This window comes from Prionailurus bengalensis, chromosome E2 (assembly GCF_016509475.1).
Source record: "Prionailurus bengalensis isolate Pbe53 chromosome E2, Fcat_Pben_1.1_paternal_pri, whole genome shotgun sequence".
NCBI classification, from domain to species: Eukaryota; Metazoa; Chordata; class Mammalia; order Carnivora; family Felidae; genus Prionailurus; species Prionailurus bengalensis.
In genome coordinates this window covers 12,326,688-12,470,866 of record NC_057352.1, presented here as the reverse complement: position 1 = coordinate 12,470,866, position 144,179 = coordinate 12,326,688, and the positions used below count along the sequence as shown (strand labels likewise).

Sequence of the window (144,179 nt, the reverse complement as noted above, 5' to 3'; positions counted from 1 at the left end):
AGGCCAGCATTACCCTGATACCAAAACCAGATAAAGACACTACAAAAAAAAAAAAAAAACCCTACAAGCCAATATCTCTGATGAACATAGATGCAAAAATCCTCAACAAAATATTAGCAAACTGAATCAAACAGCAGATTTTAAAAAATCATTCACCCCAATCAAGTGGGATTTACTCCTGAGATAAGAGGGTGGTTCAATATTCACAAATCAATCAATGTGATACAGCTCATCAACACAGGAAAGATAAAAACTATATGATCATTTCAATAGATGCAGAAAAAGCACTTACCAAGGTACAACATCCATTTAGGATAAAAGCCCTCAACAAAGTTGGTTTGGGGGAACATACCTCAACATAATAAAGGCCATATATGAAAAACCCACAGCTAAGATCATACTCAATGGTTAAAAAGTGAGAGCTTTCTCCCTAAGGTTAGGAACAAGACAAGGATGTTTACTGTCACTACTTTTATTCAACATAGTACCATAAGCCTTAGCCACAGCAATCAGACAAGAAAAAGAAATGACAAGCATCCAGATCAGCAAAGAAGTAAAACTTTCACTATTTGCAGATTACATGATATCATATATAGAAAACCCTAAAGACTCCACCAAAAAACTACTAGAACTGATAAATGAATTCAGGAAGGTCACAGGATCCAAAATCAATATACATAATTCTGTTGCTTTTCTATATGCTAACAATGAAGTGGCAGAAAGATAAATTAAGAAACCAATCCCATTTATAATTGCAAAAAAAATTCCTAGGAATAAACTTAACCAAGAAAGTGAAAGAAGCCCTGTACTCTGAAAACTATGAAACATTCGTTAAGTAAATTGAAGATGACGCAAACAAATGAAACATATTCCATGCTCATGCACTGGGAGAACAAATATTGTTAAAATGTCCATAATACCCAAATACTCTACACATTTAAGGCAATCCCTATAAAAACCAATAGCATTTTTCACAGAACTAGAACAAATAATCCTAAAATTTGTATGGAGTCACAAAAGACCCAAAATACCAACGCAATATTGAAAAATAACAAAACTGGAGATGTCATAATCCCAGATTTCAAGATATACTACAAAGCTATAGTAATAAAAGCAGTGTAATATTAACACAAAAATAAACACATAGATTAATGGAACAAAATAGAGAGGCCATAAATAAACCCACAGTTGGCCAACAGGCACATGAAAAGATGCTCAACATCACTTACCATCAGGGAAATACAAATGAAAACTAAAGTGAGATATCATCTCACACCTGTCAGAATGGCCAAAATAAAAAACACAAGAAACAAAAAATGTTGGCAAGAATGTGGAGAAAAAGGAACATTTGTGCACTGTTGTGGGAATGTAAACTCATGCAGCTACTGTGGAAAACAGCATGGAGGTTCCTCAAGAAATTAAAAATATATGGGCGCCTGGGTGACTCAGTTGGTTAAGCATCCGACTTCGGCTCAGATCATGTTCTCCCAGTTCGTGAGTTGGAGCCCCATGTCAGGCCCTGTGCTGACAGCTCAGAGCCTGGAGCCTGCTTCGGATTTTGTGTCTCCCTCTCTCCTTACCCTTTCCCTGCTCGTGCTCTGTCTCTGTGTCAAAAACAAACATTAAAAAAAAGAAATTAAAAATGGAATTACCATTTGATCCAGTCATTCCACCATGGGTTATTTATCCAAAGAATACAAAAACACTAAGTGAAAACAAAACAAAACAAAACAAAACAAAACAAAACAAAACAAAACATATGCACCCCTACGTTTACTGCAGCACTATTTACCATAGCCAAGTCATGGAGGGAGCCCAAGTGTCCATCGATAGATGAACGACTAGAGAAGATGTGGTAAATACATACACAATGGAATATCATTCATCTGTAAAAAAAAAAAAATGAAGTCTTGCCACTTGTGACAATATGGATGGATCTAGAAAGTATGATGCCATGTGAAATAAGTCATTCAGAGAAAAATACCATGTGATTTCACCAGTATGTGGAATTTAAGAAACAAAACAAAGAAAAAAAAAAGACAAATGAAAAAACAGACTCTTAGCTATAGAAAACAAACTTCTGGTCACCAGAGGGAAGGTAGATGGGGGGATGGATGAATTGGTGAAGGGGGTCAAGGGCACACTTATCGTGATGAGCACTGAATAATGTATAGAATTGTTGAGTCACTGTACTGTGCACCTGACACTAATATAACACTGTATGTTAATTGTGCTGGAATTAAAGCAATAAAATAGATATTAAAAAAATATACGCTTTCGGGGCAAAAAGCAAAGACCGTAGCTTCAGCAGTGAACAAAGTCTCTGTGTTCATAGAGCTTATATCTTACTGCACAACATGTGTATCTAATCATATTTTCTAGATTTATAACCATTTATAAGTTAGTTAACCACTATTATGAACTCTCGACCTCCAAAATAATTTCAGAATTTTATTTTCTATAATGTTTTTCACTATTATTCCAAAGTTTCTAAATTTATACTGATATCTAAATGTTTGAGGTCGTTTTCTTTTTTTTTTTTTTTTTTCAATGAACTTTTCAATTCAGTGCTACATGACTTGGCAGGAAATGTTTAGAGAACTTCACCTCCCTCCCTGTAATAGTCATTAAAAGTTTCTTCTGTTGGTGTGGCAGGTGCCTGGTAAACAGCCTCTATGTAATTCTGCCTACCAGAGCGTTTGAGAATCAGAGCCAGACTGCACATCGGAACTTCGGGGCTCTGCTCAAAATGTTTAGTAAAATGTTTACAGATAGATTACCAGGGGATATTTTCATACAGAGTTTAAATCCTTTTTCTGTCTTGAGTATCATATTGGAAAGATGCCAATGTCCAAGGGACTGTGAGGCGCTGGGATAGTTGGAATAACTTGCAAGTTTGGGAGAGGATACCTTATCACCCACTCCTGAAAGGCAGTGTTTAAGCAGAGAGTGGCCCTTTGGCTCCTTTGAGATGGTTTCTCCATGAAAATGAAGGGGGAAAGAAAACAGAAGTGATAACATACATTATTTTACAACCAAATAGTAATTCAGAGCTCCATAAATTCCGGGGGGGGTGGGCGGGGAGTGAAAAAGCTCATCTTTCACAACACAGATAGAGCCTGGGAGAATGAAAAGAACAGGGCACAACACAAACTCTGAAAGCCACCCTTTGAAAGGGGCTTATATTGTGCCTGGAACTCTCTGAAGATAGCATATGGATGACTCTTCACTTTCCTTAGGTCTCTGCTCAAATGTCAATGGAAAATTGGTTGTTTTACATTGGGTGGCCTTCTTTGCTGCTCACTGTAAAAATAAGAAATCCTCCCCACGCCTGACCGACTGCTGGCAGTCTCCATCCCATAATGAAATGTAAACATTAATAAAATTCTGCCAATAATAATTACAGCAGCTGACATCTATGGAACACTTACGCATATCACGGCAGTAATTTAAGTGCTTTATATTTAATATCTTGTTTGATTTTCACAGCAATAAGACGGAGATAAGGACAATAGTTATCCTCATTGTACAGATAAGAAAATTAAGGCACAGAGAGAGAGAGTTCAGGAACTTTTTCCTGATAAGCCAGTAGCAACAGAAAAGCCAGGATTTTTGCCCAGAGCCTTAACTTCCAAGATAGTATCTCCCAACCCTGGCAGCGTGCTAAAATTTCAGGGACGCTCAAAACTTGCCTCAAGTTCTTCTAAAACTAAATTAGAATCTGAAATACATATATTCATTATATTTATATGTTATATTTACATATAATTATAAATATTTTTTATATGCACATAAACAAAAAAAATTACATAAGCCTCTTCTAAAACTAAATCAGAATCTGTCAAGACATCCGTAATTTGGGGAGGGACCCTAGGTGATTTTAGGAGTCAGTCAGGGCAGAGAACCACTGCACTAGGTGAGAACCCAGGTGATTGGTGACCTGAGTCCTTTCTGGTACCCCTATGCTAACCTGCCTCACTAGGAGTAAAGGAATCGCACATGGGTTCCCAGCATGCCAGGCAGGGAGCTGAGTCTGTCATCCAGGCTTCCAAGCCTCCAGATTGTCAGCTTCTTGTGTCTCTCCATTATAAGATACTAGCAGAGGTGTCTCTAAGAAGAAAGGGTAGCTTCATGATTTGTAAGTGCTCTTGGGGGCAAATACTCAGAGTAGAAAGGCTGACTTTATTTTAGACCTACCAGATCATCTTTTTTTTTTTTTTCTATTCACTCTTTAAAAAGTTTATTTATCTATTTCGAGGGGTGGGGGAAAGGGGTAGAGAGAGGGAGAGACAGATCCCAAGGATCTGTGCTGTCAGTACAGAGCATGATGTGGGGCTCCAACTCATGAATCGTGAGATCATGATCTGAGCTTAAGCCAAGAGTCCAACGCTTAACCAGCTGAGCCACTCACATGCTCCCCCAGATCAGCTTTTTTTTTTTTTAAATGCAGGCAATTCTTATTACCCTCCACCCCAAGGGGCTTTCTGAATTTGAAAGATAAAGAAATCATGTTAACTAGATATTTAAAAAGTAGTCTTCAGACACGATATTTGTGTTTGTTCAAAGTTAAAAATTCATAAAAGGAATTCTTGTTTAGAATGGAGAAAGGAGGCCAGCAGGCGGAGCTCTCATGGCCTGTCACTCCCCATCAATTGCAGACCCAATGGGAAGAGACACACTGTGCAGGTGGACTCTACTTCACTATCCCAGCAGGAGGCTTCCCTCCCTTCCCCTGCCCCCACTCTGCAACAGCCCAGCCAATGAGAGACTGCCACAACTCAACCAATGAAAAGCCACTGTGCTTTAAACTCCCAGTTTACTCCAAGGGACATTCTGTTTCTCACCGTCTTCCCAATTTCCCCCCTTTCCTCCATTAATAGACTGTTCCTCTCCTTTGTTCTGGAGACATGTCTATGGTTTTGCTGCAGCTTGCTTGTCCTGAATTGGAATTCTCTGCTATTCCCAAATAAACCCAATTTTGCTCATAAAATAACTGGCAGTTGTATTTTTAAGGTTAACAAAAGGTAACACTGAAGTTTCACGTGACAAGTGAAGGGAATGAGAGAGAAGGGAATACCTTAAAATATCTATAGGTGCCCCATATATTCCTTCCAACATTTTCTTGCTTTTGTCATGCTTTTATATTACACTAAAATGTCTGTTACAAGGATTTCATTTTGGGCTCACACAGCATGTATACATAGTCCCTTTTAACCCACACAACAACCTCATGAAGTGTGTGATAACATTGCCCGTATTTTACATCTTTGAACCTGAGGCCCGGAGAGATTAAGTAACCTGCCCAAGGTTATAAGTGTTAGCACTCAGTTTCAAAACTAGCAAGTCTGGATCCAGAGTCTGAGCCTTAACGTCTCAGAATATTTACCCCTGATCAATTAACTTGGCTTCTTATTGTTAGTGTTCGGTCTAAGATGGAAACGTGGTTATGTTCTTGCATGACATACCTCTGTGGCTTCTCTGTGTCTTTAGGATAAACACACAATTCACAGAAATTTTCCAGGTCAGAACCGTTCCCCTCCCTCTCTAAACCTTCTCTCCACTCTAAATGTCCAGCCTGAGTGTGTCCCTTGCTTTCCCACAAAGGCCTCGAGGTCTTTGCTTGTGCTGTTGTTTTTATTTTATCATGCCTTCCTTCCCTGCTCAACTGGCATTTAGACTTTATTCTCAGTTTAAATATCCTCTGCTTCAAGATGCTTCCTACTCAGATTTGGCCTCATTCTCATTAGCTTCCAAGCCTACTTTACATCCTTTTTTAAAGTTTATTTATTTATTTATTTTGAGAGACTGAGCGTGAGTGCAAGCAGGGGAATGGTAGAGAGAGAGAGGGAGAGAGAGAATCCCAAGTAATGCCAATCCATGCTGACAGTGTGGAGCCCGAAGTGGAGCTCAAATCTACAAACTGTGAGATCATGACCTGAGCCAAAATCAAGAATCAGACACTCAACCAAGTGAGCTACGCAGGTGCCCCTACAACCTAATGAAAGCAGAGGGTAGTGGCCAAGAGAACATGGAATGGAACCTGGCCACTGAGGTTTATCCCTGGCTGTGTGACGCTTAGCACGAGTCATTGTTCAAGTAACCTCTCCATGCCTCTGTTCCCTCATCTGTAAAATAAGACCAGGTTCATATAGAAATACACAAATTAATACATGCAAAGTAGTCAAGGCTCTTCCTGTTAATATGTGATCAATAGATGCTAGTAATTATCATCATTATCATTAAAGACACCATGTGACATATACAGGAGCCACACATTAGTGCTAGTTTATTTCTCTAATTTTTGTTATCATTTATTTATTGTTGAGAGACAGAGCACGAGCAGGGGAGGGGCAGAGAGAGAGGCAGACACAGAATCCGAAGCAGGCTTCAGCCTCTGAGCTGTCAGCACAGAGCCCAATGTGGGGCTTGAACCCACGAACTGGGAGATCAAGACATGAGCCAAAGTTGGACACTCAACTGACTGAGCCACCCAGGCACCCCAGTGCTAGTTTATTTCTAAAGAAATGTGTCTATAGATCAGTGGAACAGAATAAAGAACCCAGAAATGGACCCAAAAATGTATGGCCAACTAATCTTCAACAAAGCAGGAAAGAGTATCCAAAGGAAAAAAGACAGTCTCTTCAGCAAATGGTGCTGGGAAAACTGGACAGTGACACGCAAAAAATGAAACTGGACCACTTTCTTATACCATACACAAAAATAAATTCAAGATGAATGAAAGACCGAATGTGAGACAGGAAACCATCAAAATCCTACAGGAGGAAACAGGCAGCAACTTCTTTGATCTCAGCCACAGCAACTTCTTACTAGACATGTTTCTGGAGGCAAGGGAAATAAAAGCAAAAATGAACTAGGGACATTGTCAAGATAGAAAAGCTTCTGCACAGCAAAGGAAAAAATCAATATTGCAAATTACATTTCAGATAAAGGATTAGTATCCAAAATCTATAAAGAATTTATCAAACTCAACACCCATAAAACAAATAATCCAGTGGAGAAATGGGCAGAAGACATGAATACTTTTCCAAGAAAGACGTCCAGATGGCCAACTGACACATGAAAAGATGCTCAACATCACTAATCATCAGAGAAATACAAATCAAAACCACATTGAGGTATACCTCACACCTGTCAAATGGCTAAAACTAACAACTCAGGAAACAACAGATGTTGGTGAGGATGTGGAGAAAGAGGAACCCTTTTGCACTGTTGGTGGGAATGCAAACTGGTGCGGCCACTCTGGAAAACAGCATGGAGGGTCCTCAAAAAATTAAAATTAGAACTACCCTACAGCCCAGCAATTGTGCTACTAGGTATTTATCCAAAGGATGCAAAAATGCTGATTCAAAAGGGTATATGCTCCCCCATGTTTATAGTAGTGCTATCAACAATAGCCAAATTATGGAATGAGCCCAAATGTCCATTGACTGATGAATGGATAAAGAACACACACACACACACACACACACACACACACACACACACACAATGGAATACTACTCAGTGGTCAAAAAGGATGAAATTTTGCCATTTACAATAATATGGATGGAACTAGAGCATATTATGCTAAGCTAAAGAAGTCAGCCAGAGAAAGACAAATATATGACTTCACTCTAATGTGGAACTTAAGAAACACAACAGATGAACATAGGGGAAGGGAAGGAAAAATAAGATAAAATCAGAAATGGAGACAAAGCATAAGAGACTCTTAAACACAGAGAACAAACTGGGGGTTGCTGGAAGGGAGGTGAGTCGGGGGGAATGAGCTAAATGGGGGATAGGCATTAGGAGGGCACTTGTTGGGAAGAGCACTGTTATATATAAGTGATGAATCACTAAATTCTACTCCTGAAAACAATTTTACACTATATGTTAAGTAGTTAGAGTTTAAATAAAAAATTGAGAAAGATATTGTAAGATAAAAAATGTCAGTATTTGAAAGATCTGCAAAACTCAGCGATTTAATATTCTCTAAATGAGCAATGCATAATGTCACGAAACCATGAATGGATAAAAGACTCAAAGTACAAGACAGACTAAAGGATTCTTAATGTAATGGAATACAAAAGGTACCTGATATGGTTTCAGACTCTACACTGCAATAGCCTTTAAAAAACTATCACTTGTTGAACTTTGGTGCAGTATCAAAGAAGAATATTATCTGTAATCTATTAAGGTAATTCTTTTCCAACTATAACTGTGGGAGGTTGGATTTTCTTCATTACTTTAACCAAAACAATATTATCACAACAGATAGAACACAGAAGATACAAAAATCCACCTGTTTTTCTTAAAGTGAGAAATTAAAGAGATCTGCAAAAATGTAAAATATTGCCACCTTTCTTCTTAAATCTGTTTATGGAAATACAGTTTCCTCATAAATGCTATTACTTATAGTCTCATGTTATAGGTTTGTTTTTAAAGTAAATTAAAAGCTTAAGCATTAATTCCTAAACAGCAAATACACATTTCATAAGGTCACCCTAAAGTAATTTGTATTGTTGACCTTAAAAACAAGAGTTATTTTACTAGGAAAAAGGGGTGTATTATTGAGACATGGAAGCTATATCAAAACTATAGGTAAGTCCAACAAACAAAGGAGAGGCACATTATTTTATGGAGAAGGAGGGAATTGGGAGTGGTTGCTTTGAATAAAGTCCATTTGAGAAAAACAACAGTCCAGAGTGATGAGGTTTCTCATTGGGTATGGTGCTGGAGCAGTGGATTTCTTGTAGGAGATGCATGGTACCTCTTTTCCTGTTGGGGCCTGTAAGTGAGTCTTTCCTGTTCTTCTGTAGGGGTCTGCAATTGGCAGTTCTTCCTGTGATTGACCTCAAATGGTAGGGGGTGAGAGCTCCCTTTTCTGGTCTCCCCACTCCATATTTTAACATATTTTTTGAAGGTTTATTTATTTTTGAGAGAGAGAGAGTGAGAGAGAGAGACATACAGAACACAAGCATGGGAAGGGCAGAGAGAGAGGGAGACACAATCTGAAACAGGCTCCAGGCTCTGAGCTGTCAGCACAGAGCCTGAAGTGGGGCTGGAACCCACCAACCTGAGATCATGACCTGAGCGGAGGTCAGACGCTTAACCAACTGAGCCCCCCAGGCGCCCCATCTCCCCACTCCATTTAAGTGAGGTTTCTCTTTATTAATTTTCATAGTACAAAGAAAGCTTAGAAAGCTTAGCCTGGAACTTAAAAACTAAGGCTTAATTATTAATATTGCTTACGACCAAGGACACATCCCACAAATTCTCCGATTTACGTAAATATCTTTGTAGAAGAAGAATGCCAAGTCCTACTTACATAGGGCCCTGCTGCCAGGAGCCAAGGGGTCACTGCCTCCACTTCCACACCGTCCTGGGGAAGTCAAGAGTGCGGAAGGAAAGGAGGCTGTGAAATATCACCATTGCCAGAGCAAGCCACACCAAGCAATCCAACACTTAATTGGGAAGGCACTATCATCTACTCATTTTACAGATGAGCAAACAAGGCACAGACTAAGGAACTCTTCCCAATGTTGTCCTGCCAGGAAGCGGCTGGTAGTTGGGCGAGAGGGAGGAGAGACTCGAGCCGCACCCGCCCCAGGGAGGCAAGAACCTCCCCAAACGGGAGAAGACTCGGCCTAAGGGAACTACAGCTGCCCTCCCCATACCTCAAATATCCATTCTCTCCCCCTTCATACAGACTACTGAGTTGTTGCTGCCTCAAGAGCAGGTGGGAAAAGTTCTAAGGGTTGCGGGATGCTTAACTGACAACCAGTGGGAGGGGAAAGATGGCCATAACCTCCCACACCTGGGCCGGAAGTGCCAGCCACCACCGGCCGCTGTAGAGCAACACTTCCCAGAATGCCCCAGCACCTGCTTCGTGGGAACGGAAGTGTCTGAGACTACACGGAGTTCCGGACTACACTTCCCAGAATGCCCGAGAGGATAGCATCTACTGCTCCGACCCTGGGGGCAGAAGTGCCTCCTTCCCGCTGTTCGGAGCTCCTGAACTCTTGCTTTCCAGAGTGTCAGAATAGAGCAGAGGCCACGGGTCACGCCTCCCAGGGGCTGGTGTGCTAGGGGCCCCTGGGAGCGTCTGGTCTCTGCTTCCTGCAATGCCCTAGGACAACATTAACTACAGTCCCGACACTCTGTCAGAGATGTGGACTACCACACTGAGTACTTTTCCATAGACACATCTTTCTGGAGCCGAAATGTCTCAAAAAAGCACAGATCTCTGGTGGACTGAGCGCCACTGACACGCTTGCCTGGCGTAGAAGTTTCTTCAGCTACATGGATCTTCTACACTACCGTTCTACGCTCCTGGACGCGCAGTTGTGCTTCTGGCCTGGTGGCCCTTTGGTGTTTTGAATACAAGTATCCCTTGCTTTACCCCACTTTGCTTTTGTAAAAGACTTAGATTTGTACCTGACTTTGCTACCCAGAAGAAATCCAAAAAGCATTTTCACTGTTACGAAAAAAGCCATTACCACACTAAATGTAAGTCCTTCATAAAAACGAAGTAATCCCAATGTTCAGAAAGTGGGGGATACTCTAAAACGCCGTACTTTCAGACAGTGGAAACCTGTAATGAGGCTCAGTGTGGATGAATTCTGTGCCTCTGGTCAAGCCTAGCCTTCCCTTTTCTTTTTCTCACTTTTTAAAAATTATACATGTAACCATACTAGTTTGGCAGTGGTCAAGAAAATATCTTGTGAAGGAGAGAAAAGTGAAGCTTGAAATACAGAAAGAAAATACAAACCATCCTAAAGTGGAAGCCATGTGTAGAAGATTTTGAAGGAGGATTGGCATAAGCTGCACCGGACACCAGATTTAAGGAACACTATCTCAGTCTTACCTGGACTGAATTTCCTTTGTTCCATGTACACCTGGATGCATCTGGAACTCAAACAGTGTTAGCTGGCTTAAGTTGTTTCCAGGGCACCAAGAAATGACAAAAGCACAAACGTTAATCAGGTCATAATGCGGATGCGGCAAAAACTTCTCAAATTTCCTTGGTTTTAATTGCTCACGCTAAAGAATTGTGGTCTCTTTAGATAAGTGAAAGCTACACTGTCAGGGAGTTGGAGAGAGCATTGCAGCATTAAAGGGAGTAAACCCTGTATAAAATCTTGAAAATGTTTCTTCTTTGAGTTCATCGTTAGGTATCACATCACCTACTTCTAACTTGCTCTTAATAAATACGAAAAAAATCAACCACATGCCTCATTATTCCACAAACCAGTTGAAATCAGAGCAGCCATGATTTATTTTGTGAGACATGGACTCAAGTCCAGAAAAAGTTTAGAACCACCACCACCAAGAGAAAATACACACACACATAAAACCCAGAAAGTGCGTATTGTCTGCTTTTCTCTTGCACAAGAATGAAATAGTCTTCTATTATGAAATTTTTAAAAAGCACACACTGAGAAGAAACAATTAAATGTCCAGAAACTCATCTTCCATCTTCAACAATTATCGACATGTTGCCCCACTTGTTTCATCTCACTTTATTTTCTTTCCTTTTTATTACTGAACTAAATTAAATACAAGTCCATCTTGTCAAAATATTTTCATATATTTCTCGAACACACGCGAGCCCTTACTTATATAACCATAATGCACTGAACAAAATTAACAACACTTCCTTAATATTAATTTACTCTATCCTTATTTGAAGTTCCCAATTCTCTCTCGAGTCCCTCACGCTTGGTTTCCTTGAATCAATATCGAAACCTGTCCATTCATTGCATGATCATTGCATGAGTCTTTGAGTCTGTTGTAATCTAGAACTGACTTCTGTCACTCCTTTTTGCCATCCTCTTGGCCTGCTAAAAAAGCTATATCATATACTGGATTTCTCATATACTGAATTTTCTCATATACTGGATTTGTCAGACAGCTCCCTGACAAATCTGTCCTTTAATTTTTCCCTTAGTTGTTGTCTTATGTAGAGGCCTCCAAAGCGATGCACATTGAGAGTCAGAGTGAAAGGGAAGTAGGCCTTCAGCCCAGCTCTAAGTCATTTCTATCTCCAGGAGTGTTTTAAGCTGATCCTGGATCACTGATGGCCTCACAGCTAACTAGCAGAAGGAAATAAAATTTTCGGTGGAAGAAAGACATTACCATCCTTGGCCACAAATTATTACCACATTTAAACCTACAACATAAATAATGGGCAAAGTGAACTTTAAGGCAAAAACGCTATCCTGGAATTGCTAATGGATTAATCATAATGATAAAGAGATTAAATCTTCCAAGAACATAACACAAATGTGTCTTTGTATGCTTGTAATAAATATCCTCAAATATATATATTTTTAAATTGGCAGAACTATAAGGATAAATATTCTCCAATTACCAAATAGAATAAACACATGCAGTAAAACAGTGAAAACAGTGTATGGAAAATTTGGCACCATCAGGACATTTGATGTAATAGATTTTTTTTTTTTTTTGTAGAATACACATCTATTTGGGTATATATAAAATGTTAATACAATTTGACCATATGCTGGGCCATAGAGCAACAGCAGCAAATTTCAAAACACTAATAATATAAGTATATTCTCTGACCAAAATTCAATAAAGGTAGAAATCAGTAATGAAATCCTTCCTAGATAATTATAGTTGGTCTGAAAATTAAGAAAATCAATCCTGACCATGGATTCATGATCCATGAGAGTTCAGTGGATGGGCTAGGCAGAATCTGGAATATATTTTAAACGGAGTGGTAATAAAAATAACACACATATATATTTATGGAATGCAACCAAAGCCATATTTTAAGGGAAATGTAAATAAATATGTATACTGGAAAGGAATAAATGCTGAAAACCAGTTAGAGACATATCCATCTTAAGAAATTTAAACAGGATAGCAATGGACTTCCAGTTCTGAACAACATGGACTAAGCACATTTTACCCTATTCCTCCTGCTATTTACAAGTGAAACCCACCCCCACACACACACAACAACAACAACAACAACAACATAGGGAAACTAAACAAATTCTGAAAAGTGAAAAGAAGATGGCAGATAAACTAAGATGTCAGAACTTGAGGCATAATCGGAAGGTGAGTTCCCTGGTGTGTGTGTGTGTGTGTGTGTGTGTGTGTGCGTGTGGTGTGTGCCTTGCAGGACAGAGCCCTTTTAACTAAATCCATTCTTCTTCAGTAATACCACACAAAAATAATTCCTCTCCCTCCTCACTCAGCCTGGCTGTCCTGGAAGCTGTGGGTAGAGCCTTGTTGTTCATTCATGCCCCACACTAATGGGGGGCTACCTCCTCCTCCCTACCATGAGCTTTAGGGACTGTGAGATGGAGCCCTCTTGACCATTCCTGCCCCTTGCATTGAGTGAATGTCAGCAAAGAGGCAGCACCCACTCCATCCCAACTACAGAGTGAGAGACAGATTTCAGAGAGGAGGAGGTTGAACAAAGGAACTCAACATAGCTCAGCAAAAATGAATAAACAAATAAAGCAAATATGGCAAGATCTTTATTGTTGAATCTGATGGGAACAGGGGAAGGCATTTTACTACTCTTTGGGGGTATTTGAAAATTTTACGGCAAACACTCAAAAGTGATCATAGTCCAACCAATTCAGATTCTGCTATTTTTGTGAAATAAAGCTGCCATCTTAACCTCTCTGAGTCTGGTTTTTAATTTCTGCAATCAGGGTGTGTCCACTTCATCAGACTAGGAACACTACTTTTAGGAGAAATAATGGAAATCCCAAATTACCTGGAACTTAGGTAACATATTCTATTTTTTGAAGAAAAGCAGGATAATAACAAGGCATAGTTGAGGAAGAAGGAAAAACACATGTCATTACTGTTGACTGCTTTACCAGGATTAGTTAGGTGGGGATTACAGAGCCCCAGGATGAAAACATTTAACCAGCTGTGACTATTGGGTCTCTCTCCCCTGCATGATTTCTTCACACATCATGTTGTTTCCACTTTCTCAATTTCCTAAATGCAATGACATCATCTAGGTTCTAAATAACTTGAACAGAAAGTACAGAATTGCTTCCTTGGGGATATATGAAGGAAAATTCTTATTATCAAGGAGTGGGGTCTTCCCCTGTTTTCATTTTCTAGAATTCTACTATTGTTCTGGTAGTTCATTGGCCTGAAAAGAAAAGCTTTAAGTTAGTTGGCATCTTACATCTTAGCTTTCCAAAGTCTCTCCCCACTGAAAATCTTTGTTTTGCCCACTTTTTCTGGAAACACAACTACACATTTAAGTCAGATTGTCCAGCTTGGGGAAGCTCGAGTTATTGAGCTATTAACTTCCTAGAAATGTGAGTCTCAGAGACAAGAGTGTAAACTGTACTTTATGTACTATTATGTGTAGCTACTTAATTTTTTTTAAGCCAGGTGTGACAGAAAGTGGCCGTCTGCTCCCCAAACTTACTTCTTCCTTTGGGACTAGACCACATCTCCCAGGTTCCCTTACAGTTAGATGTGGCCATGTGACTGGGTTCAGGCTAGAGGAATATGAAGGGAAGCCTTGGGCAGTATTTGCAAGCCTGGCCCAGGGAAACCCTAATGCTTGACCTTACTTGCTCTTTCCTTGTTTACCAACAGAATGAAAAGGGCACGGAGGAAGCTGGAGCCATAAGGATGACAGAGCCTGGGTCTCTGACTCATCATAGGGAAGCTGCCCATTAACCAAGTCCTCCCACTGGACAATGAGCCAGAAATAAAATCCTATTGTGTTAAGCCCCTGAGATATGAAGGTTGATTTACAGCAGTTGCCCTATCCCTAGTAATACAGGCAGGCAAAAAAGGAGGTAGCTTTTGTTTGTTTTTTAAATTTGTTTTTATTTTTGGAAGATGTCCAGAGGAAGGAACAGGTTAGATCATGAGTGTGGTACAGGCCATGCTAAGAAAGCTAGGACTTTCAGTGATTCTTGAGTTTTTTGGTGTGTGTGTCGGGGGCGGGGGGATCAGAGATCCCTATTTAGCAGCTGAATAAAGTTATAGACCCTCTTTCTCCTCAAGTACACATACTCAGACAATTTTACAGATAATTTTGGAAGATTCTCTGGCTCTGTGATGCACATACATGGAAACTTGGATGATCCATGGGATCCAAGTTTCTTTGGATGATGAAAAAACATTTTTTCTTTTGCATTTATTTATTTTTGATAGACAGAGAGACACAGAGCACAAGTGAGGAGGGGCAGAGAGAGAAGGAGACACAGAATCCAAAGCAGGCTCCAGGCTCCCAGCCGTCAGCACAGAGCCCGACAGGGGTCCGAACCCACAAACCGCGAGATTATGACCTGAGCCGAAGTCAGTTGCCCAACCGACCGAGCCACCCAGGCACCACACTTTTTTTTTAATGCATATAATTGACAAATTAGTTTCAGGGGTACAACATGATTATTCAATATTTATATATATTGCAAAATGATCATCATAGTAACTCTAGTTATCATCTGTTCATTTTAGTTATTGTATTTTGTGGTTCTATAGGAATCCAAAATCTCTGGTGAAACCTTCCATCTTTTCATCTGTTTTCTTGAATATTTTAATCAATATTATTTAAACTTTTTAAAAGTGAGATCATGACCTGAGCTGCAATCAAGGGTCGGGTGCTTAACAACTGAGCCACCCAGGATCCCCTAATCAATATTATTTTTAAATCTGTCAGATAACTCTGGTATCACCCAAATTCTGTTTCATTCATCTGGTCCTGATTCCTAGCAAACATGGTAATTTTTTGAATGTCAGATATTTTGTGTGAAAAATTATGAAATTTCTGAATGATTTTATCATGTTCCATAAAGGAATAATTTTCTGGGGGCAGACTGGTAAAGCAGATCACCTTTATTTGGTGGCAAATGGATATCCATTGTTCATAAGGATGTGGAGAATGTGGATGCTCTTATGCACTTTTTAGAAGAAAGGTGTTCAGGAAACATCAAATTTAAAACAAATATCTTTGGACCCAAGAATCTTTAAAAATTTTCTTCTACAAAAATGGAAAGAAAATCATTAATAACGTCTCAGTAACTCACCCCTCCTCCCTGGAAATATCTTAAGAATGTTGACATCAATCAGACCACCATGTAAACATACTAATAGGATTTACTAGCATGAAGATGAAATCAAGAAATTCTAGTTTGAAAGTAAGCTTTTAGCTGGGTATACCTGGCTTATCCAAGTTGTCTGTGGCAAATAAACTCGAAATTTATGTATATATGGAATATGGTTTGCTGGAGAAATAAAGTCAGTATCCATCCATCTCTTTATCCTTACGTGAAAGAATAGTCAAATATAAAATCTAAAAGTTCCCAAACCAAACGGCTTCCTCTCAGCTGACATGCATCACATACATTGTAGATGTTGATCAATTACTATGAAGCCAAAAACTACCTAGTGCATAATTACAAAGCTGTGTTTCATCATTTCAGGCCTCTCAAAAAAGGAATGCTACATCTGGGCCTGATTTGGACAAATACTGACACGCTTTTTTAGTGATCATCCAAAATGCATTCCAGTGCAAGAAATGGGACTTGAGAGGAAGGTGTGTTTTTGATAGTTTTGAGGGCCCCGTAAAGGAAAGCTACATCTGGGTGTGATTTTTGCTTATATGCTTTGAATCATTAATAAGATCTGTTTTGTAAGAACAATTCATGTGAGTTTGATGGAAATTATTTTGTTATCTCAGGAGTTAACAGGAGAATTGAAAGAATACAAATTTTGTGGTTCTCAATTTTCCATTGACTTTTTGGGAGTGAAAAAACTTCATCAGTAGGAAATAAATAAAAATCGATACATAAGCATAGAACACTATGTAGTCAATAGAAGGATGTAGTAGATTAATTTGTTGATAGGGTAAATGTCTTTAACATATTGATAAGTTTTTTAAAAGTTAGAAGATAGTATGCATGATATAATTGTGGTTTTGAAAAGTATTATACAGTGGTATTTGTCTTTGCAACACGAGGCATAGCAAACCAAAGTATTCACAATAGGTATTGGAGTGGTGAATTGGTGAGTTTGAGTTTTCAAATATTTTCACTTACACATTGGGTTTTTCTATACACTTTTATTTGTAATGTTCAGGCATTTGTTTCAAGGCAATTCATTGAGATGTAATTTACATATGATACATATGATGTTTACTCTTGTTAGTGTACAGTTCTCTGAATTTTGACTAACATATACATGACAAAAATCAAGATATGGAATGCTTCCATCAGTCCAAAAAGTTCCCTCATACTCTTTGTGATAATCCCTTTCTCTATATCCAGATAAGCAATGATCTGTTACTAGTCCCTGCTATTTTGACTTTTCCAGAATGTGGTATAAATGGAATCACACAGTATTCAATCGCTTGAGTCTGGCTTCTTTCCCTTAACATAATGCACTTGAGATTCACTCGTGTTGTTCTATCAATACTCTGTTTAATTGCCAAGTAGCATTGCATTGTGTGGATATGACTGTTTGCTTTTCCACTCTTCAGTTAAAGAATATATGGGTTGTTTTGAGCTTTTGCAGTTATAATACTGTTGCTATAAACTTTTGCACATTTGCTTGAACATGTTTTCATGGGATTGCTATATTGTATGCAATGTGTATGTTCTCCATAAGAAACTGCCCTCCATATTTCAAAGTGGCTGTAGTATATTTCTACAGCAATGTCTGAGAGATGTATCCTTGCTCTGTATCCTTTTCTGCACTTGATATTGTCCCGTTTTCTCATTTGGGTCATTCTAATAGGTGTGTAGTTCTATCTCATTGTGTGGTTTTTTAAAAAGTAGTTTCCATGCCCAACATGGGGTTTAAACTCACAAGCCTGAGATCAAGAGTCATATGCTCCACCAATGGAGCCAGCCACGTGGCCCTCATTGTGGAATTTAACTTATGGAATTTCCCTAATGGCTAATGATGTTGATCATGTGTTTATTTGAAATCCATACATATTATTTGGTGAAGTGCCTGTTCAAAACTTTTGAGTATTTTTTAATGAGTTGTTTGTTTTCCTAGTATTGAGTTTTGACTGTTCTTTATATATTCTGAATACAAGTCCTTTTTTTAAAGCTTATTTTAATTTAAAGAGACAGAGAGAGAGAGAGAGAGAGAGGGCGAGCAAGCAGGAGAGTGGCAGACAGAGAGGGAGACAGAATCCCAAACAGGTTCTGCACTGTCAGCACAAAGCCTGACATAGGACTTGAACTCACAAACCACGAGATCATGACCTGAGCTGAAATCAAGAGTTGGACGCTTAACTAACTGAGCCACGCAGGTGCCCCTGAATACAAGTCCATGTTAACATGTTTTGAAAATAATTTTCCCAGTGTGTAGATTCTCTATTTTCATAACAATGTCTTTTGAAAAGCAGAGGTTTTAAATTTTGATCAAGTGCAGCTTACCAAATTTCTTATATGGATCATATTAATAACTCCTTGCTAACTTAAAGTGATAAAGAAAACTGTCCCACATTTTCTTCTAGGTCTTTTATTGTTTAGGATTTACATGTAGGCCTAAGACTCATTTTGAGTTAATATTTGATATCATGTGATGTATAGGTTAAGATTAATTCTTTTGAACATGGATGCTTAATTATTCCTGCATACTTTGTTGAAAAATGATTTCTCCCATTGAATTGCTTTCGCATCTTTGCCAAAAATCGATTGAACACATATATGTGGATCTATTTCTGGATTCTATTATGTTTTACTGTTTTATGTGTCTATTCCTTCACCAATACCACGTTGTATTGATTATAGTAACTTTATAGTAAGTCTTGAGATCAGATAGTGTGAGTCTTCCAATATCGTTTTATTTTTTTAGTTTTCAGGCCATTCTTATTTACTTCTTGCAGATTTTAAAAATAGCTTGTCAATTTCTGCAAAAACTTCTGGGATATTGAGTGAAACTGTGTTGCATTATAGATCAGTTTAGGACAAATGGCTTAACAGTTCCATGAGTAGGTCGTATCTATTTGTTTGAGTGGTCTTTTAAATCTTTCATCAATATTTTGTAATATGCAGCATACAGATCACACACACTCATGCCCCCAGTCTCTCCCTGTTACCGTACATTATATACTCGGTGCTATTGTAAATTGTACTGCTTTTTTCTTTCTTAATTTCAATTTCCAATAGTTTGGAACAAGTATAGTAAAACTTTGGACTGTGAGTAAATTGTTCTGCAAGTTTTCCACAAGACGAGTAAACATTTCTAATAAATTTTAACTTGATAAACAAGTGATGTCTTACGAGTTGTATATGATGCCTGTTGTCACATGATCACAACTGAGCCAATGGTTCCTCTCTCTCTCCTGCTGTAGGATTGTGGGTGATCATCTCCCATGCTCGGTCTCAGGCTGTAGTATTTGGCAGAAATCAGTGATTTTTCAGAATGTTGGAAGGTGCCCACAACTGGCACTAGTGTACTTTTTGTTACTTCAAAGCACCTATGGACAGTCCTTGGCTTTTCCATACAAGGGTAAGCTTAGGAATGCTTTGCTTCATTCTGGGTCAGGCTGCCTGCAGATATAGACCCTTTCCTCTGCTGCTTTCTTGCCAGTTACATTAAATACAGTATATGACAAGAGTTTATTAATACTGTACAGTAGTCAGCATCTGTGTGAGCATATACAATGGCTCCCATGCAGAAGAAGATTCCATTGAGCCAATAGATAGCAGTGATTCCATTAGTGATAGTGAAAGTTGTCCTACACAATAACCCTCCTCTCTCTTGTCTCCCTCACAATAGCCGCGAAGGTTTTCAAAGGTAAGTGTAAGCTAATTTATTTTTCTTTATATTTTGTATTTTCTTTATTATTTTGTATTATATTACAGTATTGTAATCATTTTTATATGAATATTTTTGGGTTGTGGAACAAATCATCTGAGTTTCCATTATTTCTTATGGGGAAATTTGCTTTGATATGCACGCACTTTCGACTACAAGCATGCTTCCAGAATGGATTGTGCTCCCAAAGGTTTCACTGTATAGTGATTTTTTTTTTGTATAGTCTTGTTTCCTGTGGCTTTGCTATATTCATTAGTTCTACTTGCTCTTTTGCTGATTCCTTGAGATTTTCTGCATAATCTTGTCTTCTGCAATTAGAGTTTTATTTATTCCTTTCCTGTCTTTTTTTTTCTTTTTTTCTCACCTTAGTGCACTGGCTACTTACCTCCCATATAATGTTGACATGGGGTGGGGAGAGAAGTCCTTGCCTTGTTTCCAAACTTTTAGGTGAAAGCATCCAATCTTTTTTCCCTGCCCCCACCCTTCTAACAGTTTGTATCTTATTTATTTTTTGTCTTAACTGGAATTAAAATACAACTTTAAAAGAGCATTCAATCTATCACCACTAAAAAGACGTTATCGATATTTTTGCCTATGTCTTATATCAGCTTGAGGTAGTTTCCCTTTAATTCCTAGATTTTGGGTATTTTTTTTTAAGTCATGAATTGATGTTCAATTTTATAAAGTTCTTCTGCATTTAACTGAATTAGACAGCTTGACTTTTGTATATTGAAACAATCTACATTTTCAGGGACGCCGGGGTGACTCAGCCGGTTAAGCATCTGACTTCAGCCCAGGTAATGATCTCACGGTTTGTGGGTTTGAGCCCCATGTCAGGCTCTATGCTGACAACTCAGAGCCTGGATTCTGCTTCAGAGTCTGTGTCTTCTTCTCTATCTGCCCCTCTCCCGCTCATGCTCTGTCTCTCAAAAATAAATAAACGCTAAATTTATATTTTAAAAATCTACATTTTAAGTCTGTACCACTTTATGATTTATTATCCTTTTTAGAAGTTGCTGAATATGATATTTTGTTGGGGATTTTCAAGTGTATGTTCATGAAGGATATTAGTCAGTTTTCTGTTCTTAAAATGTCACTATTGGATTTTGTTATCAGGAATTTGTTATCAGGATTAGTGACTTCATAAAATGACTTAGAAAGGTTCCATGTCTATTTTTTTTGTGTGTGTGTGTGTGAAGATTTTGGTTAGAATTAGAATCATTTTTTTTCCTGAGATATTTAGCTAGAATTTGCCAGTAAAGCCATTTGCACCTGAGTTTACTTTGCTAGAAGGTTTTTTCTATAAATTTACCTTGTTTAGGAGATATGACTATCCAGGCTGTCAATTCTTGTATGCTTTGGTAATTTGTGTCTTTCAAGGAATTTGTACACTTTGTTAAAATTGTCAGTTGTATAGACATAAAGGTGTTTGTAATGTTCTCATGAAGTTGTTCCCAATATTTACAGGGACCTCAACATTTGCAAGCCATGCAGTGGGTTGACAATCTGGAACTGCTGCTCCTTGTGGTTCACAACAGGTATCACTTGCTTGATACAATTTAATTCCATTTGGATTAGAGAACATCTTTTGCATGATTTTACTTCTTTTAAATTTGGTATGGTTTGCTTTATGGCCCAGAATATGATTTGTCTTGGTGAATATTCTAAATGCACTCGAAAGTAATGTTTATTCAACCACTGAGATGTTCTCTAAGTGGCAAATAAACCGAGTTGGGTGGTAGTGTTGTTCAAGTCTTCTATATCCTTACTGATTTTCTGTCATCTTGCTTTGTCAATTACTAAGAGAAATATACTGAGTTCTCCAAAGATACTTATGGTATCCTAACAGTTTTTGCTTCATGAATTTTGAAGCTCTGTTGTTAGGTGCATACACATTTAGAATTGTATGTTACCTGATGTTCCTTTGGTAATACTGCTTATATGAATTTTTTAATATGAATATAGGTAGTCCAACTTTCTTTTGATTAGTTTTTTTTCCTTAGTCTTTTAGCCTACTTATCTCTTTATACTTAAAAAGGGTTTCTTTTTTTTTTTTTAATTTTTTTTTCAACATTTATTTATTTTTGGGACAGAGAGAGACAGAGCATGAACGGGGGAGGGGCAGAGAGAGAGGGAGACACAGAATCGGAAGCAGGCTCCAGGCTCTGAGCCATCAGCCCAGAGCCTGACGCGGGGCTCGAACTCACGGGCCGCGAGATCGTGACCTGGCTGAAGTCGGACGCCTAACCGACTGCGCCACCCAGGCGCCCCAAAAAGGGTTTCTTTAGAAGACATACAGTATATAGTTGGGTTTTACTTTTTTTATCCAATCTGACGATCTTTAAGTGGTGTGTTTAGAACATTTAATGTAATTAGAGATATCACTGGATTTGAAGTTATTATCATGCTAATATTTACTATTTCCACCATGTGCTCTATTTGTTCAGTTTTCCTGTCTGCTTTTGGATTATTTCTTATAATTCCATTTTGTCTCTACTACTGGCTTATTAGTTATATATCACTTCAATTAAAAAAAATTTTTTATGTTTATTCATTTTTGAAAGACAGAGAGAAACAGAGCACAAGCAGGGGTGGAACAGAGAGAGAAGGGGACACAGAATCTAAAGCAGGCTCCAGGCTCTGAGCTGTCAGCACAGAACCTGACGCGGGCCTTGAACTCATGAACCGTGAGATCATGACCCGAGTTGAAGTCAGATACCCAATGACTGAGCCACCCAGGCACCCCTAAATTTTTTTTAAACGGTTGTTTTGGGGCTTATAATATACACCTATAATTTTTCACAGCGTATCTTATAATATTTTTATGCCAATCCATGTAGTGTAGAACAGCATACTTCCAATTTCTTTTTGCCCTGTTTTAAGGTATTGTTATATTTTACTTTTTACATGTGCTATAAACTCACAAAACCTTGCTCACTTTTTGCTTTGGTGAATATTTTTGAGTTATTAAAAATAAGAAAAATTATATTTCTTTCTCTTTCTTTCTCATTCTCTCTTTTAATCCAAATTTATCTCTGGTATAATATTCTCTCTGCCTGTAGAAATTCCTTTAATATTTCTTGTAGTGCAGATCTACTTGTGGTGAATTGTTAGCTTTTATTCATCTGAAAAATCTTCATTTTGCATACTTTTTAAAAAGACTTTTTTTTCATTGGGCTTGGAATTTTTGATTAACAGGATTTTGTTTCAGGATTTTAAAGATATCACTCCACTGACTTCTGGCTTGAATGATGAGAAGTCTTTTTCTCATCTCTGTTCCTTGTATGTAATGTGTCCTTTTTCTCTGTCCACCGTCAATATTTCCTCTGCCTTGTTCATTTTCAGCTGTTTGGCAAGAATAGGTCTCATTTTTTTGTTTGTTTGTTTTTAAATCCTGCTTGAGCACTCTGAGGTTCTTGGATCTAGAATTGGTCTTCTACTATTTATGGAAAATTCTCAGCCATTATCTCTGCAAATATTTCTCTTCTCATTCTTGCTTTCTTCTCTTCCTAGATTTCCAATTATACATATATTAGACCATAAGAAGTTTCCCCGCAGTTCTTTGATGCTCTGTGTCCTTTACTCTGTTTTAGTTTGAATGATTTCAATTGACCTATATTCAAGTTCTCTGACACTTTCCTCAGTTTTGTTGAGCCTACTCATGAGTCCTTCAAAAGCATCCTTTATGATAAAATTTTTGTCTAGCACTTCCTATTTCACTCTTTATTAATTTCCACTCAAGTTCCCCCATCTGTTCGTGTATATTGTCTGCCCTTTTCACAAAAGCACTCAACACATCGCTCAGTTATGTAACACTTTCTGATATTCCAAAATATGGGCATCTCACTGTGTGGTTTTATTAATTGGTCTGCTGCTACTTGGCAGAGAGGGTTGTTTGTTCTTGTAATCATGTAATTTTTTGACTGAATGCCAAATAACGTGTGTCAAGTGGTAGAAATTGAAGTAAATGTTATTTTTGTCTGGAACTGGGCACAGCTATTCTGCTAAAGTGTTAGGGTGAACCAATCTGGCCAGGAGTTAAGGTGGAATTAGATTCTGTTGTTGAAATAGTTATCTTTAGTATACCACTTCAAATTTTTCTAATATTACTGGCGCTTCGGGTAGGGGCTGGAGTGTTGGAGGGTTTTTCTCAATGTTCCTTCTTCACCCTCAGCTTTTGGCCATCTCTGTATACCTGTGCCACAGCATTCTCGGTCCATATTTTTGCTGTTTTTCCAATGTAGCCTGCTACCGCTTGCCTCTAGGAACAAGCTAGCTTATTTATGGGAAACAAGGATATTCTTTATTGTCTTGGTTTAGCCTCAGTCTTGAGGGGGGGTTGGAGAGGACAGAGATCTTATGTATTTGGGGGAACTAGGACTACATAACACTACAAATGAGACATAAGCTCTCTTCCCTCACCTGTGAGCAAAAAAAAAAAAAAAAAAAAAAAAAAAGCAGGTGATACTGCCATCTTGTGAGCAATCTAAAGACAAGAGTTCACATAAAAGGACAGAGGTGAGAGAGTTAAACAAAAGCAATACAAAGCCCAGACCCACATCTTACCCTGCCTGCATCTTTTCATTTATATGAGCTGAGAAATATTTTTGGTCTAAGCAACTCTAAGTTACATTTCTTGTTACTTACAGCTAAAAGCTTCCTAAATGGTAAAACCACCATGAGCTTTCGTGATTTTCCCTTGGAAGTGATGACAGTAAAGAAATGCATTAGAAGCCCCAATGTCTGACACTGTGCAACTTGACTTAGCACCTTGAAAGCCAGGGTAAGGGAGTGCTCTGGTCGCCCCATTCATCCAACGGGAGAAATCTGAGAAAAATTATGATGCACCAGTTTATAATACTAGTGAATTGTACTAGAGCATTCTAGGCTGCATGGCCTTTGAGACCTAAAGAAATTTCACAGTAAGAAAAAGTTGCTGACACCTAATTTATTTGTATCCTTAGAAACCTAGAGAATTTTGAAAATTAACCTCACAGATTTTATTCTTTAGTTTTGGCCATAATGCCATCTAGTGAAATAAAGCGATCACATTATGGATTCTTAAATATAAAGGATGATAACTCAGTAATTACTTTGGTAAAATTGGTAAATGTTAATTGAAAAAAAAATTTAAATGAAGTACCAAAAAAAAAAAAAAAAAGACTACGCCAAAATTTTGCTGGTCAGAGAAAACTGTTGTATATATGATGGTGAGTAATCTTTCACACATTATCTATGAAACATGTATTTGAACATATATGTATGCAGACTTAAATTAACTGGATATTTTGAAGGTACAATCCACATTTTCACCGACACAATATGTATAATTCTTTCCTATCATTATAGATTGATTCCTTACTTTCTATAATTCCATTTTTATAGGAACTTGGGAGAAATTTATCTATTTATTTCTGGTTTAAAAAATTACCCTCATTGTACAAATCCCTTTATATTAAGATGGCCTTATCACAAATTATTATTCTAAGTTTCCAGGTGGAAATCAGTCAGACCAGTGTCATATGTAAGAGATGAATCACTGGGTTGTACTCCTGAAGCCAAGACTACACTGTATGTTAACTAAGATGAATTTAAATTAAAAAAAAAAAAAGTTTCCAATAAAAATTTTGACTAAAAACAAAAATCAAATCAAAAGAACTTTGACAGAAACGTGAAGACTAAAAAAGCAAAGTATTGTAATTTTGACATTTATTAAGAAAGTACTTTTCATTAGCAACCATTTCTGACACTTTGCAAATATTACAGGAAAACTCTGCCTTAACACACAGGGCAGGAGTAAAAAGTCAATTATGTAAAATGCAGTGCAACCAGAAACATTATTTATCAATTTGTACTGTCATTTAAAGTGCACATATGTGTACACACACACACACACACACACAGCGCTAAACTTAAACTGATGGAATACTGTATAGAAAGAGACCAAATGATAAGAATTTAGCTCATCCCTGTTTAAGACAAGACAAAGGATGGGAACCAATCCCAACAGGGTTACAACCCAATTCGTGTAATTTCAGATGACAATATTGCTTGATATTCTACATTTCAAATATTTTCCCACTTGAAGTGCTTATGTTAAGGTTACTTGCAGGATTCCTCCTCCAAATACATTTTTAAATGATCTTTTTGGGGTAAATAAGCTTAATAAAATTTTCAAACATGACACTTTTATACATTTTTAGTCATTTAGTAAAAAGTACTGAGCACCTCCACTGAGTTATGCAATGTCATGGTTTTAAAAACTCAGTAAATAAGTGAAGCCCCTTTTCTCATTAAGCTTACATTAAACATAGATTTAGGCACGCTCTTCACTGTACTTTTGTTACTCTGGTCTTTTATAAGCCCTAGTACAAGTCACGTGCAATGAATCTTAAAATTGTGAGAAAACCCCTTACGGAGACTCTCTTGTTAGATGTCTCCATAGTGTGGTCTCCTGACTATTGTGAATGTTGAGGCTGGGCAGAAACATTTTCATGAAAGAAATTTTGTCTACTATAAGAACTCTAGGGAGTGGAAAATTTCAGTTCCCATTTGAGGACTTCAAAACAAATATAATGGTTTTATAGATCTTCATTTCTGTATGGATTCTCTGATGAAGGATAATCCTTACCATACTCTTCGCTTTTATAGAATTTGTCACCACTATGGACTCTCTGATGAATAAGTAGACCTGAGCTCCAACGGAAACCCTTACCACACGCATCACATTTGTATGGTTTCTCTCCTGTGTGGACTCTCTGATGAGCCTGAAGGTTTGATCTCTGACTGAAGCCCTTTCCACACACCTCACATTTGTATGGTTTTTCCCCAGTGTGGACTCTGTGATGAGCTTGAAGACTTGAAAACCCACTGAAACCTTTACCACACTGTTCACATTTATAGGGCCTCCCTTCTGTGTGGACCCTCTGATGCGCTTGAAGACGTGAACTCTCACTGAAGCCCTTTGTGCATACCTCACATTTGTATGGTTTCCCTCCTGTGTGGACCCTCCGATGTGCTTCAAGACGTGAACTCTGACTAAAACCCTTCCCACACATCTCACATTTATATGGTTTCACTCTAGTGTGGACTCTTTGATGACCTTGAAGATATGCTCTCTGACTGAAGCCCTTCCCACATACCTCACATATATATGGTCTCTCTCCAGTGTGGACACTCTGATGGCTTTGAAGATAAGATCTCTGACTGAAGCTCTTACCACACTCATCACATTGGTATGGCTTCTCTCCTGTGTGGACTCTCTGGTGGGCCAGGAGGGTTGAGGCCTTACTGAAGCCCTTACCACATTCTCCACATTTATAGGGTTTCTCTCCTGTATGAACCCTCTGATGAATTTGAAGATTAAAGCTCCAACTGAATCCCTTCCCACACTCCTCACATTTGAATGGTTTTTCTCCAGTGTGAACTCTCTGGTGGCCTTGAAGGTGTGAACTCCGACTGAAGCCCTTCCCACACTCCTCGCACTTGTATGGTTTTTCTCCAGTGTGAACTCTCTGGTGGCCTTGAAGGTATGAATTGCGACTAAAGCCCTTCCCACACTCTTCACATTTGTATGGTTTTTCTCCAGTGTGGACTCTCTGATGGGCTTGAAGGTATGAACTCCGACTGAATCCTTTATCACACTCCTCACATTTATAAGGTTTCTCTCCTGTGTGGACTCTCTGGTGAACATTAAGAACTGATCTATGACTGAAGCCTTTACCGCATGCATTGCATTTGTACGGTTTCTCTCCAGTGTGGACTCTCTGATGATCTTTCAGTTTTGAACTCCAACTGAAGCCATTCCCACAGTCCTTGTAAGCTTTCTCTCCGATGTGAATTTTCTGATGACCTTGAAGATATGAATTTTGGCTGAAGCTGTTACCACATGCATAATGTTTATATGGTTGTTCCCTAGTATGGACTATCTGAAGGTCCTGCAAATGTGAGTCCAGACTGAAGTTATTACCACATTCCTCAGAACTATAAGGAATCTCTTCCATGTGAACTCTATGCTGAATGTTAAGATTTGAGCCACAAAGAAAACCCTTCTCATATTCTACATCTGTGTAGAGTTTCTCTCCAGTGTGGATTTTCTGGTAGACTTGGAGACAAGAACTCTGATTAAAGACATCCCCATTCTCCTCATATTCATGGGGTTTCTCCTTAGTATGGATCCTAAAAATACTATTAAGGTCTAAGCTATGATCGAAGGCTTTCTCATAAATATTGCATCTATAGGACGTCTGTCCCGTGTGAATAAGTCCACAAGTGTTGAGAGAGGAGAGCTGACTGAAGTTCTCACCATATCCACATTTATATGGCTTCTCTTCTGTATGTACTCTCTGATGGGATTGCAGAGGTGAACTCTCAAAGACACAATCATCTCTTCTATGAACACTTTGATGAAGATGAAGAACTGAACTATAACTACAGCCCTTTCCACATGGACTATAGGTATGGGTTTTCCCTTCTAAGTGTAACTGCTGATAAACTTCAGAGTTGGAGTCGTCACTGAAGGCTTTTCTGTACTCATTACAGGAGTAGGGCTTTTGCCCCATTTTGATTAAGTCTTGATTAAGCAGCGAAACCTTCATGAGGTTTTCTCCACAGTCATGGCAGCTGTAAATTTTTTCTGATCTGTGTACTCCCAGGTTATCATTGTGTGGCGTGATCCAACTGGTGCTGTCACACTTACAGAAATTATTTTTCATCAAAATTTGCTGACACCTACACTGATAATTATGTGACTCTGTCAGATACATTTTCCTCCAAGAATGCTGGGCTCTCCAAGATGGAAATTCTTGACTTTTTATGCAATTGGAAACATCCTCTATATGAGTCAATATATAGTTCTCATCTTCGGGAACATGAACTGGCACTCCTGCCCAAACCTGGCAGGGGAAATCACCTGGGTTTTGCAACTGAGAAACATTCCTTTGAAAATTTTTCATGGCATCTTGACACCTGGTTAACCCGCCTGTACTTTGTTGCCAGGTCTTCCGGGAAGAAGGCTCTTTGGGGGAAATGTAGCCTAATCCCACTGCTTGACTACTCTCCATATTATGTTGACTCTTGGCTCCTATAATGATAAAGAGAATTTATTTATTTATTTATTATTTTTTTTTCAACGTTTATTTATTTTTGGGACAGAGAGAGACAGAGCATGAACAGGGGAGGGGTAGAGAGAGAGGGAGACACAGAATCGGAAACAGGCTCCAGGCTCTGAGCCATCAGCCCAGAGCCCGACGCGGGGCTCGAACTCACGGACCGCGAGATCGTGACCTGGCTGAAGTCGGATGCTTAACCGACTGCGCCACCCAGGCGCCCCCGATAAAGAGAATTTAGATATGTGCAGAAGTGGAAGTTTTTATTCAGAGACTTTAAGATTTTGCACTTAGATCACGACATGAAATTACAAGAAAATTCATGTTACTATGTCTAAGAATACTTAGGAAATGGCTCTGGTTCTTCTTCAGTTGTATCAGGAATATAAGTAAGGTCCACATAATTCAAGCTACCTGTATGCCTCAAAATCAGGGCTTTGCAACGCAACCTGGAAATATCAAACATGGTGGCCCTGTTCAAAAGGTCTAGTAAAACCATATACATATTATTTATGGGTTTATCATGGATTGCCTGGAGATCCCAAGAAGGGGGAATTCTCAAATTGGGAAGAATGGAGATTCAAGTGGACAAAAAACTTTTTTTCTCTCTGGCATGTGGGTATGGCAATGTTTTCATCTGTATGTGTGTTAGGAGACAGTGTTAAATACCGTGCAAAGGTAAACACGGACGTTTATGCATGAGGCATCATAGGGCCCCTATAAACTCTTTATCTTCATGCGAATAATAAATTCTTCTAAGTCACTGTAAGCCATATCACTTTCACCTCTTTTCAAAAGATATTTCACAATTAGCAAGGGCCATCGTATAGGTCAGAATGTGAAACACTGTGACAGAATTCAACTCCAAAGACATCAGGGGAAAAAAGGAGGCTGAGGGAGGTGAGCACAGCCAAGTTCCCTGGCACCTGGAGGTGTACTTTGAGGCAAATCACCAAAAACCAAAAGCTCAATGAACACTGACTTTGGCTTGTGTCCTTTTAGTGGAAAAATAATGTTCAGAAAATCTGAAGCACCAGAAGAGTTGAAGACAGGCACATTTGGGTAGAAGTGGTTTGTCACTTAGTTATTAACACTCAGCTTCCTAGCAGACAGCGGATCCTCAAATCCAAGAGTACCTCCCTACCGACACTGGATTCAGCAGGGCTGACATCATAACATGTACCTTCCTAACACCCGGCAGCACATTAATTCTCTATAGCATCCAGAAAAGAAAGCAGTAAAACAGAACTAAGAGGGCATGAAGATATGTTGTTTTTCATGGGAAGGTGGTGGTGGCGATTTTGCCACAAGGCCGAAAAGCTGCATGAGAGGCAGGGCTACACTCAGGGTAGCACCTGCTGATGAGAAAAGCAAAGGTCGCAGGAATCTCTTCTGGATTGAGTCTTTTTAACTTTTAAACTAATCTCAAAACAGTGTATTTCTTCTTGTATAAAATCTTACCAGTAAACCCATACTATCTCCAACTTTATTTTTTTTTAGTTTTGCCTTTTATTTTTTTTCCAATTAAAATTTTTATTTTACTGAAAATGTTTTATTAAGGTTAATTCTCTTCCATAAATATTTTTTTTTTAATTTAAATTCAAATTAGTTAACATAGCGTGTAGTCTTGGCTTTAGGAGCAGAACCCAGTGATTCATCTCTTACGTATGACAACCTAGGGCTCATCCCGAAAAGTGCCCTGCTTAAGGCCCATCACCCATTTAACTCAGCCCCCCACCCACTTTGTCTACTATCCCCAACTTTAAAAAAAAAAAGAAGAGAAGAGAAAAGAAAAGAAAAGATAAGAAAAGAAAAGAAAAAAGAAAAGAGAAAAGAAAAGAAAAGAAAAGAAAAAAGAAAAGAAAAGAAAGGAAAATGCCACACTGATGACTAGGGTGGCACTAGGCTGTGGGACACTGCAGTAACTTCAGGGTAACACTTTATGGCACATCCATACATAACGCCTCTCAATACTTCAAAAAAAGCCAAACACTTAGTGATGTCTCTGGCTTCTCAAAAGCAAAGTTTCCAGTTATTACACTAATATTTTATCACTTAAACATGAAATGCAGGGACATACCACAGGAGGCAGACAAAGTTAATAGCTTATATGTGAGAAGTTTGGTGTCCAGCTGGAGTTCATCATAATCCTCTAGTTTTGCTTGGTATCATCAAAAACACTCAGTATGCATCCATAAAGATACAGTTTAAATACTTTATATCTTTTGGGACTGACGTGGTGGCTTGAGGACATGAAAAGAGGCTTGCTGATCAAAACCCAGTTTTTTACAAAGCAGCTTTTTCAACAGAAATTTGTACATAGTTTTTGATATGACTGTCTCAAATATTTAAGAGATTAAAGTTTCGTCTTGACCAGTGGCTTCACAATGTGAAAGTGTTACAGGAAGGGGAAAAAGGTCATTTTACTTAGTTTCAGGCTCTATGGAAAAGATCACACATTTAATGACATTAACTTTAATTTCCTTTAGCCAGTGGTGTGTACCAAAACACCTTGTCGTTTCCTTTCCCTCTCTCAACATTTAGGTTCTCTCTTAGTATCAATGGCAGGGTGCTGATAAGAAATTGTGTTAAATCAAATTCATAAACGAACTGAATAAATGAATTTGATGGAGAAAATATGCACTGCAAAAAAACACTAAAAGGTATTGTTAAGGTGCACCTGGGTGGCTCAGTAGGCTGAGCATCTGACTCTTGATTTTGGCTCAGGTTATGATCCCAGTCAGGCTATGGTCCCAGGATTGTGGGATCGATCCCTGCATCAGGCTCTGTGCTGTGGAGCCTGCTTAAGATTCTCTCTCTCCCTCCACCCCTCCCAAGCTCGCTCTCTCTCTCACTGTCTCTCTCAAAAAAAAATCTTATTTGAAGAAAGCTGAGAATTTATTTCATCTTCTTAGTAGTCCTTTAGCTTTAGAGGTTGAGAAAGTCAATCATTCCAACACCCTCTATGAACCAATTCAATAACAAAAATTTTATATGTGTTGTAAATACCAAATAATCCCTTTAAACGGTTAGCTATAATGAATTAAGAAAAAAAAAATCTCAGTTTAGATTTTCTTTTTCTCTTCTCCTTTAATATAAATTAGTCAAGAATATCAACTCAGGCAATCCAGGCTGAGATGAGCCTGCATTCTTACTGAGCTTTTTAAATAGTAAGAGAAACCAAGGCATTTTGCAGGCAGTAGAGGATAAAGTAACAATAATGTTTGGATTACAAATATTTACAAAGCTGGCTACTCTCCTAACCACATCTGAGACTTAGCTCTATCAGAGTATATTTAACCTTTGAGGATTTCTTGTCTGTCTCCACTGCTTTACCCCATGATTAAATGAGTTCTTTCTTTTTGGAGGGTTCTTAATTATCATTTCTTCAACAGATATAGGCTTATTCAGATCGTCTGTTTCTTCTTGCGTAAGTTTTGGCAAATCACGTCTTTCAAAGAATTGGCCCATTTCATTGAGGCTATCATATTTGCATAGAGTTTGTCCACAGTATTCCTTTATTATTCTTTTAATGCCCACAGGACCTGGGTGATGTCCCCTCCTTCATGTCTGATAATAGTAATTTGTATCCTCTCTCTTTTTTTCTTGGTTTGCCTGGCTAGAAGCTTACTGGTTTTAATGATTTTTCCAAGAGCCAGTCTTTGTTTTCATTTTTTTCTCCATTGGCTTCCTGTTTTCTACTTGATTTCTGCTCTAATTCTTATTATTTCCTCTCTTCTGCTTCCTTTGGATTTAATTTGCTCTCCTTTCTCTAGTTTACTACAGTAGGACCTTAGACAATTGATTTTAGAGCTTCTCTTCCAACATATGCCTTCAGGGCTTTAAGTTTCCCTCCTAGTACTGCTGCCACCGCGTCCTACAAATTTTTATGAGCTGTGTTTTCATTTTCATTTAGTTCAAAATATTTTTAAATTTCTCTTGAGATTCTACTTTGACCCACGTAGTATTTACAAGTGTGCTGTTGAGTCTCTATGCATTTCGGGATTTTCCAGTTACTTAGTTTATTGATTTCTAGTATAACTCAATTGTGATCTGAGAGCACAATTGTATGATTTCTATTTTTTTTTTAATGTGTTAAGATGTGTCTTATGGCCCAGAACGTGGTCTATCTTGGTGGATGTCCCACATGAGCTTGAGAAGAATTCTCTCTCTAGTCATCCATGTGAAAAATGGCTCCAGCACCCAACTTGCCACAAAGCTATAATTTTAGAATCGCAGTTTTAATTCAGTCCAAGGGGAAACATATAATGTATGAAAACAAGAACAGGTTATGTAGAGTGGGAGCAGAGGGGGTGAGATGCAGGAAACAAAGACTCCCCTTTATATTAGAGCATAAAATTGGCCAGCCTATCACAGTGTGAGATCTGATATCAGAACCACTATTAATGATCAAAAGTTACTAAGCATATGTGTAACTTAAAACACGGATTTGTCTTATTTTATTCGCAACGTGCCACTTTACCCACATTTTCTTTATGTCTGAAGTTAGTTAAGGCAAATGTGGTAAGTTTTCTATTAAAAAGTAAGTTGTGGCGAGGAATTGTAATTCTGGATAAACATGTCTGGCACACGTAAGACATCACCAAATATTTATGAAAGGTTGTGTTAAAACTTTAGGTGTAGTTAAGGTTAAGTTGACATATAAAGTTAAGTCACAATTGCAGCAATTATTAACACAGTGACGTTTGATATCCCAATTAAGCCATAGCAGAATTAAAATTATCAAAGGAAACAGAGAACAGCTGTCTGAGACCCACGGATAGGCATGGGAAGTTTCTCTGTTCAGTGCCAGATAAATATATAACATATGCAATAAATTTACATAATAAAATATATAAAAAATAAAATGGAATATGATTCAGCCATAAAGAAGAAAAGCATCTTGCCATTTGTGACAACATGGATGGACCTTGAGCCATTATGCTGGGTGAAGTATGTCAGACAGAGAAAGACAAACACCATAGGATCTCTCTTATATGAAGAATTTTAAAAACAACAAAACACTAAGCTTGCAGATATAGAGAAGAGATGGTGGTTTTGAGAGGGCAGGGATAGGGGTGGGAGAAATAGGTGAACTGATGGTTTTGCGGGCTTAAGTTTAAACAAATTGAATAAGAATTTTAAGGGGCGTCTGGATGGCTCAGTTGGTTAAGCATCCAACTTCGGCTCAGGTTATGATCTCACGGTTCATGGGTTCGAGCCCTGTGTGGGCTGTGTCTGTGCTGACAGCTCAGAGCCTGGAGCCTGCTTCAGATTCTGTGTGTGTCTCTCTCTCTCACACAAAAACAAATATTCATTTAAAAAATTTAAAAAAAAAAAAGAATTTTAAGATAACTGGGGCACCTGGGTGGCTCAGCTGGTTAAGCGGCCAACTCTTGAGCTGGCTAAGGCCACGATCTCACAGTTTGTGGGATGGAGCCCCGTGTCCACGCCATCAGTGTGGAGCCTGCTTCGGATTCCCTCTCTCCTCTCCCCTGCTGACACACCCTCTCTCTCTCTCAAAATAAATAATACAGTTTAAAAAAAAAAAAAAAGAATTTTAAGAAAACTGTAGCTAGGTCAAGAGACTGTTCAGATGCTAGAGGATGAAAAGAGAGGACAGAACGGAAAGATAAAGAGCTGGGCATTTGAATAGGAAGTAAGTGCAAGAGTGTCTCAGTTGAAACCGCTGCGTGGGAAGAATCAGCTGTGATGTTGGCATCGATCACTTTTGATCCTGACTTTGGTTGACTGGCTAGCCTCAATCTTCTAAGAATAATGGCTACGTGTCTATAGATACTCAAGGACACCTAAATGATTAGAATCAGGACAGGCATTCATCAGAAAACAAACAACGCTCTGGAGCATCCCTCGATTGTGTGGATTTATTTTACGCCTACCAGCTGTCTCAAGGGGGCACTGAAGACAGCGAGGGCCATGCCTCTGTTTAACCAAGCCATTCATTCAAGGCAAAGAGAAAAGCAAGTCAAGTGAGCTGAAGCAGAAGCGTGACCATGACGGGTCTCCTGGGCAGCAGTGGGGCGGTGCGGAACAGAATGAGTGAGCGGAAATAAACACAGGGGAATATGTGAAAAGCCAGAGGAAGCTGAGGGGACAGACGCCTTAGGGCCTGACCTGTTCTGACTCATGTCTTAGGAGAGGCTCTCTAGCTGCTGTGTTACTACAGGGCGGCTCTTACCGAAACACCCATCTCTCTGGGTTTCTGTCTCCATCATCAACAGCTTTTCTTCTCTCTCCAACTGGGATATAAGCTCTGGTTTGAAGGGCTGATTCCCTGTAGAAAGGCAAGGACAGCAGAAGTTTTAAGTTTGACGAAATCCAAGTGATCTTTTTTTTTTTTTTTTCTTTTTTCCGAATCATGCTTTTGGTGTCTAAGAACTCCCTGCCTAATGCAAGGTCATGAAGAATTTCTCCTGCGTTTCCTTCTAGAAGTTTCACACTTTTACATTTTCCATTCAGTCTCTTAACCATTTTGAGTTAATTTTTTGGTGAGGTGCGAGGCATGGATATAGGCGCATACAGAAGTCCAAATGTTTCAGCACCCTCTGTTGAGAAGACTATACTTTCGAGGCGCCTGGGTGGCTCAGTCGGTTAAGAGTTCGACTGCGGCTCAGGTTATGATCTCACGGTTCATGGGTTCGAGCCCCACATGGGCTCTGTGCTGACAGCTCGGAGCCTGGAGCCTGCTTCGGATTCTGTGTCTCATTCTCTCTCTGCCCCTCTCCAACTTGTGCTCTATTAAAAATAAATAAATGTAAAAAAAAAATCTTTAAAAATAAAATCTTAGGGGCGTCTGGGTGGCTCAGTCGGTTAAGGGTCCAACTTAGGCTCAAGTCATGATCTCGCAGTTTGTGAGTTCGAGCCCCGGATCGGGTTCTGTGCTGACAGCTCGGAGCCTGGAGCCTGCTTCAGATTCTGTGTCTCCCTCTCTCTCTGCCCCTCTCCTGCTCATGCTCTGTCTCTCAAAAATAAATATACATTAAAAAAGTAAAAAAAAAAAAAAAATTTTTAAAGACTATACATTCTCCATTAAATTGCTGTGGCACCTGTAATGAATCTAAAATAGTTTCAGAGGGGTGCCTGGGTGGCTCAGTCGGTTAAGCATCCGACTTCAGCTCAGGTCGTGATCTCGCGGTCTGTGGGTTCCAGCCCCGCATCAGGCTCTGTGCTGACAGCCCAGAGCCTGGAGCCTGTTTCAGATTCTGTCTCCCTCTCTCTGACCCTCCCCCGTTCATGCTCTGTCTCTCTCTGTCTCAAAAATAAATAAAGGTTAAAAAAAAAATAGTTTCAGAACGGCTTGTTCCTTACCACTACAATAAGCAAATCCACTAAAAATTGTTCAAGATCCCGGTTTCATTCCTCTACCCCCCCCCCCATTGTACCTAATGCTAAGGTGATATGATATAGTTACGTGCTATGTTCCTTAGCTATTTCCATAAGTTCTTTTCTCTCTTCAGGGTGGCTATGGTATTAGTTTCAAATATAATTTAACTTTTCTTTCAGCTTTAGACTGTCGCGCCTTCGCATTCTTCATTTTTTACTGTTTTTTTCTTATTTAATTTTTATCATGTGGTGAACTAGCATATTTTCAAGAGTCCAGACCAGACAGAAAGGCACACTCAAATGAATGTGACACACCTCTTCCACACTCTTACCTCCCACCCACTGTAAGAGACTAACTTCATGATTTTCTGATTAATCCTTCTTGGGTTTCTTCTTACAAAGACAAGCAGATATACATAGATTTCCTTATTTCCCCTTCGTTCTTACACGAGTTGTGGTATACTATTAATGCTCTTTTGCACTGTACTATCTTTATGTTTATTTACTTACTTACTTATTTGTTCATTCTGAGGGAGAGCAAACCAGGGAGGGGCAGAGAGAGAAGGAGAGAGAAATCCCCAACAGGGTCTGTGTTGTCAGTGCAGAGCCTGACACGGGGCTTGAACTCATGAACTGTGAGATCATGACCTGAGCCAAAACCGAGAGTCAGATGCTTAACCGACTGAGCCACCCGGGCACCACTGCACTTTGCTATCTTTAGGGAAAATTTCTAGAAGCGAATTGCCGGGACCATTGCTGAATAACTGTCAAATTCCCCTCCTTCAGGACCGTATCATCTTGCGTTCCTACTTTCAATGCATGAGAGTGCTCTATTTCCCGCCACTTTGCCCAAAAAAGTATAGTGTTGGAATTTTTGCTCATCTCATGGGTGAGGAATGGTATTTCAGTATAATTTTATGTAACATTTCTCTTATTTTTAATGAGAGTGAAATATCTACTCCTATGTATGCATGTACTTACATGTATGTGAATGTATGCGTGCGTGCGTGTGCATGCGCGCGCGCGCGCACACACACACACACACACACACACACACACTCCTACCTGCTAGTTCTATCCCCTGAGGCCAAGAAACAAAGCCACCACAGTGTCAGTGACACTGGAGGCTAGGTATCCGGACCTTGTTGTTAGATACCACGCTCCAAGAAATGGATGATTCCAGAGCGAGGGTAAAGTAAAAGAGAGACAGAGAACAGCATGCTATGCCATCAAGTAGAGAAGTGCTCGAAACAAGGATGGGGGGATACTACAAAAGTCCAAATTGGGAGCCATTTTAGCACCCAAATAATTACAGTAATATTACGATCCATTAAAAAAAAAAGTCGCAAGTCCCTACAAATAAACAAATGGTTAAGGCGTAGGGGGCTCTTGCTTTACTGTAGAATGCCAAGAGCTGACTGCTAACTGTGAAGGAGGTACTAAGGCAGAAAATCATTTTGTAATGACCATGGTAAAGACTGGAGAAGGCAAGAATCATCACTGGATGCTGAATCTATAGGGAAATATTTGTGTAGTCTTAAAAAGTGTTGCCCTATGATTGCAAGAGAAACAAAGCAGTGATTTTATAGTGGAGAAATTGAATACCTTGACTGGGTGGTCAAAATTAGCACCACCGGGGCGCCTGGGTGGCTCCGGCAGTTGAGCGTCCGACTTCGGCTCAGGTCATGATCTCGCGGTTCATGGGTTCAAGCCCTGCGTCAGGCTTTGTGCTGACAGCTGGGAATCTGGAGCCTGTTTTGGATTCTGTGTCTCCCTCTCTCTCTCTCTGCCCCTCCCCTGCTCACATTCTGTTTCTCTCTCTCTCAAAAATAAATAAACATTTTTAAAAAAATTAGCACCAGCCACGGGGGACAGAACTGTGTGCCTCTATATGTGATATTCTCAAAAGGACTACCAATATAGAGTTCCAGCCAGAATGCATCATCTGAACCTAATTACAAGGGAAGTCTCAGGAATATTATATGCAAAATGGGGAAAGGGAATTATAGCGTTCTTCCAAAATGTCACTGTCATAAAAGACAAAGAAACTGTGTGGAAATGTTCCAAATTAAAGAAGATTAAAGAGACATGGCAGCCAGACTAGACTCAAGACTAGGCCTTGCTCTGGGGAGAGAAAAATCGGCTTTAAGGAATGTAAGTTGCTCTACTGTTACAATCAGAGCACAAATGAAAGATGATGTAAAAGTATTATATCTGCACGGGGAATACGTGAGAGAATATTGCTATTTCTACAAAATGGACCGTCTCGTGAAGAATTAACCATGCCCAAAGAGACGCCTGGTCTCTGTCCTCAGCTCTTGGGAAGTGATCTCTAAGTCCTGGGGATTTCCTGTCTGTTGTGGGTGTCTTTCTCACCTGGAGGCCCTGGGCTACAATGTGACTTCTGGTGGGGCCTGTGGCCCACCTGCTATCGGCTTGATTTCCAGAGGGGCTGGAAACTAAGGTCAGCCTCACAGGTGTCCAGCCACATCGCTACGGCCAAACCGCAATAAAAGCTCTGGGCACCTTGGCTCGTGTGAGCCTCCCTGGCTGGCGACACTCCACGTGCAGGATGATCCGCCACCGCCGGGCACAGTTAGTGCTGTGCACGACCCCTCTGGGAGAGACCGCTAGGAGCTGGTGCCCGACACCCCCTGGGTTCTGCCCCAGGTGCCTTTTCCTGTGGCTGATTTTTTTTTTAATGTTTATTTATTTTTGAGACAGAGAGAGACAGAGCATGAATGGGGGAGGGGCAGAGAGAGAGGGAGACACAGAATCCAAAGCAGGCTCCAGGCTCCGAGCCATCAGCCCAGAGCCCGACGCGGGGCTCGAACTCACGAACTGTGAGATCGTGACCTGAGCCGAAGTCGGACGCTCAACCGACTGAGCCACCCAGGCACCCCTTCCCATGGCTGATTTTAACCTGTATCCTTTCCAGGTAATAGAGCGGAACCGTGGGGATAACAGCTTTCAGGGCATTCTGAGAGTCCCTCTACCGAATTATTGAGGCCGAGGGTTATCTGAGGGACCCCTGAGCTTGCGACCGGTGTCAGACTGAGAGTAGCCTTGGGGACTCCCAAACTCTGCATACACACTGAAGTATTCAGAGATAAAGGGCCATGTCGTATGCAATTTACCCTCCAGTAGCTCAGAAAAAATTATCATACATATACATATGTTTTCATATATACACACAAATATATTTGGAGAGAGAAAAAATATTTTATTTTACAAAAATAAATGGGGTATAATGTTACTATAGGTGAATCTAGGTAGAAGCTATAGGGGTGTTCTTGTTTTCTACCTTGGCAAATGTTCTGTACATTTGAAGTTATTTACAAAAACATTTTCTAAAAATTTTGTTAATGTTTATTTATTTTTGAGATAGAGAGAGAGAGGGCAAGCAGGGGAGAGGCAGAGAGAGAGAGGGAGACACAGAATCCGAAGCAGGCTCCAGGCCATGAGCACACAGAGCCTGATGCAGGGCTCGAACCCACCAAACTGTGAGATCATGATCCGAGCCAAAGTCATATACTTAACCGACTGAGCCACCCAGGCACCCCTACAAAAACATTGTTAAAGCAAAAAACAAAAACCAAAAAATAAGAAACCTCTGAAACATCAAGTTAATAAACAGTTACCGTTACTGGCACCCTGGCCGGGGGTGGGGGTGGGGGGGGGGAGAAGCTGAGCAACTCACTAAATTGATTTCACAACAAACCATGTTGCAGAACCACAATTTGCCCATTGACATAGTTGGAAGGACGGATTTTTGCCTAGACAGAGACATCTTGTCTGTGTTGTACAGGGATTATTAGGTCTCTTATTTGGCCAAGCTCAGAGGATGGTTTCAAGAGTCCCAGAGCTTGAGACACCCGAGCGCATTTAAAGACACCCCAAGGCGGCTGGCATTCAGTCACCGCATGCCTGTCCTCACCCACAGAGACCAGGTTCCGGAAGTTCTCCAGCATCACGTCTCGGTACAGCTTCCTCTGGGTGGGGCCCAGCAGCCCCAGCTCCTCCTCACTGAAGACCACGGCCACATCCTTGAACATCACCGGCTCCTACAAACACCGAGCACACGCAGACCATGCTTATGGAAGGGGGCAGCATGAAGTGTGTGTCAAGGATGGGAAGCTGCTCTAGAATCTGGGGACCCAATCGAAGTAGCTGCCTTCTGTTTGCCTTCCACACTACTCGCTCCAGCCACCAAAAGGGCTGCAAGAAAAGAACTCCTTGCACACCAAGTTGCTGCCACACAAACAAGTAAATTGCTCCCTTTTTGATGGCACTCTTACAGGCAAGTCCCTGGAACTGTGGCATCACGGGCTACCGATATTTTAAAGTCACCCTTACTGTTGAAGCGTCTAGCTCGTCCTCTGTACCCCCTCTGGAGTGTGCAGCGTTTATAATGTTGTGATGTGCGCAAGGCTTCACGCGGGAAGGCTCTGCCTCATGCTAGCTATGTGACCCTGGAAAAGTTCTCGATTCTCTCACCTGCATGCTGATACGCGCAGCATAGGGTACTGATAATAAAACGAGTGACCTAAGTACCCGATAGATGTTAACTGTTATCATAATCACTCTTACGACCGGCTTTCATCCCATTGCGGGGCTGTATAGTAAGTCAAGGAATTGATGGCCTAGGATACAAGGCACTGATCCAGACGATGCATGCTGACTTAGTTTCAGCTTATCTATTATAAACAAGGCTGAAAAAAAAAAAAATTCCTTTCACAGAGACCCTGGCTCATCCCCTTAAAATAAATTCCAAAAAGTAGAAATGGTGATGCTGAAGGACAGCTTTTAGTGTTTTGAGCTCTTAACGACAGGTGTTTCCTCCAAAAAGATTGTTCTTGCTTTTTCTTCTTCCAAGTACAAATTCCTAAACCTCTATACCCTGGCCAACACTAGACATGAATACCTAAAAAAAAAAAAAAAAAAAAAAAAAAGTCTGTGATAATCTCAGAAGTAGACATGGAAAGTAAACACCAGCTATTTAGCAAAAATGGTTACAAAGGTGGCTAGCAATGAAGACCATTCCCTCTTCACGTATTTGCTGGGCGTCTCTTATTTCTTGTCGCATTCCAAATATTCGTTTGGGGGACATTCAGTCCTTTTCTTCCAAATACGCTGTAAATACTTCGCATTCTACTTTGCTGTTTGTCTTCTAACTTTTTACTGCAGGGGGTTTAAATCTTTTGAATGAAGACCGGGTCAACGCTGCATCTGTTCTGGCTGGAGCTCTAAATATCACGACCCAAGGCCTTCAGTCTCTGCGAGAGAACACTGCTTTGGTTTTGGATTTCGTTTTGTTTTGTTTTGCCTCTCTTTCCTCCCAAACGATGCGCCTGATACTCTTGATCCAGGAGGGAAAGGCTTTGGAGTTGGCCAGACACTTGTCTGCTGGAGGAACGTGAGCAGGACTTGGACCTCCAGGGCCGTCTTACCTTCATGTTAACATTGCAGATTATTCTAAATTCCCCTCGGGGCAGTGAATGAAGGAACAGGTGCAAAGTGCCTGCCTGTCCTATCGTCTAAAAATTTTTTTAATGAAGTCTATCGGTCTAACAAAATGAGTTAATATACAAGGAGTGAAACACAAGGACACATCCACAGACACACACGAAGAAAGTTTCAGGTCTTGGGAAGAGAAACAAAATCTAGCTCTTTTTGTCTGAAAACATCGCACACAATTTTTTTCTGTGCTCAGCTTCAGTAGGATTCGGTTAGACAGAACCACCTTTTAGGTATTCTTTTTATAAAGTAGCCGAGGCATTAGGAAAAAAAAATTTTTTTTTTTTTTAGTTTTGAGTCCCTACAACAGAAGGATAAATTGTATCAGAATTCTCTCAGAATTGCTTTTTTGGGAAAGATTGTTGGTAGTAAAACCGATATTGTTGCCTTAAACTGTGAGAATTCCCAAGAACTTAACTTGTGAATGGGGCATAGTTGAAAAGGGGGCAGGGACGGCAGTTCATTGAAATTAATAAAAGATGACGCGTTAGGTGAAATAATTTTAAGTGAAAAAAATTCAAAATTATAGCTATTGTTGCATATCATAATGCATATGAAGTGACTGTGGAAAAAGGTAATTTATAAGCAGAATAATGTGTGGGCCTTTTCATTTTAAAACTTTTTTTTTTTTTTTTTTTTTTTTTTTTTTTTTTTTTTGGCAGGGGCACCTGGGTGGCTCAGTCAGTTAAGTGTCTGACTCGATGTCAGCTCAGGTCATGATCTCATAGTCCCGAGATTGAGCCCCACATCGAATTGGGTGCCACGCCCAGCATGGAGCCTGCTTAAGATTCTCTCTCCCTGTTTCTCTGCCCCTCCCCTGCTCACACACTCTCTCTCTTTCTCTCAAATAAATAGTTTTTTTAAAAATTATTTTTTGGGGGGTGCCTGGGTGGCGCAGTCGGTTGAGTGTCCGACTTCAACCAGGTCACGATCTCGCGGTCCGGGAGTTCGAGCCCCACGTCAGGCTCTGGGCTGATGGCTCAGAGCCTGGAGCCTGTTTCCGATTCTGTGTCTCCCTCTCTCTCTGCCCCTCCCCCGTTCATGCTCTGTCTCTCTCTGTCCCAAAAATAAATTAAAAACGTTGAAAAAAAATTTTTTTTAAAAAATTATTTTTTGGGGCACCTGGGTGGCTCAGTCGGTTAAGCGTCCGACTTCAGCCAGGTCACGATCTCGCGGTCCGTGAGTTCGAGCCCCGCGTCAGGCTCTGGGCTGATGGCTCAGAGCCTGGAGCCTGTTTCCGATTCTGTGTCTCCCTCTCTCTCTGCCCCTCCCCCGTTCATGCTCTGTCTCTCTCTGTCCCAAAAATAAATAAAAAACGTTGAAAAAAAAAATTTTTTTTTTTTAATTATTTTTTGGGGCACCTGGGTGGCTCAGTCGGTTAAGCGTCCGACTTCAGCCAGGTCACGATCTCGCGGTCCGTGAGTTCGAGCCCCGTGTCCGGCTCTGGGCTGACGGCTCAGAGCCTGGAGCCTGTTTCCGATTCTGTGTCTCCTTCTCTCTCTGCCCCTCCCCCTTTCATGCTCTGTCTCTCTGTGTCTCAGAAATAAATAAACATTAAAAAAATTTTTTTAAATTCTTTTTTAAAAAGATTTTATTTTTTAGTAATCTCTATACCCGATGTGGGGCTCAAACCCACAACCCCAAGATCAAGAGTCACACACTCCGCCGACTGAGCCGGTCAGGTGCCTCCCATTTTTTAAAATGTCTATTTCTCTTGCACACTATTGTTTGTGCAAGAAGAAGAACACAAAACAGAAACTGAAAGGAAAACGTGTTTTAAAAAGAAACTGCGTGGCACCTAGATGGTCTTAAACATCTGCTGTGGTTCTTTCTTCTTGGCAAGGAAGAGAAAAAAGCGTGTCCCCCTCAGTGAGAAGTGAAATAATGCGCTCAGTGACGGAAGTGAGAACTCCAGCTCACCTGGAACTTGATCATTTTCTCCTCCTTTTCCCAGGGAAAGGCGGACACCTGAGAAGGCAAAACAAGGCACTGAGAAAGGAACCAGGCGAGGGAGGGAAACGGAGCTTGGTGCAAAAGAGAAAAAGGCGGCCCAGTGTCGGCCGGATTCCAGCCACCGGTGAGGTTTCTCCTGGCAGGACGCCCGCAAGCCGGGACAGGCTGCACAGTGACCCTCAGCCCTCCCTCCTCACGTTGCCTTTCTGCTCCTAAGGAACTCGCCCCGATCCTGCGACACGTGGGAAAGGAGAGGCCCTGGGATGTACTGGTTAGAAGCGGACTCGGGCACAAAATTCTGTTTCAAAACCTGGCACCGTTGTGTGTTTGCTGTGTATCTGCTATATGTTGGCACTGCCACAGCATACGCAAGCATAATATAGAACATATAATATGTATCGTAAATATTATATACAATATATGACGTATGACAATATATAACACATGTTATTATACACAATATATAACATACATATAACATATATATTATATATATTATATACAATATGTAACATAATATATAACATATTGTATACAATAAATAATACATAACGTAATATATATTATAGTGCCTATAATATACAATATATGCATCTATTTAACCACGGTTAATTAATAACCTCTCCATGTTTCATTTCTGTAACCTAAAGCAGGAGGATCATAATGGAACCGACATTACCCGATTGCTATTAGGATTACGCGTGAATAGCAGAAAACTATTGCAATTATACCAATTTCTATTATGAGAAAACCAGATACTAATCTTCATCATAAAACCATCCTTGTAAACGTGTCTGGTAAGGCATCTGGGCGGCAAAGAGGACTTACTTCATATTTACACACTGAGACCACCTTCCTGAAAAGTTTAATGATGGATGGGTATTTTAAAATTTATTTAGATTTTATTTCATTATTCATCTTTAAAATTAAAAGAAAAAAAAATTTTTTAACGTTCATTTATTTTTGAGAGAAAGAGACAGAGCATGAGGGGGAGAGGAACAGAGAGAGAGGCAGACACAGAATTGGAAGCGGGCTCCAGGCTCTGAGCTGTCAGCACAGAGCCTGACACAGGCTGGAACCCACAAACCGTGAGATCATGACCTGAGCTGAAGTCGGACGCTTAACCGACTGAGCCACCCAGGTGCCCCTGGCTTTTACCATTCTTAGTGATGGACTCACACTGATTTTTTTAATGGTTGAAAAAAAAATTTTAAAGACTATTATCTTATGACATATGAAAAAATCAAATTTCATAGATATTAATTCACAAATTCTATAAGGCATTGCTAGAACAGAGCCACGCTCATTGTTTAAGTATTGTTTCTGGCTGCTTTCATACCACAGCAGAATCCTATAGTTGCAACAACTGCATTGTATATGTGCAACTTACTACGTTGTACTGTTACAAAGCACAATCCAAATCACCGTGACTCAGTTATAAATCACAAGCACTTCAAGTTAGCACATGTATTGCTATACCACAACGTTTTAACTTGTATTACAGGTACATCCTAATTACATCAAAACAAGAAGATAAAAATAGACTTTCAAAGTCTTACTTTTAAGGCACATTGGAGTGAAATATTTTGTTAGTGAATTAGAAGGCAAAGACATATATATAGATATATATAGATATATATACACACACACACATATATATACATATACACACACATATATATGTATATATATATATATATACACACACACATCAATATATATATATGTATACACACACACACACACACACACACACACACACACACACACATCAACATTATCAGACCAAGCCCTCATCATAAATATCCTCAATTCACAGTAAAGGAGTGGTCAGAAGAATTAGAAAACAAATTCCAAAGGTTGTCTTTTAGTCTTGTTGATTGTTTCCTTCGCTGTGCAGAAGCTTCTTATTTTGATGAAGTCCCAACAGTTCATGTTTGCTTTTATTGCCCTTGCCTCAGGAGAGATATTTAGTAAGAAGTTGCTACAGCCGGGGCGCCTGGGTGGCGCAGTCGGTTAAGCATCCGACTTCAGCCAGGTCACGATCTCACGGTCCGTGAGTTCGAGCCCCGCGTCAGGCTCTGGGCTGATGGCTCGGAGCCTGGAGCCTGTTTCCGATTCTGTGTCTCCGTCTCTCTCTGCCCCTCCCCCGTTCATGCTCTGTCTCTCTCTGTCCCAAAAATAAATAAAAAACGTTGGAAAAAAAAAAAAGTTGCTACAGCCAATGTCAAAGAGATTCCTGCCTGTAACCCTCTAGGATTTTGATGGTTTTCTGTCTCACATTTAGGGAGAACATATTTGCAAATGACATAGCTGATAAAGGGTTAGTATCCACTATCTATAAAGAACTTATCAAACTCAACACCCAAAAAAGAAATAATCCAGTGAAGAAATGGGCAGAAGACATGAATGGACATTTCCCCCAAAACATACAGATGACCGACAGACACAGGAAAAGATGGTCAAAATCACTCATCATCAGGGAAATACAAATCAAAACGACGAGGTATCACCTCACACCTGTCAGAATAGCTAACATTAACCACACAGGAAACAACAGATGTTGGAGAGGATGTCGAGAAAAGTCAGAATGCAAACTAGTGCAGCCACTCTGGAAAACAGTATGGAGGGTCTTCAAAAAGTAAAAAATAGAACTATCCTACAATCCAACAATTTGCACTAGATATCTACCCAAAGGATACCAAAATACCGATTCAAAGGGATACATGCACCCCGATGTTTATAGTAGCATTACCAACAATAGCCAAATTATGGAAATAGCTCAAATGTCCACTGACTGATGAATGGATGAAGAAGTTGTGGCCTGGAATATTACTCGGACATCAAAAAGAATGAAATCTTGCCATTTGCAACAACATGGATGGAGTTAGAGTGTACTATGCTAAGCAAAAAAAGTCCATCAAAGACAGACAAATACTATATGATTTCACGCCTATGTGGAATTTAAGAAATGAAACAGATGAGCATAGGAGGAAAAATGAGAGAGGCAAATCATAAAACAGATTCTTAACTATAGAGAACAAACTGAGGGGTGCTGGAGGGGAGGGGAGCTGGGGGGATGGGTTAAATGGATGATCGGTACTAAGGAGGGCACGTGTGATGAGCACTGGGTTTTATACATAAATAATGAATCACTAAATTCTGCTCCTGAAACGAACATTACAATATATGTTAACTAACTGGAATTTAAATAAAAACTTGAAACTACAAAAAAAAAAAAAAAGAAAGAAAGAAAGAAAGAAAAATTCGAAAATTTAAAATGAAATGTCTCATCGGGACGCCTGGATGGCTCAGTTGGTTAAGTATCCGACTCCTGATTTTGGCTCAGGTCATGATCTCGTGGTTCATGGAATCAAGCCCCACATCGGCTTCTGTGCTGACAGCACCGAGTCTGCTTGGGATCCTCTTTCTCTCCCTCTCCCTCTGCCCCTCCTCAGCTCATACTTGCCCTCTCTCTCTCTTTCTCTAAAAATGAGTAAACTTTAAAGACAAAATGAAGCATCTCATTAGAGCAGACTTTCTTCACCAAAACATAAACGCTTCAGCCAAGAAAGATACAAGGATGGCAAATAAGCGAAAGACGTATCTGCTGAACATCATTAGTCACTAGGGAAATGTAAGTTAAAGTCACAATGAGCTTGTAATACACGTTCATTTAGAATGCCTAAAATTAAAAGTAAAATACAGACAATGCTAAATGACGACCAAGGTGTGGAGCAACTGGAACTTTCATGCATCATTAGTGGAAACGCAGGACGGTAAACAGCCTGGAGAACAGTTTGGTAGTTTCTTATAATGTTAAATATACAATCCCCATAGGACCCAACATTCCTATTCCTGGCTATATACACTAGAGAAATAGGCACAAAAATCTGTACACAAATGTTTATAGCAGCCAAGAACCGGAAACAACCCAAATACCCTCCAGTGGATGGATGAGCAGATAAACTATAATATATGTTATATTATATATATTTTATTAATTAATGGAGTATTAACCAGCAAGAATGGTGAACACTTAGCCAGATGAAGCCGTGATACATACAGTGTGGATGAATGTCAAAAGCATTATGCTGAGTGAAAGAAGCCAGCCTCAAAAGTTTACATATGGTATGAGTTCATTTATATGACACTCAGAAAGACAAGCCTGTAGGGGTCTAGTGGTTGCCGGTAGTTACAGATGTGGTGAAGGATGATTATGAAGAGAAAACAGGAGGGGAATTTGGGGAGCTGATGGGACTGCTCTGCATCGGATGATGGTGGTGATTATATACATTTACACCTGCATTAAAATGAATAAAACTGTACCCCCAAAAGAAAAAGACAGCGAACTTTACAAGAATTGTTTTTTATAAGTCCATTTCCTTATCTGTAATATAAGGGTATTAGGTTTGTTATGAGAAATAAGGTTTTTTCCTTCATTTATTTTATTTTTTGGAGAGAGAAAGCATGTATGTGAGTTGGGGAGGGGCAGAGGAAGAGGGAGAGAACACGAAGCAGGCTCCATGCAGCGCGTGACCTCACGACCGTGAAATCATGATCTCAGCCAAAACCAAGAGTCGGACACTTCACAGACTGAGCCACCCAGATGCCCTGAGAAAGAAGTCAATCTATGTAAACTATTGGAAACACTGCCTCCTAGTCATAACAGTCTACAAATATTTGCTATTATTATTTCTACCGATGTATTTCTTAGGAAAAAATACAGTGATTCTTAGGAAATATGTTTTCGATCATCAAAAGAATTGCCCACCCACTTTTCAACACTCTGAAATAGTTGGTGGATTATATAGCTCACTAATACTAACTGAGATTAAGGAATATCGCCATCGGCCATTTTGCTACCTCATTCCAATTTCAGAAATTCTGCCCTGCCAACATTTCATGCCGGCTGTCTGTTGAGTAGTTATTCTAACCAGAAACCCTGGCCCATCTTATACTGAGTGCTGAACACACAGAGAAAAATATGACATGGTCCCAGCACCACAAGAACTGCAGGTGGATGGAAAGAGAGGGATAAGAAACAAAAAAACCAGACACAGGTAAGCCAAATTCTACACACGAAAACAAAATCCATCACCATCCCTCTCCAAAGTGCCATGTTCTTGTGGAGCCTTCTCAACTAACATTCTCCAAGCATCACAGATGCTTGAAGTGAAAACCTTAGAGTAGGTGCTAACATCTCCCTTTCTTGGTCTTGGATATAAAAAATAAATGATAATCAATTTCTGGCAATTATGACAACCAATGAACCACTAGTTCATGCTGACTCAATGTTGGGGATTTGCTTTAAGAGGCTGAAACAAAAAGACTGGGGGCGGTGGGGGTACAAGGCTGACAGATGGTAACAAGGATTAAATACGGGTGATGGTTCCACTCGGGCTCATTATGGTTACTCTTATTACATTTGGCTATATTTATAAATTTCCACAGTAAAAACTTACGGGAGAAATAAAACCTATATCTACTTTGTAAATCTTTAGTAAAAAAAGCCAAAACTATATATATGGACCAGGAAAACATTAAAATATTAATATTGTTATCTCTACAACCTGTGGTTACTGGCAATTAAACTTTTCTCTTGTGGAACTTGGGTGGCTCGGTTGGTTGAGCGTCCAACGTCAGCTCAGGTCATGATCTCATGGTTGAGCGTCCAACTTCAGCTCAGGTCATGATCTCATGGTTTGTGAGTTTGAGCCTCATATCGAGCTCACTGCTATTAGCCCACTTCTGATCCTCTGTCCCCCTCCGTGTCCCTTCCTCACTGGTGCTCTCTCTCTCAAAAATAAATAAAACTTAGAAAAAAAAAAAAAAGGAAAAATCCCTTTAATAGAGAACAGAACCTTAAAAAAAAAAACTTTTCTCCTTATACCTCAGGTATTTTCTTAATTCTCTACAATATGCCATCATTATTTCTATAATCAGAATATGAACTATAAATTTCTAGGATTGAAGTTTTAAATATTTATTTATTTATTTTGAGAGAGAGAGAGAGTGAACAGGGCAGCAGCAGAGAGGGAGAGAGAATCCCAAGCAGGCTCCACGCTGTCAGCACGAGCCTGATGTGGGACTCGATCTCCTGAACTGTAAGCTCATGACCTGAGCCGAAATCAAGAGTTGGACGCTTGACCAACTGAGCCACTCAGGCACCCCCCTAAGATTTAGTCTTTTTAAATTAAAGTATAGTTGACATATTATGTTTCAGGTATACAACACAATGATTTGATAATTCTACACATTATGCAATGCTCCCCACAGTAAGTGTAATTATCATTTGTTACCATACAAAATTAATACAGTATTATGGACTCTATTCTGTACTTTTTATCCTTGAGACTTATTCTATAACTGGAAGTTGGTACCTCTTAACTCCCTTCACCTATCTCACCCATCACCCCCAGCCCTCTCTCCTTTGGCCACCACCAGTTTGTTCTCTGTATTTATCGGTCTGTTATTGTTGTGTTTGGTTTTTAGATTCTAATATAAGTGAAATCATATGGTATTTGTCTCTCTCTGACTTATCTCACTTAGAAGTATAAATATTATTCCAAATAAAATGCCGTTAAATTACAGATGACTGAAAATATCTTATCAAAAACTCAAAGTTCATTGACATAGCCTTCATGGCCCTCTACAAAAATCCAAAACATGCCTTCTCAACATGATACTAAGCATACTAAGAACTAAGGTAATAGGTTGAAACCTAACTCAAATCCCAGCCTTCCTAGGTGTGTGACCTAGGACAAACAACTTATGCCCTCTGTGTCTCCCTTTTCTCATCTACAACATGGGAATAACAGTATCCATGGGACCCCATAGGGCTCTTGTTGGGATTGCATATGTTAATTCACATAAAATTTCTAGGATGATGTTTAACATTAAACGTTTAAATAGAATCGTTAGGAGACAGGAAGACGGTGGCAGAGCAGGAGGACACTAGGCTTGCCTGGTCCCACAAATGCAACTAGGTAACTATTAGATCAAGCTAAATACCCTAGAAATCAACCTGAAGACTGACGGAACAAACTCTACCACTAAACAGACAGAAGGGGCTACATCCAAGAAGGTAAGAAATGCAGAGATGTAGTTTAGGGGAGAAACAGATCCTGGCTGCTGTCGAGGGGAGGGTGCCGCGATCGTGGAGAAGGGAGCGAGAAAGAGAGGAGCACACCAGGGACACCCGAGGAGAATGTTTCTCCATTGTCAATGGCTTGGAAAGTGAGAGGGGCTGAATTTTGTGCATTCTTACAATTGTGCGGGGCTTAAAGCCTAGAGGTTTTTTGGGTTTGTTTTTTTTTTTTTTTTTTGCTTTTTGTTTTTTGGGTTTTTTCCCTGCATGGCATTTTTTAATTGCACAGGTAGTTTTAAATAAATGGAGGAAACACCTTCCAAAAATCACACTAGCAGGGAAATATTCTGTCAAGCACTTACATAGTCAATTTCCACAGTTTTACATAAGGTTCTTGATATTTACTTTCACTGTACACGAGGGAAAGGAGCCCCCTCAGGCAGGTGTTCTCTCCGCTTTCAGAAACAAACCAAAGGACCTGAAATTGGAGGCAAGCCTGGGATGCCAAGAAGGGGGGAAAGAAATGATAACGGGCCATTCATAAATTCCATGTCCAAGCCGCTTTTTCAATGGCACTTACATAATTTTAGGGCAAACTACTGCCCTTATGATAAAGTTGCGATCTGAAAAGCTGTAATTCTGGATTATAGTAATATATCTCAGTACCTTGCTAGATGATAAAGACAATACTTAGGCTCAGCTATAAGGTTTGAATAGACAAATACTTTAGAGGAATTCCCTAGGACTTTACAGTCTCTCCTTTGAAAGCCTGGAGCTTTAAAAGTCAGTGGGCTCGGCTGAGATAGAGCCCAGAAGGCTCTTGAAGAGAAGCTGTTCTTGAAGAGAAAGACAGGCAAACAACCGAGGGGAATGCAGCACGAAAGCAGCAATCTGAAGAGCAGCTGGGGCACACAGTTGGGAGATTATTTGCTGTTCTCAGAGCATGTCCCCGAGAGGCAGCATTCACAGAGACATCTCCCCAGGATAAAGGAGGTGGCCCGGCACCATTTCCCTCTCCCATCCCTCAGCATAAGCACAGAGCCACCTGCAGAAAGCAGTACGGCACAGATTCTGGCTGCCTAACCTGCCTGCACCAAGCCCCACCCTGCTGTGCTCCAGTGGAACGGCCTTTTCAGTCTCGGCACAGTGGGCCCCTCCCCCAGAAGACCAACACAAACCCCTGCCCTCACCATGTCTCCAGACCAGAGAGTTTTACAGGGCCTCAGTTCCAGTGGAGATGGTGAAGAGACTCATTTCACAAGCAGACCAGAGCACACCTATTTAAAACTCACCAACTTTAGGCCAGGGACCAATCACTGCCCACAGTAGGCAAAGAGAGCCTCTGCAGGCAAGGAGAACCTCTGCAGACAACTGGCCTGAAGGACAGAGCAACCAGAACACAACAGCAGAGTGCATGCAGCACACACTGTAGACACCCCGAAGTGCCAGGCCCTGGGAAATACGTGGCTTCTTTTTCACAAGGTCATTCCTTTCAAGAGCAAAGACATAACTAGCTGTTCTAACACAGAGAGGCAGGCAGAGACTCAGACAAAAGGAGAGGCTAGAAGAATGTATCCCAAATGAAAGAAAAGACAAGCTCACGGCTAGAGATCTAAGTGAAACGGGTGTCACTAACATACCTGATAGAGAATTTAAAGCAACGATCATAAGGATACTCAGCGGACTAGAGAAAGAATGGAGACGTTAGTGGAACCCTTAACACAGTGATAAAAGAGTTAAAAAAGAGATGAAGAGTGCAATAAATAAGATTAGAAACACGCTTGATGCAATGACCAACAGGCTGGAAGAAGTATAAGAACAAATTAATGACCCAGAAGACAAAGTAATGGAAAACAATAAAGCTATATAAAACAGAGAAAGAATTATGCAAAACAAAACTTAGGGAACTCACTGATTCTATCAAACGTAAGATTTGTATCACTGGAGTCCCAGAAGAAGAAGATAGTGAAGGGGGCAGAAAACTTATTTGAAGAAATAATAGCTGGAACTTCCCAAATCTGGGAGAGGAAACAGACATCCAGATCCAGGAGGCACAAGAACCCCCAACAAAATCAACACAAGCAGGCCCAACACCAAGACATATTGTAGTTAAACGTATAAAATACAGTGACAAAGAAAAAAAATCTTAAAACAGCAACACAAAAGAAGTCAGTAACTTACAAGGGAGAACCCAGAAGGCTAGCAGGAGATTTCTCAATAGCAACTACAGGCCAGAAGGGGGTGGCATGATATTTTCAAAATGCTCAATTCAAAAATTCTGCTGCCAAATACACCCTATCTAGCAAGGCTATCATCCAGAATAGAATGAGAAAGAAAGAGTTTCCCAGACAAACCAAAGGAGTTCACGAGGACTAAACCAATCCTGCAAGAAATATTAAAGGGGACTCTGAATGGAAAGGAGAGACCAAAAGTGAAAGTATGAAGGCAAGAAAAACAAAAGCAGTAAAAATGAATATTTATGTAAAAACTCAGTCAAGGAACTCTCTCTCTCTTTCACACACACACACAAATATAAAATATGATGACAAATATAAAAATGTGGGGAGGAAAGGAGAAAAGAATAGGTTCAAACTTAAATGACCATCAAGTTAATATAGATTGCTATATGCAGAAGAGGTTATATACCAATCTAATAGTGACCATATTATCAAAAACCACTGATAAATATGCAAAGAATAAAGAGAAAGAAATCCAAATATATCACTAAGGAAAATAAGCAAAACACGAAAGAGAAAAAGACAAGAAAGGATCAGAGAAAACATAAAACAAGTAATAAAATGGCAATAAGTACATATCTATTGTAATTACTTTGAATGTAAATGGACTAAACGCTCCAATCAAAAAACATAGGGTGTCAGAATAGGGGGGGAAAAAAAGACCCCCTACATATGCTGCCTACAAGAGATTCATTTTAGACCTAACGACACCTGTAGATTGAAAGTGAGGGGATGGAGAAACATTTACCATGCCAATAGATGTCAAAAGAAAGCCAAAGTAGCAATACGTACATCAGACACACTGACTTTAAAACAAAGACTGTAACAAGAGACAAAGAAGGGCCCTATAATAAAGGGGACAATCCAGTAAGAAGATATAACAAGTGTAAATATTTATGCCCCAACATGGAAGCTCCCAAATATATAAAACAATTAATAACAAGCATAAAGAAATTAATTGATAATAATACAATAGTTGGGGACTTTAACAGCCCACTTACATCAATGCACAGATCATCTAAGCAAAAATCAACAAGGAAACAATGGCTTTGAATGACACACTGGACCAGATGAGCTTAACGGATATTTTCCAAACATTCCATCCTAAAACAGAATACACATTCTTTACAAGTGCACACAGAATGTTCTCCTGACTAGATCACATATTAGGTCACAAATCAGCCCGCAACAAATATAAAAAGACTGAGATCATACCACGCATATTTTCTGACACAACACTATGAAACTTGAAGTCAATCACAAGAAAAAATCTGGAAAGACCACAAGTACATATAGGTTAAATAACATGCTACTTAACAATGAAAGGGTCAACAAGGAAATAAAGAAGTTAAAAAAAAATCCACGGAAACAAATGAAAATGAAAACACAACAGTTCAAAACCTCTGGGATGCAACAAAAGTGGTCGTAAGGGGGAAGTATATAGCAATAGAGGCCTACATCAAGAAGAAAGGAAAAAAAAAAAAGAGAAAAATCTCAAATAAACAATCTAACCTTACATCTAACGGAGCTAGAAAAAGAACAACAAACGAAGCCTAAAGCTAGCAGAAAGAACAAAGATTAAAGCAGAAATAAATGATATAGAAACTAAAAACAAAAAACAAAAAAAACAAAAAAACCAATAGAACAAATCAATGAAACCAGGAGCTAGTTCTTTGAAAAAATAAAATTGAAGGGGCGCCTGGGTGGCGCAGTCGGTTAAGCGTCCGACTTCAGCCAGGTCACGATCTCGTGGTCCGTGAGTTCGAGCCCCGCGTCGGGCTCTGGGCTGATGGCTCGGAGCCTGGAGCCTGTTTCTGATTCTGTGTCTCCCTCTCTCTCTGCCCCTCCCCCGTTCATGCTCTGTCTCTCTCTGTCCCAAAAATAAATAAACGTTGAAAAAAAAAAGTTTAAAAATAAATAAATTAATTAAAAAAAAAAAAATAAAATTGAATAAACCTCCAACCAGACTTATCAAAAAGGAAAGGGAAAGGACCCAAATAAATAAAATCACAAATGAGAGAGGAGAAATATCAACCGATACTACAGAAATACAAACAATTATAAGAGAATATTATGACAAAGTATATGCCAACAAACTGGACAATCGGGAAGAAATGGATAAATTCCTAGAAACATATAAACTACCAAAACTGAAACAGGAAGAAATGAAAACTTGAACACACCAATAACCAGCAAAGAAATTAAATCAGCAATCAAAAATCTCCCCACAAACAAAAGTCCAGGGCCAGATGGCTTCACAGGGGAATCCTACCATACATTTAAAGAAGAGGTAATATCTATTCTTCTCAAACTATTTCAAAAAATTAAAAAGGAAGGGAAACTTCCAAATTCATTCTATGAGGACAGCATTACCCTCATACCAAAACCAGACAAAAGACTCCACTAAAAAAGAAAACTATATCCCTGATGAACATGGATGTGAAATTTCTCAATAAAACACTAGCAAATCGGATCCAATAGTACATTAAAAGAATCATTCACCATAATCAAGTGGAATTTATTCCTGGGCTCCAAGGGTGATTCAATAGTCACAAATCAATGTGATATACCGCATTAATACAAGAAAAGATAAGAACCATACAACCCTTTCAATAGACGCAGAAAAAGCATTTGACAAAGTACAATATCCATTCTTAATTAAAAAAAAAAAACCTGAAAAAAATAGGTTTAGAGGAAACACCTCAATATAATAAAGGGCATATACAAAAAGCCCACAGCTAATATCATCCTCAATGAGGAAAAATTGAGAGCTTTTCCCCTATGGTCAGGAACAAGACAGGGATGTCCACTCTCACCATTGTTATTTCACACAGTACTGGAAGTCCTAATCTCAACAATCAGACAACAAAAAGAAATAAAAGGCATCCAAATCGGCAAGGAAGAAGTCAAACTTTCACTATTTGCAGATGACATGATACTATTTTCACTATTTGCAGATGACACGATACTCTATATAGGAAATCCAAAAAAAAAATCCACCAAAAAACTGCTACAACTGACAAACAAATTCAGTAAAGTCACCGGATTCAAAAAAACAGAATCTGCTGCATTCTATATGCCAATAATGAAGCAGCGGGAATCAATCTCATTTACAAGTGCACCAAAAATAATAAGATACCTAGGAATAAACATAACCAAAGAGGTGAAAGACCTGTACTCTGAAAACTAGAAAACACTGATGAAAGAAATTGATGAGGACACAAAGAAATGGAAAGACTTTCCATGCTCATAGGTTGGAAGAACAAATACTGTTAAAATGTCAATACTACCCAAAGCAATCTACACATTTAAGGCAATCCCTAGCAAAACACCACCAACATTTTTCACAGAGCTAGAACAAACAATCCTAAAATGTATATGGAACCACAAAAGACGCTGAGTAGACAAAGCAACCTTGAAAAAGAAAAGCAAAGATGGAAGCATCAGAATTCCGGACTTCAAGTTAAATTACAAAGCTGCAGTAATCAAAACAGTATGGTACTGGCACAAAAACAGACACCAAGATCAATGGAACAGAACAGAAAACCCAAAAATGGGCCCACAATTATAGGGTCAATTAACCTTAGGCAAAGCAGGAAAGCATATCCAATGGGAAAAAGACGATCTTTTCAACAAATCGCGTTGGGGAAACTGGACAGCAACATGCAAAAGAATGAAACGGAACCACTTTCTTACATCATACACAAAAACAAATCCAAGATGGATGAAAGACCTAAATGTGAGAGAGGAAAGCATCAAAATCCTAGAGGAGAACACAGGCAGTAACCTCTTTGATAGTGGCTGTAGCGACTTCTTTCTAGACAGGTCTCCTAAGGTAAAGGAAACAAAAGCAAAAAATAAACTACTGGGATTACATCAAAATAAAAAGCTCTGTGCAGCAAAGAAAACAATCAACAAAACTAAAAGGCAACCTATAGAATGGTAGAAGATATTTGCAAAGTACGTATCTGATAAAGGGTTAATATCCAAAATAAATGAAGAACTTCTACAAATCAATCCCCAACAACAAATAATGCAGTTAAGAGATGGGTAGAAGACATGAGCATACAAGTCTCCAAATAAGGCAGTCAGATGGCCAACAGACACACGGAAAGAGGCTCAACAGCACTTATCATCAGGGAAATGCAAATCAAAACCATAATGAGATACCACCTCCCATCTATCAAAATGGCTAAAATCAACGGCAGAAGAACCACAATTGTTGGCGAAGATATGAAGAAAAGGGAACCCCCTTACACTGCTGGTGGGAATACAGACTGGTGCATCCAAGGTACAAAATGTAAGGAGGTTCCTCAAAAAGTTCTAAATAGAACTACCCCACGACCCAGCAATTGCACGTCTACGTATTTACCCAACGGATATAAAAATACTGATTCGAAGGGATACATGCACCCCGATGTTTACAGTACCATTATCTACAACAACCATATCATGGAAGCCCCTCAACTGATGAATGGATAAGGAAGATGCAATATATGTACACACGATGGAATATTACTCAACCATAAAAAAAGGAATAAAATCTTGCCATTTGCAACGACATGAGTGCAGTTAGAGTCTTACGCTAAGTAAAGCAAGTTAGTCACAGAAAGGCAAATACCATGTTATTTCACTCCTGTGTGGAGTTTAAGACACAAGCAAAGGAAAAGAGAGAGGCAAACCAAGAAACAGACTCTCAACTATAGAGAACAAACTGATGGTTACTAGAATGGAGGTAGTGGAGGGATGGGTAATAAGAGGTGGGGATTAAGGAGGGCACTTGTGTTTTTTTAACGCTTCCTTCCTTCCTTCCTTCCTTCCTTCCTTCCTTCCTCCCTCCCTCCCTCCCTTTCTTTTTTGGGGGGGCGGGGGGAGCAGAGAGACAGAGAGAGAGAATCTCAAGCAGGCTCCAAGCACAGCTTAGAGCCCGAGACAGGCTGGATCCCACCACCCTGGGATCATGACCTGAGCGGCAACCAAGGGTCAGACGCTCAACCGACAGAACCCCCAAGCCGCCCCCAAGGAGGGCACTTGTGATGACCATCAGGTGTTGGATGTCAAAGCACTACATTGTACACCTGAAACTAGTATTACACTGTATGTTAACGAACTGGAATATAAAAACTTTTTAAAAAGTAAGTACAATCCTTATTACTCGTGCCCAAGTACTCCCCCATCCCTTCCTGTATTTAAACAAAAGTCAGGGCATGTTCCTGGTAGAATTTGCAGATGCGTAAAGGAAACATCTTCTCCCCTGAGAGGAGATAACCTAAGAGGAAGAAAGATGCTAAGTCCTACTCAGGTGAGGCTCTTCTTCCAGGAGCCAAAGCGTCATTCCCCCCTCCCAGCAGCCTTTTTCAACGATGTCCAGGCTGGGGAAGGAAAGGAGGCTCAGAGAAATCACAACTTCATCAGAACTCCCATGTACATTACAGTGGACAGTGCAGACAACATCCGGGAGTAACCCCTACAAAAACCTACATTTAGATTAAAAAAAAAAAAAAAAACAAAAAACAATTAGGAATCTGGGTGCAGCTTCGCTTTCTTCAGGGATCTGAGAAAGGCCAGGAGCCGGAACTCTGACCCCCATCCCAGGTTCACAGAAGCTTTCAGGGGACTGAGAAATTAAAAGGTACTGCTAACAGGGGCCTTTTTTTTTTTTTTTTTTTTTTTTAAACCCCAAGCCAAGCTCTAAGTCCTCCACTTCTCCATCCTCCCTTAACTCGCAAAATAACTCTATTAGGTAGACGCTAATATCCACTTGGAGAAGAGGAAAGAGAGGCAGAGACGCACAGAAATTCTCCGAATATGCCACCGCTGGGATGCGGCAGCATTGGCTGGTGGTCGGGGAAAGGGCGGGGAGGCGCAGAGCCAGGAGGAGACCCTCAGCCCCGGCGAGGTGGGAGCCCGGCCCGGCCCCGAGCCGGGGATGCGCCCACCGCCCCGCAATCCACAGAGCTCATTCAAAGGGAACACCAACCCCGCCCTTGGCCGCAGGCGGCTTCTCTTCCCCAGCGTCCAGAGCCTGGTCACCGTGGGCCAAGGCAATGGGAAGCCAGGTCAGTGCGGCCGCGGGGAGGGCCCCCGGGGAGGCAGGGGCTCACCTTTCGCGGAGGAACGAAGGCCGCGGCCTCGCGTACCTGGAGCGGAAGCGACTATGCCTACAGAAACCCCCCCTTGGACTACGTTTCCCAGAATTCCCGGCGGGAGCAGGGACGCCGCCTTGGCCGCCTGCGGCGGAAGTTATCCAGCCTCACTGAGTTCCGGGACTACACTTCCCAGAATTCCCAGGCCACCTCGTCGCCTTCCGAGGGTGGAAGTGTCGGCTGTCCCAGCGAGAGGCTGGATTGTATTTCGGAGCCTGCGGGTCGGAGCGAGTTCCGTAACCCCGAAATGCTGCCACAGGTACAGAACTCCTTGATGTGCTTCTGTATTATCTCCAGCCAACCATGCAAGCGAGGCGTCTTTCGGGAGCGTTAATGCGTCTGACCTTGTGCATCGGTGGACTGCAAATCCCGGAACCTCCTGCGGAGTGGCCTTTCCTCAAGGCTCTCCTCTCTCTTTGGGATAGTCAGTATTTGGACAGGCGGTATTCTCTTTTGGATAGTCAGTACGAATTCTATACCGTTAGTGGAGCTTGGCCGCCCCCTCCCCCGTCGTTTTCTTGAAAAATTTTTTTTCTTCCAAACTAAGTGACAAAAACTAAGAAAAAACTCAACCAAAGCAAACTATGGAGCTGTTCTAAGAAGCTACCTCCTAGAGACCAGTGAACTGGAGAAAAGAGTAGAGGGGAGGGGATTATGGAAAGGAAGGGATGGCGGGCTGGGGGTGGGGGTGGGGATGGGGCTGGGGGTGGGGGTGGGGGTGGGGAGCGGAATGCAGATACTAAAAGGACATTGTGCTGACCTATACAGAGTATTGAATTTGACAAATAGAGTCTAAGCCTTACTTTGGCTGGATTGCCTTTTTTAGTCTATATGGGCGTGCATGCGTCTAAAACCGACAGTGCTACCTACCCTGAAGTGTTCATCACAAGATCCACAAGAATGGACGTGGATGCCAAAAATCCACAAGAAGCAGATGCAACCATTGGTCGATCAGGCCATAAAGCAGAAGCAACAAATGTTTTCCCCATTTCCTTGGCTTTAATTGCTGATTATGAAACGTGAGTCATAAGGCAAATGGAAGGAGCTATACTGACAGAGACAAACGTTGGAAACCTTTATAAAATCTTGAAGTATTTTTCTTCTTTAAGCTTCTAGTATCATATCACTGATCTTCTCCCTGCTCTAGACATAAAAACTTTTAAGTTTTCTTATGGAGGACGTGATTCAGGGAGGACAGGAGATGAAATAAAGGCTTAATCCAGAAAAATCTGCAAAGAGAGAAAAGAGAAGAAAAAGTTTAGTTGCTCAGGTTTCTCCTGGGGAATAAATATATTATCGTTTTCCTTTATGCTGGAATATTAATTGTGTTCAATGCTATGTCACTTGAGCCTCTTATAATCTAGAACAGCTCCCCTTCTCCTTTTGTGTGTGCCCTTGACCTGCTGAAATAAGTAACTCGGTTGGCATGTAGGATTGCTCACATTCTGGATTTGTCTAATGACTCTTCTGGCATGTGTTGTCCTGATGCCAGCGTTTTCTGTAAAGTATAAGTTAAGGCCTAGATTTTTGGCAATAATAAGTACAGTGTGGTGCTGAAAAACAGCTGAATGAGGTCAAATACAATGTCCGACTAAAACTATCTCAAATGTTGGGCAAGTACTGTCACTGAGGAGTGAAGGAAAAACGACAGGACTGGTGTAGATACCAAACGAAGACACCTTTTACAATCTGCATAAGCAAGAAAGAGAGTTTCGTTTAAGCCCAAGTTGGGACAGCTGCCCCGGGAAACACTCTTCACAGGGAAGAATGTGTTCTGGAGAATGAACAGTTTTCAAAGGATCGTATCCCTTTTTCTTTACATCGTATAAAAGCTCAACAGGTTATAGATGAACATGTATGCAGGAGTCACAAGTCTTGACATCAAGGAATGCAGGGAGAAGGAGCACTGCTAGCTATCTTAAGGACAAGATGGTTTTCCGTTACGCTACACATTTACAGAGCAGGTGCACAATGTATGCTTGGTGGGCCGTAAATCAGGCTTTTGGTTTAGACAAAGTTTATGTACAATCAGGCTGACTTCGATAGAAATCTAAAATGGCCTCCCTTATATCTCAGGCCTTTAGGGAGTTTTTTTTTTTTTTTCTCTCTCTCATCACATCCGTTATGTGAAAATGGTCTGTGGTTCAAAAGGACCAGAATCGATGTAAGAAATCATGCGGGGTACCGAATTAACAACACAGGAAACAACAGGTGTTGGTGAGGATGCGGAGAGAGGAACCCTCTTACAATGTGGGTGGGAATATAAACTGGTGCAGCCACTCTGGAAAACGGTATGGAGGTTCCTAAAAAAAAGTTAGAAATAGAACTACCCTGTAATCCAGCAATTGCCCTACTAGGTGTTTACCCAAAGGATACAAAAATACCGATTCAAAGGGATACATACACCCCGATATTTATAGCAGCACTATCAACAACAGACAAGTTATGCAAAGAGCTCAAATGTCCATCAACTGTTGAGTGGATAAAGAAGTTGTGGCATATACATACAATGGAATATAACTCAGCCATCAAAAAGAATGAAATCTTGCCATTTGTAATAACGTGGAGCTAGAGTGTATTATGCTAAGCGAAATAAGCCAGTCAGAGAAAGACAGCTACTATATGATTTCACTCATACGTGGAATTTAAGAAACAGAACAGATGAACATGGGAAAAGAGAAAGGCAAACCGTAAAACAGATTCTTAACTATAGACAACAAACTGATGACTACTAAAGGGGAGGTAGGTGGGGGATGGGTTCAATGGGTGATGGGTATTAAGGAGGGCACTTGTGATGAGCACTGGGTGTTGTATATAAGTGATTAATCACTAAATCCTATACCTGAAGCTAATATTACACTGTATGTTAACTAACGTGTTTTTTTTTAAACATTTATTTATTTTTGAGACAGAGAGAGACAGAGCATGAATGGGGGAGGGTCAGAGAGAGAGGGAGACACAGAATCTGAAACAGGCTCCAAGCTCCGAGCTGTCAGGACAGAGCCCGACGCGGGGCTCAAACTCACAGACCTCGAGATCATGACCTGAGCCGAAGTCAGACACTTAACCGACTGAGCCACCCAGGCGCCCCAACTAACCGGCGTTTAAATAAAAACTTGGAAGATTAAAAAAAGAAATAATACCATGTAATTCCTAATTTAACAACCCCTCCCAAAAGACAATGTTTTAAAAAATACCTAATAGTTTGTATATTAAGGAGGATCAATCGGATAATAGGTGAATTTCCTGGATAAAATGACAGGGAAATTTTAAAATGCAATAGACAAATTTTTAATATACTTCCACTCCCTGTAATAATAAAACAGGTCATTTGAATAAATTTCTGGCAGATGATGGGTAGATAACATTTTTTAATTGAAATTTTTTTTAACGTTTATTTATTATTGAGAAACAGACACAGAGCGTGAGCAGGGGAGGGGCAGACAGAGGGGGAGACAGACTCTGGAGCAGGGTCCAGGCTCTGAGCTGTCAGCACAGAGCCCAACGCGGGGCTCGAACCCACGGACCGTGAGATCATGACCGGAGCCGAAGTCGGACGCTCAACCGACTGAGCCACCCAGGCGCCCCTAGATACATTTTTAAAGCTGTCAAGAGGCATCGAAAGACAAGGTGATGGAGAATTCGTGGGCTAAAATTCAGAGAAAGTGAGGGAGTCATGCGCTTGTGGTGACTTTTCTCGTGGGGTGATAGCTGAAAAGCCTGGAAGGTCCGCAGCATTTTTGACACCCATTTGAGGGTAAGGGGAACAAAAGGTTCTGGCAAATGCTCCAAAATACACATCTTTTCAAGCACACATAAAATATTTACAAAAAGGGATCGCATGACGGGCCCTAAAGGAATAGCAACAAATTTCACAATGCTGAGATAATACCGGATGTGCTTTCTGAATGTAATGAACTTCAGCCAGAACTCAATAACAAGAAAAGATGATTAAAAAAACTTTTTTTTCAACGTTTATTTATTTTTGGGACAGAGAGAGACAGAGCATGAACGGGGGAGGGGCAGAGAGAGAGGGAGACACAGAATCGGAAACAGGCTCCAGGCTCCGAGCCATCAGCCCAGAGCCCGACGCGGGGCTCGAACTCCCGGACCGCGAGATCGTGACCTGGGCTGAAGTCGGACGCTTAACCGACAGCGCCACCCAGGCGCCCCAAGAAAAGATGATTTTAAAACTCCCATGTGTGTTCTAATATAGTACTGTCCCTCAGCTCCCAAACCACCCTTCTTCACCCTGTTTTATGGCGCTGGGATGGAGGCTTTGCAGCCTATCCTTCTGCTTTGACATCTGGTTCCGTGTTAGTCTCTGCCGACAGAAGGAGACTGCAAGGCTGGAGAAGGAAGAGACTTGCTACTTCCTCTGGGCTTCCAGGAACAGCACTGTCTTCTAGTAGCAGCTGCTCACTCTAATTTGCACCTTTTCCAACACCTGAAAACCAGTTTCATGGCTCCTCGCAGACACTATCAAACAGCCTCTCACATCCTGCTCCTCAGAGGTCTCAGTCCTCGAACTGCAACACTCTTCCTCTGTCTGAGCTCGGGAACCAGAGCCAGCCGAACACTCCTCCCACCCTGGCGGTTTGAGGTTCAAGATACCAGGACCTTCCTCCAAGCTTGTCAGTTTTAATAATCCCTGTCTCTTCACTTTGTTACCCCAGACCTGGGGGTCGTTGCCGATTGCTGTGCTTGTTACCTGCACCACGCCTTAGAATCCTCTGTTCTTGGGGCGCCCGGGGGGCTCAGTCGGTTGAGCATCCGACTTCGGCTCAGGTCATGATCTCACAGTCTGTGGGTTAAAGCCCTGTGTTGGGCTCTGTGCTGACAGCTCGGAGCCTGGAACCTGCTTCAGATTCTGTGTCTCCCTCTCTCTCTCTGCCCCTAACCCACTCGCATTCTGTCTCTGTCTCTCTCAAAAATAAACATCTAAAAAAATTTTTTTAAATGAGAACAGATACATAAAACAGAAGACAAACATAGTACAAGAGGACTAAAAAGGTTATTCTTTGAAATTAGAACAAAAACATTGACAAATCCATGTGAAGATTTATTATTAAAACAGGTAGAAATCACAAATTACCAAGGAAATGAATGAAAACGGAAACATCACTATACATTCGTATGGACATGAAGGGATACTCTGGGGAACTTAATGCCAATGAAACTAAGAACTTAAGTGAATAAATTTCTAGAGAATTTAAAACAGAATTTAAAACACACACCAAAACAGACACAAGAAGTTATCACAACTCTGAATAGAACTAGTACTTGAAATGGAATTTATTAAAAATCCACAAAGGAATTCTCTGGTCTGAGACAGTGTCATCAGTGAACTCTATCAAACATTTAAGGAAGAACCCATGCTTATCTTAGAATACAATGGAATATTACTCAGCAATCAAAAAGAATGAAATCTTTTTTTTCTTTTTTGCAACAATGTGGATGGAATTTTGCCATTTGCAACAATGTGGACGGAACTAGACTATATTATGCTCAGTGAAATAAGTCAATCAAGGAAAGACAAATATCATATGATTTCATTCATATGTGGAATTTAAGAAACAAAACAGACGAACATAGGGAAAGAGAAGGAAAAATAAGATGAAAACAGAGTGGGAGGCAAAGCACAAGAGACTTATATATAGATAATAAACTGAGGGTTAATGGAGGGGTGGGATGGGCTAAATGGGTGATGGGCATTAAGGAAGGCACTTGGGATGAGCACTGGGTGTTACATGTAAGTGATGAATCACTAAATTCTACTTCTGAAACCAATACTTCACTGTATGTTAACGAACTTGGGTCTAAATTTAAAAAGAAAAAAAAAGAATTCTTGGGGCGCCTGGGTGGCGCAGTCGGTTAAGCGTCTGACTTCAGCCAGGTCACGATCTCACGGTCCGTGAGTTCGAGCCCCGCGTCGGGCTCTGGGCTGATGGCTCAGAGCCTGGAGCCTGTTTCTGATTCTGTGTCTCCCTCTCTCTCTGCCCCTCCCCGGTTCATGCTCTGTCTCTCTCTGTCCCAAAAATAAATAAATGTTAAAAAAAAAAAAAAAAAAAAAGAATTCTTCCTGAGAGTAACAAAATAGGAAACACTTTCAACCAATTTCCAACCAACACTGATCAAAATCTGTTGCAGTCTTTATTAGAATGGAAAATGGTAGGCCTGGGGCGCCTGGGTGGCGCAGTCGGTTAAGCGTCCGACTTCAGCCAGGTCACGATCTTGCGGTCCGCGAGTTCGAGCCCCGCGTCAGGCTCTGGGCTGATGGCTCAGAGCCTGGAGCCTGTTTCTGATTCTGTGTCTCCCTCTCTCTCTGCCCCTCCCCCGTTCATGCTCTGTCTCTCTCTGTCCCAAAAATAAATAAACGTTGAAAAAAAAAATTTAAAAAAAAAATAAAAAAAATAAAAAAAAAAAAAGAAAATGGTAGGCCTATCTCATCGTAAACACACATGTAAAAATTCTATGCCAAAACTTATTCAACAGTTTTTAAAAAGATAACACATCATGCCTAGCAGACTTACCAGGAATGCAAAAAACAGAGAGGTTGATAAACTAATCATCCATTCATGATGAGAAAATTTAGGAAACTGGAAATAAATTACAGCGAACATGGAAAGCAATGTGAAGAGTTGAAAACATTTGCTATGAGACTGGCAATAAGATAATGATTCTTACCCTAACCACTTCTACTAAATGTTGCTTTTGCCCCTTTATTCTTCAATCTTGCCAGCTTGTCTGATTAACTTTGATAATTTATACTAGATCCTTTGGATTTTCTATGCACAAGAGCACATGTTGACTTCAGGCTTGCAACAAAGGTGGCACTGCAGAGCTGTGGTGACGAGGAAGGTATTCCATACATGGTGCTGAGTTCAACTGGGTGGTGTCGAGGGGGGAATAATGATCCCTACCTCAAACAATAAGCAAAAATCTCATGCTGGTGGACTATAGAGCCAAATTTGAAGTATTTCTTATGAAACTTCCAATCTACTCAAGATATACACCCATAAGTACTGTGTGTGTGTGTTTACCAAAAAGACATGTATACGAATTTTCATTGCAGTATCATCCATAATAGTGATATGCTAGAAATACTCCAAATGTTTATCCATTATAGAATGAATAAATGTTTTCACAACGGAGCAGGACACAGCAAGGATACTGAACGAACTTTAGCTATATGTGACACCATGGGTGAATCTCATAAATATGATGTTGAACAAAAGAGCTAGGCAGAAAATAGGAGGTGTGGTATGATTCTGTTTATACAAAATTCATAAGACAGTCAAAATTGAACTGTACTATTCAGGATGGACACTTTTGTAGTAAAAACATAAAGAAAATCAAAGGAGTCTGTAAAAATTAGGGTAATTGGTTACTTATGATAGAGAAGGAAGCATCACGGTGCTGTGGGTAAGAGTGGAGCTTCTTCTGGGGTGCTTCATTTCTTGGTGTGAGTGGTGATTATGTAGCTGTCCATTTTCTGTTGATACTTTCACATGTATATTTATGATTGGGGCATTATTCTGAATATGAGCGATTTTTCGCATGCATAAAAATCAATGATAGATGGATGTATGGTACATCCGTACAATGGAGCATTATTCAGCAATAAAAAAATTAACTATCAAGTTATAAAAAGACATGGAATAACATTAAATGCACATTGCTAAGTGAAAGAAGCCAGTTTGAAAGAACTATATACCATAGAATTCCAACTGTAGAGACAGTAAAAATACCAGTAGTTGCCAGGGGCTTAGGGGAAGGGAGGGCTAATCAGTTGAACAGAGTGCTATTTTTGGTCAATGAAACTATTCTGTATGATACTGTATGGTGGATACAGGACATAATGCATTAAAAAAAATTTTTTTTAACATGTATTTATTTTTGAGAGGCAGAGCATGAGCGGGGGAAGGGCAGAGAGAGAGGGAGACACAGAATCCAAAGCAGGCTCAAAGCTCTGAGCTGTCGGCACAGAGACCAACGTGGGGCTCGAATTCACAAACTGTGAGATCGTGACCTGAGACGAAGTTGGACGCTTCACCAACTGAGCTACCCAGGCGCCTCTGACATTATGCAATTTTCAAACCCACAGAACTGTACAACACGAAGAGTGAACTCTAACGTAAACCGCGAACTTTAGTTAATAATAATATATCAATATTGGCTCATCAACTGTAACAAACATGCCACACTAATGCAAGATGTCAGTAATAGGAAAAGCTGTGTTTGAGGGGGGAGGCAGGTATATGGTAAATCTCTGTACTTTCTCCAAAATTTTTCTGTAAACCTAAGACTGCTCTAAAAAATAAAGTATTTTTTTAATCAGATAGGCTTCAAAGGAAAATGAATATATGGCAGAAAAGAACGTTTCATAAACTTGTTTTCAGAACTCAAAGGAAAAGCCTGAAGATAATGAGAATGTCTAAAATGAATACAAACACATCAGTTAGGTGTATCTTAGAAACTAATTAGAAAAAAAGAGGTTACAGAAGGAAGCAGATTGTAGTAAGTAAACAATCAAGAGAGGATGAACAAAATTTCTCCATGTGAGCAATATTAAATAATGTAACGAACAGAAATAGGAGAAGGGGTGGGGGCGCCTGGGTGGCTTGGTCGGTTGGGCGGCCGACTTCGGCTCAGGTCATGATCTCTCGGTCCGTGAGTTCGAGCCCCGCGTCAGGCTCTGGGCTGACAGCTCAGAGCCTGGAGCCTGTTTCGGATTCTGTGTCTCCCTCTCCCTCTGCCCCTCCCCTGTTCATGCTCTGTCTCTCTCTGTCTCAAAGATAAATAAAAGTTAAAAAAAATTTTTTTAAGACATAGGAGAAGGGGAGGAGGGAGAGGAAGAGGGAGAAGAGGGGGAGGGGAGTGTGGAGAAGCACTTGTCAATATTTGAGATATTTTTGAAATGCAAGGTAAAGCTAAAAATCAAGTCAGTTTCAAAGGAATGAAACATAAGCCATGCATTTGAATTCTTTTCTGCAACATTAAAAGCACTCAAAAAATATAATGATATCTACAGGATTTTGACATGAAAAGATTGTGTTCTTTCTATGGTCAGAAAATGTACTGTCCATGTGCAATATACTTGGCACACAAAATTCAGGTGTGATTCACTTCCAGACTCTTCCTGGAAAATTATAGGTCTCTGGCAACAATGTGGACAGAATTTCCACAGACCCTATTCCTATTTTAATTACATAGAAATGCTGAACAAAATGTAAAACTAAAAATAACATTTACTTATTCAATTATATCCCCTACCACTCGCATTCTCATTCTCTCCTGCCCCACTGGTAGTCATGCTGTGATCAATGTGCACCTTTTATGTGTATGTGTTTCTGTCAAATTGTGTGGGATTGTGTGTGTGTCTGTTATATATAAAACAAAAATTACTCATAACTTTTCTTTAAAAAAATTGTTTTAATGTTTATTTTTGAGAGAGAGAGAGACAGAGACAGAGCATGAGCAGGGGAGGGGCAGAGAGAGAGGGAGACACAGAACCTGAAGCAGGCTCCAGGCTCCGAGCTGTCAGCACAGAGCCCAACGCGAGGCTCGAACTCACAAACTGCAAGGTCATGACCTGAACCCAAGTTGGACAGTTAACCAACTGAGCCACCCAGGTGCCCCATACTCATAACTTTTCAAAGCTATGTTCCCCCAATATTTTTACATGAAAAAAATTGTAATGTTTATGCATTTTGAGAGAGAGAGAGAGAGCAGGGGAGGGGCACAGAGAAAGGGAGAGAAAGAATGCCAAGCAGGCTCCTCGCTGTCAGTGTAGAGCACAACACAAGGCTCTAACTCACCAGCTGTGAGCTGAGATCAAGAGTCGGATGCTTAACCAACTGAGCCACCCTGGTGCCCCTTTAATGTGGAGAAGAGTTGGAAGAATTATAGTGTTCACCCATATACTCACAGCCTAGGTTCTAAAATCAGCAATATTTATTTCTTAGCTCTCCACCCAGATATCCTATCACTTATGTATCCAATTCAGAGTCCTATTAAGATACAAGACATTAACATCAGCCCAGAAAATTCCCTCGTGAGACTTCCCAGTCAATGTCTACCCCTTTCCCCAGTAGCAACCACTGTTTTGATATTTTTTTCACCATAGATTATTTTTAGAATGTCAATTATATGGAATCATACAGTAGTACTCTTTTGCATTACAATTATTTGAGCATAGTGTTTTTCAAATCCATTCATGTTGATGCACGTATCAGTCATTTGATCCTTTTATTAGAGTGATGTTCTATTGCATGAATACATCAGAGTGGGTGGATATCTGTTAATATTTTTTTAGCTATTATGAATAAGGCTTTCACAGTTTCTCTTCATTATAAGATACTCCTGAAGCTCAAGAGAAAAAAAATCCAGGAGTGCCTGGGTGGCTCCATCAGTTTAGTGTCTAAGTTCAGCTCAGGTCATGATCTCCCAGTTTCCGGATTTGAGCCCTTCGTCAGGCTCTGTGCTGACAGCTCAGAGCCTGGAGCCTGCTTTGGAGTCTGTGTTTCCCTCTCTCTCTCTCTCTCTGCCCCTCCCCGATCGTGCTCTCTCTCTCTCCCTCTCAAAAATAAACATTAAAAAAAGATTTAAAAGAGAAAAAATCCAGAGAACGATTTGTAAATGTCTCTGCAAGCACACTTAGCCAGGGAAAGGGCAGTTTAGACTTACCAGATTAGTTTTTTAAAACAATAAAGTCCATTGTAATATCTCCTGCCCCCCTGGAGATTTCTGAATTCAAATGATAACCAAATCTGTGTCAATTAGATGTTTAACAATGGTGATCATACAGAACATCCAAACATTTCAGGTATATAAAAGAACTAAATTTTAAAAAAGAAAAGTGGGGGGGGGTTGCAGAGGAAGCGAGTACTTTAAGATCACGATTCACATACTTGGTCTCAGAATCACCCAAAGAGCTAAGAAAGAAGAGAGGTCCAGTCTCCTGAAACTATTACAGGGCTTGGATTTTTTTTTATACTTCTACCAAATTTCCCAGGTAATTCTAACACCTAATTTTGAGAACTACTGCCTTAAAAATATTATGATATTCTCTATGTTTCCTAATATAACTGATTGAATTTCCCACACACTACAATTATACTGTACTCTGTAACAGAGAAGGCACATAGGGTGTGCTAGGAACGATTCCAAGCACTTTTCATGTAATCTCATTTAAGCCTCATGACCGCTTAATGTGATATGGAAGCAGAGTATCGCCCAAGATCACAAGGAATCATGGAATCGTGCTTCGGAGGTTTAACCCTGGCCCAGCCACTTATTGGCCTATTATCACCCATCTATAAAATGAGGATAATCATAGGGTTGTTCTGAGAAAGAAGTAAGTTAACACAAGAAAATTGGAAACACTGTCTGAGTCCCTCAGGGACTCTCCATAAATATTGGCTGTTATCAGCCCCACCATAATCACGGTGGGATAACAAGAGAACTCAAGGAGGTGGCAGAGTTGCAGAGAAAACAGAATACAGGAGATCCGCTACTCGCTGAGCAATCTCTATAAACCTGGAAAGCTCACTCAAATGGGGGCCAAACCCACCTTCCGCTACTGCCTACAGATTCCTCTTCCAGAAGGGCAAAGACGTGTTTGTCGCAGCTGACCCCCGGCCAAGAGAAAAGGCATCGCCGCCAATGCGGGCTCAACTCCCTCAGAGGAGACCCTACCACAGCCGCACTTCCCTGGAGCGGAAGCGACTGCCCGCAGCGCTCCCAGAATTCCCAAGGAGACTCTGGTTACAGCCACGCCCTTCTGTAAACGGAAGTTCCCAACTGCCTCGCGCTCTTACACTGCCCTTTCCAGAACCGTGGGAAGAACTTTGCCTTCCTGGGGAGGAAGGTTGGCCACGTCTTAGAACGTGGCTTGTGTTTCACATGATTCCGGAGCAGTATGCGAGCTTCTTAGTCCTGCCCTTGAACAAAATGCCTTTTATAATGAATTTGGGAGAGTTCCCTGATCTTCTGTTTCTTTTTGTGCAAGTCTGAGTAGGGTAAGTATTAATGCTTTAAATATTTGGTATACTTCACCAGTGAAGCCATCTACTCCTGGATTTTTGTTTGCTGGGAGAGTTTTGATTCCCAGTTCAATCTCCTTTACTAGCAACTGGGCTGTTCATATTTTCTATTTCCTCATGATTTAGCCTTGGTAGGTTATGTGTTTCTAGAGATTTATCTGTTTCTTCTAAGTTGTCAAATTTGTTGGCATATAATTGTTCTTAGTAGTTTCTTATGATCCTTCATATGTCTGTGGTATCAGTTATAACCTCTCCTCTTTCATTTCTGATTTTATTTCAGTCCTCCCTCTTTTAGCTAAAGGTTTGTTGATTTTGTTTATCCCTTTTCAAAGAACCAGCTCTTAGTTTCATTGATTTTTCCCCCCATGTGTCTTTTTAGTATCCATTTCATTTATTTCTGCTCTGATGTTTGTCATTTCCTTCCTTTTATTAACTTTGGGCTTTGTCCTTCTTTTTACAGTTCCTTGAGGTGTAAAATTAGGTTATTTATTTGACATTTTTCTCGTCTCTTGATGTGGGCACTTACTGCTATGAAATTCCCTCTTAGAACTTCCTTTGCTGTGTCCCATACGTTTTGGTATGTTGTACTCCCATTTTGACTTTTCTCAAGGTATTTTTTGTAATTTTATTTTCTAAATTTGCATCCAAATTAGTTGGCATATAGTGCAACAATGATTTCAGGAGTAGATTCCTTAATGCCCCTTACCCATTTAGCCCATCCCCCCTTCCACAACCGTTCCAGTAACTCTCTGTTTGTTCTCCATGTTTAAGAGTCTCTTATGTTTTGTCCCTCTCCCTGTTTTTATATTATTTTTGCTTCCATTCCCTTATGTTCATCTGTTCTGTGTCTTAAAGTCATCATATGAGTGAAGTCACATGATATTTGTCTTTCTCTGACTAATTTTGCTCAGCATAATATCCTCTAGTTCCATCCATGAAGTTGCAAATGGCAAGATTTCATTCTTTTTGATTGCCAAGTAATACTTCATTATATATATATATATATATAATCTTCTTTATCCATTCATCCATCAATGGACATTGGGCTCTTTCCATACTTTGGCTATTGTTGATAGTGCAGCTATAAACATTGGGTTGTGTGTGCCCCTTCAAAACAGCATACCTTATCCCTTGGATAAATACCTAGTAGTGCAATTGCTGGGTCATAAGGTAGTTCTATTTTTAATTTTTTGAGGAACCCCCATACTGTTTTCCAGAGTGGCTGCACCAGCTTGCATTCCCACCAGCAATGAAAAAAAGATCCTCTTTCTCCACATCCTCGCCAACATCTGTTGTTGCCTGAGTTGTTAATCAAGGTATTTCCTTATTTCTTCTTTGAGCCGTTGGTTCAACATTTTACACTTTTTAAACATATAAGATCTGTACATTTCAGTCCTTTACTAACAAACACATATATCCTTCAATACCAAAGTAAGGAGTAGCCATTTTACCTCATGCCCAAACTTTGAGGAATTCTAATTTGTGTGCCACTGGCCTTAAGAACAATTACATTTTTTTCATGTAATAAACAAATTTTATTAGAAGAATACAAGTATTTTACAAAATCCAAGAAACAAAATCAACAAACATACTTTAAAGGCAAAGAAATGAGAGATGGTCAGGAAAACATAACAGGAGGTCTGTTAAATACATTATCTGCAAATACATACGTACATACATACATACATACATGGAATTAAGGAGACTTAGCAGAAAATCACTCGGTTCCATGGTTTATTTTCAAAATCCAAAATTAGTAGGACAAAGACTGTGAGTGGCTCAACCAGGGTAAGGTGAAAAGTACGAAACCAAGTAGCTATGGGCCAGAGGACTCAGTCACAAACACAAGATCTCAGAAAACAAGTGCCTGCCGGACAGACCAATCAGCCTGAAACTACTACCTTCCACCCTGTAGCATGCAAATACTATAGTACATATGTTTTGACATATCATCATAGGTAAAATTTCAGAATCCTTATGTAACCACAAATGCACATACTGTACACAAAGTAAACAACCCAAAATCCAAGCCAAAACCAGTCCCGAAACCATCCCCAAGGAACAAATTCCTTCATATCAACAAATTACTGATGTCATAGGGCTATTTGTCGAGTTAAAATCAACCAGGTGAAATTAATGTCTCCTATAAAACTGCTGTGATTCTTTGAGATTCAGAAACCTATAGACTAAAGGTTAAACAGTGCAAATATAAAAAATTATATGCAAATTAAAAAATCAAGAAAAATCCATTTCCCTATTAGAAACATTCTTCCCTTTGAGTTTTAAAATCTAAAAGCATATGAGGACAGTAATCTCAGAATAGAGGAGAACTTTCTCAGCTTGAAAGAGTATCTACAAAAAACCCTACAGCTAACATCATACTTCATGTGGAGAATCTAGAAATTTTCTCACTAAGATCAGGAACGGGGCAAAGGTGTTACCATTCAACATTCTTTTCAACATCATACTAGAAATTCTAGCTAATGCGTTAAGATAAGAAAAGGAAATTAAAGGTATACAGATTGGGAAGGAAGAAATAAAACTGTCATTTTTCACAGATGACATGATCATCTATGTAGAAAGTCAAAAAGAATGGACAAAAACATTCCCAGAACTAATAAGTCATTATTGCAAGGTTGCAGGATACAAAATTAATACAAGGGCAATCACTTTCCTATATACTAACAATGAAGAAGTAGAATTTGAAATTAAAACATAATACCATTAGCAATCCCCAAGGTGAAATACTTAGTTATAAATCTTAGTTATAACTACAGTTATAACAAAATGTTTATAAGATCTATATGAAGAAATCTACTCTAATGAACGAAATTAAATAATAACTAAATGAACGGAAAGATATTCCACGTTCATTGATAGGAAGACTCAATATTGTCAAGATGTCAGTTACTCCCTATTTCATCTATGGATACAATGCAGTCACAATAAAACTCCCAGCAAGTTATTTTGTGAATATTGAAAAACTGATTCTAAAGTTTATATGGAGAGGAATAGACCCAGAATAGCCAACACAATACTGAAGAATAAAAAAGTTGTAGTATTGACACCATTTGACTTCAAGACTTACTATGCCACAGTATAGTTACAGTGATAAAGACAGTGGAGGTGTTGATGAAAGAATAGACAAACAGATCAATATAACAGGAGAGAGAGCCAGAAATAGACTAAAATAAAAACAACCAACTGACCTTTGACAGGGAAGCAAAGGCATAACAGTGCATCAGAGATAGTCTTTTCAACAAATGATTCTGGAACTAGATGTCCTACTGCAAAAGAACGAGAAGGAGAAGGAGGAAGAGGAGGAGGAGGGGGAGGGGGAGGGGACACAGGGGAGGAGGAGGAGGAGGGGGAGAAAACAAAAAGAAAAAGGAGTCTAGATCCAGACCTTAGATCCTTCATATAAATTAACTCAAAATGTATCAAAGACTTAACTGTAAAATTCAAATGTAAAACTCCTAGAAAATAATATAGAGGAAAATCTAGATGATCTTGAAGATGGCTGTGGCTTTGTAGATCAACATTAAAGAAATAGTTGATAAACTGGACTTCGTTAAAATTAAAAACTCCTGCTTTGTGAAAGACAATCTCAAGACAGTGGGAAGATAAGCCACAGACTGGGAGAAAATATTTGCAAAAGACAGATAAAGGACCTTTATCCAAAATACACAAAGAACGCTCAACACTCAACAAGAAAACAAACAATCCAATTTAAAAATAGGTCAAAGACTTTGACACCTCACCAAAGAAGTTATACAGATGGCAAATAAGCATATGAATAGATACTCTACATAATTTGTCACCAGGGGAATTTAAAGCAAAAGATTATCTTCTCGTTTTTTCTAATCAAAATCCCATCAATAACTTTAAAAAAACAAAAAACAAAAAACTGTGGTATATCCACAATACTAGTCAACATTAAAAAGAAATAAACTAGAAGAAATTACTAGATTTATGCAATAAGGATGAATTTCACAAGTATTATGCTAAGTGTAAGAATTAAGACAAAAATGTACATTTTATGATTATACTTATATGGCAGACTGCAAAAGAAAAAAAAACTATAGGGAAAAAAAATTGGATCTATGGTTGCCAAGGGCTGGGGGTGGGTTAAGTGGACTGATGATGTTGTGGCGCCAGGGGTCTGTTTCTGTTGGGCAAAGGTTTTCTTTCTAAATAGGACAAATTTTTTTTAATTTTTTTTCAACGTTTTTTATTTATTTTTGGGACAGAGAGAGACAGAGCATGAACGGGGGAGGGGCAGAGAGAGAGGGAGACACAGAATCGGAAACAGGCTCTAGGCTCTGAGCCATCAGCCCAGAGCCTGACGCGGGGCTTGAACTCACGGACCGCGAGATCGAGACCTGGCTGAAGTCGGAGGCTTAACCGACTGCGCCACCCAGGCGCCCCAAGAAATCCTAAGAATGTAAGAAAAAAAAAAGCCACACACACACACACACACACACACACACACACACGAGGAAATATTTAAATACATAGATATGATAAAGGACTTGTATTCATAATACTTGAACTACAACTCAGTAATAAGAAATCCAACAACAAAAAGGGCAAAAAACTCTAAAGATACTTAAAAATGGAAGATACATAAATTGCCAATGAGTATATAAAAACTGTTCAACATCATTTGTCATCAGGAAAATGCAAATTAACACTACAAATGCATTTTGATTGATATTGCCCAATGCCCCATAAAAGTTCTTATTAATTTCATCCCAAAAGTGTTTGGTAATTGTCACTCCTGTATTGCACATGCTAACTCTGGATAATATACCTTTTTTATTGCAACAGGCCATCAGTCATTCTTTAAGGACAGTCATGAAGTTTGTTCTCTGTGTTCTCAAGGTACATGGCACATTCATCTGCTCTGCTTCAAGATTAAGAGCATGGTCTCTGGAACCAGACAGCCTCATTAGAATCCTAAGTTTGTATATCTTATTAGCTTGCTCAGACAAATTCCTTCACCATTCAATATTCAATCTCCTCATCTGTAAACGGTCCCTATATCATAGTTATGGAAGGAATCTTCAAAAAAGATACATAAGAATTCAAAACAGGGTCTGGAACCTACTGTGTGCTTAGTAAATGTTAGTTTTTGTTATTATTTTCATAATATTTCATCATCATTATTCCATTCCGTGGCTCATGGTAGTCCATGGAATTAATAATTAAAATATAGGTAATGCACACACACACACACACACACACACACACACACACACATACACTCCAAGTAATGCACAATGAACTTTAGATTCTTTCCTATTAAGAATGCTGCAAAGAACTTCTCTTTCCTAGATCTTAGCCTACTTGTCCAATTGCTTCTCTTGGATGAATTTCAAAAAGTGAAAACTGAAACACCGAAGTATATACATTTTAAATTTTTGATAATGAAGTAGCATATTTTCTTACCAAAAGTTTTTCCTATGTTTCCCTTCTCCCAAGAAAGTATAAGTATCCCTGATTCTCCATACCATGAGTAATATTAGGTATCACCAATTTTTAAAAACCTTGAGTGACATAATCAGTGGAAAACAACATTAAGAATGTTTATTTACAAATAATATTTTCATATCTTTACTTGCTGTATCTATTCCTTCTTCCTAAAATTTGTCTATTCACATCTTTGTATTCATATCCATTATTTCTATTGGGGTTTCATTACCTTATGAATCTCTAAGATTATTAAGCCACTTTCTAGCATATATGTTGTTGACATTTTCAGCTCAGTTTACCGTATATCTTCTACACATGTATGTATGGTGCCTTTTTTCACACAGGGAAATCTAAAATTTTCGTACAGACTTGCTCAGTTATATTTACTTTGGCTAGAGCCCCGCGCACCCGTAACCAGAAGCAACCTTTTGTGTGTGTCAACACCGTTCTCCAGCGTTTTAGAAGTATTAACCCCATTTAACTCTCACAAGCTCATTGGATAAGTACTATAATTACACCTCGGAAACTCATTCACGGAGAGCAACTTGCCCAATGTGATGGCGCTAGGAAGCGGCAAGGCTGATTGGCGAGTCAAGGGAAAGGGCTGCGGGAAGCGGTAATGCGGGGTGTGGAGTCAAAGAGAGGGCTGGGGGTGCTCAGTACCTAGGAAACTGTCAATCCCGGATGAGCGACCCTAGCCCGCCTCCAAGCTGGGACTCGCGATCCGCCCCCAAACGCCAGGAAGCTCTGCCCAGCCAGAGGGAAACGCAAATGCCTCTACCCCTTGTCCTCCATCCACCATCACTTTTCGCCCTTAACACATAGGGCTGGGACACCACTGGTCCCTCGCCTAGGCTAAGGAGGCCTAGAGTCGCTGCCAGAACTCAAGTCTCACCACTATCTGGGGAATAATGGCCGCAACCTCCCCTGGAGCGGAAGTTCCTGCGACTCACTTCCCAGAACCCAGAACCACACGTGAGACACACCACCCGCACTGCTGAAGAGGAAGTGTTGTCCACGGCACGGAACTTCTGGACTACATTTCCCAGAATGCCAAAGCGGTCTAGGGCTACAGCCCCACTTGCCTGGAGTGGAAGTGCTTCCGACTACACCTCCCAGAATCCTCTGCCGGATCATGCTTCCTCCCTACCCTATTTCTTTTGGTTAATTAAATATTACCTGAGTTACTTCTCCAGCGCTATTAGCGTTTGGCTTTTTTATATTTGTTTTTTTTTTTAATTTTTTTAACGTTTTATTTATTTTTGAGACAGAGAGAGACAGAGCATGAATGGAGGAGGGGCAGAGAGAGAGGGAGACACAGAATTGGAAGCACGCTCCAGGCTCTGAGCCATCAGCCCAGAGCCCGATGCGGGGCTCGAACTCACGGACAGCAAGATCGTGACCTGAGCTGAAGTCGGACGCTTAACCGACTGAGCCACCCAGGTGCCCCTGGCTTTTTTATATTTGTAAAAAAAAACAAATTTTTTTTTTTTTGTCAAGAAAGCTCTAGTACCTGGGGGGGGGGGGGGGGACAAGTAAAGCTTTCCATATGAAAAGAAAATTAACATGTTTTTTAGCAGAAAGACAAGATTTTAAAAGGGACTTGGTCTGGGCTGCATTGTACATCAGACTTAAGGAAGATGGGATGCCAGACTTGGTTTGACTTGATTGCCTCTTTACCTGTGCCTGTATTCATCTATCTCTGACTGCTATCTGGCACGAAGTATTTATTTCAAGATGCCAAGAATCCATAAGAAATTCCAAGCACAAATCAGGCCATAAAACAGAAACAGCAATGTTATTTCTGACAAATGAAAGGAACTGCACTGGCAAGGAGTTGGAGAAAAGATTGTAATAGGGAAAATGGCTCTTTCCTTTAAAAAATTTAAGGTTTATTTATTTTTAGAGAGAGAGAGCGGGACAGGCACAGAGAGAGGGAGACAGAGAATCTCAAGCAGGCTCCACACTGTCAGTGCAGAGCCCAATATGGGGCTCAAATTCAGGAACTGCAAGATTATGACCCGAGCTGAAGTTGGAAACAACCGACTGAGCCATCCAGGCGCCCCTTTCCTTTAAATGTTTTAGTGCAAACTCAGGCTTCCTTTTGACTACTCCTGTGTTGGTCTTTGATATTATATATTTGCTGAGTATTTCTTTTATTCAGGAGGGGAGGTAGGTTGAGGTAGGAGATGGAATGCAGGTAACCATGACAAGTGAAACTACAGGAAGTAGTACTTACCACTTTACTTCTGGGCAGAAAAAAATTTTTTTAATGAAACAATAATGCCAAAGTATTGAGAATAGTCACATGAAACACCAAATGCATATACCTTAAATTCCACGCTTAAAAATTTTTTTGCCACGCTGGCTTCACTTACCATTTTCTGAAATATTTTATAGCTACTTCTTGATATTGTTATTTCCTTCCAAATACTACCTATATCACTTAAAAAATAACAATATTATATATCCACAAAATCATTACCTTATGGGACAAAATTAACAATTCTTAGTATTATCTAATTTGTATCCCAGTATGAGTTCCTGTTCATTGAAAAATACTTTTTTTTGAAAAATACTTTTTACAATTAGTTTATTCCAATCAATATCCAAACGGATTAACCATATTTGATCATCTCATCTGAAGTTCATTTATTCTAAAACTATCCTCCCCAACACACATCATCACCATCATTTTTCATTTCTTCAACTGTTGTAGAATCAAGATGTCAAATTAGGGATCCAAATCTGCATTTTCTATTGGCCTCCTCATACTTTTTCCTGCACACTTCTAAATTTTCTGTAAAGTAGAATTTTGATTTAAAGGCCAGGTTGGATACAGGGTCATGGGGCGGGGACTTCATAGAAGGGACTGGGAATATTTGAATAAGAAACCATATTCCCTTAAACCAATTCAAGTCCTAGAAGCACCTGGGTGGCTCAGTCAGTTAAGCAGCTGACTTCAGCTCAGGTCATGATCTCACGGTTCATGAGTTTGAGCCCCACATTGGGCTCTGTGCTGACAGCTCAGAGCCTGGAGCCTGCTTCAGATTCTGTGTTTCTGTTTCTCTCTCTGCCCCTCCCCTGCTCATGTGCTCTCTCTTTGTCAAAAATAAATTTTAAAAAAATATTAAAAAATGAAAAACATTGTCAGGTCTATTGTAGCTACAATAGAGCAAAACCTCATTAATTCAAACTACTCTGATGCACAATTGGGATAATTATATATAATTTATATTGAGTTAAAAGTTCAAATTTTTCAACATAATTTAAGACTTTTTGATTTAGGTTTTGATGCTCTATTGCCTATAAATTGCATTTGCATGTTGAATAAAACTGGCAAAACAACATAATGTATAGAACATTTTGAAAAGTGCCATAGAAATAAAACTACTGTAATTCACCATCTTTCATTAGCTTTTTTTTTTCAGATTTAAAAATTGAGATGTAATTGACATAAAATTATATTAATTTCAGGTGCACAACATAACGGTTCGATATATGTACATATTGTTAAAGTATTACCATAATAAATCAGTTAATATCCATTACCACACATAGTTACACTTTTTTTCTGGCGATTGGAACTGTTAAGATCTACTCTCTTAGCAAGTTTCAAATATACAATTCAGTATTATTAACTATAGTCACCATGCTGTACATTACATCCCCAGGACTCAATTTATAACTTGATGCTTTAATTTTGCACTACTCCACCCATTTCAACCATTCCTCATCCCTTGCCTCTGGCGACAAGTCTTTCCTTTGTTTCTATGAGTTGGTTTTTTGTTTTGGATTCCACATAGAAGTGAGAGCATATGATCTATTTCACCTCAGGCTGGATAATTTCAAATGACTAGTCTTCAAGTTCACAGGTTCTTTGCTCTGCTTGATCAAGTCCATTTGATGTTCTCTATTGTGTTTTTCCCCATCTCATCCATTGTATTCTTGAGCTCCAGACTGTGTTCAAATCTTTTGTGATTTCTTTTTTAATGTTGATTTGTTTTTGAGACAGAGAGAGACAGAACATGAACGGGGGAGGGTCAGAGAGAGAGGGAGACTCAGAATCCAAAGCAGGCTCCAGGTTCTGAGCTGTCAGCACAGAGCCTGATGACCCTGGGGGAGGAGTGTTGTGGGTAAAGTGAAACTGTTCTTACCCTCTTCAATGTGTCTATTTTTTCCCCAAAGTTGTGCTGGAACTTTGCTGGACTCCTGGACTTCCAGAAGGGTACTCTTGTTCATGGGTGGTTGTCAAAATCAATGTTCTATGGGGGGAATGAATGTAGAAAACTCCTGTTCTACCATGTTGCTGATGTCACTCTCTTTCAGAATTTTATTTACAAAGCTAAATGTAAAAATGGCAGGATCTTCTTCTTTTCAAGGCTGAATAATATTCCAGTGTATGTATATGCCATATTTTCTTTATCCATGCATCTGTTGAGAGACATTTGAGTTGTTTCTTAACTTGGCTATTGGGAATAGTGCTGCAATAAACATGGGACTGCATATATCTCATCCTGTTTTCAATTGTTTGGTGGTATATATCCATAAATGGGATCATATTGTAGTTACATTTTTAATTTGGGGGAGGGGGGAATTTCCACTGCTATTTTCCATATAGGCTGCACCATTTTAATTCCCACAAACAGTGCAGAAGGGTTCAATTTCTCCAAATGTTCAACACTTGTTATCTATTTTTTTTTTTAATAATAGCCATCCTACTGGTGTGAGTTGATATCTTATTGTGGTTTTGATTTGCATTTCACTGATTAGTGATGTTGAGCATATTTTCATACCTTTTGGACACTTGTACATTTTCTTTGAGAAGGGTCTATTCAAGTCTTATATCCATTTTAAAATCCGGTTATGTTCGTTTTTGCTATTGAATTGTAGGAGTTCATTTTATATTTTATACATTAACCCCTTATCAGATATGTGCTTTGCATGTATTTTCTCCCATTCCATAGATTGCCTTTTCATTCTTTTGATTGTTTCCTTTGCTATGCAGAAGGTTTTTAGTTTGGTGTAGTCCCACTTGTCTACTTTCACTTTTGTTAATTGTGCTTTTGGTGTCATATCCAAGAAATCACTGCCAAGACCAACGTAAAGAAGTTTTTCCCTTATGTTTCTTCTAGGAGTTTTATGGTTTCAGGTTTTATATTTAAGTCTTGAATCCATTTGTATTTATTTTTGTGAATGGTGTAAGACAGCATCCAATTTCATTCCTTAGCATGCTCAGGACTTTATGCTTAGTGAAATAAGCGAGTCACAGGTCAGAAGTGGCATGATTCTACTTAAATGAGGTTCCTAGTCAAATTCACAGAAGCAGAGATTAGAATGGTGATTACCAGGGGCCAGGGGAAGGGGTAAATGGAGAGTTGTTCAATGGGGCTACAGTTTCATTTATACAAGGTAAATTAGTCCTAGAGATCTGCTGTACAGCATAGTGCCTAAAATCAACAATACCGTATTATATACCTAAAAGCTTGCTAAGAGGGTAGATCTCATGATACCACACGCATGCCTGTACGCGCGCGCGCGCACACACACACACACACACAATCATAATAAAATAAAAAAGAGAGAAGGAAACTTTTGGAGGTGGCAGATATCATGTCTCCCAGTTTGCCAATAGATGTTAAGGCCAGTCTTCCAAACCCTTTATGTTTGCAACTATCAAGGCTGACAGTCAAAGAGTATATTTCATATATTTTCTCCCTCACCACTGTTGAATTACCCCAAACTCACTGTACTCTTTGGCCTTAAAACTCCCATTGAAACAGAAATTACACTTGTCACCTGATCAGTCTGGGTCCAATAAGGAGACAGAAACCGCACAGTGATTTAAATGGAAATTTAATTTACAAATGATTAAACTTTTAAAAAAGTAACTATACAATATTTTTAAACTTTATGTGGTACAATACTGAGGGTATCGAAAGAAAAACAAACTTCAGCAAACCTCAGACTTTATGAAGGAAAGGTAACGGTAGCCCACTGGATGGCAGAGAATTTTCTGTTTTGCCTGGGTCAGTGGTGCTCCCTGGTTGCTGGTCAAGTTGGAAGCAACATTCTAGGGTGTGGGTGGTTTGTGGGTGAGTTGCAACTGGTGGTTGAATGCATGGGCATGCAGAACGAGGAAGGGTGCAGATGGCATCCATTTGGGGAACAGATGAGTCATAGCCAGTGGCCACGTTCATGGATGGACATAGGGAGTGGGTGTGCCTGTTTCGGTAGAAGGCCTGGAATGTGCAGGGTCCACATCCAGAGGTCCATGGGAATGTGATCAATGGCCTAGAATTGCAAGATCAGCAAGAGACTGTACATTCTGAGTGTGTGGAGAGTGCAGAGTACGAGCAGATGTCCTCACACCCACACTGCTGACTGACCATGCAGCTACTACAAAAGCAGAAGACCCCTTCCTCCTGCAGTCTCCTTCCAACGCCCTCTGCGGAGAACACTTAACACTGTGTTTACTGCAAAGGAGAAATGCTCAAAGAAATTTCTTTCATTATCACAGAGTGTGTGTTAAAGGGTGAATTTGGAGCTGAAAGCCAATAAGCTGGCACAGTGTCCCTAGACTCAACTGCCATCATTGCCCTTTCAAAGTCCCAGCTACTGGTCTGTAAGTGTTGGGTTACATAGGAAGACATACAGGAGAAGGGTCAGGAAATCAAGGATTGGCCTAAAACAGCACAGAGACACAAAGGAAGACCACACCGTGGGAAGACAGCTGGCTTTCCTACTGGTCCATTTGCAGTAATTACTCATTCAAGGAGCGATATACTACAGCAACCACCTAGCGATAGGTCAAGTCCATCGCCTTCCGTCTCTGGCAGCATCTTTCTAAAGCAAATTTCACAACCTTTCATCAGACTCACTTTCTCCAAACAGAGCATTTCCTATGTTATACATATACCCACCTGGGCTAAACAGTCCAAACAACCCTTGAAACAACACTGAAAAGTGAAGTGTAGAGTAGTGGAGGGGACTACTCCCAGTGCTACTCACGCTCTCAAACTTGTCAGTCAAGGGTCATCCTGTAATGATCTCTAACAACTTGATTTTTTTTTCTTCAAAAAGTATGTGGAAATTTTTATAGGTCTATATCATTTTTAATGGTGATGTTTTGTTTCATTTTATGGGGGTACCATAATTTACTCAATCTCTTATTCGTGTATCTTCAGGTTGTTTACAATTTTTTTTATTATTGTAAATATTCTGGGGACATGGTCCCTTCTGAAATCATCTTTTCCCTCTTGTACAATTACACCCTAAAGATAAATTTTTGTGAGGTGGAATTATTAGCTCAAGACGATGCACATTATACCCTTTGATACATGTAGATAAAACCCTCTCCAGAAATGTTGCGCCTGTATTTTTTCCCCACTAATTGCTAGTTTTTCCACTCCATTATTGGCATTGAGTTATATTGATCTTTCACTGTTGCTCGCCTGAATTGGTAAGAAAGCAACACTTCAGGAATGGTTTTATTTGCATTTGAATGGCTGTTCCATGTACAAACCATAACTAGTAGGAAATTCTAATGTAAGAAAAAGTAGAAATAAAACACGGTACAAATAAGTTTCCATTATTTCTTCTGGGGAAATTCGCTTTGATATACAAGTGCTTTGGAACACAAACATGTTTCCAGAACAAATTATGCTCACAAACCAAGGTTTTACTGTATCCCTCCTCCTCCCCAACCCATCTATAGTCCCAAACTAAACCACAGTTGTGGAAGGGACTTGACCAAACTAGCACCTTCTAAAACCCCATTATTAAACAAGACTATTGAGAAGTGCTGGGGCCAGCTTCTGACAATAAACAGCCTTGCCCTTCTGTAAGTTGTTAGTCACGTCAGTATTAGTTTTACTGAATTAACTTTATTAAGACAATTTTAGGACACCTGGTCTATTTCTTACTGCACTTAAGTGGTAAGCTGACAAACTTTTCTCATCCTTACACATTACAGTTTCCCTACTGCATGGGATTTCTGATGTCTATAGACTGCACTTTTGGAAGGCTTTACCACATGCATGTTATCTTGGCCACTTCTTTTTTTTTATTAAAAAGATGTTTTTAACGTTTATTTATTCTTGAGAGAGAGAGAGAGAGTGGAGGAGGGGCAGAGAGTGAGGGAGACACAGAACCGAAGCAGGCTCCAGACTCTGAGCTGTCAGCACAGAGCCTGATGCGAGGCTCAAACCCATGAACCATGAGATCATGACCTGAGCCCAAGATGGACGCTCAACTGACTTGAGCCACCCAGGCACCCTTGGAACATTTCTTTTTTATGTACACACCAATGAATGAAGATTCTCACTGAAGTCCTATCCACACCATTTTAGATAGCTGCACTGCCACATACGGCCATAAAGATTTAAAAGTTTCAAACTCTGAATTATGAAGTTGCTTTCTTATGCGAACTCCAATGACTATAAAATATGTTGCTGTTAAATCTCCCTGTCATAGTCAGTATAGCCTGGGCAATACTAGCAACAAATAAACTGTCAAAATGTCAGTACTATAACACAATGAATGTCTATTTATGGGACGCCTGGGTGGCTCAGTAGGTTAAGTGTCTGACTTCGGCTTAGGTCACGATCTTGCAGTCTGTGAGCATGAGCCCCACGTCAGGCTCTGTGCTGACAGCTCAGAGCCTGGAGCCTGCTTCGGATTCTGTGTCTCCCTCTCTCTCTGCCCCTCCCCCACTCACGCTCTGTCTGTCTGTCTCTCAAAAATAATCATTAAAATTTTTTTTTAAAGAAAAGAAAAATGTCTATTTATTAAAAAAAAAAAAAAAGGTCTAACACAGATCAGATAGCCACCTTCCACCAATCCAGCCTGGAACAGCCTCTAGGAAACATTTCTAGGAAAGATGCCTGGAGGACATCACAAGATGTCTGTAAGGGTCAGGCCTGGAAGTAGCTTACATCACTTTTGCTCGTACTCTGTTGCTTGGAACTGTATCACATGGACGGGCTCTCAACTGCAAGGGTTTCTGGGAAATGAAGTCTCTTTACGTGACCAAGAAATGGAGCCAGCAAGGTGAACACACAGCCCATGCCCATAAAATATCACTTCTAGAGAGCCCCTCTCTGTGTAGAAAACCTTATGGGTTTGGAAACCTGAGAATATGGACTAATATTCTCACCACACGAAAAACAATAACATGGGTTTCATTTCTGAGCACTCAATTTGAGTATCTTTCTAGCAGGTACACTCTTTAAAAAATGTACAGATTTTGGCTGGCCTGAAAGCCTCAGTGTACTCATCTCAATTATAATTTCCTTCCTGGGCATATCCACTCATGGAAATCTGATCTCTAATTATTGTCATTGCCACAAACCGTCGGTCTGTCAGTTATCACTTACTTTGCCACTGCAGCATGCGACAGTTGATGGGAGTCTTGCAGACATTGTTGAGATCCAGAGTAGTTCTCTGGAATGCTCTTGTGAACCCCTGCTTCCGTGCCTCAGGACGACATCATGGGTGACAGTGTCTTTGCCCTTTGCTGCCCCAGCCCTCCCAATGGCCGAGTAAGCCTCTATCACCTTCAGTGCATGGACTTTCTTGGTTTCTTGATTGAACCCTGACTAACTACATTGAGAATGTTTCTGTCCTCTTGTGCAGTCTTTGATGAGTAAGAAGGTCCGAGCTGTAACGAAAGCCCTGGCCATCCTCACGATACACATAGTGTATCTCATCCGTATGCACTCTCTGGTGAGCAAGAAGGTATGAGTTACGACTGAAGCCCTTACCACATTCCTTACACTTATAGGGCCTCTCTCCTGTGTGGACTCTGAGATGCACTTGAAGATCTGAATTCCGACTGAAGCCCTTACCACACTCATCGCATCTATACGGTTTCTCTCTGGTATGATCTCTTTGATGTAAGTGAAAATATGAGCTGTAACTGAAGCCCTTACCGCACACGTCACATGTATAAGGCTTTTCTCCTGTGTGAACTCTCTGATGAGTGTGAAGAACTGAATGGTAGGCAAAAGCCTTTCTGCACACGTTGCATGTGTAGGGCTTCTCCCCTGTGTGGACTCTCTGGTGAATGTGAAGGTGTGTGCTTTGGCTGAAGCCCTTTCCACACTCGCCACACCGGTAAGGCTTCTCCCCCGTGTGCAGCCTCCGGTGGACTTGAAGAACAGAGCTTGAACTGAAGCATTTGCCACACTCACTGCATTTGTAGGGCTTCTCGCCAGTGTGGACTCTCTGGTGGACAAGAAGATTGGAGCTCTGATCAAAGCCCTTCCCACACTCCTCACATTTGTAGGGCTTTTTCCCTGTGTGCACTCCCTGATGAATACAAAGAAGGGACCTAAATCCGAACCCCTTCCCACACACATCACATCTGTAGGGCATCTCCCCCGTGTGGACTCGGTGATGGTTGTGAAGAGAGGAGTTGCGCCTGAAGACCTTGCCACATTCGGGACATTTATAGGGTTTGTCTCCCGAGGGGCCCTTCTGGTATCTGGGAGGCTCTGCGCTCTGCTTGCAGCCCTCAGCCCACTTTTGATATTCATAAGCTTTGTCCTCTGAATGAGTTTTATAATGAACAGCAAGATCTGAGCTCTGACTGAAGTCCTTTCCACACTGGTCCCATCTACAAGACTGTTCTCCTACGTGAGTGCTGGGATGGACAAGAGGGTCTGCAACATCTATGTGTCCCACCTCATAGTGATTACATTCGACAGGTTGTGGTACCACAGGGACTACGTTATGGACGGTTGACTTCACTGCCAAGTGCTTCCCACAGTCAGTGTATCCACAGGGATCTTCTTCTTTACATTCCTGGGAATCACCATGACCCCGTGATGTCTGACTGATGTGGTCATCACCCTGAGCGCATCCATACAGTGTCTGTTCCACGTGAATTTTCTCATATTGTCCTTGAGAATTCTGGCGCTCAGTCATGCGGGCTTCCTTCCAAGACTCGGGTGTAAAGACTTGTGTCGGGCCTTTCCACGCTGTGCCATCTTGATTTTCTAAATTAATGGCCTTTATTACATAGTTCTCACTTCCAGAAATCTGAAGAGACACTCCTACCCATTCTTCAGAGAGGAAAACATCTCCTTCTAAATACTGGGGACAATTTCCTTGAACAGTCATGATACACTCCTGACTCCCAGTTAATTCACTGATCCTTTGTTTCCAAATCGGCCAGCGGTAGAGCCCTTCTGGCGAGAGATAACTCAACCCTTTTCCCTGAAGATGTGAAATGTTGTCTTTAATCCTGTCTCCTATGAGGAGAAAAGAGAATTTGGCGAAGAGAACAAGTAAGTCATCCCTCCAGAGGTTTTCAGAAATGAAGTAGGGTGGGGTGGGAAGTTGTCACTGGATTCTATTCATAGAGGAAACAGAACCACCGTAAGTCTAATCTGTGAACTGCCAGTTAAAAATCAGATGTTGCAGGGAAACCAAAAGAAATCTTGGGAACAATTTATAGAGAAAGAAATTCACCTCCCTGCTATAAGAGCAGCTGATAAGACACCTTTAATCACTTGGCTACAAAAGGCACGGGGGAGCCTTCCCATATGATTCATGTTCTTTGTGTGTGTATGTGTGTACGTCATAATAATGGAGTGCTAGACATGGTGACAGACATAAACGATCACAAAGACCTTCCAAGATACTACATAAAGTTGAATAAACAAACAAGTCCTGTCTCCTGCTAATGTCCCTTCCTTCACATCACTGTCACAGGGGGTGGGATTATCATGTATGTTTCTATACCACCTGCACAACTGTATGTGGTGGATCTAAAACAACAATGGGGATTGAGATGGGGATAATATTATGAAATAAAGTTCTTGGGGGAGGTGGGGAGGCACATGTACACCTTTGAGGCAGGCTTAAAGAGACAACAGTTTCTCTGAGATTCTCTAGATTCCATGAAGAGATAAAGTCCACCAAGATCCTGTAATCCAGCCAGTGATATTTTTTCTTTTCTTTTCTTTTCTTTTCTTTTCTTTTCTTTTCTTTTCTTTTCTTTTCTGGTAACTAATCTCTATTCCCAATGTGGGGCTTGAATTTATGACCTTGAGATCAAGAGTCACATGCTCTAAGATCCTGTCATCCACTTCCTTAATATCTCCTCTTTAGATTATCTAAACTTCAGAAAATCAAATAGCCATCACTATGAGAATGGAAAATTGGAACTGTCAACGGTCTGGCCCCCAGGGAAGCAAGATTGTACTAAAGAGCCATAAAACAAAGGGAGATGAGGAAGAAAAGGGTGGTCATACCCTTGGCACCCTACAATGGGCTTCAGAATGGCATGAACACCATGATCAAGACCATCTGGACACTGCTTCTGGTTCGATGTCATTTCTGAGTCATTTTACTGAGTGACTTTAATTTGGAAGGTGGTGTCAGAGAAAGGGGGACTTTCAGCTGCCCACCACAAGCTTACAGCAGCAGTCTGCCAGTTGTTTTGACTGTATCCACATTAAGAAACGAATTTACACTGCGACCTAGTACACACAAATAGACACAGACTGTTAACTAAAACAGCTTTGTCACCTGATACTTACCTCACTAGGTGCAATGTACTCTGATAAATTCTAGTCCATTAATCTGTCTTGCTTTTTAAAAACTGCTGATTATGATAGAGTAACTTGATTTCAGACTTACCGACAGTGCTGAATCCTGCACATTGGGCCTACGTCTATAATCTACAGACACAGTGGTACCTCGTTTCATGTGGTTATTAAAAACACAGGGTCTAAAACCAGATTAGGAGGGTTCAAGTCATAGCTCTTACAAACTGTGTGATCATGGGCAAGTTATTTACTCCATGCCTCAGTTGTTGCTTTGGTAAAAGGAGGCAAGAACAGCAACTATCTCATAAACTAAACCAAGGTAATATGTGAGCCTCTGAGAAATTAAAAGTAGATATTCGTCAACAAGAAAGCAAACAAGCTGACCCTTATATCGCACTCACTACATACCGGATCCTGGTTTAGTTCCTTTCACACTCCTTTGCCCAAAATATTGTAAGGGACCGAGGCCCGTGGTAGTGTGTGAACTTCATCAACCTCACTTTAAGAAACAGGAGAAAAGAATGACAGCCTACAACGAGAGGAGGTCAGGGTGGGCTCGCTAACTGTATAGGATGCCCACGGGCCAGCGGGTGCAGGCCTTGAGAGCTTCCTCACCAACACTTCCACAAGGGGCCACCAACTCACATCTATCAGCTAACACTCACTGACTTCTGGTGTCTTGTCTGCACATCCCTCAGGTTTTCTCTCCAGTGGCCAAAGCTTCCCTTTGTGCTCCAACTGGAATACTCTCTCTGTTGTGAAGCTGATTATTTGAGGAAACAGGACCAGTGGTTTGCTGCTTGGTTACAGAGGGTTGTTGTCCTCACCCACTGAGACAATGTTCCTAAAGTTCTCCAGCATCACGTCCTGGTACAGGTGTATCTGGGCCTTGTCCAGTAGCACCAACTCTTCCTCAGTGAAGACCACAGCCACATCCTTGGAGGTCACAGTTTCCTAAAACATCAAACACACACCATATTGGTGACCCACAAACGACCACTGGCAGAAGAGCACAACCAGAAGCTGTGCCAGTCCTTAGGTTATTGTCTTTCTGCGCCAAACTCTGGTGTTGAAACCACACACTTTGTAATGCTGGAGCTGAGATTCTGCAAATCACACTTTGAATTTGGCAAGTGGCTCCATGTGAGGCTCAGACACTAGGGGGCGCAAGAGGGATTTTGTAAGGCTAAGAGAGAAAGGGACTCCACTTGCTCCTGCCTGTTTGCTTCCTGTTCCGGTATCACCTCTCTCATGCTCCGTTCTGCCGGTGACAGCAGTCCCTTTCCGCAGGGATGGCTGAAGCCACTTTGCAGTTTTCCCAACACTTACAGAACCAGTTTCATTGTTCCCCACGTCACAGACACCAGTCCAGCCAGCCGGTGTCCCCTCATCAGAAATCTGGGTCCGTGACCGGTGGGCTTCTTCTCTGAGCTCAGAGATACCAGCCAGTCAGCCCCGCCTCCTCACAATTTTGTGTTTCAGTGCCACGAGGCCCCTCCTCCAACTTTCTAAGTTCCAATAATTCAATCTCTCCCTTGTGTCCCCTCCGCCTGGTTGGCAGTTTTTATGTAGCTGTTACTTCTGTGATACTGTAGAGTTCTCTTCACCCCTTCAGTTACCTGGTTAACAACTCCCATACCTAGTGAACAATTCTTTCTATTAAATTCTTCCTGTTCAAATAGCCAGTGTCCCTGAACAGGCCCCTCCTAGTACAAAAGAAATGAGAAACACAGAAGAAATTCAGAGTTTTAGGTAGGCCAAGTGTCGCTTCCATCCTCCACATTGCCTGTGTCCCCCTGTTAACCATCCAGGGTCGCACAAAGAATGTTAAACATCCACGAACATCTGTCTTTGAGTGCTTATACGAGCGTTTCTATAACATAAATTCCTAGACAAGAGACCACTGAGTTACTTGGGCAAGCATACTCTACACTTTGATATTATCCAAAATGTCCTCCAAAAAGGTTGTGCTGATACACTGGCCTAGCAGTATCTAGGTGTTCATTCCCCCTCATAAACCAAGACTTGGCATTTTATTTTCTCTGCCATGGCAGATAAATCTATTTCTAATGGACTAAGCAGACAAGACAACCAAAAGCATTGGCTGTCAGATTAAGGGGGAAAAAAACATAGAAAGGAAAGTATTGGGACAATTGGGAGCATTTGGGTATCAGCTAACTACTAAAAAATAATAGAATCAGTAGTGGAATTACTGGATCATATGGTGGTTCTATTTTTAATTTTATGAGGAAACTCCATAATGTTTTCCACAGTGGATGCACCATTTTTCATTCCCACCAACAGTACACAAGCGTTCCTTTTTCTCCACATCCTGGTCAACACTTGTTATTTCTTGTTTTTCATTTTAGCCATTCTGACACGTGTGAGGCGATATCTCGTCATAGTTTTGATTTGCATTGCCCTGATGATGAATGGTGTTGAGCATCTTTTCACATGTCTGTTCGCCACTTATATCTTCTTTGGAAAAATGTCTATTCCTAGGGTGGCTGGTTGGCTCGGTTGGTCAGGTGTCCAACTTCAGCTCAGGTCATGATCTCACTGTTTATGAGCCTGAGCCCCACATCGGACTCTGTGCTAACATCGCAGAGCCTGGAGCCTACTTCAGATTCTGTGTGTGTCTCTCCCTGCCTCTCCCTGCTCTCTCTCTCTCTCAAAAATAATAAATAAACATTTTTTAAAAATGCCTATTCCTATCTGCTACCCATTTTTCAATTGGATTATTTGGGTCTTTTTGATCTTTTTGGTCTAAGTTCTTTATATATTTTGGATATTAACCGCTTATCAGATATATCATTTGCAAATATCTTTTCCCATTCATTAGGTTGCCTTTTTTATTTTGTTGATGGTTTCCTTCTCTATGCAAGAGCTTTTTATTTTGGTGTAGTCCAAACAGTTTAATTTTGCTTTTGTTTTCCTTCCCAGAGGAGACATATCCAGAAAAATGTTTCTATGGCCAATGTCAAAGAAATCACTGCTTATGTTTTCTTCTAAGAATTTTATGGCTTCAGGTCTCACATTTAGGTCTTTAATCCATTTTGAGTTTATTTTTATGCACAGTATTTACCCAAAGGAAACAAAAACACTAATTCAGAAAGATATACACACTCCTATGTTCATTGCAACATTATCTGCAATAGCCAAGATAAGGAAGCAACCCAAGTGCCCATCAATAGATGAATGGATAAAGATGTGGTATACACACACAGAGATACACACACACACACACACACACACACACACACACACACACACTGCACAATGGTATATTACTCAGCCACAAAAAGGATTGAACTCTTGATATCTGTAACAACATGGATGGGCCTAGAGGGTATAATGCTAACTAAAATAAGTCAATCAGAGAAAGACAAATACCATATGATATCACTCACATGTGGAATTTAAGAAACAAAACAAATGATTAAAGGGAAAAAAAAGAGGGGCGCCTGACTGGCTCAGTCGGTTGGGCGTCTGACTTCAGCTCAGGTCACGATCTCGTGGTCCGTGAGTTCGAGCCCCGTGTCGGGCTCTGGGCTGATGGCTCAGAGCCTGGAGCCTGTTTCCGATTCTGTGTCTCCCTCTCTCTCTCTCTGCCCCTCCCCCGTTCATGCTCTGTCTCTCTCTGTCTCAAAAACAAATAAATGTTAAAAAAAAAATTTTTTTTTAAAAAAGGGAAAAAAAAGAAACAAAAAACAGATTCTTAAATACAGAGAACTGGTGGTCGCCAGAGAGGAGGTGAGTGGGGAGGTGGGGGAAACAGAGGGGATTAAAGAGTACATTTATCAGGACACCTGGGTCACTCATTGGTTGCACATCTGACACTTGATTTCAGCTCTGGTCATGATCCCAGGATCACGGGATCGAGCCTCACATTGGGCTCCATGCTCAGCTTAAGGTTCTCTCTTTCCCTCTGCCCCTCTCCCTCACTCACGTGCTCTCTCTTTAAAATAAATAAAATGGAAAAAATTTACAAAAAAAAGGACACTTATCACGATGAGCACTGAGAAATATATAGAATTACTGAATCATCATGTTGTACACCTGAAACTATATAACACTGTATGTTAATTATACTTGAATAAAAAAATAAATTCCTTAAAAAAAATTTTTTTTAACATTTATTCATTTTTGAGAGGCAGAGCACAAGCCGGGGAGGGGCAGAGAGAGAGGGAGACATGGAATCCGAAGCAGGCTCCAGGCTTTGAGCTGTCAGCACAGAGCCTGACGCGGCACTTGAACCCACAAACCGTGAGATCACGACCTAAGTGGAAGCAGGTCATTCAACTGACTGAGCCACCCGGGTGCCCCCAAAAATAAATTTCTTGAGTGTGATGACAGTAATGTGGAGATGTAGGAAAACACCCTTATTCTTAGGAGATACATGCTGAAGCATCTAGGGATGAATAATGATGCCTGCAATTCGTTCTCGACTGGGTCAGCAAAATGAAATATAGATAGGGGCTCCTGGGTGGCTCAGTTGGTTAAGCATCTGACTTTGGCTCAGGTCATGATCTCACAGTTAGTGAGTTTGAGCCCTGCATCGGGCTCTGTGCTGACCCCTCAGAGTCTGGAGCCTGCCTCAGATTCTGTGTCTCCCTCTCTCTCTCTGCCCCTCCCCTGCTCACACTCTCTCTCTCTCTCAAAAATAAGTAAACATTAAAAAAGGTTTTAAAAAAGATGAAATATAGATAAGTATGTGTGTATATATGTGTATTATATATATATGTGTACAAGTTAACAACTATGAATCTAGTTAAAGATCATATACTATACTGTTTTTTCCACTTTTCCATGAATTAAAAAATTTGAAAATAAAAAGTTGAGGGGAAAAATAATCTAGTATTAATAGCCATCCCCTGGCCAAGAAGACAAATTTTTAAATAAAATGTTATCATTGCAGGGCCGCCTGGGTGGCTCAGTCGGTTAAATGTCTGACTTCGGCTCAGGTCATGATCTCACAGTTCGTGGGTTCGAGCCCCACATCGGGCTCTGTGCTGACAGCTCAGAGCCTGGAGCCTGTTTCAGATTCTGTGTCTCCCTCTCTCTATCCACCTACCCCACTCGTGCTCTGTCTCACTCTGTCTCTCAAAAATAAATAAATTTAATTTTTAAAAATGTTTAATAAAAATGAAATAATATAAAATAAAATAAAATAAAATAAAATAAAATAAAATAAAATAAAATAAAATAAAATGTTATCAGTGTACTTATCACACTGCTCAACTATGTGGTCACAGACATGTGACTCTCATTAGACTCTGCACCTCAAAAATGCTTCCAACCAAAGCTGTGAGAAGTTAAATGTATTTCATGGAGCATTTATGCAATTAGCATTTAGCATTTAGCAACTGTTCAATTCACCAAAACATGGCAATTATTAAAAACAAAAAGTAGGTGGAGAGGCATAATGGACTGGATGTTTGTGTCCCGCCCCCCCCTCCCCAAGTTCATATATTGAAATCTTAATCCCCCAAGGTGATAGTATTAAAAGGTGAAATCTTCTGGAGGAATTAGGTCATCAGAGTAGAGCCTCATGAATAGGATTGATGCCCTTCTAAAAGATCTCCCAGAGAGCTCACCCTTTCTGCCATATGAGGACTCAGCAAGAAGATGGCCATCTATTGATAACAAAGTGGGCCCTCACCAACACCAAATCTGCCAGCTACCTGATTTTGGACTTCTTAGTCTCCAGAGCTGTGCAAATAAGTTTCAGCTCCTTAACCACCCAGTATATCTTAGCAGCACTTCTCTCCCCGGTAGGAGGCAACAAAAAGGAGTTGGAGCGAGCAGGCCAGGAACTACAGATACTGGACAGCCCAGTGGGATAACTCTAGGGAGAAGGGGTTAGGAATGCAGGCTCACCCAGCCTAACCCCCTTCTCCCTTCTTCGTCTCAACACTCTGGGAAAACAAAACACCCAATTCCCACCACCCTTTGCAGCCGAGTGGATTCTTTGCTGGGATCCTATGCAGAGACTGCCATATAATGCCGGTACAAGGACTGTCCAAAAATATGAATGACCCAAATTTATAAACCAATACAGATATAATCAATGACTTAAAAAGTCTTTTTCTTAGCACACAGCACCATTTACGAAGTACTCTTGTAAAATCTGGGACCTGAATTTATTCAAGTGTTCCGTGCTTCCATTTATAGGAAAGATTATAGCTGGAGGAACCCATTGAATGACAGCAAACAGAAGCATTTTTGAGATAATCGGGGAAAATTGATTATTGCCTGGGTATTAGATGATACCAAAGAACAACTTGATAATCTCAGTCATTTTGTTTTCTATCGTCAGTAGAAATACATACTGAAGTATGTAGAGGAGAATGGTAACTTAGATTGCTATTTAACAAAATTCTCTCACACTCCCCAATGCCGCTACAAGACCAGAGTGCATTTCATTGCCCCGTGACTTTGGATTTGGCTCCACGACTTGTTCCAGCTCTGAGCCTAGGCCTTTAAGAGGTCTCGAATGTTTCCACTTGCTTCCTTCCTCCTCTGCCACCACCCAACACATCCAAGCTACCCGATAAAACTGCCACCACGAGCAGAATGCTACCAAATAAATATCTCTGGCACTGACTTTGGGACCGGGCGGTAATGGTTGAGGAAACTGTTAGCAGAGGCTGGAAAAATGGCCGCCTGGGTGATACAGTGTGAAACACTTGGTAAAACCGTTGCTGGCAATAATTTAGAAGCTAGAAAATGTCCCTGAGGAGAAGGGGCGGACTCAGGCAAGACGGCGTCCAGGCAGAGGAAAGGAGCGGGAGCGCATTTATGTTAGCTCGCACCCCAGCTGCTCTAAGAAAGCAATGGGCTCAGAACAAAACCGATACAAAACAAAACAGCGTGCTATCGGGATCTTCTTTTAAAATGCTTTGGGAAAGAAAAACAGGCAAGTGAAAACGAGATCGATGAAGCAGATGTGGCAAAACGTTGAACCTGCGCTCTACATCGGCATTCATAGATTCATACATTTCATTCATACATTCATACATTTCCCTTTTTGTGTATTTTCATAATTAAAACATTTTTCATGCCTTAAAAAAAAAATCACGGCTGCACCCACGGATGGCCTTTTTGACGCATCAACTTGGCTAGACTACGGTCCCATTAGTGAAGCAAAAATTAATCTAGGTGTTGCTGTGAAGATGTTTTGTAGAGGTGATTAAAGTCCTTAATCAGATGACTTTGACGGAGATTATTTTAAATAATCTGGGTGGGCCTGACTCAATCAGTCGAGACCAGAAGGGAGGCTTCCCTAAGAGAAGAAATTCTACCTGTAGACAGCAGTCCCAGTCTGTATCTAAGAGTTCCAGCCCGCCCTGGGATTTCCAATTTGCCCTGCACCCCGCCCCCACCCCCAGTCACATAAAAGAAATCTCATCCAAATCTCTTCTTAGTATATATCTCATGTTGTTCCTACTTCATTGGTTGAACCCTGATGGACATACACCCATTCAAATCTTGCTACTTATGTGGACTGGACCCCGCACTACCCAGAGTGTGGTCATGTATGTACTGACCACGCACTCGAATGTTGTGGCAATGCTGCATTGCTATAGAAGTTTCTGGGGCGCCTGGGTGGCTCAGTCGGTTAAGCGTCTGACTTCGGCTCAGGTCACGATCTCACGGTCCATTAGTTGGAGCCCTGCATTGGGTTCTGCACTGACAGCCCAGAGCCTGGAGCCTGCTTCCGATTCTGTGTCTCCCTCTCTCTCTCTGCCCCTCCCCGGTTTGTGCTTGCTCTCTCTCTCTCTCTCTCTCTCTCTCTGTCTCAAAAATAAATAAACATTAAAAGCTTCTGGATTCTTCCTTTTGATTGCTGTATTGATCTCTCTGTGACAAGCAGCTCATGGACTGGCACTTGTGTGCGAACCACACTTGGAATAGCCTGAACTAGACATCCTGACATCTCTGAGCCTGGTTCCTTTCTGCAAAGGGAGTTAACACCACCTCTCTCACACAGCTGTTAGGAGCAAGGTGAAGTGTCTAAGACACAGCCGCCACTCAAAACTTGGCCATTTCCTTTCAGAAAATAGCTCCCCAGAAGGGACGTGGTATTTAAGAGGGAGAAAGGAAACCTTGACTTACCCGGAACTTAACCATACTGTCTTCCTCTTGGAAAGAGTGGGATCCCGAGAACGCAGAACGGCAAAGAAAGAATCCATGAGAGCGTGGGTTTAACAAATTCCGAGTAAATCCTGGTTTCTTCTTTTTTTTTTTTAACTTTTTTTTTAATGTTTATTTATTTTTGAGAGAGAGAGAGAGAGAGAGAGAGAGAGAGAGATACAGCGAGTGTGAGCAGGGGAGGGGCAGAGAGAGACAGAGACACAGAATCTGAAGCAGGCTCCAGGCTCTGAGCTGTCAGCACAGGGCCCAACGTGGGGCTCGAACTCACATGCAGTGAGTTCATGACCTGAGCCAAAGTCTGACATTTAACCAACTGAGCCACCCAGGTGCCCCTGTCCTGGTTTCTTCTTATCTGTGCAATTTTTTCACACGTTCTTCCCTCCCAAGGTATCTTTACCTCTCTTCTCATTCTCAACGGACTGAATCTCACCTCCTCAAGCCTTCTCCCCTGCCCGCATTCCACCCAGGCTCTCCTGTCACTCCTGTCTCGCTCCTCAAACTTTTCAGTCAAAACTGCCATGCTTTTCCTTTTCTCAGACTTGAGAATGTGTTGACGTCACCTGCATCCTAGTCATTCCGGAAAACAGGCTCCAGAATTTCTGACTTGGAGGGTGACCTCAGCATGACGGGGGAACCTTCTTTTGCTCCCCCTTTCTCATGCAAGTTACTCCTGGGTAACCAGGACCTGGAAGCTGAAGAACCTTCAGTTAGCTAAGATCTTACAAAACAACCTCTCTCCAGCACCCATTCTACGCTCTGGGACCCTGTGACTTTTGCAAATACTGATCACACAGCTACAACATGGAAGGCACCCTCTGCTCTGGAAAAGCTCACAGGATGCAGCGAGGAACTCTCTAGATCTGCTGGTGGACGGAAGCAAGTAGAAGGAGGCCCTGGGAACTTGGCACTCTACATCCACTCAACTCCTTTCCCTGTCCTGCCTGTAGCAGGAGACCCCCTGCCCTCCAGCTTCCAGTTGAACTTAGCCAATAGGGCAAGTCAGCAGGAGATCCAGGGAAGGGACGTAAGTGAAGTCAGAGTATTTCCCCAGCTCTTTCCTGGAGTTGCTTTGGACTGGCTGTTTCGTACCCCTTGACCAAAGGTCACAGCACCTATCAGTGGCCCTCCTCTCAGATCTCTTTCCCCAGGTCTGGTAACTGGCTCCTCCCTCAGCCCTTCCACCCTAGGGACGACAGTCCGTGACCCTGCTATGAGCAGATCTGGGATATTTATTGCAAGATCCTTTCTTGATTACCACACCCTGCCCACACTTTGGTAAACTGCCCCTTTATTTTAAGCTCGTCTCAACTTACCATTCTGACTCTGGTGTTTATTTCCTATCTGAAAAACTCTGTAAATATGGTAGCCTCTGGCCTTCCAGGAGAAACTGAGTGTGAAAATTTCTGCTTTAGGCACTGTGGGAACCCCAAAGATTAAAGGATAAAAACCAAAGACCATGTCTCTGTCTTCTCAGATAGTGCTTCTCAAAACTACCTGGGGGTGCCTGGGGGGCTCAGTCAGTTAAGAGTCCGACTTCAGCTCAGGTCATGATCTCATGGTTTATGGGTTCGAGCCCCATGTCGGGCTGTGTGCTGACAGCTCAGAGCCTGGAGCCTGCTTCAGATTCTTTGTCTCCCCCACCACCTCTCTCTCTGCCCCTCCCTGGCTCTCACTGTCTCTCTCTCAAAAATAAACATTAAAAAAAATTTTTTTTTAACTACCTGTTGTGAGAGGTGTGTGGGTAGCTCAGTTGGTTAAGCATACAACTCCTGATTTCAGCTCGTGTCAGCATCTCAGTTTGTGAGATTGAGCCCCGCATCAGGCTCTGTGCTAAGCACTGGAGCCTGCTTGTGATTCTCTCTCTCTCCCTCTCTCTCTCTGCCTTTTCCCTGCTCACACTTGCTCTCTCTCTCTTTCAAAATAAATAAATAAACATTTAAAAAAACTACCTGTGGTGAAGGACCAGTTTCATGTTATTTTCACTGTTATTTTCATCTGTCACTGACTAATATTTTGGTAAAATACAGTTAAAAAGAGATTTCTAACTGGACAGTAACATGCAGAAAAATTAAACTGGACCACTTTCTTACACCATACACAAAAATAAAATCAAAATGGATATAAGACCTAAATGTGAGACAGGAAACCATCAAAACCCTAGAGGGGTAAACAGGCAACAACCTCTTTGACCTTGGCTGCAACAACTTCTTATTCGACATGTCTCCGAAGGCAAGGGAGATAAAAGCCAAAATGAACTACTAGGACCTCATCAAGATAAAAAGCTTCTGCACTGCAAAGGAAACAATCAACAAAACTAAAAGGCGACTGACAGAATGGGAGAAGATATTTGCAAATGACATATCGGATAAAGGGTTAGTATCCAAACGATATACAGAACTTACCAAACTCAACACCTGAAAAAAAAATAATCCAATGAAGAAATGGGCAGAAGACATGAACTGACACTTTTACAAAGAAGACATCCAGGTGGCCTACTGGCCACACTGACACATGAAAAGATTCTCAGCGTCACTCATCATCAGGGAAATACAAATCAAAGCCACATTGAGATACCACCTCACACCTGTCAGAATGGCTAACATTCACAATTCAGGAAACAACAGATGTTGGCGAGGATGTGGAGAAAGGGGAACCCTCTTGCACTGTTGGTGGGAATGCAAACTGGTGCGGCCACTCTGAAAAACAGCATGGAGGTTCCTTGAAAAATTAAAAATAGAGCTACCCTGTGACCCAGAAATAGCACTGCTAGGAATTTACCCAAGGGATACAGGAGTGCAGATGCATAGGGGCACTTGTACCCCCAATGTTTACAGCAGCGCTTTCAACAATAGCCAAACTATGGAAAGAGCCCAAATGCCCATCAACTGATAAATGGATAAAGAAGATGTGGTTTATATATAAAATGGAACACTACTTGGCAACGAGAAAGAATGAAAGCCTGCCATTTGCAGCAATGTGGATGGAACTGGAGGATATTATGTTAAGTGAAATAAGTCAGTGAGAGAAAGACAGATATTATGTTTTCACTCATATGTGGAACTTGAGAAACTTAACAGAAGACCATGGGGGAAGGGAAGGGGAAAAAGTGGTTTCAGAGAGGGAGGAAAACCCATAAGAGACTCTTAAATACAGAGAACAAACTGAGGGTTGATGCAGGGGGAGCGGGGGGAGAGGGAAAAATGGGTGATGGGCATTGAGGAGGGCACTTGTTGGATGAGCAACGGGTGTTGTATGTAAGCGATGAATCACGGGAATCTACCCGCAAAACCAAGAGCACACTGTATACACTGTATGATAGCTAACTTGACAACAAATTATATTTAAAAATAAATAAATAAAATAAAATAAAAATACGGAAAAAAGTAAAAAGAAATTTCTAGAAAAAGTACATACTTAGGCATACAAATTACAAGCCCATTTTTAAATCATCAGATTGATCAGTTATCATACAATTGCTAGAACTGATACACAAATTTTTCAAGGTTTACACTCAATTTCTGAAATTATCTGGTCACAGACCAATAACATTTAGCTCTCCGACTGGCCCCAGTCTGCTGGCCACCCCGCGAGCAGCTTGCAGGGTTACAGGATCAGGTTAATAGAATACAAAATGACTTTTTGGCAAATCTTCACCCTTTCCCCCCACTCCTTTACTACCTCTTGTAGAAAGCATAAATCGCCTTATTCTGGGCTCCCACAAAGATTTGTTAAACCCCTAAGTACAGTGCTAATCGCATTCTGATCTGAGTCCTGAAGCAGGACAGAGACCAGGTCCCCACGGCAACCTCTGGAGGGGAAGAGGAGCTGCCGGGAAAGCAACAATTGAATCTGGAACTTCAGGTGCCAAGAAACACAATCAGAAAGAGAACTCCTGGGGCTCCTGGGTGCCTCAGTCAGTTGAGCACCTGACTTCAGCTCAGGTCACATGATCTCACAGTTTGTGAGTTTGAGCCCACATGGGCTCTCTGTGGTCAGCACAGAGCCCGCTTCAGATCCTCTGTCCCTCCCTCCCTCTGCCCCCTACCCCTTGTTCTCTCTCTTTCTCTCTAAAAAATAAACATAACAAAAAAAAAAGAAATATAAGCCCCGAGTTTTCCCCAAAACCCTGCTTCCAGATTCCCGACTCTTCTTAGAAGTTCCAGAGGATTCAAAACGGAGAGAGATGTGCCTAACAATCCTGTGTAATCATCTCAGGAATGGGACAAACACCATTGCTTCTGTGTGCATGAGGGTGAATGTCATGTGATAATGCCAAAGTGGTTCGTCTGTCGTCTGTGAGTATCTGAGCCGGAGGGCTCTACGAGAGCTGGCTTCAGCCCTCAGCCCTCAGGGCTTGTGGCAGGACGGCAGGCAGGGCTGTCTCTAGTCCATGCCAATATGCCTTTGAGCATATTAAAAAATGTATCCCTTCTTCAAGACACTTTTCTTCCACCTGTTGGAAAATTCTTATCACACACTGATTTTTGTTAGAATAAAGCAACGGAGCACTTTTATTGCTACTTGCTGAAAATTGCATGTGTGTCCTGTGTGAATAGTATGCCTTTGATGTGGTCTCCTTGTGCAGTACGCAGCCTGCACAGATGTGCATAGCCGCCCTACCCCCAGAAAGCCTGTCCAAAAACTTAAAGGCTAGTGAGACATGGCTGTGTGCACATGACAAAGCCTGTCACTGGCCAGTTCAAGTGACCATGAAGTATAGGACTATGGGAGGGCTTTTCTAGTGACCTTCCCATATCCCCTGCCCATGGGGATCAGTCTTCTATGGTCAGACCACAGGATCTGGTACTGACGTCCACTACAACACTTTTCATATCCTACTTCAATTTTCCTGGTTACTTTTTGCTTTCTCTCCTGTAACATGTGCTCCTAATGACTAGAAATTGTATCATTCGTGGACACATGGCAAGTTTAGCATGCAGTAGGTGCCAAATGAATGAATGAATGGAGAAGTCTGGGCCTTTGCCTGACTCAATTCTCAGACTGAAAAGATCAGATCTTGAAATCAAAGGTGCAAGGAAAACCCATGCATTGGGTATATGACCCATGCATTGAACGCTGACTAGGAGAAAACGCAGTAGAGCCTGGCTGTTTAAAAAAAAAAAAATTAGGGGCGCCTGGGTGGCGCAGTCGGTTAAGCATCCGACTTCAGCCAGGTCACGATCTCGCGGTCCGTGAGTTCGAGCCCCGCGTCGGGCTCTGGGCTGATGGCTCAGAGCCTGGAGCCTGTTTCCGATTCTGTGTCTCCCTCTCTCTCTGCCCCTCCCCCGTTCATGCTCTGTCTCTCTCTGTCCCAAAAATAAATAAACATTGAAAAAAAAATTAGACTCTGAAACCAGACTCCCTGGGTTCAAGGCGTGGCTTTGTCATCCACTGGCTGTGTGCCCTCGGCCGAACCAGCTCCTGGTGCCTTAGTTCCTTCCTCTGTACAAGACAGGATATCGAGAGAACCTATTTCTAAGTGTCATTGTGGGAACTCAGTAAGTTATGACGTGCAAGGTGCTCAGAGGGGCGCCTAGCATACAATAAGGAGTCAGTAAGTGTTGTGTACTGGGCTGTATGCTAAGTGCTCCAGATAAAAATGTAAGATTCAGTCCCTGATCAGGGTGCCTGGGTGACTCAGCCCGTTAAGCCTCTGATTTCGGCTCAGGTCATGATCTCACGGTTTCTGAGTTCAAGCTCCTCATCGGGCTCTGTGCCAATAGCTCGGAGCCTGGAGCCTGCTTGGGATTCTGTGTCTCCCTCTCTCTCTCTGCTCCTCCCCTGCTCACTCTGTCTCTCTCACTCTCAAAAATAAACATGCATTAAAAAAAAAAAACCCTAAAATTAAATAAATAAATAAAAATAAAAGACATCCCTTTGGGGCATCTGGGTGGCTCAGTTGGTTGGTGTCCAATTGGCTCAGGTCATGATCTCGCGGTTTGTGGCTTTGAGCCCCGTGTCTGGTTCTGTGCTGACAGCTCAGAGCCTGGAGCCTGCTTGGGATTCTGTGTCCCCCTCTCTCTCTGCCCCTCCCCAGCTCGCGCTCTGTCTCTCTGGCTCTCAAAAATAAACATTAAAAACAAAAAAATCAGTCCCTGATCTAAAGGGGAGGCAAACTAGGGGGTGGAGAGGTGAGCCAGTAAATTCACTGGAACGTGAGAAGGACTGCAGCAGATGTGGCTGCACAAAACTGAACAAAGACACAGGGAACAGAAACCCGACACAGCCCGAGAGGGCTCCAGGCTGTCAGGGAAGGCTTTCGAGAGATGATAATGGAACTGTAGCTGATGCCCAAAGAAACAGAAGGCATTTGCCCAACTGACAAGGACGGAGAAGGCTAATGAAGAAGTGGCAATGTGGGCGAAAACACACACGTGGGCAATGCTGCGGTCCCACCAAAGGCCAGGAAGCACATGGGTATAGACTAGAACAGAGAGTCACAGGGCCAAGTCCGGCTAAGACAATGCCGGAGACATTACCAGGGGCCGATCCTGAAGAATCCTGAAGAGTTTCAACATTGTGTTACTATTATTATCATTATTATCATTATTATTATTATTAACCTTCAAGTACAAGTTTGGGTGTTACTTCCGCAGGAAGCCCTCCTTGATTTTCTCCACCATATCACGCACCGTCTTCATCGGTTCAAGCCCCTATAACAAAGCTACCACATACCGCGTGGTTTATAAAGAACAGAAATGTATTTGTCACAGTTCTGGAGGCCAGAAGCCCAAGATCACCATTAGGTGAGGGCCCTCTTCTGGATCACAGACTTCTTGTCGTCTCCACCTCTCCTCACAGGGTGGACCAGGCAAGGGAGCCCTCTAGGCCCTCCTTTATAAGGGCATTGATCTCACTCACGAGGGCTCTGCCCTCAGGCCATAACCACCTTCAAAGCCCTGCCTCTTTTTTATTTTTTTTTAAATATTATTTTTATTTTTATTTTTATTTTTGAAGGAGAGAGAAACCGAGCGTGAGCAGGGGAGGAGCAGAGAGAGAGGGAGACATAGAATTTGAAGCAGGCTCCAGGCTCCGAGCTGTCAGCCCAGAGCCCGACGCGGGGCTCGAACTCACAAACTGGGAGATCATGACCTGAGCCGAAGTCGGACGCTTAGCCGACTGAGCCACCCAGGCGCCCCAAAGCCCTGCCTCTTAATACCATCACGCTGGGCCTTGGGATTTCAAACATGTGAATTTCAGGGGCTCCAAACATTCACACCATGGCAGATGCCGACTGTGGCTGGCATTTCTCCTATTGTAGCTCTATACTGTGGTTGTTTCATTATCTTCCACCCTTGGCCATAAGCTCAGAGAGAGCAAGGATGGCATTGCCTCGTTCAACACATATTTATTAAGTGCCTACTGTATGCCAGGCAGGGATCTAGAAACTGAAGATCTAGCAATAAGGGTTATGGAGGGGGAAAAAAATGGGGCAGGGGGATAGGGAATGAAATGGGGTGGTCAGGAGAAGCCTCACGGGGGTGATCTGTGAGTAAAGACCTAACTGAGTAAAGGAGTGACCAACACAAATATCTGTACAGAGAACATTCTAGACAGAGCATACAGCAAGGGTCAACACCCAGAGGTGGCAGCATGCGCGGCACGTGGCTAAAGTGGAGCGAGTGAGGGAAAGAAAGGTAAATGCGAGCCAGATGGTATGCGGTCTTCCAGGCCGTTTCAAGGCTTTTGGCTGTTATCCTCATTAGGTGGGAATAAAGGCAGGGCTTTTGAACAGAGGAGTGACATGATCTAACTTAGGTATCAATAGGGTTATTCTGGCTGCTGTTAAGAATGGACTAACAGGGGCGCCTGGGTGGCGCAGTCGGTTAAGCGTCCGACTTCAGCTCAGGTCACGATCTCACGGTCCGTGAGTTCGAGCCCCACGTCGGGCTCTGGGCTGATGGCTCAGAGCCTGGAGCCTGCTTCCGATTCTGTGTCTCCCTCTCTCTCTGCCCCTCCCCCGTTCATGCTCTGTCTCTCTGTGTCCCAAAAATAAATAAAAAACGTTGGGAAAAAAAAAAAAAAAAGAATGGACTAACAGTGGCAAGACGGGAAGCAGAAGACCAGATGGTCGGTTATCATGACAATCCCACCAAGGGATGATGGCGTCTTGGGTCAGGGACGCGGAGGTGGAGGCAGTGAGAAGTTGCTGGGGTCTGCGTTTATAATGAAGACACGGTCACTGGGCTCCGTCGATGGCTTCCGTCCGGGGTGGAAGGCAGGGGGCGGAGGCTTTGGCCTTGTTCACTGGAAGGATGGAGAAGGTTTTGTAGAGCCAGGTTTTGCAGCCGATTAGGAGCTCAGTTTTGGAAATAGTGGGTTTGAGGTGTTGAAAAACACACCCATAGTGTGAGAAGTGAGGCAGAGGATTCATTTTCAGAAGTACCAAACAAAAGCTGGGCAGTCTAGTTAACAGTAGGTTTACAAAGTACTGGAAATATGTATAAAACCCCTCCCTGCCCGGACCCACAGCGGAGTCCCAAGCCCTTAGAAACTTCACTTCCTGGTCCTCCTTCCCCTCTCTGTTTCGCAGGCTTATTTTCACGGGCTTATTTTTGTGGACTTTGCAATGGGCATGTGCCAAGGAATAAAGGGAGGAGGGACTGAAAGTCTCTGGTCATCTCAGGGAATGTACATTTGTTCTAATCAGACCGCTTTATGGCATAGGCATATGGGCATAGGCAACGCCTGGGTAAGGCTGTGACCTCTGTAGTGCTCAGCCAATGAGGAATCAGGGGAGGGGCTTCACACTAGGAGATAAATTGTCTGCTGTAACTGCCAGAGTGTGGCGGTCCCTCAGACACCAGCTCTTGCAAGAACGTTGATTAAAGCCTCACTTCACAGTGCTCCCGGTCTCCTTGTCCCTCCTTTGATTGGGTCGGTGGGCTTATTTCTCACTCATATTTACAGAAATAGAAGAAAAAAATTATCCCCTTCACAAGAGACAAAAGACATAAAATGCCTATGAATCAATTTCATTAAGAATACGGGGGCCTGGGTGGCTCAATCAGTTAAGTGGCCCACTTTGGCTCAGGTCATGATCTCATGCATCAGGCTCTGTGCTGACAGCTCAGGGCCTGGAGCCTGCTTCGGATTCTGTGTCTCCCTCCTTCTCTGCCCCTCCCCCACTCTCTCTCTCTCTCTCTCTCACTCTCCCTCAAAAATAAATAAACATTAAAAAAAAAATTTTTTAAGAATAGACGAAAACCTCAGAATTTTATTGAGACACTTGAAGCGCTGACCACACCTCTGAGCTCACAGCGGCTCACGGGGCCCAAGGGTCTAGTCTGAGAGGGAATTTGCGATGTCTGGCTCCCACACACTATATGCAGCTAGGAGCAAAATTCAACCTTTCTATGCTTCCTCAGAGCACTTCCTAGCTAGTTCATTGTAAAGCTGTTTCAAAAACATTTTATTATAAACATTTCAAACACATGCAGAGGTAGACAGACCAGCAGAATGAACCCCCAGGTACCAATCATGCAGCTTAAGCAATTATCAACGCACGGCCACTCTTATTTCAACCATACCGCTACCTATTCCCAACGTACTCACTTATTATTTTGAAGCATACCCCTGACACCATATTCATCATATTGTCTAATCCAAACATACGTCATCACGTAGCTCTAAAAGATGTCAAATAGTTTTTTTTTTTTTTTAACGTTTATTTATTTTTGGGACAGAGAGAGACAGAGCATGAACGGGGGAGGGACAGAGAGAGAGGGAGACACAGAATCGGAAACAGGCTCCAGGCTCCGAGCCATCAGCCCAGAGCCCGATGCGGGGCTCGAACTCACGGACCGTGAGATCGTGACCTGAGCTGAAGTCGGACGCTTAACCGACTGAGCCACCCAGGCGCCCCGTGAAATAGTTTTAAAAGTGCTAACATTACACCTCAAATAATTAACATCAATTCTCTAATTTTATCAAATGGAGAGGCAGTTTGCAACCGAACAATTTGCCATTTGCTCTTTATGTCTAATCAGCCTGAAAGGTTGCATTCCCTGCCTCTCGGCATGCAAGGTGAGGTTGGGGTTAATAATTTGGGGCAGTTCTTTTCAAACTGTATTCAGAGACTACTCTAGATGTCTAACTAGAGGGAGGAGAAAAGCCAAGAGGTAAGCAGAATTAGGGCTCCCCGGAAAAAGACAGAAGAGACACAGCTGGCGTTTTTTTGTTTTGTTTGTTTGTTTGGTTTTGGTGGTGGGGGGTGGCTGACATAGCTTGTTGACATAAGAAAAGTCATTTTTATGTCCTGGCCCTCTTGTGATCCAAGCCTGACTGGCACCTGACACTACTTGCCAGAAGCACATTTCTTGCAGAACTCCCTGCGATATGTTGAAATTGCAGAATAGACCTCGGTAGTTAACGGTTTTAAGGGAACAAAAAAGAATGTAAGAATACACAGCCACTTTCAGGCCACGAGATAGCCTAATCATATTTGGGACAATAAATCGATGGTAAAACTCCCAGTGCTGACTCCAAAGTGAAGCGTGGACTGAAGCACATTCTTGAGTAATCTTTGCAGGATCTAAACCCCTTTGAGCACCCAGATCCCAGACCAAGTGAGGCCAGAGAATTGATGATGCTGACCCTTGCCGGCCCTCATGACTTCAACCAACTAAGACCCCTCATGACTTCAACCAACTAAGACCCGGACTCGCCCACTTTAAGATGACTTTTGCCCTACTGCGCAAGACCCTTCATGAATATGTACGCACCCTTAGCTTAAAACTTCCCCAGTTTTAGTGTTCCAGGAGACACTGCTTTGGGAAATATCCCGGGTGTTCCCCTTTACTCGTTGCAAGTAAAATCCTTCCTTTTCCTTTTCTCTTTTTGTTGTTTGTTTGTTTGTTTGTTTGTTTGTTTGTTTGTTTTTGGCTTGGTTGTGTCCTTTAGCTCAACACTTACCGAGGTGAACCCAGTTTGGGGTAACAAGATACCCCCCTGGAGACAGAGCTACCAGATGCCAAGCCCAGCGTTCAGAAGCCAAGATTCCAGAAACCTTGGGGTGCTGAGCTCGAACCGCCCCCCTGCCAACCCCAGGGATGAACAGCCCAAGCCGCCCCCCATACTCGGAGATGAACTGCTGGGCCCGTCCCTGTCCCCAGTCGGGGACGCCTGGTCCCGACCATTATCCCCCAAACATGAGCCAACGCCCTCCGCCCCCCCCCTCCCCCCCTCGCCTGGATCTGGAGATGAACATTCCAAGACTGACACCAATCCCGACGCGGGGATGCACAGCTCCTACCTCCAAAACCTGCAGAGGCACTACCGGAGTCAGTCCCCCCAAATCCAGCTCAAGCTCGCGCACCTCTTCCCAAGGAATGCCGGGCGAACACCTCAACACTCCGCCCCGCCAAGAAGGCTCTTTCATTGGCCACCAGTCCCCGCTTCCAACTCTTCCCATCTAGGAACAGGGCGCGATCACGACTATACACCCCCCACCCCTAGCGCCTCCGACCGGGGCGCGGTCCGGGCTGGACTCACCTCAGCGCCCCAAACAAGGTCGCCCACGGCGCCCGCCGGAGCCCATGACGCATGCGCAGGAAAGTCTGCGGACTACAATCCCCAGAAGCCCCTGCGCCGCGGCAGCCAGGAGGCCCGTGCCCCTGCTGGGGTCACCCGCACGCCAGTCATTTACCTAAAACGAAAACAACAACAATCGCAAGAGTGGTAAAATAACAGTGAAATGCTAGCAATAATGAGAACAAATCACTCTCCCCCCGTGATAATAAAGGAGAGGCAAGATCCTCTTACCACCTGGAAATGAGCACTTGTTCTCAATTTAGTGAAAATCCTTTACAGGTTCTTAACTCTGCAGACATATCCTTTAATTTTATAAACACGCAATTTGTCAATTAAAATGTATTTAAATACCCTTTTCACGGCTTGTTTCCATTGAAGGGGACTCTGGAAGATCTTCCACACTTCAGAGCTGACATAGTCCTGTAATAGGTTTCTCCTTCTCTGAAGCAGAAAGAATTAACAACCAGTGCCTTCTGTTTTTAATCAGGGGATAGCACGAGTCTGGGTGGGTGGTGGGTGGAGGTCTTATCAGAGGCCTATTTCTACAAATCACGAAGACACGGGAAGTTTTCAGATTCCCTTTGAGGAGTCTCCGCTCTTGGGACTTACTTTTTGCATTTTAAGATTCCTGTTAGAGAAAGTGTCTTTCTTTTTGTGCCATCATGGGGTAAGAAAATTGTAGGATTTCCCTAGAGGCCCACAATTCTCGCCTGGAGGAAAGCACCAAAACAAAACAAAACAAAACAAAACAAAAACAAACCCCAAAACAAAACACAAAAACAAAAAACGAGAGAACACATTCTGTCTTTGCTAGCTCTGGTCCTAGACATGGGAGATAACTGAAGACCCCCATCGCCATGCCTTGGCAGGAACTGGAGAAATAATATCCAACTATCAACTGGCATTGCAACTTAGGCACATAAAGAAAACAGCAAAATTCTTTTGGCCTATCCCTGTCTATTGATATCTTGACATTAGTTTCCTCATGATGGAAAAAAAAAAAAGTGCAATCTTCCAGGGCTGGGAGTCATCCTTAATTTTGGCAGATACTAAGTCTTTTTACTGGATAGAGGGGGATGTTTTCTTTAACGTGCTTCAGTAATATCTGCCATAAATACGTCAATTCTCCACGTTTGCATTAATTTATTCTGTAGCCTCTCCTTTTTTTTTAACATATATTTTTTAACATTTCTTTATTTTTGGGAGACAGAGAGTGAGAGGGGAAGGGGCAGAGAGAGAGGGAGACACAGAATCTGAAGCAGGCTCCAGGCTCTGAGCTGTCAGCAGAGAGTCCAACGTGGGGCTGGAACTCACGGACCACAAGATCATGACCTGAGCTGAAGTCGGACGCTCAACTGACTGAGCCACCCAGGCGCCCCTTAGCCTCTCCTTTTTGACCTCTCTCCTATTACTTTCTCGCTTGCCCACTCTGCTCCAACCACAGCGGGCTTAATGGTTGTATCCCCAGTGCTTAGACCCACAGTGCCTGACACACAGTACCTCTCGATTCATCAAATTTCAGTCAGAAGTAACAATTCAAGAGATAAAGATGATATGCATGTACTCCTGACGGCCAAATTGCATGACACCGTGTTACACCGGGACCCTGGGGTCCAAGGCAACAACAGGCTTAGGTGTTTTCAGTGCTGTGAGCAACACAGCTGGATGCAGGAGATCTCCCAAGTGTGTGAATGTCTGACCTGCTATCCTATCACCTCATCCTAGTGGGTGCTGGTAGATTACCTCACCAAATTGGCATGCTTTCTTCTCCATCTGGTGATGGAATAATACTAGGCTGCGTTTTATACCTGAAACATTTACATTCAGGCTAACGACTGTTCTGAGGAACAGTTACACCTCGTCTGGACCCACAAAAGCTGCTTGGGGATAGGTAGCTTAAATCTCCGACTCCACCTTATGAAATGACCACATGTCAACGTGTTGCTAGGACACAGCCTTACTGTCACAATACGCTTTATACTCTATACCAGACTCGTCTCCCCAACCAACCCACTTCCGTTAGAGCCAACTCGTTCAACATCATTCTTGGTATGCTACCGATCCTTCCATCGCTGACTCCACTCTGCAGATGGTGCTCTCACAACTCTCCAACCGCCCCGAAACTTGCATTAACCTTTCTGCCATATGACATTCAAAGAATGACAACAGAGTAACACCTCACTTCACTCGCTGCTGATTTTGCATGGAAAGCACCGCGCTTTTACACCCAACGCAAACCAATCCATAGCGGTTACAGCACTGCCCTTGACTCTCTTGTAGCCCTTGCTGCCACTGAAATACCAGCAGCCGATTGGCAGCTGGGTAAGCTGGGTAAGGCAACCCAGTGGCATCTCAAGGCCAGCCTCCAGCAGGTAGAATGATCAGGGCACATCTACAAAAGTTGACTGCTGCCACAACCATTCCAACCGTGTGATTCTCCCACGCTTGTTAGTAGGTATGGTAGTTTCAAGACACATCCACGAATTCTCTGGTCCTCCTTCCAGGACGCCTACTGCCCCTTCCCATAAACGAGTGGCTCCGATGGAACAGAAGAGAGCAGAAGTGATGGCGATTTCAGGGTCAAAAAAGGCACTGTGGCTTCTTGCTTGCTCTCTCCCCTCTGCTCACTTGCTCTGAGGGAAGTCTGTTGCCCTGTCATGAGGGCTCTCAGGCAGTCCTGTACAGAAGCCCGTGCGGTGAGGATCTTAGACCTTTTTCAACAGCCACTGAGGAACTGAGGCCTCCTGTTCAAGGCTCTTTTGTGCCCAGAGCCATCTTGGAAGCAGATCCTTTAAGCCCTGGTCAGGCATTCAGCAGACTGTAGCTGCAGGCAGCATCTGACAGCCAGTTCCAGAACACGGGGGATGTGCTGCCCAATTTTAAGAATCTGAGGTCCTCCTTTGGAAAGCCAGTAAGCGAGTTGAACTCTTCGACCACAAACGTTGAAGGTCTGAGGTGTAGGAATGGCGTCTACACTGGCTCTTTGGCTCTAAAACCCACCCCACGATTGGAAGGAATCACCCTGCTGCTGTTCCATAAAATACTGGAGATTTCTTCAAGCCCCCTTCTGAAAGCTAACCATTGCACTCTGCTCGACTCCCAGACATGCTAACTATTCGCTTAGATAGAAGGTGCCCCTCGCCCACCTCCCGGACGTTCTTTGTCTAGTAGCCCAGGCAGCAGAGAGGAGCTCAACCTGGACTGTGCCCCAGGTCTCGAGCCTCCCGGATGAAGAAGTCAGACTCCCGGGAATGCCCTCTGCGAAGCCAGGCTTGGGGGCTCACTGGTCCCAGAGGGTCAGGATGCAGACTGGAGCACCACAGCTCCTCCCGGTTCTCCAGATCACCTCGTTTCTGCCCAAGCCAAAAAAAATTATGCAGCCTCTGAAAGTATCTAAATCACAAATTTCTCAGTTCATTTGTATACTTTATATTTGGTACTAGGTGCTAAGTAAACAGTAGAAAAAGCCAAAAAAAAAAAAGAAAAAAAAGTATAGAGGTTGTAACAGGGATCTTTGACCATAAGGCACTGTTCCACCAGACTCATTTTTTTAAAAAATAGCTTTACTATCGTTATAAAACTGATATATACTCTTCGTGGAAAAGTAAAATGCATAAAAGTACATGAATGTATTACATACCCCGCATCCCACTTGCTAGAGATATGCAGTTATCATACTAACCTTTCACACTTTTTTCTTTTCTCTCTCTCTAAACATACACACACGAAAACATACCAACAAAATGGGAGTCATACTAAAATTGTTCCACAACTCTCCTGACTCACAAAATAGTGTGTGGGCAACCTTCAATGCCACTGTAGGCACTGAATATTTTTAGTGGTTTTCGCTCATTTACATGTGCCTTTATTTGTTATACTTGGAGTATTTTTTTTTTTTTTTTTTTTTTTTTTTTTTTTTTTTTTTTTTTTGCTATAGTAAGAAAACTCTAAGAAACTCAGCTGGAGACATACATCTTTTTCCACATGTGCAACCATCTCCCAACTATCAATGACTACACCCTCGTTGCCACTTCAAAGGTTATACAAATTGGACTCGATACACTGACAAATGCTTTCCAAAAAAAGACTACTTCTTTTCACTCCTACCAGTATATTCACGAGTGCCTATTTCCACAGGTCCCACCGATGGTGGCTTTGGTGACTCTATGTTCTGTTCTGACAAGTTAAAGGGGTATTTCTGGGGTTTTTTTAAATGCTCTAATATGTATCTTTAAAAACACGAGGAAACGAAACGAACGGGGCAGAAATATTCGTGATAGCAATAAATTAACCAATAAATTCAATGCAATGCCAGTCGGACTGTGTTTTTAAAACTTGATAAAATGCAATGGTCCTGCCATACAGCACGGCCTGTCTAGGAGAGCGGTGTATCTCTAGGAGATAAAACACATTCACCCCAGCATGATAAAAACATGATGGCGATACATCACGTGGAGATACACCTGCCAAGAGGCGGACTCTCTAACTGTTCCCAGCCTTCTGAAAGTGACTTGCCCTCACCAACGTGCACATCATCTCTCCATTTTTGTAGAAACCATCTTCTAAAAGGTACGCACGATGTTGGATTTAGTAAGGTGATGACTTTCTCTGACATTTGTCCCATGTGTAGGTATTCCCCCCCCCCCCCCCACCGCCCCCCAGCAAGGAATCCACGTTCACAGTCTGCTCCTCGGACACACTCCTATGTCATTCGTAAAAAGCTCCCTCCTGGGCCGACTCTGATGAGAGCGGCGATTTTTACCGAGGCCCCGCCCGTACTTCAAGGACAGTCCTCTGGGGGACAGACCCTTGGAGAGCAAAGTTCGCCACGCAAGTGCTTTTCTCATCTATCAACCTGCCGGATCGTCCCTTCCCTTCCGGGGCAGGCCAACTGCTGTGATGGGTCACCCTCCACCGGAGCCCTCCCTGCGCATCCCGTTCGCAAAGCCTTCCTCCTGCGGCGGCGCTCAGACGGGCGTCAAGTTCTGAGTTCTGCCTCAGCGCGTGTCTGCTTCTCCGGTTTCTCGCCGGCGTGCGCTCGCTGATGATTCCGCAGCCCCGAGCTGTAACTGAAGCCCTTCCCGCACTCCCCGCACTTGTAGGGCTTCTCGCCGGTGTGGACCCTCTGGTGGACGTGAAGACAGGAGCTTCGCCCAAAGCCCTTCCCGCACTCCTCGCATCTGTAGGGCTTCTCGCCGGTGTGGACCCTCTGGTGGCCTTGGAGATGTGAGCTCTGACTGTAGCCCTTCCCACACACGTCGCATCTGTAGGGCTTCTCTCCGGTGTGCACCCTCTTGTGACTGAGGAGACCGGAGCCGTACCTGAAGCCCTTGCCACATTCGTAACACGTGTAGGGCTTCTCCCCCGTGTGCAGTCTCTGGTGGGTGCGAAGATTTGAGCCGTAACTGAAGCCCTTGCCACACTGATCACACGTGTACGGCTTCTTCCCCGTGTGGATCCGCTGATGTTTGTAGAGGCTTGACGTGCACCGGAAACCCTTCCCGCACGCTTCGCACTTGTAGGGCTTCTCGCCGGTGTGGACCCTCTGGTGGATGAGCAGCCCCGAGCTGTAACTGAAGCCTTTGCCGCACTCGGCACACTTGTAGGGCTTCTCGCCGGTGTGGGTCCTCTGGTGGATGAGGAGGTCGGAGCTGTAAATGAAGCCCTTCCCGCACGCGTCGCACACGAACGGCCTCTCCCCGGTGTGGACCCTCTGGTGACTGTGGAGGTCCGAATTGCGCCGGAAGCCCTTCCCGCACTCGCCGCACTTGTAGGGCTTCTCCCCGGTGTGGACCCGCTGGTGGACGTGGAGGTCCGAGCTCCGGCCGAAGCCCTTCCCGCACTCGCACTTGTAGGGCTTCTCCCCCGTGTGCAGCCTCTGGTGCCGGAGCAGCCCCGAGCTGTAGCTGAAGCTCTTCCCGCACACGTCGCAGTCGAAGAGGCGCTGCCCCGTGTGAACCCGCTGGTGGGCCCGGAGGTACGAGTTGTAGCTGAAACCCTTGTCGCACTGGTCGCACCGGTAGGGCTTCTGGCCCGCGTGCGCCTTCTGGTGGCTGCTCGGGTGGGAGCCGCACGAGAAGCCCTTCCCGCACTGGGCGCCGCAGCCGAAGGGCTTCTCCCCCGGGTGCGCGTGCCGGTGCTTGTGGAGCGCGGACTTGGCGTAGAAGCCCTTGCCGCACTCGCCGCACGCGTAGGGCTTCTCGCCCGTGTGCAGCCGCCGGTGCACCTGCAGCACCGAGCTGTAGCTGAAGCCCTTCCCGCACTCGCCGCACTTGTAGGGCTTCTCCCCGGTGTGGACCCGCTGGTGGACGAGCAGGTTTGAGCTTCGGCCGAAGGCCTTCCCGCACTCCTCACACGCGTAGGGCTTCTTTCCCGTGTGCACGCCCTGGTGGATGAGCAGAATCGACTGATACCGGAAGCCCTTCCCGCACACGTCGCATCGGTAGGGCATCTCCCCGGCGGGGGCCCGGGGCCGGCTGGGACCGCGCGCGTTCTGCCGGAGGCCCCGGGCGCGCTCCTCACCCTTGGAGGGTTTCTCGTCCGTGGGGGTCCTCTGGGGCCTCTCGAGGTGGGCGGTCTGCCTCAAGCCCGTACCACCCTCGGGATATCTGCGGGCTTTCTCTTTCCAGGGAGCTCTGGGCTGGGCGGGAAGGTGCAAGGCGCCCCGGAGGCCGTCTCCGCGTTCGCCGCTTCTCCGGTCATCCTCTTCCGGGGCAGGGTGACGGAGGGTTGACTTTTTCAGGCCGTCTCTTCCACAGCGCTCGCGATCACACGGTCTCTCTCTTTCCGGTAACCTGCGGTCATCGTGACAACGTGATACCCAGCGGAAGCCGAAACCGTCCCACTCGGGTTGATACGTTGTACCCTGCGTGTCAAGTTTTTTACACCTTTCCAGAACATTCCACGACTCGTTCACAAAGGCCTTCATCCAAGATTCTTGAACGGACACCGGTCTTATAGCTTTCCAGGGTGGAAACGCTTGATTGTCCGAACTGATGGGTCCTTGAAGACCGCCGGCCAGACTGTCAATTTGCGAACCCCGAGGAGATGCTGCTTCCCACCCCTGGCAGGGAGAAGGGTCCTCCGAGAACTGGAAATCCTTCCCTTGAAGATTCACTCTACGGTCTTGACTCCCAGTTAATTCACCAGCCGCCTGTTCCCCGATTTTCCAGTAGCACAGCTCTCTGTAGGAAAGGCACTTAAGTTCCCTTTCTTGAATATACTCCAGATCCTTTTCATTCTTGTCTCCTGTGGGGTGAAAGACAGTTCAGAGATGAGAACAAGTACAAGAATGGCTCATGGCTCAGGGATCTCAAGCCAAGTCAGGCTTTCAGGCCCGGACCAGTAACGGCCTGGAGCAAAATCCACCTGTGTGTATCATAACTACCAAGGCACTTCTTTTGTATCTGGAAGAAAAAAAAAAAAAAAAAAAGAAGAGGTTCCTATTAATAAGCTTCGTAGCCAGACATTAAATGACCCTACTAGCAATGAACTGCATCTCATCTAGTTGCCCAAGCGAGAAAGAAATTCCAAACAGATTCCTACAGAGGAGATTCACTTCTCCGCTTAATGTTGTCGTTCATAACAATAATATCCAACATTATTACGATGCTTCCTACGGTGCTGACGATATACACCGATTAACTCACTTAACCCTCAGAATAACACTGAGGGGGGAACTCTTATCATTTTTGTTTAACGGATGAGGGATCCAGGGCACAGAGAGGGTGAGTGACCCAGTGAAGTCACTCCACCATGCGGTGCCGAAGGGGGGGGGGGGGGCAGGGAGTCAAACAGGGAAGTCTGGTTTCAGAGCCATACTGAGCACTGCCTCCCAGAGTGAATCTGTGAGCACGTGTGAGCTGAACTCGGGGGAGAAACAAAGCACCAAATCCTCCAAAGTGCACCAGCTGTGTCCCGGCTTCCAGAAGCGTATCGAATAGGAATCCACATGATACTGACAGGGCACAGAGGCATAAACATGTTCAGCTTCTCTCTGTCACCAACTGCAAGCCATCAAACCATCACGTTTACCACGCAGTTCAACGTTAAAGAAATCTGCCCATGCTTTTTGATATTCCTTATTGGCAATTCTTATCATCATGGGCCAGAATAACACAAATCTGTTCATACCCGAGGACTTGTAGGATATTGGAGACAAATGAGAAATCCATCAGTGGACTCTCAATATGCTGGAAGAGTCTCTCTGCCACTGGCTTGTCTTAATGCTGACCGGCTGTTTCTAGCAAAGGGAGGAAAGTCCAGGGACCCCTCAGTCACTCTGGATATGTTACTCTCTGAAAAGCATGAAGAATCCATGTGAAGGTGGGGACCGAGGAGCGGAAATGAGGTCGGAGAACAATCACCTACCATAGTACAAGTGTCCACAGGCAAGATCAAGGTCAGAAGGGGCCTCTGCATGACAAGTTCACCCCACCCCTGCCTGCGTCAGACCCCAGGCTGCATGGTTCTTGCCCGGGCGTGCATCTCTCGGGAGTTTCTCTGTTACCCAAGTCTCTCTACCTTGTTCCATGGAGGTGCCTTATCAGGTTTGAAAGGTTGTTGCCCTGAAAATCCAAGCCTTAGGCTCATTTGTGAGGTGCAAAAAATGATCAAAAAATGTAGTCCTGATCTTTCAAGTTCCCCGGGAACAAGAACATTCCAATCAAGGTAAGTGTGGATTACCCAGACATTCCCCTTACCCAGAGAGAGCAGGTTCTGGAAGTTCTCCAGCATCACATCTCGGTACAGCTTCCTCTGGGTGGGGTCTAGAAGCCTCAGCTCCTCCTCGGTGAAGACCACAGCCACATCCTTGAAGGTCAATGGCTCCTAAAATGCGAGACACCATTAACACAAACACGTACCAGCTGAAAGGCAAACTCGGCGTCACTAAGAAGGGTAGACAAGCACGCAGGCAGTTGCTCGGTCTGACGAGTCAAATCAGGTTTTGTTAATGTCTGATGCCAACAATGTAGGTTCTTACCAACTGATCTTCCGTGGTTATCCACAGAGCAAAGCAACAAACATTCTTCGCTCAGTGTGAGCACTTCAGAGGGCAATTCCATGGAGCTACAATGCTTCCATCATGTGGTCTGTCCATTTTACCATTTTTTTATAAGTTTTAAAAAAAAATTTTTTCACATTTATTTCTGAGAGAGAGAGAGAGAGAGAGAGAAAGACAGAGCACAAGTAGAGGAAGGGCAGAAAGACAGGGAGATACAGACTCTGAAGCAGACTCGAGGCTCTGAGCTGTCAGCACAGAGCCCAACGTGGGGCTCGAACCCGCAAACTGCGAGATCATGACCTGAGTCGAAGTCGGGACGCCCTACCGACTGAGCCACCCAGGTGCCCCTCAAGTTGTTTTTTTTTTTTAAGTGTATTTATTCATTTTGAGAGAGACGGAGACAGCACAAGTGGGGGAGGGGCAGAGAGCGAGGGAGAGAGAGAATCCCAAGTGGGTTCCATGCTGCTGGCGCAGAGCCTAATGAGAGGCTTGAACTCATGAAACCGTGAGACCCTGACCGGAGCCGAAACCAAGAGCTAGATGCTTAACTGACTGAGCCACCCAGGGGTGCCTTGACTCTCACTTACAGAATACCAACTTTTCCTCCAAAATGGCTGTTTCAACAGTGCCTGATGTTAAGAGTGCCCACATCTGCACACACCTCCAGATCACCTCCTCGGTTCTTCACCAACCAGCCCCTCGCCCCTCCATCAGCAGTGGGACAAATCCTGCTCTTTGCCGCCCCTGCCCCCCACCCCCTCCACACACACACACGCCTTTTACGGGTTTCCATGTCAGCACCTGTCAGAAGCAACCAACGGGTGTTTATGCGACCATGTCCCCAGCCAGAGGAGGCCTCTGAAGCAGCGGTGGAGTTTCACGTCATGGTGTGTCATCCTCAGTTATGAACCGTGGCCCACGGCCTTCGAGCAAATTGCTCTAGTCCACTGAGGAAGACAGCGGCGTTGTAAACACAGTGAAACACAGCAATCAACTGTATCGTGATACTCGCCGTCCTTCTGAAGAGGGAGACAATTGCGTATGAGGGACTTCAAATTCCACTTTGCCTGCAGCCTGTCCCAGGAATACCTGTAACAAGGTCTTACGAAGTACAACTTGAGCTGTGATTCTATACATAACTTAAAAAAGAAATTTTTTTGTACTATTTTTGAGAGAGAGACAGACAGACAGACAGACAGAGTGCAAGTGGGGGAGAGCAGAGAGAGAGGGAGGGAGACACAGAATCCGAGGCAGGCTCCGATTTCTGAGCTGTCAGGACAGAGCCCAATGTGGGGCTTGAACTCACGAACTGTGAGATCATGACCTGAGCCAAAGTCAGAGGCTTAATTGACTGAGCCAGGCACCCAGGTGCCCGTATACATATTTAACTTAGAAAAAAAAAAATTCATGGGTTCATTTTTAAGAAGGAAGGCAAAGTAGCTTTAGTAGTAAGTTTTCCTTTTTTTTTTTTTTTTCAGCTTATTTATTTATTTTGAGAAAAAGAGATAGAGAGAGAACGGGGGAAGGGCAGAGAGAGGTGGGGCGGGGGGAGAGAGAATCCCAAGCAGGTTCCATGCCATCAGTATGGAGCCCGATGGGGGCTCGAACCCACGAAACCATGACATCATGACCTGAGCTGAAGTCACACACTTAAGTGAGCCATCCAGGTGCCCCCATAGTAAGGTTTAATGCATGCATGTCTATATATGACTCATTCCATAAATGTTCAGTACCTATAAAACAGTATTAGACACAGGAATTCCAGACATAACGAAGAAAATAACAGCCCTGCCTCTGTGGGGCTTGTGCCCACAGTCCCCGAGGTCCCTTCCAAGTTCTATGATTCGCCAGAAGGACTCACAGGACTGAGTACATAGTCATACTCACAGCTTGCGCTTAGTATGGTTAAAAAAACAAAGCAAAATCATGGGGCACGTGGGTGGCTCAGTGGGCTAAGCATCCGACTCGGCTCAGGTCACGATCTCACAGTCTGTGGGTTCGAGCCCCATGCGGGGCTCTGTGCTGACGGCTCAGAGCCCGGAGCTGGCATCAGATTCTTGTCTTCTTCTCTCTTTGCCCCTCCCCCACTTGTTCATTTTCTCTCTCTCTCTCTCTCTCTCAAAAATAAGTAAATAAATCACTTTAAAAAAATCAGCTGAGGGAAAGAGCATGTGGAGTGAAGTCTGGAGGAAGCAGGGTGCAACCGGGTGTGTTCTGTGACAAATCTCAGCCACGCAAAGAACTACACACTGGACTCCATGGGTCCCGGCAGATCTCTGAACATGGGCGTGGTCTCGGGGAGCCCTGAACCAGGAGGTGAGGGAACTTGGCCATGGCTACACAGCCAGTAAGAGACAGGGTTCGAGTTCAAACTACAACATGAGCACACAGAGTCTAGTTCCAGAGCCCCTGTACTTTAACTTTAACAACTGTCCTATACGGGCCAACCTGTGTGTCACCAGGGGGCCAGAAATGCGTGTATAAAGCAGATAATTTGCAGAAAAATCACTGTAAGGCAGGCTCTAGCCTACGTATCTTTACGTGGTTTATCTCACTGAACCCTCACAAAACTCACAGAAAGCGAGAACTTTCTGGAGCACCAGGAATGCTCTCTTGTCTGCTCTCTTACCGGTAACTGCTCACAAGGTAGTTACTGTTGCTATCTCCATTTCACCGACGAGAAAACGGGGCTCAGAAAGCGAATGCTACGTGTCGAACAACATACGCTTCGGAAGCCTGAGTCGGGACTGGACTCGGGCAGCCCGAGTAACGACGCTGAAACCACCCAGCCCTACCGCCGCCCAAATGAGCTTGGAGGCGCCAGACCAGAGGAACCCACCTCCCCACTCGGGAGGGAGAGCGCCACCAACACAGCACATTTCCGAGCAGAATCCCAGATCGATCCCAAGACCAGAGGCAGCGTCACAGGGGAGAAACGTCGGGCCAGAGGCAGCCGATGTGACAATTACACAGTTGTGGCCCTGCCGCTAACCCCCGAATCTTTACAACCAGTCCTGCCTTCTGCACTGAGCCCTGCCCACTCCGCCTGCCGCCTGGACGCCTAAAAGGTATCGCGAAGCAAAACCAGCCCAACTGGAAGGGAGTCTTTCCTCCCAAATACTTCCCTTCTCGTCTCTCTGACGTGGGCAAACGCAAGTGCCATCTGCCTTAAAGGCATCGCCTGGATTCTTTCCTTTTCCTCATTTCTTACATCTGATTCATTAAAAAAAAAAAAAAAAAAAAAAAATTCATGGGGCGCCTGGGTGGCTCAGTCAGTTAAGTGTCTGACTCTTGACTTCAGCTCAGGTCACAATAGCACGGTTCGTGAGTTCGAGCCCCGCGTCAGCCTCTGTGCTGGCGACGCGAAGCCTGCTTGGGATTCTCTCGCTCTCCTCTCTTTCTCTCTCAAAATAAATAAAAATAAACTTAAAAAAAATTCTGCCACGTATTATTCCAAAGTATACTTCAAGCTTCTCCCTATAACTACTTCTACCTCTCTAATGTGACTCGTCATCGTCCTCCGCTTGGATGATCGCACAGACCTCCTCCCAGTTCATCCTGCCTCCGTCCCTCAAGATACTTCAGAGCCCTCATCTTGTGTTTAACCCGTTACTACCGGTCTCCCCCTTCTAGAAGGCCAGCCCCATGAAGGCAGGGGTGGTATCTGTTTTGCTCTCTGATGTATCACCAGGGCTTAGAATAATGTTTGGCCCATAGTAGGTGTGCAACAAACGTTTGCTGAATGAAGAGAGAAAGACTAACTTTTGAACCTCAGAGGTACATGCTCAATATAAATAGTAAAACAACACAGAGACATACAACTCAGTAGAGCAGGGTACAGTATACAGGAATGGTCACGTCCTATGAAAGCTAAGTCAACTGTCATTTTTCTTTCTCTTTCTCCACATGTATAACGCACACACCTATTTTTTTTTTTAACTTTTTTACTGTTTGTTTATTTTGAGAGAGAGAGAAAGCACACGGGCAGGGGAGAAAGAGAGAGCACACAAGCAGGCAGAGAGAAAGGGAGAGAGAAAGAATCTGAAGCAGGGCAGAGCCTGACATGGGGTTCAAACTCACAAACTGCGAGATAATGACCTGAGCTGAAATCAAGAGTCAGAAAAAAATAAATAAATAAATAAATAAATAAAAAAGGGGCACCTGGGTGGCGCAGTCGGTTAAGCGTCCGACTTCAGCCAGGTCACGATCTCGCGGTCCGTGAGTTCGAGCCCCGCGTCAGACTCTGGGCTGATGGCTCAGAGCCTGGAGCCTGTTTCCGATTCTGTGTCTCCCTCTCTCTCTGCCCCTCCCCCGTTCATGCTCTGTCTGTCTCTGTCCCAAATAAATAAATAAACGTTGAAAAAAAAAAAAAATTAAGAGTCAGGCGCTTAACCAACTGAGCCACCCAGGCATCCCCATACACACCTACTAAATATATATGTTTATATACATATATACACATACATATACATAAACATATACAAAAATATATAAATGATAAAGTCAGCATTTCAGTTGACCTACAGATGAATGATTAATAAATGGCACGGTCCTGACTGGCTATCCATCTTGAAGAAAATGACATTAAATGTCAACCTTAGGCCACTTACAAAAACCAGTTATAATCATTTTAGAGATTAAAACGTTTTTAATCTAAATAAAAACCCATTTAGGTGCCTTTTTTTTTTTAATTAAAAAAATTGTTTTTTTAATGTTTAATTTTGAGAGACAGAGACAGGGTGTGAGCTGGGGAAGCGGCAGAGAGAGGGAGACGCAGAATCTAAAGCAGGCTCCAGGCTCCGAGCTGCCAGCACAGAGCCTGACATGGGGTTCGAACCTACAAGCCACAAGATCATGACCTTAGCTGAAGTCAGACGCTTAACCGACTGAGCCACCCAGACGCCCCCATTTAGGTGCCTTTCTGATTAAGCTTAGAATGGGTAAGGCCTTTTGCAGCTAGGTATGGAGCCATATTTTCAAAAGGGTACTAACAAATCATTTAACTGTGTACAAATTTTACACTTCTTTATGGTCAACTCACCATTCAGAAAGTAAAAATTGAGAGAAAGTAACTTTAACACTTTTGATGGGCATGAGTTAACAACCCTACTCTTGAAAGAGCTCCTGTCATTAATGAAAAATGGACAAAAGCATTTCATAAGCAATTTATAGGTGAGAAAATACAGCAGCAAATAAATATATGAAACATGCTTATCACGCACCTACTGTGTGAGGAACTACAAAATACATAGGTCTTGGCCACATACCCTCCTCCATCAGATTAGCAAAAATGTTTAGTACTGATATATAGCCTGGGGGGGGGGGGAAACTTGCCAAAAAGAAAATTAATCAGAATTTTTAGAAGCGTGACCAAAAAAACCCACTCCTACGATTAGGGGAAAATAAAACCTCAAGAGATGAGCCAACCAGCAGAATGAACATCACTGAAGCACAAGCCGGTGAACTGGAAAACAGAGCAGCCTCCTGGAAGGTGACAGAAAATTCCGAAGAAGAGAAGTTTAAGAACAGGGAAGATAGATCTGGAAGTTACACCTTCAGTAATGGGAGTTCCGGCAGGACCACATGAATAAAATGACAGTAACGGCAGACAGACATCCAGGCAGAGAGAGAATTAACGCCAGAAGATCGCAGAGCAAAGGCGATAAACGTGTGATCCTTGAAAATGACGCTCGGCCAAGATGCCATGTATAAACACAACAGACCTTTCTGAGAAAAAGCGCTAAACTAACCAATAAATAAGCATAAGCTTTGCTCACCAGAAGGTGAACGGAGAAGGGAGAGAAAGACCAGCATGAGACTTAATGCCAGTTCCGAAAGTATGAATGAAGACTCTTCAGCTTCGCCAACGTGCCATCCGCAAATTCCGTTCGCCTAAAGGCACAGACATTGTTCAGCACAGAAACGGTCAGCGGAGACGGCATCCGATCCGCAAGTCTTCTTTGGGAAAAGCAAATCGTGGAATGACGCTGAGCCAGCCAACAGGCAAGTCAGTGACGCCAGGACTACAGAAACCAGAGACAGGTGGCGGACAATGACCGGACAAAGACCGGTGGCGGAGAGAACTGACACAAGCTCACTGTGGGAATCGGTGGTGACAACCGTCAGAAGGTGATGACGGTAACGACAGGATCATACCAGGGGCTGGTGGGAAGTAGAACCGTGTTAATTTCTTCAGCCCTCGTGGCGGGAAGTTCCCCAATAACATTTACAATTAAAGCGTACAGTAAGGAAGTAACTCAAACCTTCCGAATTTTTCCATAACGTCTTTTCGTAAAAAAAGGAAGCTTTGTAAAATAATTTTGCACGCGCCGAAAAGAGCACGTACTTAAAATTTTGCAAACTGCTTTCTTTTTCTTGCAACCCAAAGGAAAAATGAGTTAACACATGTGCACAGATCTACGGTGTGTGTGTATGTGAGAGAGAGAGCGAGCGCGTCTTTTCATGTCCTGATATTTTCATCCGCTTGTGACCTCATTTGACAGCGGCAAAGGACCTGGACGTGAGAAGAAACAAAATGATAACAGTCCATCAATCCAACATCAATCCAATGGACGGACATGGAGTCCACCCCACGGTTTTTTTCTTTTTTTTTTTTTTGCTGTTACGAACAACGTTGCAATGATCAGTCTTTGAATACTCGCTCTGATTTGGAATGAATTCTTAAGAGTAGGAAATATTGGAGCAGACGTGTGCAGAACTTCCAAGAAGACTAAAAATGCCCCTTTCAATGGTGTGAACGTACCATCTCTCCATCTGGCTAACAGTGAGAGGTGACCTTTCAAATCTTTGATCTGCTAGAAAAGAAAAAAAAATCAGTATCTCATTTCAATCTGTATCACTTTATTTTTTTTGTTAATGTTTTGATTTATTTTTGAGAGACAGAGCATGAGTGGGGGAGGGGCAGAGAGAGAGAGAGAGAGAGAGAATTTGAAGCAGGCTCCAGGTTTTGAGCCGTCAGCACAGAGTCGGATGTGGGGCTCGAACTCATGAACCGTGAGATCATGAGACCTGAGCCAAAGTCAGACACTCAACTGACTAAGCCACCCAGGCACCCCTGTATTACTTTAATAGAAGCTGATCGGACTTTTCATATAATTGTTGGCCATTTGTACTTCTGTTTTTCTCCCTTCCTGAACAAGAATGCTTGGGTCTTTGAACCCGTCAAAAATAAAGACATTAGAATTTCTAATTTTGTCGTAGACGAAATGTTTTTTCCCCTAATATGCTCTTTTAGCCTTGTTCATGGGGTACTTTTTGTAGGGTGTATTCACCTGGACAAAAGGACACCTGGAAAGGAATCAGAGAAATGTCCCACGGAGGAGATAAACTCGGGCAGAGAAGGATTCATTTGTAATTATTCACCCAATATACTGTTTCCTCGACTCCCTTTTACCAAGGGAGGGAGATATCTTTACACTCCGATGCCTGACGTGTGATTTCTGGAAAGAAAAGCGATCTCAACCCACCTGAAACTGTCCTGTCCTCCCCATCCTGGGAAAGAGCTGAGGCTTGAGAACGGAGAGCTGCGGGAGGAGGAGGAAGGCCATGAGAAGATGGGGCTCCTGCCTGTGTTTGCAGACTCTCTACCTGGACCTCAGCAACGTCTGCTGCGTCACGAACTGGTTTCTTCTCTCTCCACACCCGGCTCGATTCTCCCCCACTGCACCCCCTTCATGAACTCTCAACCTCTCTCCCTAGGCCTTGAGGTCAAAGTCTCCACGGTTACCTCTCCCAGGTTTTCCCAGAGCAGCAGCAATTTTATATATCCTCTGATCTTCCTAAGCCAGAGAAGCAGAAGATCTGGGCCTTCTTCATTCTTGAGGTTCTCCAAGCTCTGACAAGGAATGTCAGATGGCTACCTGGGCTCAGAAGGACCTGCCTTCCCCTGCATGCTCCCCAGCCTGGGTGGTTCCCGCACTCCGGGGACCTGTGGGCTCAAGAGGGAACTTGACTTTATGGAGTCCTTTCTTCTGGGCCCCAAAGCTCTGGGTCTCCAGAACGGTTCACACCCTATAGCCATCATTCATTCAGCGGACACTGACTGAGTCGCTGTATGTATAGTCCCTGCTCTGGAGAGACTCACCGTCCACAGAGCCAAGGATGCTGCAGGTGGCTGGGGACAATCTGAGAGGTTTCTGTGGGGAGGGCTGAGCAGAAGTGTCACAGGGAGACACAGGGCCCTACAGAAGGGTGCAAACGCCACAAACACAGGACACCTGTGTTCTGTGAAAGAAAATCTGGAGTGTGAAAGCTTTACTAATGCAACACTGTAGGCCTCACAGAAGAAATGATGAAAAATCCCTGTGGTCGGGATGCCTGGCTGGCTCAGTCGAAGAGCATGAGACTCTTGATCTCAGGGTTGTGAGTTTGAGCCCCACACTAGGTGGAGAGATTACAAAAGAAAGAAAGAAAGAAAAGAAAAAAAGAAAAAGAAGAAAAAAATCCCTGTCCTCGAGGGTCCTATCAATCAAGATGCAGGTTAGCAAAGATCTTCTAAATCAGAGTTTGTAACCTTTTCTGTTCAATGGCCTCCTTTGTCAGCCTGGTGATACTTATGGGTTCTTACTCGGGATGATGTTGTGAAAGCATAAAATAAAACACACAGGGTTACTTTAAAGGCTAATTATACCGGAATACAATGTTCAAAAATAATAAAACACCAAGGATGTGCTTCTTTCTACACATTAAGTATCAAGAATGAATCAACTGCTGGAATTTCCAAAAAGTAATGAGCATAAGTAATATTCTGAAACATCTACACCAACTACAATATAAAAACATCTATGATTTACCTGAATAACAGAGTCACCGGTGCTGATGATACTACTGTGGTCTGTCACCTGCATTCATAATCAAAGGAAATACTAATTTCCAGTATGACTGGTGCACATTTTTTTTTTTTTCCCACTCGGGTTCATGATCACCCTGCATTATGCCCACGGACTTGCGTTCAAGAACCCCTTCCGTAAGGGAGGCCTTCTGCCACCACCAGATTGAATTAGTCACCCCGGGACCCCAGAACCATTGTGTAGAAACTGCTGGCTTGCCACCTTTCACACAGCTGCCCTGTTAAGATCTCTAAGTCATCAAGAGAATGCGGTCCTCAACCTTCATTCGTGGTCTCCATTTTGCACGGGGCTGGCACACTGGACACGCTTCGCAAATTTCATCAGTGGGGTGTGGAGCACAGAGATGAACAGAACTCTCGGCACGGGCCCGGAGCTAGCCAGTAGGCAGCAGAAACACACTGACCATAAGCTCCTTCCTTTTGCCTCTTTGCCTGATCTCCTTTCTCCTGAGACTCGAGCCACAGGGCAGGTTCGTAGGAACGTACGCACCCTTAGGGTGCCTGCTCTAAGATACTCCCTGTACTGTACTGAGTCAGGAGCTCACGTCTCCACCTTGCCTCTAGCCATCGGTCCCAGGCCTCTGCACAACCCGCTCTGGCAACCGCCTCCCTGTCTCCCACCGTTTGTGCACTGCCCTGCCCCAGGGACTGTCCTCTAAAGCAAGTGTGGAGAGGTGCCTGGGTGGCTCGGTCGGTTAAGCGTCAGACTTCAGCTCAGGTCATGATCTCGCAGTTCGTGAGTTCGAGCCCCACGTCGGGCTCTGTGCTGACAGCTCAAAGCCTGGGGCCTGCTTCGCATTCTGTGTCTCCCTCTCTCTCTGCCCCTCCTCCACTCATACTCTGTCTCTCTCGCTCCCCAAAACAATAAAATACCAATACAAATACAAATAAAGTTAGGTCACTCCTCCGGCCAAGAACTTCACCTCACTCAAAACCTCCGCCAAAGGCCTTTCAAAAGGCTTAAAGACCCTACGCTATCTGACCTCCCAATACCCAATTTCCTACCGATCCTTCCTCTTTCTCACTCTGCTCACCCTCTCTGGCCTCCACACTTCTTCAAATGGACCCTGCCTTCAATGCTGTTCCGTTTCCCCAGCGTCCACAGGCCTCTCTCTTCCTTTGGATCCCTACTCACCCACTCACCACCCTGTCAGTGAAATCATCCCTGGTTATCCCACACAATTGCAAGTCCCTCTGCCAGTCCTCCCAAAGCATCTTCCCTGCTTCATTGTCCTCTGTGAAGCTTATCTAACCCACCATTTTTCTTGTTTACTATCTTCCTGTACCCATGAGAGTATGAACTCTGTGAGGGCTGGGATTTTAGTCAGCTCCAAGCAACAGGGTAAGCACTCAACACATATTTAAATGGGAGAATGGGGGCGGGGGGAGCCTGGGTGGCTCAGCCGGTTAAGCGTCAGATGTCAGCTCAGGTCATGATATCACGGTTTGAGTTCGAGCCCCGTGTTGGGCTCTGTGCTGACAGCTCAGAGCCTGGAGCCTGCTTCTGATTCTGTGTCTCCCTCTCTCTCTCTGCCCCTCCCCTGCTCACGCTCTGTCTCTCTCTCTCAAAAATAAACAAACATTAAAAAAAATTTTTTTTTAATGAAATCAATGGGAGAATGGGACTAATGCGAACTCAACCTGCTGACGCTTGGATCCTGGGTCTTTTGAGACCAGCTACAGAGCGGGATGGTTTTGTTCTGCAGTTTGTTCGCTTAATCAATTACATGCAAAGGACCATGCAGGGCATGCTGGGACACGATGGTGATCAGGGCAGGCAAGGACTCTGCGCGCGAACAGCTAACATTCTAGCCGGGAAGACAGCACACATTCACTGAAGTTCTACTTTTATGTCAGGTGCTTAGGTTTAAGGAAAGATACACTCCTTTACCATATGGAGCTCACACTGGACAAAGAGGACGACCAATACAACTGGCGCCAAAGGCACTGGGATAAAGGGGTCATGGGACCAAGGGATGCCGCAAAGGTAGAAATGACAGGACTAGACGAATAATGACACGTGAGGGTGAAAAGGAGAAGTCAGGGGCGCCTGGGTGGCGCCGTCGGTTAAGCGTCCGACTTCAGCCAGGTCAAGATCTCGCGGTCCGTGAGTTCGAGCCCCGCGTCGGGCTCTGGGCTGATGGCTCGGAGCCTGGAGCCTGTTTCCGATTCTGTGTCTCCCTCTCTCTCTGCCCCTCCCCCGTTCATGCTCTGTCTCTCTGTCCCAAAAATAAATAAAAAACGTTGAAAAAAAAAAATTTAAAAAAAAAAAAAAAGAAAAGGAGAAGTCAAATACGAGTCTGGAGTTGAAGTTTAAAGAAAACAGGTAAATTATGGCATTTTAATCCAGCTAGCAAGACGAGAGGCAGGGGTGGGAAGTTGCTGGTCTTGACCCTTAACACCGAGGTTGTCACACGGCCTGGGTCTAAGTTCTGGCTCAGCCACTCTGTAGCTGCATTAACACCAGAAGAGAGAGAAATCTCTGAATGAGCCTGTTCTTTCTGCCGTTAAGGGAAGACAGTACTTCTCACAGAGTTGACAGAATTAAGTCTCTCTCTGTGACACACGTACACGGGCATACCCATTGGAATGAAGTTCAGAGTCTAGTACGTGGTACACGGAAAATCCTCAGCCAACGACTGTCACTGCTGTCATTCGCTCACCCCACCACCAAGCCGGGAACACAGGCACCCATTCGTTTAACAAAGACACGTTCAGTGTCCCACTCTGTCTCGGACGCTGTAACAAACCCTGGGGACACAGGACCAAGTAAGATGGGCAAGGTGCTTGTTCTTATGGTGCTTGCGTTCTGGCGGGTCAACAGGTCTTACAGATAAGGTGATCTCTGATTACAAAAGGGGCAAAAGGACGAAAATAAGTTGAACGGGACAGATTCTCGTTCTGGGTCAGAACACAGGGGGCAGGTGTGGGAGACGCAACATGAATCAGGTTGTCGTGGACAGTCTCCAAGACCCGCATGAAAATAAATCAGCCACGCAAAGATCTGGGATGGGAAGAGCACGGAGGGGCACGCAAGGGCAAAGGCCCTGACTTCTGGTTATAACACCTCAGCGTCCTTCTCTGTGACACGGGACTAATGATGACTTACTGAGAAAATTAACTATCAATTCTTACTGACAGGCTAGTACATGCCAGGCACTGTCCCAGGTATCAGGGATACTCAACCAAAGCTGTCCGCATCACTGGCATGTAATAAGCACTTAATAAACGCAAACCGTTACAGTCACTGTAATTATTTCTTCCCTGTAGCTAGCACAGCCCTGAAGCAGTGTAAGCCTAAGTGATTTACTGGCTACACGAACCAATACTACAGGCCAGGGAGAGAATACACTAAATAGAGTCGCTGGGAAATTCCCCCGCCCTTAGGAAAAAAACATCTCTGGGGGAAAGCAGCCACGGCTGAGGGGCCAGAATGGGCATTTGTCATGCCGAGTAAGGAAGATCAGGAAAGCAGGCCTTTGGGAAGGGAGCTGGCATTGCCATAAAACAACAAGAAACCAAACTTTTATTCACCTGGAGCTCTGATGTCAAGAGACCAGGGGTTAATCCTTTCTCTTCTACGCAGTTCTCTCTGAGAAAGGCACAGTCCCAAGAAGCAAGGCCATGAAATAAAAACGAGCCAGGAGATAACATGATTTTATCACAATTCCCAGCTACACAACAAGGAGAAAGTTCTGAGCACCAGCTGAATGTAATCTAGCCTTCCTGGAATCTACTCCTACCCCCAGGAAAGAGACCTCCCTCCCTACAGGGCTCAGAGGGTCCACACCATTCTTACTGTGGGCCTTGTCTACAAGCCTGCATTCACTGTAGCTCCTAGGAGACCATCAGATGGCCAACAGATACCTGAAACGATGCTCGACATCACAAAACATCAGGAAAATGCACATCAAGATGGAGAGACCACCTTACCCTTGTCAGAAGGGCTAGAATCAAAAAGACAAGCAATAACAAGTGTTGGTGAAGATGCGAAGAAAAAGGAACCTCGGGACACTGGTGGTGGGAATGCAAACTGGTTCAGCCACTGCGGAAACAGCAAGGAGGTTCCTCAAAAAATTAAAATTAGAAATGCCCTATGATCCAGTAATTATCCAGTAAAATATCCAGTAATACTACTGGGTACTTACTCCAATAAAACAAAAACACTAATTTGAAAAGACCTACGCACCCCTGTGTTTACTGCAGCACTATTTACAACAGCCAAATTATGGAAGCCACCCAAGTGTCCATCAACAAATGAAGGAATAAAGATGTGATACATATATATACAACGGAGCATTACTCAGCCATAAAAAAGGATGGTATCTTGCCATTTGCAACAACACGGATGGACCCAGAGGGTGTGAAATGAATCAGAGAAAGACAAATACCATACGATTTCCCTCAGATGTGGAATGAAAGGGGGGAAAATGAACAAAGAAAAAAAGAGACAAAAGACCAGACTCAAACACAGAGAACAAACTGGTGGTTGCCAGAGAGAAGGTGGGTGGGATAAGAGATCTCTTACCATTTTTTTTAATGTTTATTTATTTATTTTAAGAGTGCGTGCGTGAGAGGAGGGGCAGAGAGACAGACAGAGAGAGAAAGAATCCCAGGCAGGCTCCACGCTGTCAGCGCAGAGCTCAATGCAGGGCCCCACCCCATGAACGGTGAGATCATGACCTGAGCCAAAACCAAGAGTCAGACGCTTAGCCACCAAGGCACCCCAAGACCACTCTTGTCTTGATGAGCACTGAGCAATGTACAGTATTGTTGAATCATTACATTATCTACCTGAAACTAACATAGTACTGTATGTTAAAAAATATTTTTAGGGGCGCCTGGGTGGCTCTGTCGGTTAAGCATCCGACTTCGGCTCAGCTCATGATCTCACGGTTTGTGAGTTCAAGCCCTGCTCGGAAGCTCGGAAGCTCGGAGCCTGGAGCCTGCTTTGGATTCTGTGTCTCCCTCTCTGTCTGCCCCTCCCCCGCTCACACTCTGTCTCTCTCTCTCTCAAAAATAAATAAACATTAAAAAAAATAAAATCAAAATATTTTTAAATGCCTAAAGATATACCACGTTCATGCAATTAAAGACTTAAGGTTGCCTGTTCTCTCCAATGCAATTTCAATCAAAATCTCAACAGACTTCTTGCAAGATTTGACACCCTGATTCTAAAATATGCGTTGTAATGAAGAAAATCTAGAATAGCCAGAAAAGAATCCTACCAAAGAAGGAAAAATTTGGACTCATTCTTTCTGACTTCAAGATTTATTCTAAAGCCACAGTAATCAAGAAACAGTGGTACTGACTTAACAACGAACACACAGATCAATGAGAAGAGTCCTTTCAACGTATGGAGTTGGAACAACTGGAGTCTTAGTACCCCTCCTTAAATCATACACAAAAATTAATGCAATATGGATTAAAAGTCGACTATTAAAAGCAAAAGGTTTGAATTAAGAGCTGTGACTCTCATACGCTGTGTGACAGAATAGAATTCAAACCATGTGGCTCGGGCGCTGCAAAAAAACAGAGCTAGCATCACTACACCAGCAAAATGATTTCTTAAAGCTTGTACGGCGCTTAATAATTCTCAAGGGAACACATACAGACCGTGAAGAATCAACTTCTGCAGCTCTTTATAGAAATGACTTCACAGAAAAGTCTGCAATTCATACAGAAGTAGGTGTGCGGCTACCGTAAAAGAATTCCAGATATCACCAATCCAAAACTACTTGGATTGGAGTCTCCCGAACCGAGAGATGCCCGTCTCAAAGCCATAGCTGCCGACTTCCAACTGCTCCTTTCAAGCCTGGGGGCGCCCAGCGCTGCCGGCCCGAGCCCCGCCCCCCATCCCAACCCGGGATGCTCTGTGCGTCCGCCTCCTCAAACCTCTCCTTCGCCAGGCGGAGCTGCCGAAATCTCCCGGCTCTGACCCCCGCCACACGCCCCCTCCCCCCAGATCCTAGAGCCCAGGCCCCTTGTCCCTGCGGCGGGAACGAAGACCTCCAAAAAGCCCCACGTCCCGTAACCTACTCACCATCGCAGAAGAAATTATGGCAGTGCTGCGGTGGCCGGAAGCGGAAGTGGGAGCCTCGGCAGGGCCCGGACTACACTTCCCAGGACCCTCTGCGGTGCGCGTTCTTACTTAAGGGAGCCGACGGTGTCGTAAAGAAGCGTACACCTGGAGCCCCGCCCAAGGCCAGGTGGAAGGCGGAGTGCCTTGCGGGACTGCTCTGGTTGGTGAGACGGCACACGCTGTTCCGGCGCTCAGCTTTGGAGCTCCGCGACAGCTTTTTTCTTTCCTTAAAAAAAAAAAAGGTATCGTGAGTTTGAGCCCCGCGTCGGGCTCTGGGCTGATGGCTCAGAGCCTGGAGCCTGTTTCCGATTCTGTGTCTCCCTCTCTCTCTGCCCCTCCCCCGTTCATGCTCTGTCTCTCTGTCCCAAAAATAAATAAACGTTGAAAAAAAAAAATTAAAAAAAAAAAAAAAAAAGGTTATTACTCGGTACTAACACGTTCACGTTGTGGAAAATCTGACAATACTCTCAAACAAAAAATCCATAATCCCATCACCAGGGAATATAAAGCATTGATGTTTTTGATTACACACACACACACACACACACACATATATATAACTTACACCATACATCTATAATTTACACCATATATGTATATAATTTACACTATATATTTATGTATTTTTTTTTTTTTTTACAAAAGCAGTGCATGATCAATGTTAAGGGACAAAAGTAAAAAGAATGTTAAGAAAAGTAAGGGAAAAAAATAAGAGAAAGAACTAAAGTCCCCCATAATCCTAGCACCCAGAAACAAGTATCATTAAGATCTTGGCCTAAGGGGCGCCTGGGTGGCGCAGTCGGTTAAGCGTCCGGCTTCAGCCAGGTCACGATCTCGCGGTCCGGGAGTTCGAGCCCCGCGTCGGGCTCTGGGCTGATGGCTCAGAGCCTGGAGCCTGTTTCCGATTCTGTGTCTCCCTCTCTCTCTGCCCCTCCCCCGTTCATGCTCTGTCTCTCTCTGTCCCAAAAATAAATTAAAAAAAAAAAAAAAGTTGAAAAAAAAGATCTTGGCCTATGTATTTCCGGATTTCCTCTTTGAGTAAATATATACTTAAAATTTTTTGTCCCCACAGAATTTACATCATAATATCTTAGAGCCGATTTTTTTCTCTCACCTCATGCATGTCACTAAATAATAAATTCATTTAAAGTGGTTGTTTAGGATTCTTTAGTTTTAGGTCCATTACCACTTTATCCACTAAAGAAGTTAGACTTCCAATCTCATGCATCGAGTAGGAATAATCATTTTCTTTAATTTCTTCCAATTTGATAGCCCAAATATGCTGTCTCCTTATTGACTGCGTTTCTTTATTCATGGAGATGTGGAATAAATGTCGATATGTCAGCGGTGGGTAAATTGCCTGTTTATATCCTTTGCCCATTTTTATCTTTTGCTTATTTATTTATAAATTCTCTTTGTATACAAATGGTATTGACGCTGTCCTGTATGATGATTTTTTCCCCCAGTTTGGACTTTTATAAGGCAGTATTTAAAAACCACCGACCTTTATTTGATCAAATTGATCAATCCTTTCATTTTGGATTCTGTATTTTTCCACACAATTATAAAGACTTCCTTCCTCTGATATCCAATAAGGACATCTATATTCACTTCTGTTCTAAAATTATGCCTGAGATTTGTCTTAATCAGGTATGGTAAGACACACAAATACAGAAATGGTAGTCATGAGGAAAGAAGTTTAATACTCACAGATTTCTAGAAACAAAGTGTGTGGCATGCCACACAGGGTTTCACAGGGAAGGACCATGGCTGGTCAGGAGGCAGTAGAGAGGACACGGTCCAAAGCCTTTATTGGGTTTTGATGGGAAGGGATGAGTGAATCAAGGTAAATAAGATGAATAAGTTTAGGGTAATATTTTGGTGGGCTCTGGGTGGTCCCTTGGTGTCCAGTGCCTAGTCCTGGGTTGATTCAGGGCAGGGGAATATTGCCTTGGTGTATGAGTTCGATAAAGGACACGGTTGGGTGTCTGGGCTCTGGATCGGTTTATTTGTATATCAAAGGCAGCTAACAGGGAAGTAGTTTGCTATCTAGGAATTTAGGTAGCCTTGGGAGGGGCGTCTCTCTGGGATCAAGGCCTCAAATGCCAGATCATAAAAATAAATAAATAAAAATAAAACACAGGAGAAAAAAAAGAAGATATAGTCAATTCAACTTTTCATGGGTTTATTGGTCTGTTTTATTCTGTGTCATTTATTTTAGTATATGGTGTGAAGACAGATCTACTTTTCTTTTTCACCAAATGCTTGAGTATTCGCAACAAAATCTCCTGAAAGATTCATCGTTTATCTACTGATATAAAATATCATCCTACTCATTTACTAGGTTATTGTACATACTTGTATATTTTCTGGGATACAACTGTTCCAATGACAGAGATGTTTTTTTCTGTGCTAAAAGATCTCAATTAGAGTTATCACTGTTGTATAATATATATATTTCTCTCTCCCTCCCTATTCTGTTTTTTTTTATTTCATCCTATAAATTCTAGCACTCTCTTTTCCAGATGAGCTGTTGAATTGTTTTGACAAATTCTCAAGACCTGTCAAGGGTTTCTTTGATTAGAAAAATAACCCAATCACAGCACTGCAAGCCTCTTGGCATTTGCTTGAGTGTAAACAGTTTAAGTTCCCAGCCAAAGTCCTGCCATTTTTACCCCTCTGTCTGCTACTGTTGATCCCTCTTAAAATGCCCATCTCCTTGTTCACTTTTGAAACATTAACCAATTTTTTTAAAAGTAGGCTCCATGCCCAAGCCCAATGTGGGGCTTGAACTCACAACTGAGCCTAAGAACTCAGCTGAGATCAAGAGCGGGACTCATAATCAACTGAGCCACTCAGGTGCCCCAACCTTACCTGATTTTTAAGACTTAAATTGAAGACCGCTCCATGGAAACTGTATGAGTGCTATCACAAATGAACAGAGCAGCCTCTGGTTCAGGAGAGTGCCATGTGAATATAGTTAACGTGATCTCATTTTTGGAACATTCTCATTTCCCTGGGAAATCAATAAATTGGGGTGTTTTTACCTGCAGAACTGAGGAAGAACTCCTAGATGTGGGCAGATGAATCTCTCCCAAGGCTCTAGGAGTTATATGTTAATTATATGTTAAAATGAAAGATGATGAAAAACATTTGTTTATGTTAAAGCAAAAAAAAAAAGTATTTATTTATCAAAAGGTGCATAGTGCTTACCAATCTCCAGCTACCTAAATGTTTTACAAAATGAATGTTTTCTAAATGTTTTACAAAAATGAACTCACTGGGAACTGTTAATGGCCCTCTTGTTATCATTTCCCTTTGATAAGGAAACTGAGGCACAGAAGACATAATCACTTACCCAAGGTCTCAGGTACTGTGTGTCAAGATCCAATGGGCACCTGGTTGCAGGATCTCTACTCCCTCTGCACTGTGGTGCTTCCCATAACATATATGTAGACATGCTCACGAGTGCACAGAAACTTAGGGAAGGTCATACAGAGACTGGGGATGATGGTTTGGTGGGGAGATCTTCCCTAAGGATGGACATGGGTTAAGAAGGAGGAAATGAATCTTGCTTCTAATTTTATTTCTCTCTGTGGAAAATTTAGATTATATCTACGGTCTTACTTAGTATGTTTGTGAAAAAAACAACAATCGTAAGTAAAATATCTAATGTAAATGTAAAAATTCATGAATAAAGTAAATTATAAATAAAACAAAGTATTAATAATGATAAAAATCGCCAGTCTACGAGAACACGTAGTGACCGTAAATATGTGCGTACCAAACAAAACATGTAAACCCAAAACTGACAGCGCTGAAAGAAGAAATCGACGTGCAGTTATAGTTGGGGACTTCAGCACCCCACTCCCTGCAGCTGATATAATTACCAGACAGAAAATTAGCAAAAATATAAACTAAGTGAACAACACCATCAATGAAGGCAATCTAATTGATGCTTATAGAATGCTCCACAGGAGAATACGCATTTGTTTCAAATGTCCATGGGACACTCACCAAGACAGACCATATCACGAGTCATTTTGCAGTCACCTATGTAATCAAGACAGTGGTATGGGTGGAGGGATGGACACGTAGGTCAATGGAACACAGTTAAAGAACCCAGAAATATACCTACACAAATACGTTCCACTAATTTTTGACGAAGGTGCAAAAGACATTCTATAGAGATATTGCCTTTTTGACGAATGGTACCGTAACATTGGAAATCCATAGGCACAAAAAAGTGGGCATTGGCATAAACTACAAGCCTTATGCAAAAAATGAGTTCAAAATGGACAGTTGGATTAAATACAAAACAAAGAACTATAAAACTTTCAGGGAAAAGGCAAAGAAACTCTTGAGAATCTAGGGCAAAGCTGAGTTTTTATTATTTTTATTTATTTATTTTTTCTTTAATATAATTTATCGTCAAATTGGTTTCCATACAACACCCAGTGTTCATCCCAACAAGTGCCCTCCTCCCTGCCCATCACCCACTTTCCCTCTCCCCCACTCCCCCCATCTACTCTTAGTTTGTTCTCAGTCCCTAAGAGTTCTTATGGTATGCCTCCCTCCCTCTCTGTAACTCTTCCCCCCCTTCCCCTCCCCCATGGTCTTCTGTTATGTTTCTCAAGATCATATGAGTGAAAACATATGGTATCTGTCTTTCTCTGCCTGGCTTATCTCACTTAGCATAATACCCCCCAGTTCCATTCACGTTGCTGCGAATGGCCAGATCTCATTCTTTAAAGCTGAGTTTTTAGACTCGACACCAGTAACAGGAACAAAAGAGGAAAAATTGATAAATTGGACTTCATCAAAATTCAAATCTTTTGCTCTGAGAAAAACCCTGCTAAGAGGGTAAAAAACAAGCTAAAGACTGGGAATAAATATTTGCAAACCACAGGTTGGTTCGCACCCCTCTTGGTAGCCTCCCTCGTGTAATCTGAAGTCAGCCCCAGTACTCAGAGGGCAGGGAGAGACTGAAGAATGAGGCAGGCCACTCCAGGTTGGCAGGCGGCAGTTTCAATAAGCAAAGGAAACTTACATATGAGGCGTGTCTTGGGCACCAGCAAGGTGAATGAATCCCCGTACCTACTCTCCAAATGTTAAAAGATTGTAAAGAGGCCCTAACTGGGCTGTCAAGTATACCGTTCTCAACACCACATCATTATTTCAGGACTGTGTCCTTGGAGCAGCCTGGGGGAGCAGGAAAGGCAAGCAGAACCCACATTCCCAGGACAGGGAAGGGGTGAGGAGCTTCCGAGTGCCCCTATCCAGCTCATGGGTCAACTGGAAATCATGTACTTTTGCGTTCCCCAACACTTCAACCCTCGTGATCAGCTTAGAATCTCATCTTCCCCCTCTTCCATAATAAGCCCTGAGTGGTCAACAAGGGGGTTCATTAGTGTGGAGGTGGCTCTTTTGGTGGCTATCTGGCCACATTGGAGGCAGATTAAGACTATAATATCCAAAATCAGTGATGTTTCTATCAAGAGCCCCAGGATCCAAACCATTGATTTATTAAATCCCCTAGAATGGGGGTTGTATCACTCAGGGCGATTACTTGTGTCCCTGTGTCATTTGGTGAAGATGATACATTAGCAGACTTATCAGATAGGAACACATGTATTCTGTTTGGATAACGGCACAGGTGTCTCTTTGCAAGGCAGAACTAATGTCCAAGGCCCTCCTATCTGGGATGACAACTTTTCTATTAGAGTCATTCGGTGTTCAGTAATGGTAGGTTTCACTGGCTATCATTCAGGGCTTGCTGAGTGAACTTAGTAAAGGCTTCTGTGTGTGCTATAACATCTTCCAGGCCTATGGAAGGAACAAAGACAAGAGCCAGATGATCCTACCAGTGCAAAATACAAGGTGTCTCCCTGGCCTTAAGGAGATTGGCAGCCATTGTTACCAAAGGGCGGATTTTCCCCTTGCCTAGGGAAAGCCCAGGGCATGACGGCCCAACCATCCAGGTGGAAGCCGTGGCCAAAGGTCTGTGTCATATAACCATTGTGTTTTATTTGGTGCTACCCAACAAATACTGGACATTGCAACCAATCAGTGCCAAACCCATCACTATCCCTTAATATGACAGAATGACTACACAGCTCTCCTGGTATCCATCCAATGTATCTAATATGATTGGGTTGACTTTGTTTAGAGTGATTTTTTTTTTTTTTGCTCCCAACACAGGGGTGCCCAGGTGTTCAAATGCCCATAATCTGGAGTAAAACATACAAACCCATCCCAAATGTGAGCATGACCATCCATTGCTCTGATGGTGGTATTTCCAAGACCTTTTTGGTAAGCAATTTGATGAGCTACTCTTACAGTTTGCTTTCCAGAAGAATACCCACATCCAGGGTCATTAATAGTGTGTGTCATCGCCATGTTTATGGGTTAGTATTGGTAATACCAGATGGACTAAGAATACTAGCCTTAGATTGTTGTTGTTGTTGTTGTTTTACTGCTTTAGGGCTTTCTGATCACATCCCTGAAGGAGTGATATGCATTTTGGCAATTCTGACAAGCTAGAGAAGGGCAACCACCCACCTATTCAATAATTGGATTGATTTGTCAGGCACACAAGTGGGCCCCTAGTAGAAAGGTATTTTTATCAGGTGCCCCTCCTGTGACTAGACACCACAGGAGCATGTCTAAAGGCCAAAAAGACAGATATTTTGTGAAAAATTGTATGGCAGCGTCTCCCCCTTCACAAGAATTACATCTGTGGCCCAACCCTTAGATGTTCATGCAGACTTAGGAATTTGACCTGCTGTGCATACCCAACATGTTGGCCAGGGCAGACAGCATGAGGAGGTGGGCTGGGGGCAGGATATGCCAGACCAGGACCCCCACCTTCTCCTGTTTTCAATACTGCGTGTTCCCTTCCATGTAGATGTGTTCCCACAGGCTCAGCAGCTCATAGCAGGACAATGGGATCCCAGTGGGGACTGAGAAGTTCCCCCTCACCCAAAGGTTCAAAGTAACTCGCTCATCCCAACAGCGCATCCCATTGCAAATTCTGGTAAATAATTCCTCTTCCAGATGTGAGGGGGACTGCTGTTCTCAGCAGCAAAGCACGGAGCTGGTCTGCTGTGAGGATGGAAGCAATGGCTGTTTCCTGCCACTTCTGCACCCCTACAGTACCGGGTGCCTTGGCAGGGGTCCCCAGTCTGGCATATGGGGCAATAGGTTCTACTGGTTGATCATTCAAAGGTATTAAAGCCTGGGACAATACTTTGGTCCATCCAGCCAAGATGATTTAACCTATTAACAAGTTAATCTGTCGCTTTAATATTCCCTTTTTTTCCTTTCTATTAACCCTGCTACTCATGGGTTATAAAGGAGATGAAGCTTCTTTTTAGTGGCATGTTTTTTGCCCAGTCTGGGATATCATGACTTTTGAAATGGGATGCCCAATTACCATCTATTCAATGAGGGTATCCATATCAAGGAGGATATAAGCAATTTGCCAATCCCTCGCCTGTTGGGAACTCCAGTGAATGGTCCCAGATTCTTTTGGCAGTTACTTTGGGTGTTGTTTAGAACATACAGGACAGGTTGTTGCTTCATTAACCAAGTCACTGTATTTCAAGGGCAATCCAGCACCCCTGGCAATAGGCCATCCCACCCAGGCATTGTGATGGTCACTCTATGCACCAGATCTGCTGTACCTAGTGGAGGGTCAGTAGCTAAAGCTTGTACCTGAGGGGCACCTGGGTGGCTCAGTTGGTTAAGTGTCTGACTTCAGCTCAGGTCACGATCTTGTGGTTTGTCAGTTTGAGCCCAGCGTCAGGCTCTGTGCTGACAGCTTGGAGCCTGGAGACTGCTTTGGATTCTGTGTCTCCCCCTCTCTGCCACCCCCCCCCCATTCACATTCTGTCTTTCTCTCTCTCTCTCAAAAATAAACATTAAAAAAATAAAACTTGTGCCTGAGCTAGGACATCAGCTTTCTGTTTGCAAGGGGATGTCAGTGCCTTGTGAGACAGGACGTGAAAAACAGTGAGGGCCGCCTTAGGCGCTTGTAGATGGACCCAAATGTCTTTCCATGTATCTTGACCCCACTAGGGTTTATTCATACTCATCCACCCCTCAGCTTCCCATTGTCGGAGCCAAAGGGTTTATCCCTTCAGAACAGCCCAGTTGTTAGTGCAGAGGGTTAATGGCCAGGACTCAGGACCATCACCAGCCAGACTACTCTGAGCTCAGCCCACTGGCCACTAAGGTTTGTTTCTGTTTCCATCCAGATGGTGTCCGTGTTGGGCTGAATAGCAACTACAGTCCATGTGGGCGGGGTTCGCCTAGACTAGACCGATCTGTATACGCAGCATCAGCGGGAATCTCCCCTGCCCCCCTCTTTACAGGGACACCATAGGAATAGGGGTGGGAGCATCTGGAGGATGTATATATACTCCATGGGGCCTAGCAGCCCTAGAGACAGTGAACTTGTGCATAGGGCCTTCCTCTGCTGTAAATAGACCTGCCACTTAGTCAAAATGTGGGTTTGAGTCATAGCAAAGGTGGGTTGACGGAACATATATTTAACTCACCCCTTGACTGGGAAGTTCTCATGACAATGTGTTGTTCCTTAGTGAGAGGCTCCACCTGGAAGAGTACTGTGTGCTCCATGGGGGTGTATCAGCTTTCTGTCTCCTTCATTTAGACCAAAGTCTTGGCGGTATTGTCTCCTCTTGTTTTTGTCGCAGTGCCCAATCGACACCGTCTGGAGTCATGGACACATTTACCTCAAATGAGAGTCCTGCTTGATATATGCCAAGGGCTTTAGTCTGCTTTGTGAGCATTTTTGCCTTCCCAAAGGCAGCCTGCTGCTCTGATCCCCGGTCCCACACCTGCCCTTTCATTATCAGGTAATATAAGGGACAGAGGCACTGTGCCATGTGGGGAATAAAAGTCCTCCGGAGACCTTAACATTCTTAAAAAGGCCTGCACCTCTTTCATATTCTTGGGGGTTGGGTAAGCTTGCATCTATCTTATCAATCACAGCTTCAGGGACAACATGGGTCTTACCCAACAAGACAACTCCCAGAAACTTCACAGCGGTGTCTGGGCCTTGAATTTTCTGTCGGTCCGTTGCCTATCCTCTCCCTCACAGATGCTCCAGCAAAGCCTGCAAGATGTCCTGGCAGGAGAGGCAGCTCTTTCTATGTTAATATTACAACATCAATATCATGGGCCCACCTCATTGATGTGGGGAAGGACAACAGGGACAGGTCTCGGGCTACCATCCCATGACACACAGTGGGGCTATGCAGGTAACCTTGGAGGAGCGCTTCGAAGGTCTATTGTTGCCCCTCTTATGTGACGGTAAATTGACCTTGTGACTCAGTGGCCAGGGGTATACTGAAAAAGGTATTTGCTAAGTCTAGCACAGCACGATACCTTCCTAGGACGGTGGCTAAGGTGTTTAAGATGATGGCAATGTTGGGCACTGTCTTATTTAGTCTCCAGTCGTCCATCATCATCTGCCATGAGCCATCTGGCTTTTTTACTGGTCATACAGGGCTGTTGAAACTACTATGGGCAGTAGTGTAGCTCTAAATGGTTTCCCTATAATCCCAGGAAATTTATATTGTTTGACATTTACCATCCTATGTGAGGACAGCAGGCTTACTGGTTCCCAGTTGGTGCTTCTCCTCAGCATGGGTTTGATTCCTCTAACCTGGAGGTATCAGAGGTTTGCAGAGTCTGATCTTGTAGGATAGATATCGATGCCCAATATGTTCTCTGGTATTGGAGAGATAAAAACCCCCATAGTCGCAGGGAGGGCAGAGAAGATGTCCAAGAGGACCTTTCTGACCATAACTGTCTGTCCTCCATGACTACTGATGGCACTGAAAGGGGCAGAAAACCTCTGAGGGTTACCATATATTAGAGTACATTTAGCTTCAGTATCCACCCACGCTGTCACCTTTTATGGATTTCTGGAAGACCAATGAACATAAGGCCTCTGATCACTCCAGTGACCCTCACCTGGAGGCAATCTTGGCCTGCATCTTATACCCAGGGTGAGGGACACACCCATCCCAAACAGGCATGTATCCCTGAGGCCTCTGGTGGAACAGGGGGTACATCAGGGATGACAGGAGTGGATGAGACAGATCTAAACTGTTACTCAGGTTCTAAGGCTTTCCATAGGCCAACCCAGTCTATCTGTTTAGGCAGGGTCCCCACAGCAATGAGGTCACACTATATTTGCTTCCAGGTTATTCTGACTGGATTCTTGAGAGCAGGTTGGGACAGCCTTTTAGCTTTCCTGGCTCCCCTCTATCTCTAGCCCATGTCTGTTCCCAGGATCTGTCGGTTTCCTCCAGTTGAGCAATGGATTGCCCAACATGGTAAACATCTCATACGTGGGCTCGGCATGGATATCAGTGTTGGGGACAGACTGGAGAATCTTGGCTTTGGTCCATGCAGTGAACATGGTCTGAAAAGGGCCTGAAAAGACAGAAGCATTGATCACCTGTCTCATTCCCAGATTCCTGAAAATTTGCTGTACCTCCTCTATCGATTTCCAGGTTCCTACATGCCCAGGGAGATACCCCTCATCGGACCAAGCCTCCCCTACAAGATAAAATAATCCAATCTATAAGGAAGTGAGTACTTTGCATCTCTTGGGCACCATACAGGTGCTGCCAGAGGGCAAGGTGTGTGGTGATGTTGCTCGTTTTCTCTGCCTCCTGCTGGGTCAGAGAAACACCACCACCCCTGGTATCCTATAGCCCCACTAACCATGCCAGGATATCTTCCCTGGCCTTTTGATGAAACTGGCATCTATATCAATAAGCACAGTTGGAGTGTATTCTCTCATCATCAATGTTTCCTGAACTGGGGCTGTCCCACTGCTTAGGGTTGTTGTTGCTCTGCTTTTGTTTTTTGTTGTGTTAGGGGTGCAACGGCACGGGGCAGTCCATCCACTTCCCTGTCAATCACCACAATCTCTTCCTCCTCATTCCCATCATTCTCCCAGGGATTTAATGTCTTAGCTTGCCAATTGGACTTAGTCACAAGCACTGCCTTTGTCTGAAGCTCCTTGCACCCTCCCAGCTTTGCAAAAGGGCATGAGAAGGTCTCTAACTTATTGTCCTTCAACTCCCATCATGTCTGCCAGCCCCAGAGCCATCAGCCTAGTGGACATTCTCGTGTCCTTTTCTAATCTTAGCTTGTCTTCTGACTTCCTGACATGAGCCTCAGCCTCCAGTTGGGCATCGATAGCCAGTCGAACTGCCCATTAGTATA

General features: G+C 42.6%; 3 protein-coding genes and 2 long non-coding RNA genes across 9 annotated transcripts; 1 reads left to right on the top strand and 4 right to left on the bottom strand.

The window, feature by feature from the left end:
- Positions 1 to 25,486: 25,486 nt before the first annotated feature.
- ZNF112 (zinc finger protein 112) lies at positions 25,487 to 59,255 on the bottom strand. 3 transcript variants are annotated; one of them, XM_043598668.1, is made up of 5 exons: positions 59,147 to 59,255; positions 43,683 to 43,730; positions 40,183 to 40,309; positions 35,101 to 35,196; positions 25,487 to 28,876 (listed from the first exon to the last, which is right to left on the bottom strand). In XM_043598668.1, the coding sequence occupies exons 2-5, from the start codon at positions 43,695 to 43,697 to the stop codon at positions 26,376 to 26,378; spliced, it is 2,739 nt and encodes a 912-aa protein (XP_043454603.1). In that variant the 5' UTR covers positions 43,698 to 43,730; positions 59,147 to 59,255; the 3' UTR covers positions 25,487 to 26,375. The 3 variants fall into 3 exon arrangements, with proteins under 3 accessions (XP_043454603.1, XP_043454604.1, XP_043454606.1); XM_043598669.1 differs by lacking the exons at positions 43,683 to 43,730; positions 59,147 to 59,255 and having other exon boundaries at positions 40,187 to 40,298; XM_043598671.1 differs by lacking the exons at positions 35,101 to 35,196; positions 40,183 to 40,309; positions 43,683 to 43,730; positions 59,147 to 59,255 and adding an exon at positions 29,139 to 30,385 and having other exon boundaries at positions 25,487 to 28,895.
- A 910-nt stretch (positions 59,256 to 60,165) lies between these two features.
- Positions 60,166 to 70,931, bottom strand: LOC122493924. Its single transcript, XR_006300064.1, has 2 exons — positions 70,764 to 70,931; positions 60,166 to 60,417 (listed from the first exon to the last, which is right to left on the bottom strand). It is a non-coding gene; the product is annotated as an uncharacterized LOC122493924 (long non-coding RNA).
- Positions 70,932 to 75,924: 4,993 nt separating this feature from the next.
- Positions 75,925 to 77,937, top strand: LOC122493925. The gene is made up of 2 exons (XR_006300065.1): positions 75,925 to 76,119; positions 77,055 to 77,937. It is a non-coding gene; the product is annotated as an uncharacterized LOC122493925 (long non-coding RNA).
- Positions 77,938 to 85,430: 7,493 nt separating this feature from the next.
- On the bottom strand, positions 85,431 to 90,904 carry ZNF285 (zinc finger protein 285). Its single transcript, XM_043601017.1, has 3 exons — positions 90,887 to 90,904; positions 90,095 to 90,221; positions 85,431 to 87,965 (listed from the first exon to the last, which is right to left on the bottom strand). The coding sequence occupies exons 1-3, from the start codon at positions 90,902 to 90,904 to the stop codon at positions 86,314 to 86,316; spliced, it is 1,797 nt and encodes a 598-aa protein (XP_043456952.1). The 3' UTR covers positions 85,431 to 86,313.
- Positions 90,905 to 113,211: 22,307 nt separating this feature from the next.
- ZNF229 (zinc finger protein 229) lies at positions 113,212 to 133,008 on the bottom strand. 3 transcript variants are annotated; one of them, XM_043598662.1, is made up of 3 exons: positions 132,873 to 133,008; positions 117,659 to 117,785; positions 113,212 to 116,204 (listed from the first exon to the last, which is right to left on the bottom strand). In XM_043598662.1, the coding sequence occupies exons 1-3, from the start codon at positions 132,873 to 132,875 to the stop codon at positions 113,935 to 113,937; spliced, it is 2,400 nt and encodes a 799-aa protein (XP_043454597.1). In that variant the 5' UTR covers positions 132,876 to 133,008; the 3' UTR covers positions 113,212 to 113,934. The 3 variants fall into 3 exon arrangements, with proteins under 3 accessions (XP_043454597.1, XP_043454598.1, XP_043454599.1); XM_043598663.1 differs by lacking the exon at positions 132,873 to 133,008 and adding an exon at positions 123,738 to 124,837; XM_043598664.1 differs by lacking the exon at positions 132,873 to 133,008 and adding an exon at positions 117,940 to 118,089.
- Positions 133,009 to 144,179: the final 11,171 nt, after the last annotated feature.

What these genes read in the sequence shown, in the direction of transcription:
- ZNF112 (XM_043598668.1), bottom strand. An exon ending in CCGGAACCTGGTCTCTGTGG is followed by an intron (nt 35,197 to 40,182) that starts GTGAGGACAGGC and finishes GCCTTTCTACAG; the next exon opens with GGAATCAGCCCTTCAAACCA. An exon ending in CCAGAGAGATGGGTGTTTCG is followed by an intron (nt 28,877 to 35,100) that starts GTAAGAGCCGCC and finishes TTATCATTATAG; the next exon opens with GAGCCAAGAGTCAACATAAT.
- ZNF285 (XM_043601017.1), bottom strand. An exon ending in TAGGAACATTGTCTCAGTGG is followed by an intron (nt 87,966 to 90,094) that starts GTGAGGACAACA and finishes TTCTCCTCATAG; the next exon opens with GAGACAGGATTAAAGACAAC.
- ZNF229 (XM_043598662.1), bottom strand. An exon ending in CCAGAACCTGCTCTCTCTGG is followed by an intron (nt 116,205 to 117,658) that starts GTAAGGGGAATG and finishes TTCACCCCACAG; the next exon opens with GAGACAAGAATGAAAAGGAT.